The sequence below is a fragment of the Prionailurus bengalensis genome, chromosome X (assembly GCF_016509475.1).
Source record: "Prionailurus bengalensis isolate Pbe53 chromosome X, Fcat_Pben_1.1_paternal_pri, whole genome shotgun sequence".
Classification (NCBI taxonomy): Eukaryota; Metazoa; Chordata; class Mammalia; order Carnivora; family Felidae; genus Prionailurus; species Prionailurus bengalensis.
Window position 1 is genome coordinate 94,723,469 of NC_057361.1, and position 144,179 is coordinate 94,867,647.

At 38.4% G+C, this 144,179-nt stretch overlaps 3 protein-coding genes across 3 annotated transcripts; all 3 read left to right on the top strand.

Annotated features, from left to right (window-relative positions):
• The first annotated feature begins 5,850 nt into the window (after nucleotides 1-5,850).
• LOC122477326 (60S ribosomal protein L35a) lies at nucleotides 5,851-6,282 on the top strand. The gene has a single exon (XM_043570249.1). It carries the CDS (start codon nucleotides 5,914-5,916, stop codon nucleotides 6,244-6,246), a length of 333 nt encoding a protein of 110 aa, XP_043426184.1. The 5' UTR covers nucleotides 5,851-5,913; the 3' UTR covers nucleotides 6,247-6,282.
• Nucleotides 6,283-8,900: 2,618 nt separating this feature from the next.
• LOC122476972 (5-hydroxytryptamine receptor 2C) lies at nucleotides 8,901-103,044 on the top strand. Its single transcript, XM_043569904.1, has 3 exons — nucleotides 8,901-9,009; nucleotides 14,170-14,483; nucleotides 102,609-103,044. The coding sequence occupies exons 1-3, from the start codon at nucleotides 8,975-8,977 to the stop codon at nucleotides 102,815-102,817; spliced, it is 558 nt and encodes a 185-aa protein (XP_043425839.1). The 5' UTR covers nucleotides 8,901-8,974; the 3' UTR covers nucleotides 102,818-103,044.
• LOC122476974 (COUP transcription factor 2-like) lies at nucleotides 57,209-61,468 on the top strand. The gene is made up of 2 exons (XM_043569905.1): nucleotides 57,209-57,785; nucleotides 57,885-61,468. Exons 1-2 carry the CDS (start codon nucleotides 57,550-57,552, stop codon nucleotides 58,900-58,902), a joined length of 1,254 nt encoding a protein of 417 aa, XP_043425840.1. The 5' UTR covers nucleotides 57,209-57,549; the 3' UTR covers nucleotides 58,903-61,468.
• Nucleotides 103,045-144,179: the final 41,135 nt, after the last annotated feature.

Genomic DNA, 144,179 nt, shown 5'->3' on the forward strand with positions numbered 1-144,179 from the left:
TTAAAATCAAACCAACGTAAAACTTTGAACTGTTTGCATCAGTTGACTCTTGTTATGTGCTTAACTTACTGTATTTTTTATGGTGATTGAGAATAACCAGCAAATCCTGGCTAATATTATTACTCTGGTGTATATACATACATATATATACACATATATATATGTGTGTGTGTATACACACACACACATATATACACATATATATGTATGTGTGTGGATGAGGTTATATATATATAACCTCAGGTTATGGCTCCATATAGTGGTCCGTCTAAAGTATTTCCCCCAGTCTCTCTTTATCCCATTGTGCTATTTCATTTCATTTTATTCATAGCAGTCCTTACTACCTGAAATTATCCTACTTCTTTGCTTAAACGTTGACTATCTCCCGCTAGAGTGTAAGCTCCGTGAGAGCAGGGATCTTGTCTACCTTGTTTGCCACTATGTGCCCAGCATCTGGCAGGGTGCCTAGCATAAGCTAGGCAGGCAAGAAATATTTGAATACAGGAAAGCGCTGTTATGCAAAGCTTCCAGTGCCGTAAATCAGGTCCCCCAAACAGATTTCGCATGTGGTTTGCTCTGTGAGCTCTGCTGTTGAAATGCCATCAGTTTCGGGGCGCCTGGGGGGCTCCGTCGGTTGAGCGACCGACTTCAGCTCAGGGCATGATCTCGTGGCTTGTGGGTTCCAGCCCCGCATCGGGCTCTTTGCTGACAGCTCGGAGCCTGGAGCCTGCTTCCGATTATTTACAAAAATAAAAATTAAAGCCATCATTTTGCTCTGCTACGTCGATACTAACGCTCGGATAATTCAGGGAGAGTTCTGCTACCACGTATGGAGAAAGTAATTTCAAACACTGGGCACTCTGTTCACCAGACAGATTCTCTCGAGGTCTGTTACGATTATCGTGGAATAATTGGGGTAGCTATTTTAACTCTATCAACTTGGAAGGCGTTTTGTTGTTAAAGTGTTATTTTAGGTAAATGGAATAGGTCTCGGTGTGAAACACTTGGGATCTTACACACTGTAGATTTTAGGAGTTAACTATCTTGGTAAGTCTCACTAACTTTAATAGTTGTCGCTCATAAAATATGGGAAGCACAAGCAGAAGCATTGAGTCAATACAAACAGGCAGAAAACATTTCCTGTTTCATTTTAATGCCAAGTACAAGATGAAGGGTTAAATTTGTGTAAACAACCCCTGAGATCACATCCAGGGGGTGAGGGCAGGAAATGACACCAGACCTGCATTCAAAAAGAATAATCACCAGGGCGCCTGGGTGGCTCAGTCCGTTAAGCTTCTGACTATTGGCTTCTGCTCGGGTCACTATCTTACCATCTTATGGGTTCGTGAGTTCCAGCCCCACATTGGGCTCCAGGCTGACAGTACTGAGCCTGCTTGGGATTCTCTCTCTCACTCTCTCTGCCCCTCCCCTGCTCATTCTCCCTCTCTCTCTCTCTCTTTTGCTCTCTCAAAATAAATAAACTTAAAAAACAAAAAAACAGAACAAATAGAAGAATCACCTTATTACCAGATCTAATGACACATCCAGGAGAGACCCAGAGTCTTGTCCAGTTAATGCCCCCTTGCCCTTCACTTTCAAGTGTCTCAGTTTGGAGAGGAAATCTTAATATCACCCAACATATATAACTGCATGTTCAGAACCATTAGATGTCCCTATGGCACACCATGAAGAAGTCTCCAGTTCTGGGTCTGAATCACTGTATTCTCGGACAAGTCGAAGAAAAAGACGCAGGGAGCAAGTTGATGGTATCGCTTTATCCTGTTACATAGATCTGTACCCGACTTAGTAAGAAAGTAATCATTCCCATTTAAGTCTCTTAGCTTGAGGCTTTTTGCCTAATATAAAATATGATTTTCTGGGAAGCGGATTGCTAAACATCGGAAGGTTATGAAATTGCCTCTTCTGGAGGTTGCGCTAAAGAACATCAATTATCACATTTCTTCAAGTGGTTTAAATATGGGTCTGTTTGAAGGCAAAGGACTGGGTTATTTGATCACTCATAATTTTTCAGCCTTAGGAGTTGTATGAATTCATAATTGTAGACTAAATTAAGACCTTCCACTTGAAGATAGAAGATCTGAATTCATTTAACTTCACAAAATAAGTTTCTAAATTAGCTTAATTTGCTTGAGTATCCTGTGTCGACTGGTGGACGAGTAGTCTTTACTTGCATTGGATATGATAACTGTATAATATACTAACTTTCTATTAAAATCATAAATAGCTGTTATCTGATTATACTTGGCAAAGGTGAATTTTTTGTATGGCAATTATATGTTTTAAGTGTTTTTTAACGTTTATTTATTTTTGAGAGAGACAGAGAGAGACGGTGTGAGCGGGGGAGGGGCAGAGAGAGAGGGAGACACAGACTCCGAAGCGGGTTCCAGGCTCTGAGCTGTGAGCACAGAGCCCGATTCGGGGCTGGAACTCACGAACCAGGAGATCATGACCTGAGCCCAAGTGGGACGCTTAACCAACTGAGCCACCCAGGCGCCCTGACAATTATATGTTTTATTAGAAAATCCCTACAGTACATTTGAAGTTGAGAGGTAAATTCCTACAATATTCATTAGTTTTAAGGATAGTTTTTGAATTAAAGGATTTCCCCCCAAAATGTTATAAATCTGTGCCACATTAATATAATCTTCTGAAGAATAATCTGAACATTTGTGACTAATTCACTTTTGATCTAGTATCTGCTGAAAGCTCAGAGGCCGTGATAACCACAGGGATAAGTTTTGAATTATGAGTCTATAATTTCTGAACAATGGAAACTGACAAAAATTACACCTCTGCATTTATTATTACTTATAAAATTCTTGCATGCTTTATTATAAAAAGTCAAATGTCTAAGAATGATCTCAGGTGACTGCCTATTCTATAGTTTTTAAAACCTTCAGTGTCAGATTGAATCTGTTCAGTGTGAGAGAAAATAATCTGCTTCATCACCATAATGAGCTCATGGAATTTCCAGAAACCTAATGTAAACTTTTTTAATGGAATAATCTTTAACTTCCAAATTTTGTTAAAACGTCAGGTAGAAACTCTGGCATTTTTTTTAAGTTCATTTTTTAAGTTTATTTTTTAACAGAGCAAGAGCATGAGTTGGGGAGGGGCAGAGAGAAAAGGGAGAGAGAGAATCCCAAGCAGGCTCTTTGCCCTTAGCACGGAGCCGATGCGGGGCTCAAACTCATGAACCGTGAGATCATGACCTGAGACAAAACCAAGAGTCAGACGCTTAACCAACTGAGCCACCCAGGTACCCCAACACTGGCAGTTTCTTACTATTTTTTTTAAATGTTTATTTATTATTGAGAGAGAGAGAGAGAGAGAGAGAGCATGAGCAAGGGAGGGGCAGAGAGACGGGGAGACAGAATCCGAAGCAGGCTCCAGGCTCCGAGCTGTCAGCACAGAGCCTGACGCAAGGCTCGAACTCACAAACTGTGAGATCATGACTTGAGGTCGGTCACTCAAGCAACTGAGCCACCCAGGCGCCCCAGGTTCTATTTTTTATCAGTATTATGTGTGGCCAGGTCTGGAAAAGAAAGACTAAGGAACAGTTTGAGGACAGAAAATGTGATTGAAACATGATTAATCTTTCTTCAGTGTCAAAGCATAGGAAAGGTAACAGTAAAAATGAGTTATAAATGGTGAGCTTTAGAAGATACAAGGAAATGTCCACGGTTTTTGATACGGTCATAGACTTCTGTCCTCTCCAGGCACAATTTGAAAAAACAAACAAAAAACCACAGCTCTTATTCTTAGGATCATTTCACTTCACACCTTAAATCTCTTCAAGTCTCTCCCTTTCCCTTCCCTTGGATCAGTCAAGTGCTTTATCCCCAGCACTTGGCTAAGGAATGTGGGAGCTACATGGAAAGGACATTTATATGGCTCTTCCTCTCAAAAATTTGTCTTCAGTACACATTTAGTACACGGCAAAACCCTTTGAACATCTTCCCTTTCCTCACCGACCACCTCCTCTCATCTGGATGGTCCTCTTCTCTCCCCCTTCATCCAACTACATTCTAGATCCTTCCTGCACGACTGTATTGAAATGACGCTAATGTCACCAGCCATCTTCTTTCAGACAAATCGCACAACATGAACTCTGTTCCTTCTCAAAACAGTCTCCATTGACATTTTCCTTTTTGCCTATTCTTTCCATTTTTATTTTCTTCCCTCCTTGATTTTTCCTTGTCTCTAATTTAATGCCTACTCTCTGCTGCTTTAACACTTGACTCTTAAACTACGACTTTACTAGAATCCAAAATCGTGGGGTTTTCCTTGTTGTTTTTATCTCCCAATACAGAACCATGTGGATGCTCTTCCATAAGCTAAATTTAATATGTGTAAAATCGAGATGACATGCAAAGTTGATTTCCCTTTCTCATCTTTGTAGTCTTTCGCAAATGAATTGAATATATAGTATTCTACAGACCACAGGATGCGCATATATCTCTCACCCCTTGGATGGCAAATCGGCATGGAAAACTAGGTATCCCTTAAAGAGAGCACAAGGCTGGTTTTCCCGGTGAACCATCAAGTTACTGTTCAATGAACGCAGGAAGTGTAAGCATCACTAAATTCAGCAGGAAGTGTAGCATCGCTAAATTCATGCCCATGCAAAACCCTTAAAATGCCATCAAGAAGGAGTCAAAATAGGAGCTGTGTACTGAAGAACTCTTAGTTCCCATCACAGTCATTCTTTTATTTAGAGCTGTTACAGGAACCACACCAATTAGCTGTGAAATTAACACATTTCCAAGTCTAGCCTGAGGCCACGTGGGAAGGCCCACAGTGGGTTTTTATTTTCCATATTTCACTTCCAAGATGGTTATTGATAATGGCTCTTAAGTATTTTTTAGTGATACTGATAAACTTTGAGTGCTTGAAACTAATTTCTGAATATACACTGGGGACCTTATTTTGGCTCAGTTGTTCTCAAGTATTCACACTATTTTTGATAATATATGCTATTTGACACATAACATATGTTGACATATGAGGACAGATTTCATAGGCATCAATTACATGTAATGCTCAGGGTATGAGTCTTGCTTAATTAAAATTCCACATCAGGGGCGCGTGGGTGGCTCAGGTGGTTAAGCATCTGATTTCGGCTCAGGTCATGATCTCACGGTTTGTGAGTTCCAGCCCCGCATCGGTCGGTCTGCTGTCAGTACAGAGCCTGCTTCGCATCCTCAGACCCCCATTCTCTGTGCCCCTCCACAGCTCACACGCATGCACGCTCTTTGTCTCTCAAAAATCAGCATTTAAAAGAAAAAAAAAAGAAAAAATTGAAAAAATTAAAAAAATAATTGAAGTTATTCTGCAATATGTTGTATAAAATTGTACTGTTTGAGAACTATACGAAAACTACGATTTGTTCCCCTTTTTGACCTAGCAAATGCAGTTACCGTTATTGATGTCGGAAGATCTTACAAAGCTTTAGCGAGAACATGAAAAATTTGTGACTAGTGTTGCAGAAAGAAATAGGAGATTAGTCCAAATATGTATTTACTGATCTTGAACTTATGTCTGTGATTTAACCTGTGATTTTTCCCTTCATGCTTGATATAGTTAATTCATTACAGGTTGATCAACCATTATTTTCTCTACACAAAAGAGAAATATATATGTATATAGAGAGAATATATATGTATATCATACATATATATATGTATATATGCACACATGTATATATGCACACATACACATATAAATGTGTATACATATTCTTATAATACTTTCACATTGTCACATGACCAAACACAATTTCTATGAGAGCCACATAGATTCTCATTTAAAATGAATCACTCCCCCTCTCTCTTTCCGCCATCTTGGAACCTGTGGAGGCCTGCTGGGAACAGGACTCCTGAAACGACAAATATGTCTGGAAGGCTCTGGTCCAAAGCCATTTTTGCTGGCTATAAGCGGGGTCTCCGGAACCAGAGGGAGCACACAGCTCTTCTTAAAATTGAAGGTGTTTATGCTCGAGATGAAACTGAATTCTATCTAGGCAAGAGATGTGCTTATGTGTACAAAGCAAAGAACAACACAGTGACTCCTGGTGGCAAACCGAATAAAACTAGAGTAATCTGGGGAAAAGTAACTCGTGCTCATGGAAACAGTGGCATGGTTCGTGCCAAATTCCGAAGCAACCTTCCTGCTAAAGCCATTGGTCACAGAATCCGTGTGATGCTGTACCCCTCAAGGATTTAAACTAACTGAAAAGTAAATAAATAAAGGTGTAGATTTGTAAAAAAAAATAAAAAAAAATAAAAAATAAAATGAATCACTCTATCAGTTATCCCACCAGTGATTTTTTTCTTAATTTTAGAAAATGCAAGTCTTCCCGAACTTGAATACTGAGTTCACAGGTATCCTTTTTTTTTCGTTCAACACAACCATGAGAATCTCATTATGAAAGATTGGCGGGGTCTGAGAGATTTGCAGATTAGAGTGTTCAGTTAGTGTCGTTTTGTTATGGGTTTGTTTTTTGTTTCTCTCTCTCTCTCTCTCTCTCTTTTTTTTTTTTTTTTGTTTCTCTTGTCTTATCCAAGGCTTTAAGAGGTTTTGTATTCCCTCCTCTTTTTGTAGGATTACTCACAAAACATTTCTCATTGCAAAATATTGTCATAGTGACTTAGGCCTTTGGGGAAACATGTAATGTACCGTTACTCACTTCACATCATTTATATAATTTATTCCTGTCCATCGTATTATATTTCTAAACTTTTACCACCAATCCGGGAGCACTTTGTGTCAGGTTTAGTCAGTTTTAGTGAACAACAAAAAATGCAAATTTTAACAGTACAGAAAGATACTACTTTGTCCTTAAGGTATTTTAGTTAATAAACTGGACATCTATATACATAATATACTTTTGTGATTATTACTTGTGAGATTTGGAACTTAGAAAAATAAATACTTGTTTTTTAATTTTTCCATTGCTATTCCATGGGAAAATATACATGTAAAAAAGATGACAAGAGCAATTAATTTTTTTTTAATTTTTTTTAATGTTTATTTATTTTTGAGACAGGGAGAGACAGCATGAACGGGGGAGGGGCAGAGAGAGAGGGAGACACAGAATCTGAAACAGGCTCCAGGCTCTGAGCTGTCAGCACAGAGCCCGACGCGGGGCTCGAACTCACGGAGCGTGAGATCATGACCTGAGCCGAAGTCGGCCGCTTAACCGACTGAGCCACTCAGGCGCCCCAAGAGCAATTAATTTTTAAAGAAATGTGGCATTTTGAGTGGCAATAAATAGGACTCTACCATGGCTGAGAATATGGATAATATAATGTTGAATGAGATGCTTATCATATCGAGTTATGGCAAACACAGTTTCAATTGATTTGTTACCAATGGAATGATATCAGAATGAAGCGTATTTTACTTTGAAGCTTTTAAATTATATTAATTTTTAGGTTCTTGAAAAGCAAGCATTAGGAACAATTTTTATATTTTAATATTGGGAAAAGAGAAGGATTTTGATGTCTCTTGAGGACAAAGATGCAAAATAAGACCTTTTTGTCTGTCTGTATCCTTTTTTTTTTTTTTTCTGTCACTTATTTCCAGACCTCCCAGGAAAAGGGATTTATGCATTGCCTGGCGGCATTTTAGGGGACAAAAATGGTCTGACTAATGATCTGGCGAATGTCACTCGATCTCTCCCATAGAATATTTTGTTTCTGAATACCGGAGGCCATATTTTATGCATTGCTGTAACTAAAGAGACGGTTATGAGGAAGATTTTGTGTAGGTGGCATTGACAGAACTCACAAGTGAGAGGTGAGGGATAAGAAGGAAGAATAAATTAAATTTGTAGCTTGAGTGACTAGAATAATAGCGCTACTAAATGAGATGGGAAATATAAGGAGGTACAATTTGTTCCAGTCAAATTTTACTTCCAGACTTCTAAAAGGAACTACAAAACACTAAAAAAGACTATCAACAAATTTTTCTCACATCCCTTGGAAATACTCCTAAATCAGACAGAACAGAGGATTTTTCAATGTTATCCCACATTCTCAAGCTATTCAAGTCTCTGCCCCTTCTCCCACCACAACTACATTTTTTTGTCATTGACACCCACTGCAGCCCATTTATTTTGGTATAAACCCAGTGCTGCTCTCTGGAGAATATTGTTGGTTGATGCAAAAGTACAGATAAAGCTACGTGAATGCAGATTCCTTCAAGTTGAAGGAAATAAATTAGGAATGTTGCACAAAATATGTTCACTTCATAAAAGTATTTAGAATCAGGGGTGCCCGGGGGGCTCAGTCGGTTAAACTTCGACTCTTGATTTCAGCTTAGGTCACGATCTCTTGGTGCGTTCGATTGAACCCCTCATGGGGCTCCACACTGAGCGGGGAAGGTGCTTGGGATTCTCTCTCTCTCCCTGTCTCTCTGCCCCCCCTCAAATAAATAAACTTAAAAAAAAAACACTTATTTTAGTTTTCCATGTTCCTAGAAAATGAAACCTTGGATACATGTTATACTTGCTACTTAATTATGACATCACAAACTTCCCCCAATGCTTTGCAAATTAAGAAGCGTATATTCTTAATTTCTTTCTCCAAACACCGATCGAAAGCTATATGTGCTCTAAGAAGAGATTTAGTAGAAGTCCCATAGAAATCGAGTGCATGCAAGAAATTTTTAAGAAAACTAAAAAAAAGGAAAGAAACATTACGACGGTTGTATATGTAAATAAACGCAAACTTTATTCTCTGCCATTTTTTATCACTTATATGTTTCTTATCACTTAATAAGTACATTTAAGTTTACTTAATTGGTTGTAATGCAAGTTATTTGGACATGTCACTAATTTTCTTTTTCTTTTTTTTTTTCTCTCTCCCCAGAAAGGATGGAATTATGAATTCAATCTGTTACATTTCCACTTCTCAACTTTAAACTTTGGTTGCTTAACACCGAAGCAATCATGGTGAACCTGAGGAAAGCGGTGCATTCATTCCTGTAAGGATGTTATTACTTACTATTTTCTAAAGGATAACTCTTTTAATGGTAGCTTGCTCAAAAATGTTAGGGGCGCCTGGGTGGCGCAGTCGGTTAAGCGTCCGACTTCAGCCAGGTCACGATCTCGCGGTCCGTGAGTTCGAGCCCCGCGTCAGGCTCTGGGCTGATGGCTCGGAGCCTGTTTCCGATTCTGTGTCTCCCTCTCTCTCTGCCCCTCGCCCGTTCATGCTCTGTCTCTCTCTGTCCCAAAAATAAATAAACGTTGAAAAATTTTTTTTTAAATGTTAAAAGGGCTTTTATATGATCATTCAGCTAGATTTGCCTCAAATTGCATAAATGACTTGCACCCTGTAGATTAATATTCTGGGTGTTTCCTGTTCAAAAGTAAATGGAAAAAGCCCCAATAACTTGGGCTTCAATTAAACACAACTGCTTATGTATTCAAATAAAGAATATGGCAATAAGATCTTGAATTCAAAAACAATTCCAGTGTTCAGGGTTGCTTTCTCTATGGTTTAAATGTAGAAACGGGAAAGGTCCTTTCCTTCTCCTTCCTGCATGGACTAAACAACCAAGAGGGTAAAGTGTCTCCACAAGTTTCTGCTTTTAGGAAGACTGGTTGAGAGGCACCTGCTTGGTTCAGTCAATTAAGTGTCTGACTCTTGAATTCGGCTCAGGTCATGATCTCACGGTTCAAGAGTTCGAGCCCTGCATCAGGCTCTTTGCGAACAGCCTGCTCGGGATTTTCTCTCTCTGCCTCTCCCCTGCTCACGCTCTTTTTCAAAATAAGTAAATAAACATTAAAAAAAAGGAAGAGTTGAGGTTGCAAAAGAACGGGTCGGAAGTCAGGGAGTAGAGGCTGGGGGTGTAGCTAAGCCAGAGGAAAACAATGCCATCCTCCAAAGTCTTGACACAATGACCCAGAAGTTAAGGTCAGTAGAATGCCAGCCACATAAAGGAAATAAGAATTTGGATCCAGTACTGGGCAATGCTAAATGTAATCTAATCCAAATATATCTTCTTTTTAACTTAAGAAAATGTTGGGCTGCTTTCTTCTAAACCCACTCTTTGAGAAATGGGACATGGAAAAAAAGATCCGGGGGTCTGTCCATTTTGATCAGTACAGTTGGGAAGCCTGGAGTCACCTTGCTCCTACAGCCTCCTCTATGATTTCTGTAAAAGAGCTCATCCAGGAAAAAGCTGATGGAGTAGTGTCGGTTAAAAGCACATCAACGCTGGAACCTCTGCAAGACATGCCCCGAGAGCCGTATCTTGGATGTCATTGTACGTGGTGGTGACGTTAGTCTCAGAGATGTGGGATTCTGAAAGAACAAGAACAGACAGGAAAAGGAAAGGGTGAAGGACGGTGATAAAGAAAGATAGAGAAGAGTCAAGTATGGGAAATGAAAGGACAGATGTTTCTATTCCGTGCCCCTGGGCCAACTCAGCGGGTAGCCACTGGTCCATATGCCGAAATGTAGGACTGTCATTAAGGGCACCAAATTATTCTGTATGAAATTAACGACTCCATACAGAATTTCGTCCATTCTATTAAGAGAAACAAGGTACCATCCATCTTTTCCCATGGTGCCCATTGGCATAGGCCATGCAAAAACACGGTAGATGTAAAATGTATACATTTTTACATCAAATGATCATCCTGTTCCTCTCCTAAGAATATAGAATCATATGCTCATTAAACATTTAGCAGCACGGAATAAATTGGCTGCGTTGTTCAGAGAGAAACTGTGGTTTTTGTGTGCATGTTTTCTGAGACTTCTGTGGTCTTAATAACAATTAAGCTTTAGGAGCAAGACTTACATTCTTTTTTCTTTTTTTTTTTTGTAAAAGGACTGTATATATGTCACTGAGTATGCAAATATTAGAAATTAGGTTTAATTGTAATATAGCCAATTCTTGATTACAAAACTATAGAAAATAGGTTTGAACTTTAATAAAAATTATAATGCTTTGCCCATAGTGGTGCTCAATAAGAATTTATTAAATTTAATTGAGTTGACCCCAGGAAACTAAAGAAGATACCTTTCAGGATCTTCCCAATAAGACTATTTTATAACTGTCAATAGATATATTTAGATTCTATAAGCTTCCTTAGCAATTCAGTATTTGTCTCTGGACACTTTAATGAAAATTAAAAATATATCTGAGCAGCAGAGGAAGGCAAGATCACCACTTCAAGTGTTTTTCTACCCACAATAAGACACTCAAATTATAAAATTGGTAATTGTCCACTAGTATTTCATGTATTTTTTATGTATGATTGTATCCTGCATTCCTCTATTATTCTTAGAGAAATATGGAAAGACTTTGATGTTTCCACAACTTACTTAGAAAACTGAAGTTGGATGCGTATTCCCTAGGCAACTTTGATGTTTTCACAACTGACCATTGAAGATGCAGCATTTTACTGTGAGCATAAACTTTTGTGGGACTACCGGAGATGATCGTTAGCGATTGCAAACTAGAAATTAAAAAAAAAAAATTAATGTTTTCATTTTGGGGAGACAGAGAGACAGAGCGCAAGCGGGGGAGGGGCAGAGTGAGAGGGAGACACAGAATCTGAAGCAGGCTCCCGGGTTGGAGCTCCAAGCTGTCAGCACAGAGCCCGACGCGGGGTTCGAACCCACGCGGAAGTGCAGGATCATGACCTGGGCTGAAGTCGGATGCCTAACCGACTGAGCTACCCAGGCGCCCCTAGACTAGAAATTTTTTTAAGTTTATTTATTTATTTATTTTGAGAGAGAGAGAGGAGAGAGAGAGAGAATGAGAATGCTGGAGGGGCAGAGAGAGAGAGAGAGAGAGTGAAAGAGAAAGAATCCTAAGCAGGCTCCACACTGTCAGCCCAGAGCCCAATGTGGGGCTGGAACTCACCAACCATGAGATCACGACCTGAGCCAAAACCAAGAGTTGGATGCTTAACCCACAGAGCCCCCAGGCACCCCTAAACTAGAATTTTTTTTTTAAATGCCAGAAGGACACGTTTTTCATCAGGCAGGCCAGAAAAGACCCAGTTTAAAATTACTGCCTGAGCTTAGTCTTGCATAAAGAGGTATCGTACTAAAAAAATAAGATCAGGATTTGAATTCATCACCAATTATGAAATACATGAGTCTGGGCATAGTTACCACAAAATACTTTTGTTTTAACTTTGAAGACAAAAAGAAAGCTCCAATATTTACTGAGGGCCTATTATGACAAAGGTACTATTTTCAGGACTTTACACGAATTATTGAATTTTCACAACGATCGTATGATAGAGAACATCCTTGTTGTACAGATGAAGAAATTGAGGCTCTGAGAGGTTAAGTGACTGGTCAAAAAAATCATTGAGGCCGTGAGGTTAGAAAACTGACCACATGCCCAAAGCAGCAATTACACTGACAGAATAATTAAAGCTGAGAGCGAATAACTTGCTTCTATTTATTTGGTCCTTTATTTCAATACCTTCCACTCACACTAATCACAGATTACTCATGATACAGATTTTCTGAGTCATCTATCATTTTCGGTATTGTTTTTTATGTTCCGGGAAAAGAATACAGCCAGCATTTGAGAGAATTCACAGATTATTTGAAAAAAAAAAAAATCACTATCTATGTCACCCTCTGTATGTTGCTTAGAATGCCAGGTAACTTTGACTAATGAGGAAGTTATGATAAGCAAAATGTCTGAAATAGTAGTTTTCTATCCTCTGTAGAATGAGAGAGTCAAAATATTTTCATGACTGCTGCGTTATCTTAAAAGACATAGACATGCATTAGCAAGATATTAAGAGAAATGATTTTTAAATCCTCTAGAAAATTACTACAACATTTTACTTGAATTTTAAAATGCTAATAACTGTTCAGCCCAAGTGTTCCAGTTTAAGTTGAGAAAGTATTGCGTGTGTGCAACTCCGTGCGTATAATAATTAGCGATCGTTATGACAGTCACAATCAAAACATAGAATGCACATTCGCAGGCAATCCTTGCCTTTAAGCAAGAAATATTGAATATGCTTGTCTTTCTTGTCTATTGTATTCATGAAAATAAACGTTAGTTTTATTCGATCCTTTAGGGATGTACCCTTTGAGAGGGCACGTGATGTATGGAACCTCCATAAATCTCATATCACTCCTGGGGGAAGTTAAATTGGGGTGAGCGAAACATAACCACGTGCATCTCTGTTGCATTAGTTTGCCACCCGGCCTGACATTCCTACTAGCAGAATCTGCAAAACCACGGTCATGAGAAATGCACATTTTAAATGACCGAGGAGATTTTGTATCCAGCACAGGAAAAGCAGCGAACCCGTAGGAACTGGTCATCACCACAAATCAATCATTTTCTAGCCTGGAACAGGGCCCAGAAAACATAGGACAGAAATGAGGAGAGTGTTAGACAGAAGGAAAGTTTATTAATATGTATGGACCCGCATAAAGTCACTCTGCAGCTGTGAGAAGGTAAGAAGAGTTCTAGAAAGAACTCTCCTGGGTTGCCAAAACCCACTCTCCCTCTTCCAACATCTTGCCTGAAGTTTGTCTGAGGACAATTTATTCCTTCTTAGCTTTTCATTTAAAAAGGCAATGTTCACTTTTCTTGTCACAGTCCTGGATACTTAAAGGACAATCTCCTTTCCTTCTGTTGTCATTTGTCTCAGAAAACATCTAGAAGAAATTACTATTTCAAACATATAAAAACAGACCATTACAGGAAATCAAACAATACTTTGGCTTTATATTGCTTGTATAGAGCAGATGTTTAAAACACAGGCTTTGAAATCAGTGACACCTGAATATGGACCCTGCCCCTGCCACCTCGTGGCCCGTATTGGCTGGAGAAAGTCACTTAACCTCTCTGAACCTCAGTCTCCTCGGCTACATGATGGATACAAACCAATGCTGACCCCACGAAGTTGTTGTGTGAGACCCAACGAGATTATATATTTATATGTCCATAAGTTAAGTGCTTGACTCATAATGAGCTCTCAATAAAAATATCCTTGGATTGAAAGAAGAAATACTGAGATTTAATTAAGACACCGGAAATATTGATGATGGTAATGATTCTTGAAGGCAAAGTAGTTGTTTTGCATAAGCAATTTATTGCGTATAAGCAATACAATATGAACCTGATGATTTTTTTTTTCTTCATTTTCAGCGTGCACCTCATTGGCCTACTGGTTTGGCAATTTGATATTTCTGTGAGCCCTGTTGCAGCTCTAGTAACTGACATTTTCAATACCTCCGATGGTGGACGCTTCAAATTCCCAGACGGGGTACAAAACTGGCCAGCACTTTCCATCGTCATAATAATCATCTTGACGATAGGTGGCAACATTCTCGTTATCATGGCAGTAAGCTTGGAAAAGAAACTGCACAATGCCACCAATTACTTCTTAATGTCCCTAGCCATTGCTGATATGCTAGTGGGACTACTTGTCATGCCGTTGTCTCTGCTGGCAATCCTTTATGGTAAGTACACTTTTATTAGTTTTGAAAAACCTCAGATTAGATCGTAAATCTGCGCCAGGTATCACGGTAAACACCCATACGGTTAATTATTCTACTCGTATCATTTGGAAAATGAAGACAAGAGCAAACTGCATGACGGAAGAATTGGATGTGTGCACCATATTCATGAAATAAATCCATAGCAGAGCCTTCACAAAGCAAAACAGACATTTTGTGGTATATTAAAATCATCCAGAGATGCTCTATTGCCCCGTCTCCAGTTGTTAACAATGACAGTTGCCTTGCAATGTACAGAATGGGACGGTGGCAGAAACCTGTTCTCCCCCCTATGTTCTGGGCAGTACACAGACCTGGTATCATCTCTTATACAAAGAAGGAAAAAGAGACTCATCGTCTTTCATAAATATATTGGAAGTGATCTTTTTAAATGTTGGCCAACTAAGTGCTTGGCACATATTAAATACCCAATCACAGTCATTCGTCTTCAGGGAGTCTATAATTTATGTTTTTACAAGGCGGTAGGGGCTAACGAATTAATGACTAATTACATAAGTGCCAGGTCACATCATCACAATAAAATCCAGGCATTTAAAGTTTTCATGATATTGACTTTAGAGAGGTTTTTAATGTTTCCTTTTCATGCTGTGCCATCTCTTTACCCTATGCATTTCATATTTTGTATTTTTATTCAAGTGTAATTAACATACCGTGTTATATTAGTTATATTAGTTTCAGGTGTATTAGTGATTAGTGTTATAGTGTTGCATACAGTGTAACTAGTGTTATATTAGTTACGTGAGTTTCAGGTGTAGGATATAATGATTGAACAATTCTATGTTCCTCAAAGCTCATCAGGATAATAGCACTCTTACTGCCCTTCATCTATTTCACTCATCCCCCTCACACTTCCCCTCTGGCAAATACCAGCTTGTTCTCTGTATTGAAGAGTCTGGTTTTTTTTTTTTTAATTTGTCTTTTTTTATTTGTTTTGTTTCTTAAATTCCACATATGAGTGAAATCATATGGTATTTGACTTTCTGACTGACGTCAATTAGCATTATACTTTCTAGGTCCATCCGTATTGTTGCAAATTACAAGATTTCATTCTCTTTTATGGCTGAGTAATACTCCATAGTATCCATAGGCCACATTTTCTTTCTTCATTCATCTATCGATGGGCACTTGGGTTGCTACCATATCTTGGCTATTGTAAATAATGCTGCAGAAAGCACAGGGATGCATCTATGTTTTTGAATTAGTGTTTTCATTTTCTCTGGTTACATACTCAGTAGTGGAATGACTGGATCATATGATTATTCTATTTTTTTAATTTTAAACATAAAGAAAACATCCTCAGGGATTCCAGGTAAAAATAAGGAATGATTTATAGGAGCAAAAGAATGAGACTGACCTCACAAGTAACAAAAACAACAAAGCAAAGGAATAGTGAAGCAATATTTTTCAAAAGGTCAACCATTTGTAAGATGTTTTTTCTTTTTTTTTTTAAATTTTTTTTTTCAACGTTTATTTATTTTTGGGACAGAGAGAGACAGAGCATGAACGGGGGAGGGGCAGAGAGAGAGGGAGACACAGAATCGGAAACAGGCTCCAGGCTCCGAGCCATCAGCCCAGAGCCCGACGCGGGGCTTGAACTCACGGACCGCGAGATCGTGACCTGGCTGAAGTCGGACGCTTAACCGACTGCGCCACCCAGGCGCCCCTGTAAGATGTTTTTTCAAAGGCAAATCTATAAAAAGAGAGAGAACAGATCACTAGTTTCCAGGGACTGAAAGTGGGAGGATGACTGAAAAGGAATATTTATTTGGTATATCTTGGTCTGGTAGTGGTGTGTATTGTACAGATATATATACATATATATATATATATATATATACACACACACACACACATACATATATGCATATATAATTGTATTTACACATATAATTTATATACATATATATACATATATACACATATATAATTACATATACATATATAATTTAAATTTTACATATACAAATCTATAATCTATATTTTTTTATTATACAATATAAATATAATATGTCAATATCATATATATACACTCAAAATTTGAAAAACTATAAATCCTTGTGTGCAATTTTAAAAGGGTGAATTCTGGGGCACCTGGGTGGCTCAGTCGGTTAAGCGTCCGACTTCAGCTCAGGTCACGATCTCGCGGTCCGTGAGTTCGAGTCCCATGTGGGGCTCTGGGCTGATGGCTCAGAGCCTGGAGCCTGCTTCCGGTTCTGTGTCTCCCTCTCTCTCTGCCCCTCCCCTGTTCATGCTCGGTCTCTCTCTGTCTCAAAAATAAAATAAATGTTAAAAAAATTTTTTTTTTAAATAAAAAAAATAAAAGGGTGAATTTTACTGTATATAAAGTATACTTTAAACTAAAAAACAGAAAAAAATATACTCAAAGTTTGAAATGAAGAGTTTTACATCCAGACATGCTAGCCATCGAGGCTATAAAAAGTTCAAAAATATGTTAAACTCAGAGAGTTCTGAACCCATAAGCTGTGCTTAAGAAATTAAATGGTGGGGACACCCAGGTGGCTCAGTCGGTTAAGCGTCCAACTTCAGCTCAGGTCATGATCTCACAGTTTGTGGGTTCGAGCCCCACGTCGGGCTCTGTGCTGACAGCTCAGAGCCTGGAGCCTGCTTCGGGTTCTGTGTCTCCCCCTCTCTCTGCCCCTCCCCTGCTCATGCTCTGTCTCTCTCTCTCAAAAACAAATAAAAGTTAAAAAATTAAAAAAACAAAATAAATGGTGGATGACATTCAACTAACCAAGGAATGACTGGGAAAATTCCTCCAAAAGACTGATGATGAGCATTTAATATGAGTCATTTTAGAGTGAAGACAAGAATAAAGGTGATATAAGGGCAGAAGAACACTGTTATAGGTTACACAATACATATTATATGTTATATATTCTAAAAAAAATTTTTTTTAAATGCAATTAAATTTAGGAAGAGAATAGAAAGGGAAAGAGGAAGAGGAAAGTAAAATAATTTTATTGATTTTTCTATACACAAAAGGTGGGAGTTAAATGATACCATAAAAAAATTGGCAGGGCACCTGGTGGCTCCGTGGTTAAGCATCTGACTTGGACTCAGGTCAAGCTCTCACCGTTGGTAAGTCCCACATCGAGTGAACTCATGCCCTGCTTTGGGTGAGTTCGAGCCCCGCTTTGGGTAAAAACATGAGTCCCGGGTGAGCCCCGCTCCTCTTTCTCTTTCTCTCCTTCCCTCCCTCCCTCTCTCTCTCTTTCTCTCCCTTCTTCTCTCTCTGCCTCTTGCTCACTTGTGCCGTCTCTCTTTCTTAAGAAAAATTGCAAACCAGCAGGTGGAGCTACAGTGTATTATGCTAAGTGAAATACGTCAGTCAGAGAAAGACACATACCATATGATTTCACTCATACGTGGAATTTAAGAAAAAAAAAAAAAAGATCAACATGGGGGAAGAAAAGGGAGAGGCAAACCATAAAACAGACCCTTAACTATACAGAACAAACTAAGGGATGCTGGAGGGGAGGTGGGGGGAATGGGTTAAATGGGTGTGATGGGCATTAAGGGGGGCACTTGTTGGCATGAGCACTGGGTGTTCTACGTAAGTGATGAATTGCTAAATTCTATACCTGAAGTCAATACTACACTATATGTTAATTAACTAGAATTTAAATAAAAATTTGAAAAAAAAATTGGCAAACCAAAAATTAACAGAGTTAATAAGAAAACAGTGGTTTAAGGGCATTGAACATGATACAAAGAAAACATGACATAAATGTGATATTAAAGGGGTGCCTGGGTAGGGGTCGGTTAAGCGACTGACTTCGGGTCAGGTCATGATCTCACACTTTGTGAGTCCGACCCCCCCCCCCACATTGGGCTCTGTGCGGACAGCTCAGAGCCTGGAACCTGCTTCGAATTCTGTGTCTCCCTCTCTCTCTGCCCCTCCCCCACTCACGCTCAGTCTCTCTCTTTCTCTCTCTCTCTGGCAAAAATAAATAAGCATTAAATAAATGAATAAATAAATAAATAAATAAATAAATATGATATTAAAGTTAACCACTAAAACAAACAAGCAAAAACTTCCCAAAACATCACAAGAAATATAATTAGTGAGAAAGAAAAAAAAAAATTCAACTGGAGGAAGAAACACAAGAAAATACAACATCACGCTCTCAACATTATGACAGGAAAACAAATATATCAGTAACAGCAACACACGTGAATGAACCTAAAAGACAATTAAGAATGAAAAATGTTTACTTTGGCTTAAAAAGGAAAACCCAACTATATTCTGTATACATGAGAAACTCTTAAAACCCAGTGATTTATAATGGTTAAAAATAAAGGAAGGAGCAACAGTGTACCAAGCAAATGGAAGCAGTATGAAAACAGAAATCTTGATTTGATGCCTAAGAAAGTAAATTTCAAATGAAAAAAGCAGTACAAGTGAAAAAGGATGCTTACGTATCATAAAAACCATAATTAGCAATACAGATATAGCAGCTGAGCATATCTACACCACCAATGACACAGAAATACTTTCTATAAGGCAAAATGAAAGAACATGGAAGGAGGCCTTTATGAATACATTCTGCTAATGGGAGATTTTAACATATCATATTCAGCATAACAAAGACCGGACCAAAAAATAAAAAGCATATATAGCTCTTACGGAGGTATGTTGAGCTTGAAACTTAAAGTTCTATTTTCATAACCTTATTGAAGGAGAGTATACTTTCTTCATAAATACACATGGAACACTCACAAAAATCGATACAATATTAGGCCACAAAGAAAATATTAGAGCAGTAAAAACATCACAAAAAGTACTTTCTGCTAAGAAGGCAATATTAAAAAATATTAACAAAAGTTTAAAGGCCATCTCATGTTGATGTTACAGCAAATTTTTAAACAACTCTTCATCGGGGCGACTGGGTGGCTCAGTCGGTTAAGCATCCGACTTCGGCTCAGGTCACGATCTCGTGGTCTGTGAGTTCGAGCCCCTCGTCAGGCTCTGGGCTGATAGCTCAGAGCCTGGAGGCTGTTTCAGATTCTGTGACTCCCTCTCTCTCTGACCCTCCCCCGTTCATGCTGTCTCTCGCTCTCTCAAAAATAAATAAATATTTTAAAAAAACCAAAACAACTCTTCATCAAAAGGAGGCATGCAAACTGAAATTACAGATTTCTCTAGAAATATGATAGCATAAACACTGCATGTAAAAATCCATACAATATGATAGCATAAATAATGCATATAAAAATCTATACAATATACTTAAAGCAGTGATCAGTGGAAAATTCATAGCCCTAATCACATTTATCAGTAAAAATAAAAGCATACAAATTAATTAAATTCCCAGCAAGCAACCTTAAAAAAAACAAAAAATAAACTATAGGGGCCCCTGGGTGGCTCAGTAGGTTAAGCGTCCGACTTCGGCTCAGGTCATGATCTCGTGGTCCGTGAGTTGAAGCCCCGCGTCGGGCTCTGTGCTGTCACCACAGAGCCCACTTCAAATCCTGTCTCCCTCTCTCTCTGCCCCTCCTCTGCTGGTCCTCTCTCTCATTCTCTCTCTCAAAAGTAAATAAATAGGGGCGCCTGGGTGGCGCAGTCGGTTAAGCGTCCGACTTCAGCCAGGTCACGATCTCGTGGTCCGTGAGTTCGAGCCCCGCGTCAGGCTCTGGGCTGATGGCTCAGAGCCTGGAGCCTGTTTCTGATTCTGTGTCTCCCTCTCTCTCTGCCCCTCCCCCATTCATGCTCTGTCTCTCTCTGTCCCAAAAAAAATAAACGTTGAAAAAAAAAAAAAGTAAATAAATAAAAATATATATATATAAAGTAAGCTACAAGAAAGCACAAAGAAAAAAAAAACTAAAGAGAAAAGCAGAAATTGAATGAGAATAGAAAACAATACACCTAATTAATAAACCAAAATCTTGGTTTAGAAAAATTTTTTAAACAAAATAGAAAATCATCATCTAACTTTAAAAAGGGAAGAAAGCATAAATTTATAAAGTACGATATGATAAGGTGATTAACAAATGAAACAAAATGCCTTTTTAAATCATGAGATAACTTTGTAGGTTTGTATGCAAGTCAATTCAGAACAATAGAAAATAGGTAATTTCCCAAGTGGAAGAATCCAATTACAATGGGCAGAGGACCTGAATAGACATTTTTTTTTTTTTCAAAGAAGGCATACAGATACTCAGCAGGTACATGAAAAGATGCTCAACATCACTGATCATCAGAGAAAATGCAAAGCAAAACCAGAATGTGACATCACCTTACAAAAGTCAGAATGGCTGGAATCAAAAAGACAACAAATAACAAGTATTGGTGAGGACGTGGAAAAAAGGAACCTTCACGCACTGTTGGTCGGAATGTAAACTGGTACACCCACTGTGTAAAACAGTATGGAAGTTCCTAAAAACATCAAACATAGAAATACCATAGGAGCCAATAATTCCACTACTGGGCATTTATCCAAAGGAAAAAAAACCCCACTAAATTAAAGATATGCGCACCCCTATGTTTACTGCAGCGTTATTTCCAATAGCCAAGCTATGGAAGCCTATTTGTTCTTCCTAAAATAATTTATCAATTAATTCTATTCCGATAAAAATGACGAGATTTTTAATTTTTTTTTAAAAAATGGTATGTTGTCATAAAAACATTTAACATAAGATCTACCCTCTTCACAAATTTTTAAGTGTATATACGTTATTATTGACTACAGGTTCAATGACGTGCAGCAGGTATCTAGAGCTTAGTCATTTTGTTTGACTGAAACTTTATCCCTGTTGATAAGTTCCCATTTTCTGTTCCCTCAATCTCTTGGCCACCACCATTCTACTTTTTTTTTTTTTCATGCTTATTTATTTTTGAGGGAGAGAGAGAGACAGAACATGAGGGAAAGGCAGAGAGAACGGGAGAAACAGAATCCGAAGCAGGCTCCAGGCTCTGAGCTGTCAGCACAGAACCCGACGTGGGGCTCCAACCCACGAACTGTGAGATCATGACCCGAGCCGAAGTCGGACGCTTAACCGACTGAGCCACCCGAGCACCCCCACTCTACTCTTTGATTCTATGAATTTGACTATTTCAGATACCTCAAATAAAATGGACTCGGGCAGTATTTGTCTTTCTGTGACTGGTTGCTTGCACTTAGCCTAATGTCCTCAAGGTTTATCCGTGCTGTCTCATATTGCAGAATTTCCCCCTTTTTTAAGGCTAAACAGTATTCCACTGCGCACCTATATATGACATTTTCTTTTTTCATTCATCTGTTGGTGGACATTCGGGTTGTTTCCGCATCCTGGGTACTGTGAAGGGTGCGTCCGTGAACGCAGGAGTGTTGATATCTCTTCAAGATCCTGGTTTCAGTTCTTTTGGACAATACCCAGAAGTGAGATGGTTGTATCAGGTGATAGTTCTGTTTTTACTTTTTGAGGATCTTTCACAGTGTTTCCCACAGCAGCTGCACCGTATTGTGCTTCCACCCATCAGGAGTGAGCGTTCCGTTTTCTCCACATCCTCACCAATACTTTTATTATTTCTTGTCGTTTTGATTAACCATCCTGACAGGTGTGGGGTGCTAGCTCGGTGTGGTTTTGATCTGCATTTTTCTGATGATGAGTGATGTTGAGCCTGTTTTCATGTGCATATGATCCATCTGTATATCATGCTTGGAGAAATGTTTACTTAAGCGCTTTGTCCATTTTTTAATTGGATTATTATGGGTTTTTTTGTTTGTTTGTTTTTTGTTTTTACTTGAGTTGTAAGAGTTCTTTATGCATTTTGGAGATTAACCCTTTATCAGATATATAAGTTGCAAACATTCTCTCCCCTTTCAAAGTTTGCCTTTTCACTCTGTGATGGCTTCTTTTGCTGTGTAGAAGCTTCTTTGTGTTGTTTACTTTGTCGGTGTCATATCCCTAAAAGCAGTGCCTAGACCAATGTCATGTAGATTTTCCCCTACACTTTCTTCCAGGGGTTTTCCAAGTTCACGTCTTATGTTTGAGTCTTTTGGATGCGAATCTTACAAGAAACTTTGTTTTCGTGTTTATTTATTTATCTTGTGAGGGGGGGAGGGGCAGAGAGAAGAGGACAGAGGATCTGAAGCAGGCTTTGTGCTCACAGCCCCAGAGAGCCCGAAGCGAAGCTTGAACTCACAAACCGGGAAATCGTCACTTGTGCCACAGTCAGAGGCTTACCAGACCCGGCTGCCCCACAAGAAGCTTTTCTTTATGGAATTAGAGAAGTTAATATTAAAGTTCATTTAGAAAATTACACATCTCAGGAGAACTAGCACTAGGAGATACTGAAGCACATTATAAAGCCTTTATAAAAAAATGTATCATTGGACCATACATGGAAAAACAAGTGGAATACAGTAGAAACTCTGAAATAGATTCTAGTTTAAATGGATATGTAATATATGATAAAAAGTGTCATTCCAAATCACCTGGAAACAGTTTGGCTCACTATATAGCCATGTGGAAAAAGATAAAATTAGATTTTGCCACATGCCAAATACAAAAACAAATCCTAAATGGATCAGAAATCTAATTTTTAAAACTGAAATGATGAATCACAGGAATCTATCCCCAAAACCAAGAGCACACTATGCCCTGTATGTTAGCTAACTTGATAATAAACTACATATGTATGTATATATATACATATATATTACACATATACAAATATATATATACACATATATATAAAACATAAAATAAAATTTAAAAATGAAAGAATACAAGTAGTATAAGAAAAGAAAAAGTTAGGGGCACCTGGGTAGCTCAGTCAGTTAGGCGTCCCACTTTGGCTCAGGTCATGATCTCACGGTTAGTGAGTTTGAGCCCCGCATCAGGCTCTGTGCTGGCAGCTCGGAGCCTGGAGCCCGCTTCAGATTCTGTGTCTCTCTCTCCGTCTCTCTACCTCTCCCCTACTCACGCTCTGTCTTTGTCTCTCAAAAATGAATAAACGTTAAAAAGAAATAAAAGAAAAAGTTAATTCATCTGTAACCTAGGTATGGAAAGGATTTTTAACTGTGACTCAAAATTCAGATCTAGTAAAGCAGAAGATTGATATTTTTGCATAATAATAATTACAATACTACATGGCAAAAACACCAGTAGAAAAGTTCCAAAACAAGTAACAAACTCAGACAAAATATTTGCAATGCATATCATCGATAAAGGGCTAATATTCCTAATATATAATGACTTATTAAATACTGAGGTAAAAAGGGGTGCCTGGGGAGCTCAGTCCTTTGGGTGTCCAGCTCCTGGTTTCTGCTCAGGTCATGATTTCATGGTTCGTGAGTTCAAGCCCCACATCGGGGTCTGTGCTGACAGTGCGGAGCCTGCTCGGGATTCTCTCTCTCCCTCTCTTTCTGCCCTTCCCCCGCCCACTCTCCCTCTGTCTCTCTCTCTCTTTCAAAATAAATAAATGAACTTAAAAAAAAAATAAAACTGAGGTAAAAAGATCCAACACTTAACAGGGCAAAAAAAAAAAAAAAACTGAGCTAAAGATATGAGCAGGCCATTGGTGAATTTTTTTACTATATTTTCAAACATTTGTAAATACTTGAATTATATATACACATTTATATATACGGTCCTTAAATATATGGCAGTGCCTAATTTCAATCATTGTAAGAGAAATGCAAAATTAATGACACTGATACCATTTTTTATTTATCAGGTTGGCAAAATTTATTTTATTTTATTATTTTTTAATTTATTGATTTGATTCAAGGACAGTTAGCATACAGTTTTATGTGAATTTCAGGTGTACAACATAATGGTTCGACAGGTCTATACATTACTCAGAGTTCATCGCCATGAGTGTACCCTTAATCCCTTTCATCGATTTCACCCATCCCCCCTCCCCTCTCCCCTCTGGCAAGCAGCAGTTTATTCTCTATACTTAAATGTCTGCCTTTTCTGTTTACCTTTTTTCTTTGTTCATTTGTTTTGTTTCTTAAATTCCACACGTGAGTGAAATCATATGGTATTCATCTTTCTGCAAGTGACTCATCTCACTTAGCGTGATACCCTCTAGATCCATCCATGTAGTTGCAAACAGAGATTGGCAAAGTTTTAAAAGCTTCGCATGGCACTGTGGCAAGGCTATGGGACATAGGCATCCTCATATATGAGTGGTGGGCACGCCAGCTGGTACAGTAGTTATAGAGAGGAATTTGGCAATACTGATCAAAATGGCAAATGAATTTACATTTTAGCCCAGCAACCCCCCCCTCCTCAAAATCTACCCTGGATAATAAACCTCTGATAAAACAAAAATATGTATGAATAAGGTTACTTGTGTGAGAATCGTTTGTCATTGCAAATATATTTGAAGCAACCTACGTGCCGTAACAAAAGAGATTGATTGCATGTACTATAGAATATCCACATAACGGAGTACCATGAAACTATCGACAAGAAGAAAGTTCTCTATGAACTAATATGGAGCGATTTCCACCATGTATCATCAAGTGAAAAAAGCAAAATGCAAAAGGGGAGATAGAGTATACTATTTATGTAAGAAAACGGGCAAATACAAAAACACACACATGTCATCTTGGTTTTGTAAAAGAGAAATACAGAATAGTTAAATGGGAAACTAGCAGTGAGATTTATTACCTTCAGGGGGAAGGTAGAAACTGGAAAGAGGGGCTGGGGATGGGAGAATCATCCTTCTCTGAATATACATCTTATACAATTTTGACTTCAGAAATTGTGCTAATGTTTTATATATTAAAAGCATAGGGATTGGGAGAAAACTCTAAAATGGATTATGTACAGAATCAAATGAACCTAACTCTATTAGGAATCAATAACATAACGACACTGAGTAGAGAGTATAAAAATAACCCTAACCCATATATCTTGTAAGCACTATTTTTGTACTGTCTACACAATGGAAAGAGAAAGAAAAATATAAAGAAATGAATTGTAGTATGAGGTTTTATGCTATCCGACATACACAATGGCAATTCTGCAACTATTTCCTGTGTATTCTGGGATGGGATAAGGGCAGAAGAATACCAAAGATCATAGAAACCAAGTTTCTCACTGTTGCATGAGGAAGTTGAAAGCTTGGAAGGGGAAGCAAGTAATGAGTCCTGTGATGTTGGATTAATTTTCATGACAGCGGTATGAAGTCATGGAGAAAATAACTAATAATAGTAACAATAATAATAATATAAATGGATATAGAAATCAATATTCGTATACACGTGCATACTTAGAATTCTTTTCTACCTCTGTCCATGAAGAGGGCCTAAAAGCAACAACACATGAGTAGCAGTAAACAAAAATGGGAATAGACATTTCTCCTTGGAGAAATGAGGTCCAGGGCAAGAACGTTATAACATGATGGGCGGCTGGGTGGCTCAGTCAGTTAAGCATCTGACTTTGGCTCAGGTCATGATCTCACAGTTCGTAGGTTTGAGCACCACGTCCAGCTCTGTGCTGACAGCTCAGAGCCTGGAGCCTGCTTTGGATTCTGTGTCTCCCTCTCTCTCCGCCCTCCCCTGCTCTCTCTCTCTCTCACCCTCTCAACAATAAATAAACATTATAAAAATATTTTTTTAGATATCAGTCTCTCTGGCCAGAGTAATTGGCCAAAGAAGTCCCTGAGGTCAAATGTAGTTGAAATACCTTTCTTCCCCCTCCCTTTTCTATGCCCTGGCTTTGCCAGAGGGATGGCTTTAGCCAGATAGCTGTGCTTTGATGGTGTGAGCACTAACACTTTGAAGAGATCCTTTCCTTTTTGGCCAGTGGATCAGAAAAAAAGGGGGCCTCTGTAGGCTAGAGAGTATGGAAAGGAAATCCCATGGAGGAGAGAGCAGAATATAGGTTTCCCTAATTCTGTTTGAACCTGCACAAGTTCCAGTCTCAACCCTTAGCTCTAGGAACAAGATGGACCCTCAAGAAGCATAGAAAAATCTACAGGGAAGTGAACGGATTTAAACAACCATCCAAGTCTAGGACCATGCCCTGAGCGGCATGTGTGTGGGGACAGACTCAAAGCAGCATAGGCAAAGGGTTTTGTTTGTTTGTTTTCAATTTTTTATTTCAATTCTAGTTACTTAACATATAGTGTAATATTGGTTTCAGGAGCATAATTCAGTGATTCATCACTTACATATAACATCCAGTGCTCATCATAACAAGTGCCCTCCTTAATGCCCATCACCCATTTAGCCCAACCCCCACCCACCTCTTCTCCAGCAACCCTCAATTTGTTCTCTATGGTGACGAGTCTCTTATGGTTTATTTCCCTCTCTTTTTTCTCCCTTCCCATATGTTCTTCTGTTTTGTTTCCTAAATTTCACGAATGAGTGAAATCTTATGGTATTTGTCTTTCTCTGACTGACTTATTTTGCTTAGCATAATACACTCTAGCTCGATCCACATTGTTGCAAATGGCAAGATTTCATTCTTTTTGATGGTTGAGTAGTACTCCATTCTGTGTGTGTGTGTGTGTGTGTGTGTGTGTATCACATCTTTCTCCATTCATCAGTCAACGGACATTTGGGCTCTTTCCATAATTAGGCTACAGAATTAGGTAAAGATTTTGAAAACAAAAGATATTGAATCCATGGCCCACGGACATAAACATTATTTAGTCTGAACATAATTGGTTTGATTGCCCAGTAAACCAAACAAGTCACCATAACCAGCATGCTAGAGATAATTTTAACAGGACCCAGAGTCTACAAAATATAATATTCAAAATGCAAATAATTCGATACAAAATTACTTGACGTGAAAAATGTCCAGGAAATGTTAAAAATTTTTAGGGGAAATGACTATCAACAGATGTCAGCCCACAAATTACCTAGGTGTTGGGATGATCAGACAAAGCCTTTCAAGCAACTACCATAACAATACTCCACACCGTAATGAATGGAAATATGGAAGTTCTTCATAGAGAAAAAGAAACTATCAAAAAGAAGAAACTAAAAAATCTGAGTATTTTATGACAGGAAAATACAACATCTGAATTTTTTTTATCACAGGATAGTTCAATAATACAATAGAGATGACAGAGGAAAGAGCCTGGAAACTTGAAGATAAATTAATATAAATCATCCAAAGTAAAGAATAGAGAGAAAGACTGAAGAAAAACGAACAAGACCTCAAGAACCTGGGACTCTATGTTTCATTGGAGCCTTAGGAGAGGAGAAAAAGATTGGTACAGAAAAAAATTAAACAAAAAATAAGCAATTATTTTCTACATTTTATGAAAGACACAAATTTAGAGATTTGAGAAATTCATCAAGCCTCAAAAAAATGACACCAACACATGATAATCACATTGCTAAACACCAGCAGTAAAAAGAATGAACCACTGATAGATAACACACAAAACATGGATAAGCCCTAAATAATTAAATGGAGTAAAAAGAGTCAGACAGAACAAAGAATACATACCCCCTAAGTCCGTTTATATAAAATTCTAGAAAACGCAAACCAATCTACAGTGGCAGAAGACAGACCAGCTGTTGCTGGGGACCAATGGGAGTGGGGTGAGCAGATGAAAATGATCATTAAATGGCATGAGGAAAATTGGGGGCATAATGATGCCGTTTCTTATCTTGACAGTATAGATCACTGCATGCTTGTGTGTGACAACATATCAAATTGTCCATTTAAATATGTAGTTTTTTATTAGTCAGTTGCATCTCAACAAAGCTGTTAAAAACATTGTAAGGTACAGCTGAAGTAGTGCTTAGAGGAAGATTTATGGCATTAAATACTGATTTTAGAAAACTAAGAAGGGTCTCAAACCAGGCCTCTAAGTTTCCATTGTAAGAAACTAAGAAATGAAGAGCAAATTAAATTCAATGCAAGCAGAAGGAAGGAATTGACAAAGTTCAGAGCAGAAATCGAAATGATTAACAATTGGGAAGTGACAGAGAAAAACCAGTGAAAACCAAAGCTGGTTCTTTTACAAGATTAATGAAAATGATAAGCCCCTAGCCAGACTGCTCTAGAAGAAAAGTGAAACAACTCAAATTACCAGTATCAGTTATGAAAGAGGAGCATCACTACAGACTTTACAGACATTGAAATATAGTAACAGAATATTAGGGAAAAACTTTATGCTTATCAATTCAACAACTTATATGAAATAGACTAAATCTCTTGAACATATAAACTAGCGAAGATCACTTAAAAATGGCTAACCATTATTTTTAAATATTTAAAAAGCTAATATTTAAATATTAAAATATTTTAAAAGCTTCCAAAAATATCTCCAGACCCAGATAGCTGCACTGGAAAATTCTATCAAATATTTCAGGAAGAGAACAATAAGAATTCTACACAATCTCTCCTAAGGAATAGAACCAAAAGGAATATAATCTTTATCATGTTACGAGACCAAAATTGTCCAAAGCATGGAGCCTGCTTCAGATTCTGTGTCTCTGTCTCTCTCTCTGCCCCTCCCCTGTTCCCACTCTGTCTTTCTCTCTCTCTTTCTCAAAAACAATTAACAAACATTAAATTTAAAAAAAAAATAATAAACTCTCAGGAAACTCTAATTTTATAGCTACAGAAATGGAAGATCATTCATCTGACAGTCAATTTTTGAACACCAGCTAAGTGCCAAACTATCTCAGTTCTGTGGCTCATTTCGTGCACAAAACAGTAACAGAAACATTCTGCCTTGAAGGCTCAGGAGCCTAACTAAAAAGTTTGGACAAGAAAAGAATCTTTGTCACCTCATGCAAACTCACATACTCCTCTCTTAGGCTTTGATTTCCCCAAGGTCATGTGACAGACCAGTAGACTCTAATATTCATCTCACGTTTCATTATATCATTTTGAGACTCGCAGATTACTTTAAAACATCAGGACAGTTTTGGTTTATTTTGTTTGGAGGGACATATAAGGTACATTAGAGGAAAATCAGAAGTCAGGTTGTTCCCAAGAGTGTCAAGACATTTGACCTGCTGGTTTCTAAAGTGTACCAAGGTATTGGCAGAAATTAAGGCAGTTTTGTGAATTGGTTCAGTGCCTCAAATGTTCATTTGGTGTCTAAGGCCTTTGGTTGTCACTGAGGTATTTAGTTCACAATATGCTTCAAAATGATTACTCTTGCTCCCATAAATATGTAAAGTTTTTTTTTTTTTGCATTGGTGAACCTCTACAATAACTTCATGTCTCTAGTTTAAAAAAAAATGTTACTGCTATAAATTTCTTCCTCTCTTGAAACCTCTGCTCACGCTAAAACTCTGGAAAGTTCTACCATGGTAATAGGTAGGATACTGTCCTTCTAGTCTGGATATAAAAAGAGATGTAATTAATACGGTATAATTAAATAATGTATCCAATTAATAGGGTGCAGTTAAATAACATGCATGGACACACTGAGAGGTTCAGGCACCTGTGTTCCCAATTTCCCATTTCTTTCCAACTGTTTTTTTTCATCCATTTCTCACTTGAATTCCACCTTTTAAAATTTTTTTTTTAAGTTTATTTGTTTTGAGAAAGAGAGAGCGCCCATGTGCACAAGTGGGGGAGGGGCAAAGAGAGAGGGAGAGAGAGAATCCTAAGCTCTGTTAGCACAGAGCCAGCAGCAGGGCTCAAACCCATGAACTGTGAGATCATGACCTGAGCAGAAACCAAGAGTCAGACGCTCAACCAATTGAGTCATCCAGGAACCCCTTGAACTCCACTTTTATTTAAAAAATGGAGGGGCGCCTGGGTGGCGCAGTCGGTTAAGCATCTGACGTCAGCCAGGTCACGATCTCCCGGTCTGTGAGTTCAAGCCCCGCGTCGGGCTCTGGGCTGATGGCTCAGAGCCTGGAGCCTGTTTCTGATTCTGTGTCTCCCTCTCTCTCTGCCCCTCCCCCGTTCATGCTCTGTCTCTCTCTGTCCCAAAAATAAATAAACGTTGAAAAAAAAAATTAAAAAAAAAATGGGACTACTCATCAATGGACTAAGAACATTAAACTTACGAAATGTTAAATGGAGACCTGGGAACAGGTATCAGAATTTGCAAATTTCTAATGCAAGGGAGCACACGCGATTAAATGTAATAAAGTTCAGTCACATTTCAATGTAATGATACAGAAACTCTCAGGGTTTAGATATTTAAGTCAGGAATGATTGAGAATGAAATACAGCAATTAAAGCACAACTTTTCAGATTGGGTGTCTTAGACACTACATCTTGATTTTAGTACAGCAGAATCATTCATAAATGAGGGAAGCTATTCAAATGTACTTGAAAGTTCGTTATATAACTTGTGAAAGTCTCAGAACCTCTTATGCTATAAGCTACAGTTTTACTTAGAGGATGGTTATTTTTTGCCTTTACATTATTTTTGTTCACTTATTATTTTATTTATTTATTTACTTTTATTTATTTTTTTTTTAATTTTTTTTCAACGTTTTTTATTTATTTTTGGGACAGAGAGAGACAGAGCATGAACGGGGGAGGGGCAGAGAGAGAGGGAGACACAGAATCAGAAACAGGCTCCAGGCTCTGAGCCATCAGCCCAGAGCCCGACACGGGGCTCGAACTCACGGACCGCGAGATCGTGACCTGGCTGAAGTCGGACGCTCAACCGACTGCGCCACCCAGGCGCCCCTATTTATTTACTTTTAAATTTACATCCAAGTTAGTTAGCATAAAGTGCCACAATGATTTCAGGAGTAGATTCCTTAATGCCCTTATCTTTCCATTATTGGGGTACCCCCAGATCCCCTCCCAAGCCAACTAGTAGGGTTCTCTAGGTACCTTTTAACTCCCTCGAAGGAATGAATCATGCCCTCTGGTTTCCTGCACCAGAATTTTCAGGCTCATGATACAGAACGGACTGACTGATGCGATATGCCTAAGAACACCATAAACCCGCGACAGTTGACGAGTATGAGTGAAGCACTATTTCTGCATACAGATTGGCAAAATGCCTGACGGCCATTAGCTGTGTTTAAATAGATGACAACTAAAGTCACAAGCACTCATATCCTGTTCCTCACCTGACAGGCTCCAACTCCAAGTGTCCCCGTCCTCTGTTACCAGCCTAGGACCTCCTTTTTTTGACACTATCAGTTGAATTGCTAGACTCCGTGGCACACAATGAACTCATTGCAAAGCATCTCTAAGTTCCATCATAGCAATGAGATATTCTAGGTTCTTCTATTTAAAAAAAAACAAAAAAACAACAAAACAACCACTCCAGGGTGCCTGGGAGGGTCGGTTAGGCATCCCACTCTTGACTTTGGCTCAGGTCGTGATCTCATGGTTTGCCGGTTCGAGCCCCATGTCGGGCTCTGTGCTGACAGTGCTGAGCCTGCTGAGGATTCTCTCTCTTCCTCTCTCACTCTGCCTCTCCCCCGCTCTCTCTCTCTCTCTCAAAATAAATAGAAAAATAAACTTAAGAAGCCACTTGTATTATTATGTCATATTTAATAATATGGTAACAATTTTGAAAATACATGGTTCAGGGATCAGATGGAGTAGACTCACTTTTCCCTGCTACTCTCCTGTAAATACAATTACATACCCTGTAAAGAACTGGACAGTTATAAAAGGACTCTAAAAGCACAAAGTAGACGACGAGGGAACAGAGTACTTGAAGAATGACATTACAGCGACTTCCCTGGGGTTTGTTTTTATCTCTCATATATCCTACTTGTGGCTACTGGAGAGAGTCTGCAGCTCAGGATTTCAGCAGACGTAGACAAATGAACGAAGGAAAACAGGGACTTAGCAAACCAGTCCCAAACCCAGGGACTGGGCAGGCTCGTCTGCCCACAGCAGTGGACACAGTGGAAGCTGGGTGCAAGTCTAAAGCTTTTCCCCTAAGTTGAGGAACAAGGAAAGGATGTCTGCTCTCAAGACAGTTACACAACAAGGTACTGAAAGTTCTAGCCACTATGACAAGACAGTGAAAGGAAGGCATCTAGGCGCGCCTGGGTGGCTCGGTGGGTTAAGCATCCAACTTCAGCTCCGGCCATGATCTCATGGTTCATGGGTTTAAGCCCCGTGCCGGGCACTGTGTTGACAACTCAGAACCTAGGCCCTGCTTTAGATCCTCTGTCTCCCTCTCTCTCTGCCCCTCCCTTGCTCGTGCTCTGTTTCTCTCTCTCTCTGTTTCTAAAAATAAATACTAAGAATGTTTTTTTTAAAGGAAGGCATCTAGGGGCACCTGGGTGGCTCAGTCAGTTGAGCGTCCAACTTTGGCTCAAGTCATGATCTCACAGTTCGTGGGTTCAAGCCCCGCATCAGGTTCTGTGCTGACCGCTTGCTCAGAGCCTGGAGCCTGCTTCGGATTCTGTGTTTCCTTCTCTCTCTGCCCCTCCCCCGCTCACCTTTGTCTCACTCTGTTTCTCAAAAATAAATAAATGTAAAAAAAAATTAAAAAAAAATAAAGGAAGGCATCTAGATTAGAAAGGGAGCGGTAAAAAAGTTCCCATTTGCAGATGTCATGATTGTCTGCTGTAGAAAGTCCTCAAGGGTCTACAAATAAAACTCCTAGAACTAATAAATAGATGAGTTGAGCAAGGTTGCAGAATACAAGATCGGCACACAGAATTCAGTCACATTTTTGGACAACACAATAAACGTGTGGAAACTGAAATTAAAATTCAATACCCGAAATAAGGCAGTCAGAGAAAGACAATGATCATATGATTTCACTCGCACGTTGAATTTAAGAAACAAAACAGATGAACATAGGGGAAGGGAAAGAAAAATAAGATAAAAAGAGAGAGGGAGGCAACCCATAAGAGACTCTTAAATACAGAGAACAAACTGAGCGTTGCTGGAGGGGAGGTGGGTGGGGGGACGGGCTAGATGGGTGATGGGCATTAAGGAGGGCACCTGTCGGGATGAGCACTGGGTGTTATAAGTAAATGATGAATCCCCAAATTCTACTTCTGAAACCATTATGACACTATGTGTTAACTAACCTGGATTTAAATAAAATTAAAAAAAAAAAATTCAACATCATGTCCGATTGCTCAACAGAAAGTAAAACAGGTCCACATGTAACAAAAACGCGTGCTGAATTTGTACACCCAACATTACAAAGTGCTGATGAAAAGACATCAAAGACCTCAATAAATCGGGAACCATACCCTGCTCATAGATTGGAAGATTCTACATAGTAAAGACGCTGCTTATTCCTGCATTAGTTCACCAAGGCCACCATAACGCACCACAGACTGGGTGGCTAACGCAACAGAAACGTATTTCCTCAGAGTTACGGAGGCTAAAGGTCAGAGATCAAGGTGTCAGCAGTGTCGGTTTCTTCTGAGGCTTTGTAGCTGTGTCCTCACCTGGTCTTTCCTTGCACTGTGTTGCACTCCTCTTTTTTTGATTTGTTTAACGTTTATTTATTTTTGAGAGAGTGTGAACGGAGGAGGGGCAGAGAGAGAGGGAGACAGAGGATCGGAAGCAGGCTCTGCGGGGCTTGAACTCACAAACCATGAGACCTTGACCTGAGCCAAAGTGGGACGCTCAACCCATGGAGCCACCCAGGCGTCCTGTGAAACTCCCTCTTCTTAAGGACACCAGTCATATTGGATGAAGGCCCACCCTAACCTAATGACCTCATTTGAACTTAATTATCTTTCTAAAGACCATATTTCTAGACACAGTCACCTTCTGAGGTACCCCTCTCTCTGCTTCCCTTTTATAAGGATGCATGTGATTGAATTTAGGGCTCACCCAGAGAATTCAGAATAATCTCTCCATCTCAAGATCCTCAATTGAATTACATCTGCAAAGACTCCTTTTTATTATTGCCATACGAAATAGCATTCACAGGTTCCAGGGATTAGAATGTGGATATCTTTAGGAGGTCATTTTCAGTCTAGTGCAGCTAGTATCTAGAACATCCCAAGAATTCCCAAATCTCAACAGGAAAAAAGAAAAAACCCATTTAAAAAACGGGCAAGAAAAGACACCAAGAGACATTTTACCGTAAAGAATATACAGATGACAGATAAGCCCATGAGAAGTTCAACATTATTAGCCATTAGGGAAACACACATTAAAACCACCATGAGATACGGCTCCACACTTATCAGAAGGGCAAAAAATAAAAAAAAAATGACAAAAGTAAATGCTACCAAGGATTCAGAGAAACTGGATTGCTCATACGTTGTTGATGAAAATACAAAATAGTATAGACACTTTGGAAAATAGTTTGGCCATGTCTTGAAATCCTCAACAGGCACCTATCTATACTATCCAACAGTTGCTCTCCTGGACATTTATCTCAGAGAAATGAAGACATATGTTTATAAAAAAAAAAAAAACCCAACCCTGTACACCTGTTTATAGGAGCTCTATTCATAATAGCCACAAACTGGAAACAACATTTAGTGGATGAATGGTTAAACAAAACCGTGTATATTCCTACCATGAAATACTACTCAGCAATAAAAAGGAATGATTACTGATGCACACAACATAGATGGTTCTCCAGAGAATTATTCTGAGTGACAAACGCCAATCCCAAAAGATCAAATGTTGTATTCGATCTTCCATTTATATAGCATTCTTTACGTAAAATTTTAGAAATAGAGAACAGATTAAAGGTTTCCAGGGTTTAAAGGAGGAAAGAGGAGGCAAAGGTGGAGGGAAAGGGATGTGGTTATCAAAGGCCAACAAGACGAATCCATGCAGTGATGGAATGTTCCATATCCTGACTATGTCAATGTCAATAATCCTGGTTGTGATAGTTTACTATTGTTTTGCAAGATGTTATAATTAGAGGAAACTGGATAAAGGACACTAGCAATCTCTCTGCATTATTTCTTACATGTAACTGCATGTGAATTTACACTTATCCCCAAATAAAAAGTTTAATTAAAAAAACGTATATGGGGGCGCCTGGGTGGCGCAGTCGGTTAAGCGTCCGACTTCAGCCAGGTCACGATCTCGCGGTCCGTGAGTTCGAGCCCCCCCGTCGGGCTCTGGGCTGATGGCTCAGAGCCTGGAGCCTGTTTCCGAATCTGTGTCTCCCTCTCTCTCTGCCCCTTGCCCGTTCATGCTCTGTCTCTCTCTGTCCCCAAAATAAATAAACGTTGAAAAAAAAAATTAAAAAAAAAAACCAAAAAAACCCAAAAACGTATATGTAAGGCATAAGTAAGATTTGGAGCATTCTAGACTCAGTCTGTACTAAGACCGGGAACTTCTCATCTCTCAGGAGATCCTGATCCCTCTAGTGAGAAATAATATATATAAAATATAAAAATGCATAATAATATATGCATAATGTTTAAAATATCAAGTATAAATTAATAAAATATAAAGTTTAAGTATAGGCTTCGCAAAGCGGGTATCTCTATACCAAGTTGCTGCTATTTCAGAAATTACATACTTGGGACACTTGGGTGGCTCAGTCGGTTGAGCATCTGACTTCGGCTCAGGTCATGAGTTCGAGCCTCACATCGGGTTTGCTGCTGTCAGCCTGTCAGCGCAGGGCTCACTTTGGATCCTCTGTCCCCTCTCCCTCCCTGCCCCTCCCCTGCTTGTGCTCTCCCCCCAAATAAATAATCTTCAAAAATTACAGACTTCAGTAAGGACCATGTTGACCAACAACGTCATAAAAAATTCTTTATAAATCTATTGGACTAAGTTGTCCCTCTACTATAGATAATTAACCCAGGTATCAACTGAATCGTAAACTGAAAACTCTGTTTTCTCTAAATAATATTCGGCAGGTCGTTAGAATCCTACAGCACCATTAGCCCCAAACCTATATTTCAATCACATCTCAGGTATTTTCAGTACAATTTCAATTTTTCCTAGCCACCATTTTAGCCATAGTTTCATAATCTTCAGAAACAAACAAACAAACAAAAAACTATGAGACCCCTAAAATGAATAAGGTCAAGTCTTCACCTTTCCTTTGTAAAATTTCCTGCTGCTGTGCAAGTGCCCAAATTGTTCAGCTGGATGAGACACTGTGTGCCTACAAACTCAACTTGACTTTCTGTGGTGATGACACTCAGAAAAAGCCACCGAATAAAAGGTTAAATCTCTCAGTATTTATAGTCACCAGCAGAAATGTCTTTTTCCTCACCTGTTTAAAATCACTAATAAATTCGTATCATATAGTTGAGATGTGGCTACTTGGAATTTTGTTACCAGAATTACCTTACATTCTACAATTTCAGTGTAGTATCAAAATTTTATTAGTTCTCAAAAAAATGATATCCAGCCCTGACATTCTTATTAACATGTATTAGAAAAACAGTTGCTCTTGTCCTCCGGATTTCTTGCCAGCCTTCCAAGATTCCTGCAAATAAGCAGGTGTGTGTTCCCAACATTATCAAGTTAGGAGGAATAAAACCTTAGACAACACACACACACACACACACACACACACACACACACACGAATAATAAACATTTGCCTAGCCAAGTATTATGTGATCTTATGCCTCTCTTCCTGCAAATAGATTTCTTTTTTTTATGTTTATTTGTTTATTTTGAGAGAGAGACAGAGAGACAGAGACAGAGGGCAGGAGCACAAGCAGGGGAGGGGCAGAGAGAGAAGGAGAGACAGAACCCCAAGCAGGCTCCATGCCATCAGCACAGGGCCCGATGCGGGGCTCAAACCCACAAACTGCGAGATCATGACCTGAGAGGAGATCAAGAGCAGGACGCTTAACTGACTGAGCCACCCAGACAGGCTTGCAAATAAATTTTTTAAGACTAGACAGTTTTAAGAAAACTGATGATCCATTTATATACATTTATTATTTATAGAAATGGTAATAACAATTTACTCAAATCGATATACAAAAGTGAGTATTATCACATTTATTTTGTTCAAGATGTTATGACATCCCAGTTTATTTCAGTAATTAAAAATCAGTATTCAATAACCCCAGAAGAAAATAAAAGCTAACAATAATAATGAATGTTCAGCCTAAGGGTGCTTCGTTATCAAGTTGCCTTGAAGTCCCTATTAGGTCTTTCAAAAGCAGATGCTTTTTCTGAGGTTTTTAAGTACATGAAGCTTTCTCCATCATATACAACCATCCTCCAACAAACAGAGGAAACACTGGATTATTGAACAGATTAATGTTCAGATAACAAGTAAATTAACAATGGAGAAAAAAGAGCACATTCGATCAAAATCAATACCAATACAAAGGTAAGTAGTGCGTGTAGGCACAAATGCATGAATTGATTGACTCATATTAAAAATTCCCCAGAAGGACACAAAATATTTATTGAATATTCTATTTGAACTATCTCCCCTCTTCGTTTTTTGTTTTTTTCTGACAAGGACACTTTGACCTTCGATGTATAGTACTATAATAAAGAACCAAGATGAATAATTTTTAACATCTACATAATAGTGACAATTTCCTCCCATGTTCTTGCACAAACAAAAGGAATTTCTTTTCTTGGGGCCCCTGGGCGGCTCAGTCAGTTAAGTGTCTGACTTCACCTCAGGTCATGATCTCGCAGTCCAGTTCGTGGGTTCAAGCCCTACATCGGGCTCTGTGCTGACAGCTCAGAGCCTGGAGTCTGCTTTGGATTCTGTGTCTCCCTCTCTCTCTCTGCCCTTCCCCCACTCACACTCTCTCTGTCTCTCTCTCAAAAACAAGTTAAAAAAAAACCTTAAAAAATAAAACAAAATGCCGTTTCTCAAAATTTTAGTCTCCAGTTTCGTAAGAATTAAAAATACTCATGACCAGGCTTATAGGTATTTACCATTTCCAAATTTGAAGAAATCAGTTCCCAACTTCCTAATGACTACAGTTCAAGTTAAATCTCCTCTTGTTTTATATATCCAGGGCTGAACTGGTTGTATGCCAAGCCTTTCCGATGAACTGTCTTGATTCCTAACCTTTTCTCCCCTTGAAAAATAAATATATATACGTATGTTTATTTCACCCCTCCCTCTTTCAGCTGGTTCCATTTGATAGGTCTGATGTGCTACTATTGTGAGTATATTTAAAATGAACATATGCACATACATATTAAGATTGTATGTTTAAAATTTAACTGCTTTGACAGGTAAAGTACATCTTTTAAACTATTAAATGAAAAAACCTGACTTCAAAACTCAATCTCAATATAGATCTTACAAGTCTGAACTGACCCTTTCCCTCGGTCTTCTGTTTCAAATTTCCTTTTTGGTTTTTCTTTACCCAAATATCTAAGTCATATTTAAGTTTACACAGGGCCCGTCAGACGAAAGGTCCCCGATCTATCAATCGCGACTCCTTGGATGGTTTCTGGACTTTGGATGCTTTGTACAAAACTCATTGCGAAGTGAAACAAAGCCATGCCCTCAGACATCTTGCCTGCTCTAGGGTCTGATCCGTCTTTCTCACGCCTCATGGAGTAATACCTTCTCAGCACACTCTCCTGCACCTTGGAAATTGCCATCTTATTCCCCATCCATAGTTCTTCTCGGTGGGGTTCTCCCACCCCATTACCATTTACTCAGATTCAGTGGGAATCATTCAACATCATTCATTCATTAGTTTTGACCACTCGCTGTACGTATAGTGATACAGGAGGAAAAGAAAAGAGATGTAGGTTTATGGAATTCACAGCCTAGTTGGTGAGGCAGAAACAGAAGAGTAGCAGACAGCATCTTCATTTCAGAAACTGTCATTCATAAAGCACAGATACTTTTGGAGGAAGCAGAGGCGAATGACCCCGTAACAAGCAAAAAGGAATAGGCAAAAAGAAAACTGTAAGTGGTTTAAACCACACACTTGCCAATCTGATTAACTTTGCAGGATTAAACTTGAATGTATTATTGTCATTATTATGACAAATTCTACATAGTTTTGTAATGGGCATCCTCCAAGAGTCTTCCTGCCAAGTGTTTACAGCTTTTCTCTCAGGCAATTTTCTCCCACCGATGTATGGGGATGCCAGATGAGAGCGATTTCTCTTGCAAAGCCTTTGGATTAATTTATGCAAATATGGGCAGTCCATTCTTGAATTTCTGATTCTCTATCCAGACATTATCACCTAATAGCTACCACTTACTGCTCATGATGCTTTGACATCCATTATTTAATTTGCCACGGTGGAACAGTACTAACCCAAAACCTCTTTGTGACAGCCGTGATTTTTTTTTCAGACAACAACATATCTATCATTCATTTGCAAGTCCTCAACCAAACTAATCACCCAGAGGACTTGGGGGGCAGAGGTTCACCCCTTCACCACTGGCATGCAATTCATTCAGTCAAACCTCTCTGTGCGCAAAAGTAGCTTCTAGGCCATTTGTTAAGGAAACGCATGATCTATTTTAGTAGCTTTTCTTTTTATTCAGAGAAAATACTTTTAGAAATTGAAAACACCACAATACAAACGCACCATTTTAATGGACTACAGCAAGTAAACCTCTCTATGTTTTTTTTAAAGATTTAAAGAATTCCTTATAATATTTTTCCAAAGTAGGGCTAGTTGTAAAAATTACCTAAATACTCCATTTGTATCCATTTGAGAAGGTTAAGTGTATTGGATTTGGTCCTCTCTTCACTTGAGTGAAGAAATCTGTTGATCAGAAATAAGTCTAGTAGCTAAAATTCCTGTGTCAGTTTTAAGAGGGTTAGTTGTTAACAAAATATACCAGAGGATTGTCTGTATACAAAGAAAATTCATGAACTATTTAAGTATGTTATGGGAATTTGAAAAGATTTGAAGACTAGAAGAAGAGAGAACAAAAACTGTTGACTAGTGGGGTGCCTGGGTGGCTCAGTCGGGTGTTTGACTTTGGCTCAGGTCATAATCTTAGGGTTCATGGGGTTGAGCCCCACGTCAGGCTCTGCGCTGACGGCTCAGAGCCTAGAGCCTGCTTTGTATTATGTGTCTCCCTCTCTCTCTCTGCCTCTCCCCTGCTCATGCTCTGTCTCTCTCTCTCTCAAAAATAAATAAACATTTAAAAAAATTTAAAAAATCGTTGACTAGTAACCCCATGAAGCACAAGACTACAATCACATTTCATCTTCACATTTTATAATAAATGTCATTAATTGAGAACATACTATTTCCTAGGCATTCTACAAAAAATGTTGCACGTATCAGCTCATTTAATCCTCACAAAATAATATCCATGATTTGTTTTTTTCATGGCTTAAATATGAAGAAACTAATGTTTAACCAAACTTATATTTAGCTATGTTCTTACAAATTTACTACATGTATGTATAATATACAAATATATATATGTATATACACACACACACACACATACACACACATATACAGATGGTAAATGTTCTTTGGGATTTATTCCATTAAAATGGGACATATGCTTATAAGCTAAGTGTTGCTCCATTAGATGATTTTATCTTCATTTCTTTTGAAGAGTTCCTTAAAGTCTAACTCTCTTTTTTCTAGACATTTATACCTTTTAGTAAAGGATAGATATTGTCCAACCCAGACTCCAGAAATACACTTGGAAAAGAGACTTGGGAATATATCTAGGAATTACAGATCCACCCTCTTATTTTTCACCGTCGTCCCAGGGGTTTTCAGGGATTCCATCAAAACCCTTTCAGTGGAGCCCAGGTTGTCCTCAATATTTTGGAAAAGCTATAGTGTATACAATTACACACGTGATAAGCAGAATCTCTCCGAATTCTTTGAATTGGTTAACAAGTAATAAGACAGTCTTCTCAAGTATATAAAATAGCTCCAAAATTTGTATACCCAGAGCTCATTTTCTTATTTGTGTAAAGGTGATACACATTCCTAGATAAATGATATATTAAGTTCTATGACACCGATACTCAGAGGTCATGAACTGGCAAGCCCTTTATCTGACTTCTGCCTGCAGGTGAGTTTTGCTTGGGACTAGCCAACGATTTTAAAACGTTGTAAACTGGATACCTTTCAACAACGTGTAGATTCATCTTTGCTGTGTTTTCTGTTAGTCCCAATTTTCTCACACCTAGGTGTCTTCCTCATATTGCCTACCTTGTCCCTAAAGACACTCAAGCTGGAGACAGGCCTCACAGCGTGTGAGCACAAGAGAGACAACCTCGATGTCAATACCCTACAGCCACTGGCTTGTTCATCCCCCTTAGCTTAACAAGTTACTCCAGTCCCCTAGAAAAACACACACGTTCCGTCCAAGTATTTCTACAAGTCCCTACGAGTTGTCTCACATGTAATCACGAATAAATCAATCCGTATCACGCGCTGCTGCAGCAGCTCTGGGCTTTCGTCAAGCACGTATGTATGCACCATCACCTGCCACCATTTACTGTATCCGCTGGTCATTCATCATCCGCCACTGGGCGTCCATCATCCGCCACTGGGCATCCATCATCATTTGCTGGGCATCCACTGAGTACCGCCATGTCTGTTGGGCGTCCACAATCTCCCACCAGGCATTGTGGTCTCTGTTGATGCTCTGCCATTTCACCACCAGCGCCTTCCATGACAATGCTGCTTCCCTGGCTTGGGTGCTGTTACCTGGTGCTGCCCTCAAGATATCACATGGTACTGCATTTGCTTCAGTCTTTATTATACTCAGTGTTCCTTGCAGAAGTTAGGACTATGCCCCTCCATACTTTGTGGAATGTTCTGTTACCCAAACATTGAAAGACCAATGCTTGTCTCTGCCCCCTTCACAGAATCTCTGCGCAAAACGGCTTTTTGTTTTCTTTTTCATTTTCTCCTTATTGTCGTCTGCCCAGGGTTTACACACTCTGTAGGGCTAATTTAGAGTTGATTTACAGATGCCTTAAATCCGGTCCTCCGCCCTCTGAGAGACTAAGCGGTGACCTTGCCAGTCTTGTGTGCTTGTACATACCTAGACTTTATCCCTGTATCTGGCATCTTTTAAATGAATAAATGAATAACTCATGAGGTTAGATACTGGGGATTTCCTGCCCCCACACATCCAGACCTATGAATCTTTCGCAGGGCAACCAAACTTGTTGGTTCAAACGTCTTCGAATATCTCCCTTCCCTCTTCAGATACACATAATCTTTTTGCTGCAAGCTCTTTATCCTATGGCAAAAAAAATTTTACCAGGTAAGTTTCAACTTTAAGTGTAAAATCAATATACTTATGAAAAATTACAGTGACCTATATTAAAGAATACAATCCAGAAGTTCTGGTTGTTGTTTGTATCTCTAGAGTCTGCTTTCTCTAGTTATTCTTTGCACTTTATTTCTCTTCTTTTTTCCTTAGAGGTATGCAGTTTTGGCAGATTAATTACTGCTTTCATTCTCCAATAAATTCACAAAATAAATTCAAAAGATAATTTTAATGAACATTCCAATGCTACTTGTAAGGGTCGTATGACCACAGGCACATAGCCAGCAATGTCTAAGCTAAGTAATAGCAACTAGCACCTAACTGAATGCTTGCTTCATGTGACGCCCTCATGGTAAGGAAGGTGACGATGATAATTATAATAGCTGGCTTTAACCGAGCACTATATGGGAGGAAAAACGTTCCTGGGACCCTGCAAATTAAATTGGCAAAAGGCAGATTAACAAGAGAGTTTATTATGATACATATGAACGCCTTCATAGAAAACAAGACCCAAAGAAGCAGCTGGATCTGGGGCTTATGGACCATCGTAACAAAGAGCAATATATTGGGAGAAGTGATAAGACAAAAGAAAAAGGCTTTTGGAAACCAATTTGACAATTTCATATTTAAAAAAAAAAAAGAGAAGGGCTTTGAGCTTCTAGGGGTGGTATATCGTGGAAGGTAAATATGTGGAGAAAACTAATAGAAGGTAAAGGTTATTTTACTAAGGTTTGCTATACAGGTTCAATTTCGTGCGATCCTGGGGAGGATAAGTGTGTTTCCAGAGATTAAGAGCAATTCTCTTCAGGGTGCTTGGCTGGCTCGGTTGGTTAAGCTTTCGACTCTTGATTTCAGCTCAGGTCATGATCTCACAGTTCGTGAGTTCGAGGCCTGCCTCAGGCTCCATGCTGACCCTGGGGAGCCTGCTTAGGATTCTCTCTCTCTCTCTCTCTCTCTCTCTCTCAGGTCCCTCCTTCTTTCTCTCTCTCTCTCTTTCTCGAGATAAAGAAACAAACTTGAAAATATATAAAAAAGAGGTGCCTGGGTGGTTCAGTCAGTTAAGCCTCCAACTCTTGATTTTGGCTGAGGTCACGATCTCATGATTTTGGGGGAATCCAGCCCCACGTCAGGCAGGCTCCGTGCTAACAGTACAGAGTCTGCTTGGGGTTCTCTCTCTTTCTCTTTCTCTGCCCCTCTTCCGCTCTCTCTCTCTCCCTCAGAAATGAAATAAATAAATAAATAAGAATAAAATGGAACATAGCTTCAAACGGAGAGGGAGGCAAACCATAAGAGACTCTTAAATACGCAGAACAAACTGAGGGTTGAGGTGGGGGGGGGGGACTAGTGGGTGATGGGCATCGAGGAGGGCACTTGATGGGATGAGCCCTGGGCATTGCATGGAAGCGATGAATCCCGGGAACCTACCCCCGAAACCAAGAGCACACTGTATATGCTGTATGTGAGCCAATTTGACAATAAATTATAATAAGTAAATAATTAATTCAAAAAATATCATTAGCTAGAAAAAAAGAAAAGAAGAAAAGAAACCTTTATATAGAGAGATAGACAGAGATAGATATAAAGAGTAATTCTCTTCTTGGCATGGGAGAGAGAAACTTTAAAGGAGGGAAATTTATACTCCACCGTTGGACCGAAAGGGGGAGAAGAGCGCTGTTTGTCCATCTATCACTTCTCAGTTGCCTTTAGCTCAAAAGAATTCGTATGCCCAAATGGCCTACTTTGGGGTGGCATACTCCGATCCTTCAGCACTTAACTCTGTGTCTGCTATCTCATGTACTGCTCACAGTCAATAAAGGTAAGGAAAGCTGAAGCATACAATCTTACTGGATTTTAGGGCCGTAAAAGGCTAACCTCCATTCTCCTTTCGATGCCCGATATTAAGGGCCCCACTTCCCCAGCTGTTCAGACTTGTATTTCTGCCACCGAGCCCTGGAAATGTGAAGACTCAATGCTGGTTCTTGCTTCCTGACTTGATATGGCTCTAGAGACACAGAGTAACGTAACTGAAAAAATAACCTCCGGTAGATCCAGGCGTCATTTCTCCGGACCCTAGAGTGATAATAACAGTTAACGCTTATTGTACGTTCACTAGAGCTATACATGGTCCTAGCTGTTAGACACTCTTTTAGAACCATAGCTTTCTTCACAAAAATTTCATTATTTTGCATTTATAATGCATCTGTAATGCATTTCAGTGCATTTCAGACTCTTAACACCCTCTTAGACACAAAGTTTGAAAGCCCAGCTTTCAAAGCCTTTATTATCATGTGATTCGAAGACAGAATGAAGAAGTGGGGAAGGGTCAGAATATATCTTCAATTAGTTGAAGGATTTTCATGCTCCTCTGGCTCCAAAAGATAAGAGCCAGATAAATGGGAGAAGATAAGGAAGCACATTAGGGTTCAATTAAATGGCCTTTATTGATGAAAAGCTCTACTTTTCAAGGAAACTCCATTGCTGGAGTTTGTACAAAGAATTTCTCCTTCGAGTAGGAGTTTGAACTAGGTATTTTCTAGGTGTTTTTCTATGTTTTGAGATTCTGTAATTAAACTTCCTACTGCTGTCACTTTGAACAAGTTACCTACTCGGAGTCTGAAATTATCATTATGGAGGTCGAAGTATACGGCTTTTGTGTATGATAGGGAGATGAAAAGAATTACTATTTCATACAACAGGGTTATGTGCCTATAGTTGTGAGAATCAATTTGCTGGAGCTAATCAGTAATTAGTCCAAGGAAAAAAAAGTAAATTCTTTCTGTTCCTAGATGAAAACACTACTCACTAATTAGATATTATTTTAATAACTCAGAAGACATTTTTCTCTCTTATTGCCATCTAAGTGAACATATAAGAAAATCTACTTAGAAATGAATGGACTGGGTATCCATAACCTTCACTCTTACACATTATGAGATGATTAAGGATAGCCTCCTTAGCCTCTATTTCAAAGGGCAGTCATTCAATCTTGAAAACTGCCTTTCACTTCTTTCTCTTCCTCCTTAGTCAAATTTCTATATTCTGTGAGTGCCGAAATTTGTTTTGTGTTAAATAAAGCATCAGAAATCTAAAATCTTAGCACAAGTTTTCACTCCTATGTGGATCCTGAGAAACTTAACAGAAGACCAGGGGGGAGGTGAAGGGGGGGGGAGTTGCAGAGAGGGAAGGAGGCCAACCATAAGAGACTCTTAAAAACAGAATAAACTGAGGGTTGATGGGGGTGGGAGGGAGGGGAGGGTGGGTGATGGGCATTGAGGACGGCACCTGTTGGGATGAGCCCTGGGTGTTGTATGGAAACCAATTGGACAATAAATTATATAGAGAAAAGATAAAGCAAAATGAGAAAAAAAAAAGAAATCTAAAATCTTTGCACTCTAATTGCTTTGCATTCCAAATATACCAAAGACAGGTGCTCTGCACATTGTTCACATAAAACTAAGTCCCCAAAATAAGCTTTGTGAGTCTTTTCCATGACTTAATGACAGGACAGTGTTTCTTTTTTAAATAAGAATATCAAGGGGTGCCTGGGTGGCTCAGTCGGTTGAGTGTCGGACTTCAGCTCAGGTCACGATCTCGCGGTCTGGGAGTTCGAGCCCCGCGTCGGGCTCTGGGCTGATGGCTCAGAGCCTGGAGCCTGCTTCCGATTCTGTGTCTCCCTCTCTCTCTGCCCCTCCCCCGTTCATGCTCTGTCTCTCTCTGTCTCAAAAATAAACAAACGTTAAAAAAAAAATTTTTAAATAAATAAATAAATAAGAATATCAACATGACAAACAGGTTGAGTGAGATTTTTTCTACACTGTGGATTTCTCACTGAGAAATGGTTAATAAAATAGGTAGTAGAGGTGGAATTTGAACTACCTGTTTCTTTATCTCTATTTTCTTTTCTTTTTTAAAAAAATGTTTATTCTGAGAGAGAGAGAGAGCGCGCGCACACAAGTCGGGGAAGGGCAGAGAGAGAGAGGGAAAGAAAGAGCCCCAGGCATGCTCCAAGCTGTCCACGCAGAGCCCAAAAGTGGGCCTCGAACTCACAAACTGTGAGATCATGATCTGATCAAAATCAGGAGTTAGACGCTTGACTGACTGAGCCGCCCGGATGCCCCGGCTTATGTCTATTTTCATTATTTAATTACATGTTAAGAGATATGTGAGGGTCTTTATGGAAGTGTATATACAATTACAAAGCAGCCCGAGCCATGGCAGATCCTTATTTCTATTTTCTACGCAATTGTAGGATCACGGCCTCTGTGGATTTTAACCCTATTCAGAAAGCAGCAGGGGAGAAAGTATTCTGAATCAGTACTTACAGTACACATAGGAAAGTTAGGTCAGACCATGTTCTGCAGAGCAAAAGCTTTCCTTATTCTAGATAGAGTTCAGTTTTTAGAATGCCAAAGAATTACACTAGCTAATGAAAACCACACAGTATTTTCGCCTCACGATTATGTAGGAAAAAACCTTGAAGGAGAACTAAAAGAAAGACATTTAATATTTCCCAAGCACTTATTTATTTTTCTATTTTGCTTTAACTCCATCTCATATATTCTTGGTTTAATATCGTCTCCATATTTGTATTTATAGGGAGAAAGAACTTTTCTGGGCTCCCTATTTTAGTAACAAGTACAGAGGAGAAAAGGTAAATATGTGGTGTTGAACTAATAGCCCAAGCTAAGTTTCATATATTTCATTTGAAATGGAAAACATATTCAAAATCGAGTGTAGATAAATAATGAAAAGTAAATTCCGTGTTCTTTTTACAAAATTTTTTTAGCTATTAATTTTTTTGAGGGAGAGAAAGCAAGCCGGGGAGGGTCCAAAAGAGAGGGAGAGAGAAATCCCAAGCAGGTTCTGTGCTGTTAGCACAGAGCCTGACCCGGGGGCTCGAACTCACGAGCTGTGAGATCATGACCTGAGCCAAAACCAAGAGCTGGAGGCTTAACAGACTGAGCCACCCAGGCGCCCCAATTCCTTATGTTCTTTGAAGTCTTTCTTGTGATGGGAGAGACTGACGTCTGATTTTCAATTCCTCAAAAACTTGATTACAATCTCTGTATATGCATGAATGTCACCCGTGGGTGAGACATAAAAACCATCGTAATCAACCCTTATGTTCTCTAAAAGGGATATAGGGGTAAAGAATAAAGACTGCAAGCGATTTCTACTAAACATTATAATACATTTTGCTTAATTACCAATAAAATGAAAATTTTTGAATAGAAAAGTTATATTAAAGCTAAATATCAACATTAATCATATACATGTTTGAATTTTGTAGTTTCCTATTCTTTGCTCCAATTCTAACTAAAAACTACTGTGTTTTAACTAGATCTGTTTTGATCAAATGACTCTTAAATAATGCCCTATTAATATTGTGACTTTGGGCAAATCAATGGATATATCTAAGAATTAGATTCTCCCTTACTAATGACTAGCTTTTACTGTGTACTTATCGTGGTAAGTATTTTAATCCACATGATCTCACCTAGCATCTGCTTGATAGGTATTTGTAAACATTAAAGACTGAAATTGAAAAAATTTAGTAAGCTGTAAATCTTGACACAATTTTAAGATATTATTTTTTATATTACATTGAACCAAGTCTCTAGCTATAATTAAAAAAAATATGCATAAAGGGGTGCCTGGGTGCTCAGGCGGTTGAGTGTCCTACTTTGGCTCAGGTCATGATCTCACAGTTCATGAGTTCGAGCCCCACATCCGGGTCTGTGCTGACAGCTCGGACCCGAGAGCCTGCCTCAGATTTTATGTCTCCCTCTCTCTCTGCTTCTCCCCCACTTGCACTCTGTCTCTCTTTCAAAAGAGTAAATAAATACATAAACATTTTTTTAAAAGATATGCATATGAAAATGTACACTATGTATTTCCACCTCTACCAAAGCAAATATTCTGGAGGTATTTTCTTGGTTTTAGTATTATATATACATATATATGTATGCATACATATATATACATGTATATGTGTATATATGTACATATATGTATATATACATATATGTGCACGCCTACACATATACATGTATGTACATGTATAGGCATAGGTATACATGTATGTATATGTATAGGCACACACATATATACATAGCTACATGTATGTAGGTATACATGTATGTACATGTGTAGGTATGTACCTATATGTATATATACATATACATATATATGTATATATATATGGGCTCAGTTTAATTATAATGAAGTAAGGTAAATGTCTTATAGTTTAAGTAGAGTAGGAAATTTAAATGAATACTTCCCCAAAAGTTATTTCATTTAAAAACATAAAGACAATTGTTGAAGACCACCATTTCATAAATAATTACAAATTACTGAACTTTTACTGTGACTCATTCACCTAAGTTTCGTTTTAATTAGTTATGTAAATAACCACATAAAAGAGGGAAGAGGCAGTAAGGAAATCTAAGACTGTATTTAATTCTGATGTAGACTTGTGCCAGTGTGATTAAGAACTGTCTAGTTTTTACTGTGAAATAAACAAAGAATCTTAAAAGATATTGCTCATGCCATTATATGACACTTGTAACTCTCTCTCATGTTCTCTTGCATTTTTTTCAGACGTGTTAGGATTACTTGAAAAAAAATGACAATTTAACAGCACACAGGTGATAGTTAATAGGGAAAATGAAAGTACAGAAGGGCGGGGCGGGGGGGCTGGGTGGCTCAGTCGGTTAAGCGACAGACTTCCGCGGATCATGAACTGGGTCATGATCAGGTCAAGATCTCCCTGTATGTGAGTTCCAGCCCCGCGGGGGACTCTGTGCTGACAGCTCAGGGCCTGGAGCCTGCTTGGGATTCTGTGTCTCAGTCTCTCTGCCCCTCCCCCCCTCGTGCTCTGTCTCTGTCTCTCAAAAATAAATAAACATTAAAAATGAAGAAAAAATAAAAAAATAAAAATAAAAGTATAGAAAGGAAAAATAGTAGGACCACAAAGGTAAAACCTCAACTCACTTATGGCCTTGAGGAAATTACTATGTGCCTCTATGCTATAACACAATAACAATAACAAAAATAGGATTAATAATAGTGAGAGCTATGATATATATTGGGGCCCAGCTATATGCCAAACACTTTACTCAAAACTTATGACTTAACCTAATAAAACTACATGAGGTAGGTACTATTATTTACCTTTTATAGATAAGGAAACCTAAGTCCAGGTTGTACAATGAGGAAGTGTGGATCTAACCTCAAAGTCTATATTCTTTCCAGTTTGCTTTGCTGTGTCATATAAATAATAGCAGTTCCTCAAATTTAATATTTTTACTTAGATTGTTCACCAAAACCTCAGAGCAGTCCTTCATTATAGGTATTATTATTCATACCTAACAAATCTGGCAGGAAAAAAAAAATGCATATGTGTTGACTTGAAAAAAATATGCTTGGGCACCTGGGTGGCTCAGTCAGTTAAGTGTCCAACTTCAGCTCAGGTTGCGATCTCATGGTTCGTGAGTTCGAGCCCAGCATCCAGCTCTGTGCTGGCAGCATGGAGCCTGCTTGGGATTCTCTCTCTCTCTCTCTCTCTCTCTGCCCCTCCCCTGCTTGTGCTCGTGCTGTCTCTCTCCCTCTCAAAATAAATAAACATTTTTAAAAAAGAAAATAGCCATATATAGTTTCTAAAGGTTAAATCCTGGAGTAATCTTTGTCAAATTGGAGCATACGTTCTTAAATCATCTCAAAATGGAAACAAACAGAATTATATTCCTTTTCAACAATAAAGGTTATGTTTGTCAATGCAATCTTGGGATATTGATCTGATCTGTCAGAGATCACTTCTGCTGAGCAGCAGGTGCATTCCAAAAACTGCGATTACATATTCACTGCATTTTTTAGTCAGCCAAGTCAGATAACTGAAACCACAGAATTCATCCAGGGATTGAAATTAAACATTTTCCTTTATTAACTAATTAAATAAATCAAATAATTCTCAAAATGTCTTTCACTTTGTACATTTAATTTTATAGCTATCAGATTTGGTTTCCGCATCCTTTCTAAAATATCTTTCTGCATCCTTCCTAAAATATCTATCTAAATGAAATTAAAACCTTATTTTACCCAGAAGCCACTCCATCCCATTCAACCCCGTGACCAAACTCTACTATCTTTAACACTCTAAGAAACTCTTGTGGGTCCAGAAACAACCAGTTAGCCACCAGGATGGAGATGTTCCAACAATCTTTGATCTAACAATGATCAAAGAAAATAAAGGTCACAATTAAACTATTATAACTCAAGTGCTAAATCACAGTGAATATAAAACACATTCAATATCTGTTTTTTAGCACTGAACAAACAAAACACAGGAAATACAAATGTGTTAATCCCAATCCCTACCGACAAGGGAGTTTATAATATACTTATACACGTGTGTGTTTGTATGTGTCTGTGGGAAGCACAATTTGGAAAAAGAGATAATGAACAGGGGCGCCTGGGTGGCTCAATCAGTTGAGCATCCGATTTTGGCTCAGATCATGATCTCACGGTTTGTGAGTTCGAGTCCTGCATCGGGCTCTGAGCTGACAGTGCAGAGCCTGCTTGGGATTCTCTCTCTCTCTCTCTCTCTCTCTCTCTCTCTCAAAATAAATAAAAGAAAGTAAAAGAAAATTTTAAATAAAGATAATGAACAACGTGGGGTTACATGCTAATGATGCAATGTATTGAACACATAATATATAGTTCAGAAATACAGTGGAGGGACATGTCCCCATGGTCAACCAGTGCAAAAAGAGCTTACAGCAGCAATATTTAAATGACCATGATAAAGTAGGTGACATTTTCCCAGCTATCAAACTGCTTCATAAATGGTCTTCTTCATACTTGCTAAATATACTCAAAGCCAACTCAACATTGAGGAAAAACAGAGAAATGCAACTTAATTACACGTACACATTCAGGATCGCATCTTTTCACTAATAGTTTATTAAAAATACAACTGCTTATATTATGTAGCTTTCAGAGATATCTAAATTCTTGCTAGTTCTTGTGAAAGAAAAATAGATATAGTGTAAAACGTCATGACAAATACTATGGAACAGAAACATGATGGCAAAAACATCCGGATAAAGCTAATATATTGATAACATTTTTACTAATAGATTGACAAAATATATATTGATAGTTACACTAATATATTGATGTCTAGATAGATAGATAAAAATTTTACCTCAATTACTATCTGCTGTGTTAAAAAACGGCACTAATACCTAAATAAAATGACCATTGGGGCGCCTGGGTGGCGCAGTCAGTTAAGCGTCCAACTTCAGCCAGGTCACAATCTCGCGGCCCGTGAGTTCGAGCCCTGCGTCAGGCTCTGGGCCGATGGCTCAGAGCCCAGAGCCTGTTTCCGATTCTGTGTCTCCCTCTCTCTCTGCCCCTCCACCATTCATGCTCTGTCTCTCTCTGTCCCAAAAATAAATAAACGTTGAAAAAAAATTAAAAAAAAAATAAATAAATAAATAAAATAAAATGACCATTACTTGTGAGTCTCTCTCTGCCTCTCCCCCGCTTGTGCTCGCACTCCCTTTCAAAATTAATAAATAAACTTCTAAAAAAAAATTTTAAGAAAGAAAGAAAGTTCACCCTGTATTAGGCTTTGTGCTTGGCATTACGAATACAGGGGTGAATAAACAGGGCCCTAGCCCCACAGGAACTTACTCACTTTTTACAAAATACTCGAATAACTTCAATGTCACATAGTCTAAAAAAAACAAAACCAAACACAAACAAATAAATAAATGCTACATAGGCTAGCATTTTCTATTGTAGTGTCACTAGGTAAAACTTCTGATTTTCAGCATCAGCCTTGAACAATTCCTAGGGAATTTTTTTTCTTTTTTTTTAAATAGCAGCTTCAGGTTTCTTTATTGTTACTATAGTACCAGGAACTCTGCTAATCACTTTACACATTACGGCATCTGAGCCTCACAATAACAACATTACAGGGTGTATCGTATGATCTTGTTTTACAGATAAGGAAGCAATGGCTTTGGAGTATAATTATTCAACATCATATCAAAAGTGTCAGAGTCAGAATCTGAAGCTACTGTGGGTTTTTGTTTTTTTTTAAATTATTGTCCAGTTCCTAGAGAAATTTCAAAATCAGCAGCGGCTAAATTCAGTGACTCTGACTAAAGGTAACTCATGGAGATCTGAGATATCTATTTCTTTTTTTTTTTTCCTTTTTATTTTATTTTAGAGAGAGAGAGAGAGAGAGCACGTGTGTGCAAGCCAGGGAGAGGGGCAGAGGGAGGGAGAGAGAATCTTAAGCAGGCTCCATGCTCAGAGTGGAGTCCGATGTGGGGCTCAACCCCACGACCCTGGGATCATGACCAGAGTCTAAATCAAGAGTCAGACACTCAACTGACTGAGCCACCCAGGTGCCCCTGAGATACCCATTTCTAATTAAAATCCTTGAGGCAAATAGTGGTTTTGTAACATCCTTCAGGAAATAAGATGAAATGCAGAAGGGGAGAATGCCTATGTCTACATGACAACAAAGGTTTGCACCATTTGTGGGTGGTACTGTCGATGAAAGGATTAGTCGCATTCCTTTTTCAAAGGGGCTTCTTAACATTGCAAGTGAAATGTATCGGAGGTGCCTCGTCAGTCCATCTGTCAATGCAGATGTCAATAAGCATGAAATGCCACTAAATCTCGGTGGTATTTCTCGAGGTGTCATAGTGCTATAGGAAATGGGTTTTGGTATCGGACGAACATGGATTTAAATCCTTATGTTACCATCTTCTCACCTGGGACAAATGACTTATTACTTCTGAATCACAATGTCTTCATCTGTAAAACAGAAACGAGCATCTAACAGATGGCACCGAGGGTCTGTGGTCATGTGTATGGAACACCTGGCATTTAGTATGCACGTGATATTGTAATATTATTAATGAAATTACTCTGAGGAATTTATTCCAGTAGAATGTTATTTTGGAAGCCCTGAAAAGAAGTGACCAGGAAAATTCTGTCTAACTTCACATGCCACCAACTTCTGACCATCTGTCCCCAAAAAAGATAGGATAGTAGAATGAGATCACAGAACAAGAAAAAAGAATGCAATATCTCGTAAGCCAGCTTACAAATGCGATGACTGTCTAGCCTTGTGAATAGTATTTGATTAGCATCTTCGTGTGTGTGTGTATAGATAGATAGATAGATAGACAGATGGAGAGGGAAATAATCATGCATATTTCATATATATATATATATTGATGGAGAGGGAAATAATCATACATATTTCATTTTCCCATTCATATATGCTTTTGTTGCCATTTCCATGTTAAAGAAAAAAAGTTTGGGGCGCCTGGGTGGCTCAGTTGGTTAAGCGTCTGACTTCAGCTCAAGTCATGATCTCACGGTTCATGGATTCGAGCCCCGCATCGGGCTCTGTGCTGACAGCTCGGAGCCTGGAGCCTGTTTCAGGTTCTGTGTCTCCCTCTCTCTCTGCCCCTCCCCCACTCGCGCTCTGTCTCCCTCTGTCTCAAAATTAAAAAAAAAAAAAAATTAAGAAAAAAAAAGAAAAAAGTTTGTGTCTGTCATTTTGAAAACAAAGCTCCTATGAGCTACCATGAAGCGTCCTATGTAAGAGGCAGTGACTGACCCTCTAGGGATTAGATGGGGGGTTGTGCTGTGTAGTAAGGAATCTTTGCTGTCCCAGGTCAGAGGTGGAAAAAACCTTAAACTCCAGGCTAAAGACTCCAGTGCTCATCCTGATTCTCTTTCTGTTACTATCTTTTGGGACTCTGCACAAACAAAAGAAATGGAAAATAAAATATATATAGGGCCAAATGACAAAAGAGAATATGAGAAGTTTTGTGTATAAATCCTACACCTGAACCTTAATCATGGACTGACCCACCTCCCCGGGACTCCATTTGAGAAGGCTTTTGGCAAAAGAACAAATTGCCTCTGGTTGCAGCCTCATTTTCCAGTTGTCTGCACAGGTCTTTAGGGGTAATAAAGGGTGCCTAGACCTGAATCTGGTTCGTATCAGTGGATAACTAGTAAGGACAATGGGAGCAAAATTGTAGAGATGTGTTATCTTGGGTGGGAGACTGTAATTGATATCCTAAATATTTAACTCATTTGTGCACAATCTTTCCGTTTATCATTGAAGAACCTTGGAAAGCAGATAAAACAGGCAATTTTCTCAAGCTTTCGGAAGGGAAACTAAATCCCAAGGTGGGTGTACACATACAGACAGTAGAACAAATCTTTCTCCTCCCTTCCCTACACTCATTAGAACCACAGAATATGGATTCTTCTGTGCCCTGCGTATCGGAAGCAGAGTTAGGCACCTGTGAACGGTATCGATGTTTTACGCATAAAATCTCTAAAACGGCCTCATATTCTAAGTAATAATCCTTGAAACTCAAAGTGACAACTGCTTCTCGTGAACAGTGGGGCCCTGGGCTCGTTCAGACTCACATCCCCGCTACTCTGAAAGGCCACTGGGGAATGGTTTTAGTCCAAGGCGAGCAAGTATTTCAAATAACTCTACACTTTAATGAAAATCTCTCCAGTTGTTAGATGTCAACTTATTTGTAAGAGAACTGGAGGCATTAGGCACAGGACAAGATTTTAGGGGTTTATTCAGCAATGAGTTCTGTTTTCTGAAATATGGCAAAGTGGGCTTTTTGGAACAACACTACCAAATAAGTATATTGGATATATGGATGTGTGTGTGTGTGTGTGTGTGTGTGTGTGTGTGTACATATCAAAGAACTGACAAGATAGTAAGGAATAACGTCGGCAAAATTTTAGTTGGGGGCGGAACCCCGATATAGGATTGAAGCACCTTTTGCCCTATAGATAATTTGCTAAACAAGGGAGTTTGAAAGTATGCAGACAGGAATGCAAACAGATCATCCTCATTTTAAGTCGGCTTCCTAAAGAACTATACCCTGACAGAAGGGTAAACCAGACCCAAACCTGAACCACACTCTCACCCCTGCAGTTTGTAAGGAAAAGTGCCTTGGAGTGGAGGGGTGAAGGGAACCTGTTTTTGATCAATTCTAACCACAAGCCAGGGCACACAGTGATTTGCAATGGTCAAAAAAACTCAAGCTATACATTTAGTGGATCACACTCTTGGAACATAGTGCGCCATGCATCAGTTTAAAAACAGCAAACAGTGCAGTTGACAAAAAGCAACTAAAGTTGAAGAGGTACTTCACAAAAGAAGTCCAAATGAGTCGGAGTACCTTTCTGTATGTGCTGCTCGAACTTAGTAGTAATCAGCGAAATTAAAACCACAATTAAGCACCAGTAGTCACTGGATGAGCAAAATTTAAACTGTGAGTATACTTGTGTTGGCAAACACGTGGAGCAATAGGAACTCACACAGTTGTGATGGGAATGAATGTAAATGGATAAAACTATCTTGAAAAATAGCACAGCATTAATAGCAATCTTAGAAAAGTATAGGGGGGCACCTGGGCGGCTCAGTCAGTTAAACGTCAGACTCTCGATTTCCGCTCAGCTGATGATCTCTCAGTTTGTGAGTTCCAGCCCTGTGCCAGGCTCTGCAGTGTGACAGTGTGGAGCCGGCTTGGGATCTTTCTCTCTCCTTGTGCCCCTTCCCCCCTCCTCTCTTTCAAAATAAATAAGCTTTTTTTTTTTTTTAAGTTTGTGCCCTCTAATCCAGAACTTCCACTGTTGAGTATACAGTCTAGAGAATGCCTTACAACTGAGCACCAACATACGTGTAGAAGAATCATTTGCAGCATTATTGCTTGTAAATACCCCAAACTGGAAGAAATAAAATTATACACAAACAGTAAAGCATATACTTAAATTGCTGCCTTTAGTAATACAACCAAATATCATGCAGATAAAAAAGCTGAGGCACAGAGTGATACGATTGTTTATCCAAAATCACACATATTTTAAGTGACAGAGGTAGGATTTACCTGCAAGCAATAACATTCTAAAGTCCTTAGGTATTATATGGTGCTGCTTCTCATAAATGTGTTCCCTAAGAAGTGATTGATATTAGGATAAGCTATATGAAATTGACATGTTTTGCGAGTCAAAAGAGTTGAATACTAGCAAATTCATACGGTTCAACCCAACAGTTCTCTTAAGTTCTGAAATCACCTAGTTGGTCTGAAATCACCTTGCACAGTGTATCAGCTTATTTCTCCCTAGCCTTCGCCCTCAAAATGAGTTTTTGTACTGTCTTTTATTGGTGACAAAAGTTTCCTCTGAATGCCATCATTGCTGAAGACTCTGGGTTGCTTCTTTATTCTGGTTTTTATTTTATTAAGTGACTGTGGTAAAAAAAAAACAAAACAAAAAAAGTCTTACGAGCCATAGGGAATGGAAATGATGAAAGCAATTACAAATGTTAACACAGGCCAAGAATTATAGTCTTCTGCGTGCATTTGTACTAGTGACCCACTTCCAGGCAACAGAGGCTTCCCAAATTAAAAAACCCGTAATAATCTTTTACTGGGAGTGAACCAGAGAGGGCGGGGGAGAGTGAACGCAAGTGAGATCTTTTCTTTTGCAGGGGGGGGGGGGGGGGGGGGGGGGGGGGGGGGGGGGGGGGGGGGGGGGGGGGGGGGGGGGGGGGGGGGGGGGGGGGGGGGGGGCGGGGCTCCTATTTCTGTCTTGAAGCCAGACAATCCACTTGCGGTTCTCCCTAAGCCTCCCTGTGTCTCGCCATATTTGGCTTCCCCTCACTCGCGCGCGGCACCTACCCCGCCCTCTGTGGCGGGAAGCCCTCCAAACCGATAGAACTTAGTCGAGGGAAACAGATAAAACAAATACACAGGCCCAGAGAGGCCGATAAAACTTTGCAAAACTAGAAACAAAAAAGGAAAAACTAACCAACCTCAACCAACCAGCGCCCTGCCTGCTGGGGGCGCCGTCCTACTTCCTGTCGCACAATCATACACACAAAAGGCAGTGCGCCGGCGCCAGAGACCCGGAGCCGCCATCGTCCACAGACGGGTGAGCGGGAAATATGGACGCGGCCTTCACAGATATGGATTCAGGAGTCCCCGTGAAGTTCGAACCCCAGGATGAGATGTCTGGCTTTCAGGACAGCCTAGTCTTACAGGTACCACCTCTGCCAAACCCACTGCCCTGGGCCATGTATATGCCGCAGATGCCCAGACAAGGGAGCCCAGCCAGCATGCTGACCGAAATGGCGGCTGACGACCAGGGTGGCTTTGACGGCTACGGCGGTAACCAACAGCAGCCGCTGCCGCCGCCGCTGCCGCCGCCACCGCCGCCACCACCGCCGCCACCGCTGCCGCCGCCGCCGCCGCCACCGCAGCCGCCGCCGCCACTGCAGCTGCCGCAACAGCAAATCAAGTGCATGGTGTGCAGGGACAAGGCAAGCGGCAAGCACTACGGCCAGTTCACGTGCGAGGGCTGCAAGAGCTTCTTCAAGCGCAGCGTGGCGAAGAACCTGAGCTTCAGATGCCAAGCCAACCGAGACTGTCGCGTCAATCAGCACCGTCGCAACCAGTGCCAGTACTGCCGCTTCAGAAAGTGCCTCGACGTCGGTATGAAACCAGAAGCAGTGCAAAGCAACAGGAGACTGCCCACCCAGCCAGCCCACGGGCCATCTGCGCTGACCACCCGGCAACCCTCCGACTGCTATCCGAACCTGTCTGGGTATGTTTCTCTGCTCCTCAGCGCGGAGCCCAACCCCTTGCCTTGGTCAAGCTGCCAGTTCACACCGCCCAACACCATCCTCAGCCTCGAGGACATTTGCGAACAGGCTGCGCGGATGCTCTTCGGCGCCGTGGAATGGGCCCGGAACATACCCTTCTTCCCGGCCCTGCCAATCAGCGACCAGGTGGCCATGCTTCGCCTTACCTGGTGCGAGCTGTTCATGCTGAACTGGGCGCGGTGTTCCATGCCACTCCACGTGGTCTCGTTCCTGGCCTCGACCTGCTTACACAACACGCCCATGTCTTCGGACCAAGTTGCTGTCTTTATGGACAACGTCCGGATCTTCCAAGAGCAAACCGAGAAGCTCAAAGCTCTGCAAGTCGACCCCACCGAGTACAGCTGCCTCAAGGCCATCGTCCTGTTCACTTCAGACGCCAGCGGTCTCTCCGACGCGGCGCAAGTGGAAAGCTTGCAGGAGAAGTCCCAGTGCGCCCTGGAGCAATACGTTAGGAACCAGTACAACGACCAACCAACGCGATTCGGAAAGCTTTTGCTTCGCCTCCCTTCCTTCCGCACCGTGTCTTCCGCAGTTATAGAGCAGTTATTTTTCATCCACCTGGTAGGTAAAACCCCCATCAAAACCCTCATCCAGGGTATGTTACTGTCAGGTAACAGTTACAGCAGTAATAACTAGCTGTACGTGGCACTTCAAAAAATAAGTCAAAATAAGAATGGGGCAGGGGGCTGAAACGGAGAGAGCAAAAAGGTAGACTGGTTTCTTTGCTTAATACTGTTAAAGGATATAAAAGGGATGTTACAAGTTTGCCAGAAGAAGGGAGGGAAAGAATTTAATGGACTGTGAGTTTGAAAAAAAAAAAAAGAGACTGTCAAATGAACTTTTACAGAATACCAAAAAAACCCCACAAAACACCAAAAAACAAACAAAAATAAAACACACACACACACATACACACACACACACACACACACACACACAAAACCGAAAAATTCCTATGTCAGAACAGCCTGCTACTTATTTTTGTATAAAAAGGAAATTAGTTTTGCTCTTGTTTTGGTAAACTTCTGAAAAATATTGCCCAAAGCGCCTTTAAGGAGATTGGGAGAAAATGTGCAGAATGGAGAGAAAGTAAGCCTTTTCCCCCCAAATTATTAACTGTGTTTTATCTATGTACCTCGAGCTGTTCTCTTCTTGTACTGTTCTAGTTCCAAACCACTTTATTCTGTGGCTCTATAATACGTTTGGATATAATCTTGGTTTCTTAAAATGCTGTGTATCCTTAAAATGTATGTTCTGCAAGAATTAAAACTGAGTCCATGAAAATATCACAGGAAGACATAAAACTTTGAAAGGCAATTCCAAGATGATGGAAACACACAAGGGGTATCCAAAAACTTTAGATGAAATCGAGCACTCTAATTTGAGAACTGGAGGAATCACATACAACACTTAGCTTCCCTTAACCCTGCCTCTTCCCTCAAAAGACACTATGACAAACCTAGATTTTTAAAAACGCTTTAGAGAATGGACTGTAGGATTTATTGGCAGCAACAAATGTGTCCAAGACGCATGCTGTCGTTTTGAATAGAAAGTGAACGTTTGTACTTGGAGTTGAGCCCCATTTAGTTCTTGAATTGTTATGGAAATCCTACATTTGTGTATTCGGAAATCCTTTATGTTATCAATGCTGATATCATCCCCCCCCTTTTTTTAAAGAAATGTAGTTGAAATCAGCATGACAGAATAATACTGTTGGCACTTATAGGTAACATGATTCATTCGGTATCTTCGAGTTTACAGTTAGGTTTTGTTTTGTTTTGTTTAAGTGCAATATGTCAGTATACTGTAAAAGATATAATAACTGAATTATTTGATCAAGTGTTATATTCCAGGGGAAAATGAGAGTATTCCAAAATTAAAGTATTATTTATTTGGTATCTTAAAAAAAATAATCTTTTGCTGAGCAGGCCTATACCCCAAATGAGAGTAAACCATATATCCTAGGCCCGATCACCCAGAGGATTCCATACAACACAAACCCATCCGTTTTGAAAGAGCCTTCCAAAATTTCATGGAAACAAATAAGTAGACACAGTGCATCAATTTCTACACACAGAGAAATTTCCTTCAGAATTGTATCTTTGGATTTTAAGAAAGTAGAAAATAGGGAAGGATGATGACAAGCAAGTCATGAAAAACTGGGGAACAAAAATCTCTGTGTGATCTCCGAGGTCAGAAAGATCTACTTGTTGGTATGGGGTAAAAAAAAATGAATAAAAATTTACAAATGCCTGAGAGAAATCATCTCAAGTATAAGCGATTGAACTGGGTTACAAAATCTGGAAAAAGAAAGTTACAAAATGGCTGTGCAATTTTGGTCCAAAAGGTGCTACCTTTGTCTAATGTTTCAGAGCCAGAGTTTTCTTTCCATGCAGAAATGAACACATCAAAGCTAATTTTTTTTAATTGCAGGGTAAAGTGAGGTACGACATTAGTTTTGTGCGTATGACGTGATGATCTCACATCTTTACCAACCAACACTTGTTATTTTTTGTCTTTTTGATAATAGCCGTTTTGACAATTGGGAGGTGACAGCTCACTGTAGTCTTGAGTCATATGTCCTTAATGATATGTGATGCTGAGCATCTTTCCATGCACCTGTTGGCCATCTGTATGCTTCGGTGGGAAAAGGTCTGTTCCCACAGAATAGAATATTCTGTTCTGCTTGCTTTTGAACCACATTGCTTGGGTTTTTGTTGTTGTTGTTGAGTAATAGGAGTTCTTTAACTATTTTGATAATAACCCCTTCATAGATATATGATTTGCAAGTATCTTTTCCCATTCAGTAGGTTCCTTTTTTATTTTGCTTGATGGCTTCTTATCTAACTGTGCACAAGCTTTTTGGTTTAATGTGGTCCCATTTGTTTATTTTTGCTTTTGTTGCCATTACTTCTATAGTCAGAAATGACAAAATGATATTGTCAAGGAACTTATCACCTATATTTTTTTCTAGTTTTATGATTTCTGATCTTACATTCAAATTTTTCATCCATTTTGAGTTCATTTTTCCCCCCATTTGTTTTAATGTGCAAATATTTGTTTACTGGACTTGGCAAATGTATTATGGTAAGATACGATACGAACAATGTGAAAAACTGGATGGGAATATATGAAATCTCTATTATCGTTGCAACTTTTCTGTATATGAAATTATTCCCAAAATAAAGTTCTTTAAAATCTTTTTAGGTGTGTATTCTTTTTTTCTATGTCTTCTTATCATATTCCACTAGATAATTTGTATTTCTAGGGGAGTACTATTTTGTTTTGAGGTATAACACTTCTACAGTGAGTGCAAAAATCTTAATTATATAGAGCAGTATTTTTTTAATATTTTACTTTTTAATAAATGCTTAACATATATTTATTTTTGAGAGACAGAGAGAGAGCATGAGCCAAAGAGGAGCAGAGAGAGAGGGAGACACAGAATCCAAAGCAGGCTCCAGGTTCTGAGCTATCAGCCCAGAGCCTGACACAGGGCTCAAACCCAGGAACTTCGAGATCATGAGCCGAGCTGAAGTTGGACTCTCAACCGACTGAGCCACGCTGGCACCCCTTTCCTTTTTTTTTTTTTTAACTTATTTATTTATTTTGAGAGAGACAGAGACAGCGCCAGCGGGGGAGAGGCAGAGAGAGGGAGAGAGAGAGAGAGAGAGAGAATCCCAAGCAGGCTCCGCACTGTCAGCACAGAGCCCAATTCACGAACCCCGAGATCATGACCTGAGCTGTGAACAAGAGTCAGAAACTTAACCAACTGAGCCACCCAGGTGCCCCGATCAGTACTCTTTTTAACACACATTTATATGCACACAACTGTAACCACCCTCCACGATGAAATTTGAAGTGGGGTTTGTGAGCAAATGGCTAAGAATTCTTGAGTTTTTGGTGCAAAAAAGGGATTTTGTTGCAGCACGGGGCCAGGGTCCGTGGGCAGAAAGAGCTACACCGGCAAGTGTGAGGGGGGCTGATCATTTATTTTAGATTTGTTGAGGGAGTCGGGGGTAGAGATAAAGGAAGTTTCTAAGGAATTTGAAAGCAAGGCTTTCAGGATCTTAGCCTGCTGCTGTCAAGATAAGGTTACCTTTAGTTTTTAACAAAACGTAAACGCTAAGGCAGTCATGAGTTTCTTGAGGAAGGTCACACTCTGCGTGCCTCAGGTGTCTGTCCGTGGGCTGCAAGCTGTAGGGAAATTTAATTTCAACATTTTTCTTGCCTCTGTTTCCCCCATCGGTCCAGATTGAAATGTACCGTTACTAGCAACCTAAGTTTCTTATGCCACAACCCCATCAATAACCAGCACCGTGCCCCAAGAGATAATCGCTGTTTTGACTTCTCTCACAATCGCTAAATTATCTGTTCTTGAGCTTCATGTAAATGGAATCACACAGTATTTTTGTTTTGTTTGCTCATTTATTTTTTTTTAACTCCACATATAAGGGAAATCAGATGACAGTTGTCTTTCTCTGTCTGACTTATTTCACTTAGCATAATACCCTCTAGGCTCATCTGTGTTGGTGCAAACGGAACATTTTTATTCTTTTTTATGGCTTGGTAATATTCCAGTGCAGGGTATAATATATAATATACATAATATATATGTGTTAAATCTTTATCCGTGATACCATATGGCATTGGCTTTCTACGTCTGGCTTCCTTCAGTTATAATGGTCCCCAGATTCGTCCGTGTTGTATTTGCAGTTTTTCGAGTTCTCTTGTAATTGACTTCTGGTTTCATACCATTGTGGTTAGAAAAGATGCTTGATATGATTTTACTCTTCAATTGATGGAGGCTCGTTTTGTGGCCTAGCATGTGATGTGTCCTGAAGGACGTTCCACGTGCACTTGAGAAGAATGTATCCCACTGCTTTTGAATGGAATGTTCTCTATATATCTATTTGTTCGGTCTAATGTATAATTTAAGGTCTATGTTTCCACATTAATTTTCTGTCTGCTTGATCTATCCATTGATATAAATGGGGTTTGAAAGTCCCCTACCATTATTGTATCACTGTCAATTTCTCCCCTGTTAGTATCGGCTTTGTGTATTTCAGTCCTTCCACATTGGGTGTATAAATATTTTAAAATATCATAACTTGTTAGTGGATTGACCCCTCTATCATCATGTGTAGTGTCCATCATTGTCTTTTGTTGTCTTTGTTTTAAAGCCTATTTTGTCTGATATCAGTATAGGTACCCCTAATTTACTTTGGGTTCTATTTGCATGAAACCTCTTTTTCCCTCCCTTCACTTCCAGTCTCTGTGTGTCCTTAACATCTGAAGTGAGTCTCTTACAGGCAGCATATAGATGAGTCTTGTGTTCTCTGGGTTTTTTAATCAATTCAGCCGCTCTCTCTGTCCTTTGATTGGAGAACTGTATCCATTGATATTTCAAGTAATTATCGATAGGTATGTACCCATTGTAATGCTGTTCTTTTCTGGCTGTTTACGTAGTTCCTCTCTGCCCCTTTCTTCTTCTCTTGCTCTCTTTTCTTGTGGTTTGATGACTTTCTATAGTGTTATGCTGAGATTCCTTCTCATTTTCTTTTGTGTATCCACTATGGGTTTTTGCTTTGTGGCTACCATAAGGCTCATACATAACCGTCTAGGTGTTGAACAATCTATTTTGGTTGATAGCAGGTTAAGTACGATTGCATCTCAGAACTCTACATTTTCACTCTGTCCACGTGTTTTGTTTTGAAAGTCACATTTGACATCTTTATGTGTATCCCTTAACTAGTTACTGTAGTTACAGTTATTGTTATTACTTTTGCCTTTTAAACTATTTGCTAGCTTTACAAGTCATTAATTCACTGCCCTTAACTGTGTATTTACCTTTTTTTTGGAGAGATTTACACTTTCATATATTTTCTTGTTACTAATAAGTGCCCTTGCCTTTCAGCTTAAAGAAGCCCCTTGAACATTTCTGGTAAGGCCAGTTGAGTGTTGATGAATTCCTTTAGATTCTGTGTGTCTGGAAAGTTCTTTATTTCTTTTTCAGTTCTGAATAATAACCATACCAGGTAGAATATTCTTGGTGCTAAGTTTTTTTTTTTCTTTCAGCACCTTGAATATATCACACTGCTCCCTTCTGGCCTTGTTTTTCTTTTGCTGCTTTTAAGATTCTCTTTATTCTGGGGTGCCTGGGTGGCTCAGTCGGTTAGGCGTTCAACCCTCGATCTCAGGTCAGGTCATGATCTCACGGCTCGATTGAGCACCTGTGCTGACAGGGTGGAGCCCGCTCGTGATTCTCGCTCTCCCTCGTTCTCTGCCCCCGCCCCACGTGTGCACTTGTACTCTAAATAAATAAATAAATAAGGTAATTAATTAATTAACATTACAATTTTTTAAAAAAAGATTCTCTCGGGGCGCCTGGGTGGCGCAGTCGGCTAAGCGTCCGACTTCAGCCAGGTCACGATCTCGAGGTCCGGGAGTTCGAGCCCCGCGTCAGGCTCTGGGCTGATGGCTCAGAGCCTGGAGCCTGTTTCCGATTCTGTGTCTCCCTCTCTCTCTGCCCCTCCCCCGTTCATGCTCTGTCTCTCTCTGTCCCAAAAATAAATAAACATTGAAAAAAAAATTTTTTTAAAAAAAAAAAAGATTCTTTCTTTATCCTTAACTTTCAATACTTTAATTATAACATGGCTTGGTGTGGGTCTCTTTGTGTTCATCTTGTTTGGAATTCTCTGAGCTTCCTGAACCTAGATGTCTGTTTCCTTCCTCAAGTTAGAGAATTTTCAGCCATTATTTCTTCCGAGACGTTTTCTGCCCCTTTCTCTCTCCTCCTCCTGGGACCCCCATAACGTGAATGTTATTCTGTTTGGCATTGAAAATAGATCCCTTAAGCTATCTTCACTTCTTAAAATTTTTTTTGCCTCTCTTCTGTGTTGACTGCCACTGCCCTGTGTTTTAGCTCGCTGATTCTACCTTCTGCTCCCTCTAAGTCTACTGTTGAACCTCTCTACTGTATTTTTCATTTCGTTGATGGTATTCTTTGTTCTGTGGCTTCCATGTGGTGCTTTCTTGTGTTTTCTCTTTGGTGAAATTCTCTTGGTGCCCATCCATTCTCCAGAGTTCAGTGAGCATCTTTACGACTGTTACTTTGAACTTTTTATCAGGTAAATTACTTATCTTTGTATCCTTGAGGGTTTTTTTTTTCTATGTATTAGGCAAAATGGGTATCTCCCCGAGTCTTGCAAGAGTGGCCCCGTGGAGACGCGCCTTATCATTTAACCTTGCCCTAGTTCTTGGCTGCCTCTTGAAACCTTTATAATTATCTGAGTAGCCTGATTTTCTCGGGTGTTCCCAACTGTTGAGGGTGTGCCAAGTCTTGTGCGTGCTCCAGAGGGAGGGACCTCAGTTAGTACCTCGTTTCAGGCTGACTGGAAGCTAGACTCTCAGCAGCTTTTAAGGTATGCAAATATATATGGTCTTGGGGGTCCGCAATCATAGACCCTGCTGGCCCCCAGACTGAGCGATCCTTCATGACAGGTGCAAAATTCGGGGCTCCAGGTGAGTCTATGAGCTCCTTTCTTAGGGGTACCAGTGCGTTTTCATGAGGCCAGGTGAAAGCTCGAAGACGGCATCATACCCCCAGCCTATCTTCCTTAGGAGCACTTCTGTAGCCTTCAGATGCGTGGGAAGCCTGGAGCCTGCCCCTTACGCTGGAGCTCCAGATCAACTAGATAGGCGTTTTTTCACACGAAGACCGGGGGGGGGGGGGGGGGGGGGGGGGAGGGGGGTGTACTTCCGTCAGCTGTCTGTGCCGTGCCCTTGGGGTGGTAGTGTGCAAAGAATTGTCTCTCCAGTTGTTTCAGAACCGTAAGGTCCAGAAGTGCAACTCCCCTTAGCCACTGGAGTCAGTCATTCAAGGGGCATCCGCTAGGTCCCACGTGGAGTGGTACACGGGTGGGGCACTCCCCTGGCCGGTTTTTCTTTCTTTTTTTTTTTTTTTTGAGGGGAGGCTGTTCGAGTGATGCATGAGGGAGGGTGTCTTGCTGGCTGGCTGAGGCAAGGTAGTAGGGAACACCACCGGGGGCCAGCAGTGAAAAAACAAACAAACAAAAAAGAGTGACAAAATGGGCTCTGCCAGTATCTCTGTTCCTGGAGAGAGTTCCAACAGGCTCCTGCCCTTCTACCAGACATCTTAAGACCAGCAAACGAATCTTCTTCACATATGGTTCCGGTGCTTTTCTGACTGGGGCTTCTGCGCTGGGTCCCAAGGCGAGTGCATCTGTGTGTGAGTCCTTTAAGAGCGGAGCGTCTGTTTTCCATAGCCCTATGGCTTTTATTTTTTAATTTTTTTTTAACGTTTATTTATTTTTGAGGCAGAGAGAGACAGAGCATGAACGGGGGAGCGTCAGAGAGAGAGGGAGACACAGAATCGGAAACAGGCTCCAGGCTCTGAGCTGTCAGCACAGAGCCCGACGCGGGGATCGAACTCATGGACCGCGAGATCATGGCCTGAGCCGAAGTCAGGCACTTAACCCACTGAGCCACCCAGGTGCCCCCCACCCCCCCATGGCTTTTAAAACCAGACATGGCTGGAGCTCGTCTCTCTGGTGTAGCTCTCAAGGGCTGGGGGGGGGGGGTTGCTGATGTGGGGCACAAACCCTTCACTCTTCGGGGAGAAGTTCCATATTTGGGAGATCCCTCCCAGCTCTGGGCTGCAGTGCCATGGGTAGGGCCTTTGGTGAGACCTCGTCTCTGCCTCTCTTACCCATCTTGATGTGACCTCTTTATCCTTCGCTGTGGAGCAGCTTGCTCCGGTAGTTTTCAGGTCCTTTCCAGAGGGAATTTTTCCATATGTAGCTATAGATTCGTTGTATCCGTGGGAGAAGGTGGATTCGGGCTCTTCCTGTGTCACCATCTTAAACTGCCTCTTAAAGCAAATTTTAAAGACCCCAAATATCCCCTGGCATAATGCGGAAACTAATTCTTCTGCATGTTTTGTGTTTAAATGAGAGTTTAGAGGATGAAAGGATTCCGTTGCAGTTCAGGGATCAGTTTTGCAGTTTTTGCCCAATAGTATTAATAAAACGAGGAGAAAACCAAGTAATTCCCCATCCCTGCCCCTCCATTCCCTCGCCCCCACCTTCAGACTAATTGTAAATCTGCATTTATTTTTAAATGCTTATTGATTTATTTTGAGACAGAGAGAGAGAGAGAGAAAGAGTGTGCACATGCAAGAGGGGCAGAGAGAAAGGAAAACAGAATCCCAAGCAGGCTCTGCATTGTCAACGCAGAGTTGGACACGGGGCTCGATCCCATGAACTGTGAGATGATGACCTGAGCTGAAACCAGGAGTCAGATGGTTAACCGACCGAGCTGCCCAGGGGCCCTGTAAATCTTTATTAATTTTTAGATTCTAACGACATCTTATGCTTTGTCAATACAAATACTTCCTAATTCAGATGAACTGAGGTAGAGACAGGACAAAATCAGGGTCATTTGGGGGAAGTTGTGGTTGTATCTTAAATTCGAGTTGTCATTTGGCTACTTTAACTTACATCTGGGGAGGAAATGACTTTATTAATGTCAGTCTTTTCCAAGCACATTTGCCATGGTTTATTCTTAGAAGAACATTAGAAAAATTACAGTTCTTAAGAAAACCGTGACTTCCCCTTCAGTGACATGTTCTCAAGAAGAAAATTCTTTTCTTCAGACTTTTGGCCCAGGGAGAGTTGGGTAAGAAAGATTTTGAAACCGCTTAATTATCCTTTTTGTGGTCATTAAAATGGAGAACTACTTAAGATTCTAACTGTGCCACAGGATGCCAAATATTTTAGGGTAGTTGTTATTTTGTTACTATATAAGAGACTTATGATTCGTGCTTCATCACGTTTTTCACACTTACAAGGCACCGAACATCCCCCCGTGTTGCATTAACCCTACACAGCGTTAACTCGGATCCTGCCCGTAATGCAGCGTCTTATTGGAAACTAACGGCTTTAAAAATGTCATTAATTCTTTTTCAGGAATCAACTGAAAAAGAGGCCAACCTGTTGCAGGCTTTTCTCAGCAAAAAACTGACGATCAGTAATTATAATTACTAGTGATCTTAATTAGAAGTTCTCTCAAGCGATGAGATTTAAAAAATGCCAAGAACCTCTCAGAATTTAAACAGTGAGCTTCTAGCTTAGAAAATACAGAGCGTGGGGGCGCCGGGGTGGCTCAGTCCATTAAGCGCCGGACTCTTGATTTTGGCCGAGGTCGTGATCTCATGGTTCGTGGGATCGAGCTCCACGTGGGGCTCTGTGCTGACAGCGCGGAGCTTGCTGGGGGTTATCTGTCCCCCCCTCTCTCTCTGCCTCTCCTCTCCTTGCACTCTCTCGTTCTCTCTCTCAAAACAAATAAACTGCAACAAAAATTATAGAACATGGAGGCCACAAAAATGAGTATTGCTAGGCACACCCACAACCAAGGACAATATTAATAAGACAGAAAATAGTAGGAGCCTCTTCTCTTGTGTGTAGGTAAGAGTTTGGAGGATGAGGATATGGTTGATATAGTATGTACTTCACATAATTTAAAAACTAAAGAGTACAGTAAATAAACCACCTACAATAGTGCCTGGCACACAGCAAGTCGTGTAGACGTATTACCTACCGCTATTATAAAATAATGTTTATTTTCTAGGGATTTTGCTTTCTATCAAGTTTTTACATTTATCTGCAGGCCCTTAAAGTGTCTTTTGCTGGTTTCTTGTCTAAGTTTATTTATTTATTTTGAGAGAGACAGAGACAGGGCAAATGGGGGGGGGGGATGGGTAGAGAGACAGAGGGAGACAGAGAATCCCAAGCAGGTTCCATGTTGGCAGCTCAGAGCCCAACGCGGGGCTTGAACTCACAAAACAGTGAGACCGCGATCTGGGCCGAAACCAAGAGTTGGACACTTAACCGACTGAGCCCCCCGGGCACCCCAAAGTGTCTTTTGAACAATGCTGAATTATGTCTGTCCCTCTAAGCACTTATGTTTTGGCTACATTTTGCATAAATTAAGTTGCTTAGTTTATTCTTTGCTCTAAGTTTATTTATTTATTTTGAAAGAGAGAGTGAGCTAGAGCAGGAGAGGGGCAGAGAGAGAGGCTCTGTCAGCGCAGGGCCAGACATGGGGCTTGAACTCACAAACTGTGAGGTCGTGACCCGATCCAGAATCCAGAGTTGGACACTTAACCGGCTGGCCCATTCAGGCACCCCAAGTTTATTCTTTTCTTAAATTTTTTTTTTCTTCAACGTTTTTTATTTATTTTTGGGACAGAGAGAGACAGAGCATGAACGGGAGAAGGGCAGAGAGAGAGGGAGACACAGAATCGGAAACAGGCTCCAGGCTCTGAGCCATCAGGCCAGAGCCCGCCGCGGGGCTCGAACTCCCGGACCGCGAGATCGTGACCTGGCTGAAGTCGGACGCTTAACCGACTGTGCCACCCAGGCGCCCCCCAAGTTTATTCTTAATATACTATCAGTGATGAAGTATTCTTGATAGACTATAAGTGACAGTCAAGGGATTGAGTGACTATAAGTTTGTGAGGGACATTACTACACTTTTTTGTTCTTTAGTTGTGTTAGAGCCTAAGAAATAATCTATGGAGTCTATATAGTACATGTAGTTAGTCTGTCCCATTCTTCAAGATTATCTAGGAACAAAGATCCCATTGTCCTGTTTCAGGGTAATCAAAGACCTTGGGGTATTCAAAAAATTTCAGAATAGTTCTAAATGTAAATATCTACCTCTGCGCCTTTCCAAGGCCTTATTCCTTCAGCCCATTCTATTGTCTTAATAGTGAGTTTGAAACAGAGTTGCTTTTATACCATATGAATATGTTTAGTGATATGGATCTCCATAACTACTGAATTAAATGTGTGAAGGAGAGAAAGTCCAAAAGTGGCATTACATTGAGATGTTTTACAAAAACAAAAAAATTCTCCGAATTCCAGCCAACGAACCACTTAGGTTTGGCAACATTTGAGTTGAGCCAGTTCATTATAGATAAACTAATTTTCTATTTTATGAGAATTTATTGTGCAATAGGATACAAGATAGATGGATAGCTTAGATAGATACATAGATAATTGATAGATAAATTGTTTTAATGTTTATTTTTGAGAGAGGGAAAGAGAGAGAGCACACAAGCTGGGGAGGAGCAGAGAGAGAGGGAGACACAGAATTAGAAGCAGGCTCTAGCAGCCCTGATGTGGGGCTTGAACTCATTCACCCAATACATAATAAGTACCTGCTTTGCATCAGGCACTTTCCCAATCACTGTGGCTCGAAAAGTTCAAATAACAGGCATGAAGCTTACATTCATGGGAGGAGATAGATAATAAATAAAAGGGTAAAATATAAAGTGAGATGGTAATAAGTGCTGTGAAGTGAAATAAAATGGTGAGAGGGAATTGGGAGTATCCGTGTGTGTGTGTGTGTGTGTGTATACACACGTATGGTACTTTGTTAATGATGCCTGTACAAGATTACTTGATGGCGATTGATTGATCGATTTTAGTATTTGGTTTCCTTTTTTTTTTTTTTTAGTTCCTTTCTTTATTTATTTTGAGAGACATAGAGAGTGAGCAGGGGAAGGGCAGAGAAAGTGTGAGAGAGAAACTCCCAAGAAGGCTCCACACTGTCAGCACGGAGCCCGATGTGGGGCTCGAACCCATGAACCGTGAGACTGTGACCTGAGCTGAAACCAAGGGTCAGATGCTTAACCCACTGAGCCACCCAGGTGCCCCTAGTATTTGGTTTCTGTTCGTGACAATTTCATTCTATGCTTTACTCCTTAAACGAGAAAACAACATGAAAATTGCAAAACCTTAAGGCATCCTCACTAATGTATCAAACACCAAAGTTACATAACTAAGGTGCCTACCCCTTGTTCCTAGATATGTGTTTTGTTGCTTATGTGAGACGCAAATAATAATAAACCCCTGCCACGTTTGCACTAGTTTATGGCTGTCTCTTTTAGGCAGCAGAATCTAATCGGGTGATATTCTAAAGACGTGCCCTTCTTCAATTTATTGTCTAGGTTAGCCACACCTCTTTGAAATGTTAAGAGGCTATTCTGGCCTCATTATCAAACAGACCAACTCACCAAGGATCAACACTCCATGCTCCAGACTGGAGGGATCTTTCTTCTCTGTGGGGCTGACCGAGAGCTCTCATTTCCCAGTTAAGAACCCTCGAATTTTCCTCCTATGATGAAAATACTCTCTGGCTTAGAAAGATCAATTTGGCTACCTCCGCACGAGGATCTTAAGAAGTTTATTTACCGTAAGAGAATTTTGGCTAGTAGTAAGTAGCTATAAACGCCTGGGAGATAACGACAAATGCTAGAGGTCTGATTCGCTCGTTTTTGCCACAATAAAAACTCTCATTTGCATAAAGCTTAAGTGTCAGAGAGACAAAAGCCACAGGAAACTTCCTGGATTTGTCGAAGAAATATATTCGTGAAGTCTGACTCAAACAACTTAGAACAAGAAACACTAAAAATAAATACCTAGCAATTCAGGACTGGATATTGTACATGTATATCCTCTGTGCAACAGACCTGGAAGGTGCAAGTTCATTGTTGAATAGTTAAGACTGTTAGACAAGCATAGGTAGCCGAAAAAGCTTATTTACAAACGACCCTCGCAGACAGATATCCCCGGATTCAAGTGCTAATTCCTGCTGCTTCAGAGTCATTATGTTACTTTCAGAGAGGCTTAAACTTCACTTCTTTGTAGATCTGTAAACGGACAGCAAAGGGCAGGGCAGCGGAGCAGAGAGAGACAGAGACACAGAATCCGAAGCAGGCTCCAGGCTCCCAGCTGTCGGCACAGAGCCCGACGCGGGGCTCGAACTCACAAACCTCGAGATCATGACCTGAGCTGAGGTCGGACGCTTCACCGACTAAGCCACCCAGGTGCCCCAAGGAAGACTAGATTATTGATGCAAAAGCCAAAATTGGTTTCCTTTAGCTTACTTTCATTATTATTTTATTCCAGAGTATGACTTGTTGTAATTTATAAGACTTTAATCAGATAAGTTATTTAAAAAGACTATCCTGTTTTGGTCAGACCAATATGTCGTCACTTTAAATCCAACTGATAAATTTTTTTGTCTCCCTATATCTTGAACTTTGATGCCTCAAAGGACTACTTACACAGATTTATTAAAAATAGAAAAGTATTGGGGCACCTGGGTGGCTCAGTCGGTTAAGCGTGCGACTTCGGCTCAGGTCATGATCTCTCACTCCATGAGTTCGAGCCCCGCGTCGGGCTCTGTGCTGACAGCTCAGAGCCTGGAACCTGTTTCAGATTCTGTGTCTCCCTCTCTCTCTCTCTCTCCCTCCCCTGTTCATGCTCTGTCTCTCTCTGTCTCAAAAATAAATAAAACTTTAAAAAAAATTAAAAAAGTAACTGTCTTACTCAAAAAAAAAAAAAAAGAATAGTATTATTTCACTTATGGCCAAGAATTCTGAAGGCCTTAGCTGCTCACCTCTTACCTCTACGTGTCTCTTCATTCTTTGTTAAATGTTTCAGAAGAAGATATGAAGCAAATATTTTAAAAGATAATAAAAATAGGAAAGCAGCAAAACCAATAGTTGACAATTCTAAAGACAGTGACAATAGCACAGATAAAAAACTGGAAATTCCATAATATAAGCATACTACTTAACACTCTTCCTTATAAATTTAAGTTAATACACCTTTAAATTTTAAAAGCACTTTCGCCTATGGCATCTCACTTAATTATTATTATTTGTACCAGTGACCCAGTGCTGTGACAAGTTGGGTATAATTAGCTTCATTTTTTAAATATTATCTTAATGTTTATTATTTATTTTTGAGAGAAACAGAGCACGAACGGGGGAGGGGCAGAGAGAGGGAGACAGAACCCAGCAGGCTCCAGGCTCCCAGCTGTCAGCACAGAGCCGGATGCGGGGCTCGAACCCATGAACCACGAGATCACGACCTGACCCAAAGTTGGAAGCTTAGCCAACAGAGCCACCCAGGTGCCCTATCTTTTTTTTTTTTCTTTTAATGTTTATTTATTTTTGAGAAAAAGAACACAAGCAGGGGAGGGCCGGAGGCCGGGGGGGGGGGGGGGGGGGGAGGGCGTGGGGCGGCGGGAGTGGTGGAACAGAGGATCCAAAGCAGGCTCTGCACTGACAGCAGCCAACCTGATGCGGGGCTTGAACTCATTAACTGCAAGATCATGACCTGAGCTGAAGTCAGACGTGTAACCGGCTGAGCCACCCAAGCGCCCCCTAGCTTCATTTTTAAAATAAAGAAAATGAGGCTCGAAGAGATTGAAAAACTGTCCTCGCTGCCGAGTGGTAGAGTTTAGATTACAGCCTAGCTCCGTCTGACTCCAAAGCTTGAGCCCTTTATACCATTAAATACGCACAGTGACACAAAGAGGTAGATCGAGTAAGTAGTGGCACTATTCTCAGCTACGAAGTATGGTGATAACATGAGTGCAACTCCTGCAAGCAAGTGTTCCTTTTTTCTTTCCCTTCCGTTGACAACCAGAGAGGGTGATAACGCTTATGATGGTCAAACTAATCATCGTTAGCCCAGGAGCCAGAAATCCTGTGTCACCCTTGACCCTGTTCTCTTTCCACTATCCCATCTTTCTTGTCGAATTGTGACCCTCTTTGCTCCAATGCACCTGTAGTTGGCCTCAGGTAAATTCTGGTGAAGACCATTTAATATAATGTTCTTATAGGGGCGCCTGGGTGGTTCAGTCAGTTGAACGTCTGACTTCGGCTCGGGTCATGATCTCGCGGTCCGTGAGTTCAAGCCCCACATCGGGCTCCGTGCGGACAGCTCAGAGCCTGGAGCCTGCTTCGGATTCTGTGTCTTCCCCTCTCTCTGTTTCTCCCCCACTCGTGCTCTTTCTCTCTCTCTCAAAAATAAACATTTAAAACAAGTGTTTAAAAATATATATAATGTTCTTATAATTTTAATATAGTTTCCTAATTGTAAAGAGTTCAGTTTCCCTGAGTTTCTAAGCTAAGCTACCATGTATATAAATTAAACATCCAAGGGTGAAAAGCACCCCTAGATTCTTACTTCTTGCCCTTAAGTGAATTAAAGAATAAATTACATGTCATGCTATTGGGATTAAATAGAGTTTAGTGGCTTCAGAAGAGCACATTGTTCCCTAAATGTTCTCACTTGAGAAGTTGGCAATACGTATTAATCAAGCTAAATACTCCCAGTCAGACCGGAATGAGGTTGTTCTCATGAATAGTGCACCTGGCTGCAACACCGAACAGTATATATGAAAAAGGATAATTCCTGGGATATGGGGACTGAACCATCGTTAGGGGGAAGGGACAAGCAATGTCCCATCGGGACACGATAGTAAAATGAACTTTGCTCTTGTCGCCTCTACCGAACGTTATGGTATGCATCCACTAACATAGCGGTCTTAGCAAAGCACATATTTGAAACGGTTAACCAAATTTTGGTCAGATGGTTTGTTTCCTTCATACGATTTTCAGCGGGTCTGAGAGTTATTTTTGGCTGCAGATTAATAATGTTAGTATTAGCTTTGCCCTGTGAATACGATTTCAGTGAGATTGACAGAACGGTTTGGACAATTCTACATTCCTCAGATAATTAGGAGGCCTACATCCAGAGTACATCCAGGGTCTGAGAATCAAAAAAAAAAAACGGCCTTAAAATTCAAATCGCTCAGCTCCCTCATTTTACAGACTTGGAAACTAAGGCTCCGTGAGCTTGACCGATTACTTTCAAAACACAAAGGTAAGCAGTATGAGAGCCAGGAGTGGAGTCTACATCCAGGGTGTGACCACTGATCCAGGCTGCATTCTTTCAAAACCAAGGCCGTGGGGGGTGCGCAGGTAGTTCCATCGGTCAAGCATCTGACACTTGATTTTAGCACAGGCCATGATCTCAGGGACCGTGAGATCAGGTTCCGCGTCAGGCTCTGTGTTGACAACACGGAGCCTTCTTGGGATTCTCTCTCTCTCTCTCTCTGACCCTCCCCTGCTCGTGCTCTTTCTCTCTGTCTCTCCAAATAAATAAATAAATGTTAAAAAACAACAACAACAAAGTCCTGATGTTGCCAGGAGCTGATTAATCTGACAAATTCACAGCGCTGGGGGTTTTAGTGTCAGGAAATGATCTAATTCTTTTCCTAAGATGCGTGTATTTCAACATGGACCTTTGATGACTAGTCTTCAGTTCCATTTAAGCAATTTTTAAAAATTTATTTATTTATGTATTTATTTGTTTGTTTGTTTGTTTAGAGAAAGAGCAAGGCAGTGGCAGAGACAGAGGGAGAGAGAGAATCCCAAGCAGGCTCACGCTGGCGGCACAGAGCCCCATGCGGGGCTCAATCTCATGAACAGTGACATCATGACCTGGGTGGAAATCAAGACCGAGCCATTCAGATGCCCCCATTTCATAACTTGTAAATTGGAATGTGAACACAAGGATACACAAAGGTTTTGATTGACGTGTCAGGCCAGTAGTATGTTGCCTACCCAAAGAGAAATTTTGAACGGTGCTTGTATACTATGCTGCTGTTGGTCATAGTAAAGGTGATATTATCTTAGCACTGAAAACAACTTTCTCACTCTACACAAATCTACCTTGTATTTCTAAGCCCTTGACTTCCAAAATATTAAGAAACATCTGCTGTAAGTGAAGTAGTTAATTATTGGATCAAATACTTTGATAGTTATTTCTATAAAGTTAAACAATGCACAGCATGTATTATTATAATAATGTAAATTTCCTTGGGGCGCCTGGGTGGCTCAGTCGGTTGGGCATCCCACTTCGGCTCAGGTCACGATCTCACGGCTCATGGGTTCGAGCCCCGCATTGGGCTCTGTGCTGACAGCTCAGAGCCCGGAGCCTGCTTTGGATTCTGTGTCTCCCTGTCTCTCTGCTCCTCCCCCATTCATGCTGTGTCTCTCTCAAAAATAAACAAATGTCAAAAAAATTAAAAAAAGAAACAAGCAAAATAATATAGATTTCCTCTCCATAAGAGGAGAGCATTGTTCAAATCCCTAGTACTGTGTAGCATTGAATCAATTATATTTAAAATTATCTCTCCGTTCTAAGTTACAGTATTATGTATACAGCACAAATTGTACTTAAACTTAAAAAATTTTTTTTAATGTTTATTTATTTTTGAGAGGGATAGCATGAGCAGGGGAGGGTTAGAGAGAGAGGGAGACACAGAATCCGAAGCAGGCTCCAGGCTCTGAGCTGTCAGCACAGAGCCTGACGTGGGGCTCGAAGTCACAAGCTGCGAGATCATGACCTGAGCTGAAGTTGGATGCTCAACCGACTGAGCCACCCAGGCGCCCCAAATTATACTTAAACTTTGACCATGCCAGCTTCTCGCTATTACGTTCGTATTAAAAACACAACAGAATGAGAGAGAGAGCATAAGCGTTGTACTATCCTTACTCTTCTCCCCTTCAAATGTTCTGATGCCTAGACACAAGTGACAAAGAGATATGACGCAAACCCTACCCTCAATATTTACAGAAAGAGATAAAAACAAAAACAAAAAACAATGCAGAGCAGTTTAGACCAGGTGAAAAATATACAATAAATGTCAAGTGAGGCAAAACAGAGGGGTGACTAAGGATTCATGGTCAAGGAGGGACTCATTGAGACAGTATCAAACTCAAATGGCATTCTCTTGAAGCTCAAAGTTGCTATTAATGAATCTCAAGGACACAAAACTTTGGTTTTAATGTGCTAAGTTCTCCATCAATACGACATTCTTTAGATAAACAGTGAGGTAAATCACAACCTTATGAACCTTTTGGCATTTACGAGCATGGTTTATATCACCGCTTATGAGTTAGAAATGGTTGGCATGAGCCATAGGTTCAGTAGTCTTTCAGAATCCCTCCCCTCCCTCGAAAAATAAAAATAATTCTTTTAATTACAAAGATTCTTCTTTTCTTAAGGGATATTTGAAATTTGGGGGTACATATCTTTCCTACCATAATGGATGGAAAAATAAACTCTTTTCAATGTCTAAAAGAGACTACAAATAACTCATTAAATGAAAAGAAGTAAGTATTATAGACTTGACTTCAGCAGTAGGTACATTCATTCCTGATACTAACTAGTATTAGGTGGGACACTTACTTTGTACGATTAAACATATATTATAGTAGAGTATAATATAGTATAGTATATATACATATATGCTCTATTTATATATAAATATTTATATTTATAGATATATTTATATGCTTATATACATTCCACCATGATAATATTTGAGAGTTGCTAAATGAGAAGTATACACAAAATTTTGAGAGGAATATATCAGCTCAGAAGCCTCGTTCACTCATTCATTTATGTATTCATTTGAATAATATTCACTTTGGATCTACTTTGTGAAAGCACTATTCTAGATGCTTGCCAAGAGAGTTGACATTCAAGAGGGCTCTTAAAGTATGACTGGGATTTTGACAGGCAGGGAAGGAGTGGGGTTTGACATTCCAGGCAGTGGGAATGACATAAAAACCAACGGAAATTTAAGAATACATGCTATGATCAGGGAAACTAGTCCTGAGTGGAAAGAATATTGAGTGTGTCAGTGTTAGGGGAAGTTAGAACAGGTAGGAAGATGTCAGACAACAACGCGCCTGGAATTTAAAAATCCAAGCGAATTTGGAGTTTATTGTTTGGACAATGGAATACCATATTTTTCCCATTAAAACCTCTGGGGGCGCCTGGGTGGCTCAGTTAAGCGTCCGGCTTCGGCTCAGGTCATGATCTCGCAGTTTGTGAGTTCGAGCCCCGCGTCGGGCTCTGTGCTGATAGCTTAGAGCCTGGAGCCTGCTACGGTTTCTGTCTTCCCCTCTCTCTCTGCCCCTCCCATGCTCATGCTCTGCCTCTCTCTGTCTCTGAATGATAAATAAATGTTAAAAAAGGAAAAAAAAAAAACCTTTTGAAGCAGTCCGTGAAAGATTCTGATTTTGATTTTGATGTTAGAAACATTAAGTTTTGCAGGATTACTGGATTCGAGTAGAGTAAGATTTTGTTGGCAGCCATCTTCTACACCTACCCAATCTTTTCTCAACAATTTTTCTTCTGAGTATAGTTGATCCACCATGTAACATTAATTTCAGGTGTGCAACCTAGTGAGTCGGCATCTCTGAACCTTACCCTGTGCTCACCTTGCAACACTATGCCGATATTGTTGACTGCATTCCCCATGCTGTGCCTTTTATTCTCATGACTGTAAATACACTCATTCTTTACACATTTTCTCAAGACTTTTCAAGTCGTCATAACTGGTGGACTTTTTGTGCCCCTGAACACTCTTCACACTGATGGAGAATAGAAGCATTAGCATTTGCTTCTTTGGTGTTTTTGGCTAATTACATTTCTAATTTCCCCTAATATTTCCTTATTTTTCCGATGCATTATGCCAAAGGGCAAATAGGCATCCCGGACATCGGTAGCTGGTAAGAAGCTGAAGATACTCTATGTGTTAGTGCAACCTTTACATAAAACTAGATGCTCCTAGCAGAACTTTCCAGTACAGTCATGGCCTTGGTGATAGACAGAGACCAACCTGGCTAGAAATTAATCCAGAATATTATCAATTATATACTACATATTGGCCCATCCCACAGGAGCGAGTTTTGATAGCAGTTTACCTAGCTCTCATCACCTAATTAACTCATATCTCATAGTTCGATATGACCCCATAGTCCCTTCTGTGTGTGTGTGTGTGTGTGTGGCAGCCCATATTAGTCACAGAGGGACTCAAGGCGATCTGGCAAGCGGTGGAAAACGTGAGGCAGCAGCAGAAGGACTGAGAAAGCCCATATTAGGTAACGGAGAGCATTCAGCAGTCTTCATTAGGCAACGGAGAAGTGCAGACCTGCATATTTTTTTTTTATAATTTTTTTTTCAACGTTTATTTATTTTTGGGACAGAGAGAGACAGAGCATGAACGGGGGAGGGGCAGAGAGAGAGGGAGACACAGAATGGGAAGCAGGCTCCAGGCTCCGAGCCATCAGCCCAGAGCCCGACGCGGGGCTCGAACTCCCGGACCGCGAGATCGTGACCTGGCTGAAGTCGGACGCTCAACTGACTGCGCCACCCAGGCGCCCCCAGACCTGCATATTAACACAACTACCAAGGCCGGGTTTCCCATTTCCTCTCCTCGAGTGAGTTACTTCTGGTATATTTTTTTTTCTCTGACTTTTCGATGTTGCCTGGCTATTCAGCATTAACCAACAAGCCTCTGAGGACACCTGTCTAGATCATAGTCGAGATGTCCCTCGGAATCATCTGCCTTTTCCCCAGTTTTCAGCATCAGTGCACCCAAGAAAAAGGAAGCTTTCGTCTACATGGAATCAAAGAATAGAAAAGAATGTAAGGTGTTATATCCAGAGGGACTACAATGGGTTCCAATCAGGAGGAGAATTGATTGCTACACTGCCTTTGACAATTCGGGTGATGTTATCTGGCTCCTGGCTAGCAAGGCACACTTTACTTAGATTTGTCTAATTTTATGGGTTAGTTCCTACCAAGCTAAGCATTGACTCGCTGATGGAAATATTCAAATTTGAGGACAACTATAACCACTCTGACAAGTTCTTTTCTCTTAAAGACAAAGGTTTGGTTTTTTTTTTTTCATTTAAAAAAAATCTTTACTTATGTTTGAGAGACAGAGAGAGACAGAGTGCAAGCAGGGGAGGAACAGAGAGAGAGGGAGACACGGAATCCGAAGCAGGCGCCAGGCTCCGAGCTGTCCGCACAGAGCCCGACGCGGGGCTCGAACTTGAGGACCGTGAGATCATGACCTGAGCCGAAGTCGGACGCTTAAGCGACTGAGCTGCCCAGACGCCCCCACTTTGACAAGTTCTAGCTGTATGAAGAACTTTGTCAGGAACTCTGATTGAATGTGTGTGTGTATGTAATGTATATTTATTCAAATTAATTATCATAATTTTAAAAGACTCCCGCAGTTTTCCTTAAATTAGGAGACATTTTCCAAGCCACAAAGTCTTTGAAGGAAGAAGTAAATGAGGTAAAAGAGTAACAAAGAACTCCCTCTATTCCAGAGAGGGCCATTTAAAAAGAAACTTTTTGCACTATGTTCTTAAAAGACCTGCCTAGTAAGTTATTTTAAGTGGAGGCATTCAAATTTTGGAATTAACCATGGGGATTTTGCAATAGAATGTTGGGAGCTATCGACTGAATACTTAGCACTGACTAGGATATATTCATCTGTGATTTTAGCTGCATGAAGTTCCACATACAGGATAATGAGCTTTTTGATCTACCTTTTATTTGAGCAAATAGGGATCTCTATGAAAGCTGACTTCAAAGTCCGATTTAATGATACTATTAGACACAGTGATGGGAAACCACGGAGTGAGATCAGGAGCTTTTACACGGAGCTTCTGTGCTATTTCCTGACACCTGCCATTAGAAATACGAGCCAATTAAATATAAAAAACAATGGCAAAAAAACAAAAAACCAAAAAAACAATGGCAGTTATCTTAGAATGTGGCCTAAAGCTTCACAACTCCATTTTTTTTCCTCAGAAACACATTTGAGTATTTCCCAAGAGCCAAACTAATTGTGAGAAACCCAAGCTGTTATGCAGCACATGACGAAAATCAGAGCATTTCACCATGAAGGTGTCTACTCGCTTCAAGTTTTGCTCAGGATGAGGCCTTTAGCCTCACACTTTCTGGTCTTATTTGACTGCCCACTAGGCTTAGGTTCTTTTCATCCACAAATTTGAAAAAAAATGTTATCATCCCTCTTTTTCATTCCTCAAGAAAAAGATCAATCAAACCACTGAAATCTTGTGCGTTCGTTTGTCTTTCCAAACATTAAATGGAGCACCTGGGGGCACCCGAGTGGCTCCGTCGGTTAAGCCTCCAACTCTGGATTTCGGCTCAGTTCGTGATCTCCCAGTTGGTGGGATCGGGCCCCCGCATCAGGCTCTGTGCTGAAGGCATGGAGCCTGCTTAGGATCCTCTCTCTCTCCCTCTCTCTGCACCACCCCCCGCCCCGCACTCTCTCTCTTTCTCAAAAGAAATAAGCAGTTTAAAAATCTTAAATGGAGCACCTAAAGTGTGCTGGGTTCTCTGTTTAGTAAACATACTCTTTTGCCTGTAGGAACTGTGATGGAGGAAAGTGACACAGTCGTGGATCATTTTAATCCAACGTGGCATAATTGCAAAGTTAGATCTAGGCCAGGGTTTCTTATGAACACAAAGGGAATGGAGTTAATGGAGGAGGAAGCGTTCTAGGAATGGCTCCAGGAAGGTGCAAGGCTAAACTAGCAATTAAATACATGTTGCTGTTCCACCACTGAAACCTCTGACTCTTGATTTTGGCCCAGGTCATGATTTCATGGTCGTGAGATCAAGCCTCTACTCGGGCTCCACGCTGAGTGTCGAGCCTGCTTAAGATTCTCTCTCGCCCACTAGCTAGCTCTCTCCCCCCTGCTAGCTCTCTTTAAAGAAAAAAAAAGAAAAGTGGGCTCTCAATCCAAGAATAATATGGTTCTGTTTCATATAACGTAGAGACGAAAAAGAATGAGAATCATTAAGAAATCGTCCCTTCTAAAATGACATAATGTTCGAATTGTAGATAATTTCTCTGTTTTTATAAGCTTTTGCAGTAGCCACAAGACATTAAAGCGATCCAAAAAAATGAAATAAAAATTTAGAACTCTTTGGCTTTAGGAGATGCATAAGCTTCCGTAATCTCCTTTTTACTAGGAGGAAAGCTGAAAGTTTTGGACTTTTTAAACACTTGCTTACCCCAAAAGCCTATAAGATGCTGCCCAATTTTAAGTGGTCTCAAATGACAAGTAGTCCAGACTTTTGTCCAGCAGTGTTCTGTGCCAGTGGTCTCTCAAAGCCTTCAACTGGTATTTCCAGGGACTTGTTGCAGTAACATAAATTTCTCGCAGAAAGTAATTCAAAAAGCTATCAAAGTCCTTGGTCTGGTGTCTGCTCCCCCTACATTTTTACCCCAGGCAAACACATCCATCCACTTTCATATTTTCAACTGCCATCTACTAATGACATCCAACTCTAAAATCCAGGCTACAAGTTTTTCTTACACTTTAAACCCTTGATCTTCGGATTTTATGAATGCTTTCATCCCAGGAGGAATGCTTTTCTGTTTGTGAAAAAGCTATGCCAAAGAAAAGAGAAGTCAATCAGCATCCAGGGGACAAAGTAGGAATGTGGTCAAATAGTTCATTTCATTTAAAGGAAAGAGGCTTTACCCTGTTGTGTTTCTCCTGCTGTGTCCCAAGGGGTGCCACAATGCTCCATTTTATGTCCTAGTCACTTCTTCTTGCCTTTTATTCTTTTGTCCTCTGCCTGCCTGGTTCTCAGACTTTTGGCATGTGATTCATGTGGTCTTCAAACTGTAGACATACAGCCTCATTCCCAGGTTAACCTTTGTTGCCTCCCTGCCCACGGCAAGCCTTTCATCACATTAAAAAAAAAAAAAGAACAATCTAGAAAAGTTTCTAGACCTCGCCCCAAAAGGATTATATGATGGTGGTCCAGCTAAAATTTCTAGTTTCTGATTTTAAAACTTATTTATAGAAATATTTTACAGTGTATTATAGAGAATACTAAGTCGTGAAATAGACCACATGTGGCATAGTGAGCCGAAAAAGCTGCTTACGTAGAGAGAATGGCTATGTGGGTTCCTGGAAGCCTTGGAATTCCTGAAGGTCTGAGTAGGTCTCTGACTCGGTGTGAGTTGAGGGACACCGCTAAAGTTGTTTTGCCTTCCCACACCACTCAAAATATTTCCCCATCACTTGCCATTCCCCACAATTCAAATAATAAGAGTTTAATTTTAATTCAAAATGCCTAATTAAAATATAGATGCTGGGGCGCCTGGGTGGCTCAGTCGCTTAAGCATCTGACTCTAGATTTCAGCTCAGGTCACCATCTCACAGTTCATGAGTTCAAGCCCTGCATTGGGCTCTGGGCTGGCAGCATGGAGCCTGCTTGGGATATTCTCTCTCTCTCTCTCTCTCTCCCTCCCTCTTTCTGCCCTTCCCAGCTCTTTCTCTCTTTCAAAAGTAAATACACTTTTCAAAATAATAATAAAATAAAATATAGATGTTATGAATGAAACAGTTTAAAAGTAAAGAAATTGCCCAAACACCAAGTTTGCCTTTTTGTAATTTCCCCCAGACACCCTTCTCATGTTTTTTGAAAGCTTAACATGCTGATGTTTAGAGAATGCTTTAAAGTCTTCGGGGAACAAAAGAGATGTAAACAGGACAATGACAAGGGTAATATAATGAACTGTTCTGAGAACATATAGAGGGGCCCATGGGTGGCTCAGTTAAGCATCCGACTTTGGCTTGGGTCATGATCTCACGGATCGTGGGTTCGAGCCCCGTGTCGGGCTCTGTGCTGACAGCTCAGAGCCTGGAGCCCACTATGGATTCTGTGTCTCCCTCTCTCTCTGCCCCTCCCCCACTCACACTCTGTCTCTCTCTCTCTCTCTCTCTCAAAAATAAACATTAAAAAAAAAAGAACATAATGGGACACTCATATCACAAAACATATAGAACGCTCATAATATCCGGGAAACCCGTACACACTTCTTTACCATCATGTGGCATTTCTCCTCACTTTAATCATGGCAGTGTCTGCCTTAATGAAAAGTCAAGGGCCCTGGTAATATGTTCTCATTCGCAAGCACTCATGATGGAGATTTAATTCACTGAGAAATATATTAGCATATTAAGTCTGCAGTTCACCTATCAAGGCTAAATGTTTTGTTTCAGTATATCTCTAAATGCGTAGTCTGAGTAGAAGGTAGGAGAGGAGTTATTACAGGAAGCTTCTTCATGGAAAAGTTTTTGCTTCCTGGCAAGCTGTTTCCAGCATGCGCCTTCATTAGTCATCCATTAACAATACCAGTTCATGATCCAAACATTCAAGGTTCTTTGTGGTCAAACACTCATTTCTTCCTAGTGTTAATGACTTTGACCATCTACTTCGTGCAACCATGAATTTTAGTCCTACTATCTTCTCTCCGTCTCTTACTATTCCGGGAATGGTTATTTACTCGCTTAAATTGATTTCTATAGTAAGGAAACATTATCTAGAGTGGTCTGTGACTCCTTCCTTGGTTACCCCAATTTCCCCCCATCCCATACATGGTTTATACAGTTAACAAAACTACATTATGAAAACAAGGCTATATTCTATGAAGACATTCTCTAGTAACATGGACAAATCCAGAATATGTTTAAAGAGAATGAGGAAAATACCATCTCGTTAGGCTCAAATAACTGGTTAGTGAATTGAAGTAGCTGATACGAACTTCCAATCTTCCCAAGTGATACCATTTTATAAATTAATTATTATGGCAGATAGTGGATATTTGGTTAAATGGACGTAAAAGTACCAACTAGCATGAAAAGTATTTGGATATTTTTACCAGACACTACGTACTTTAATATTTAAGTTTGTGATTCATCTTTTGAAATATACTACAGATTTATGAAGTGAAAAAAGACCTCAGAGCTTCATTTCGTTACATTAGTTGCATTCACAAAATGGCATCCCGCCCCGCAGATGAAAATCTCTAGTCGAGCGAAAAACGCTATCCCCATCTTAGAGCCTGGTGCGGCAGATTGACCCAAAATTCCAAGTCTAAGATACCAAACAACAGCTCAAACAGAGTATCCGGACAGTTTGAGGCAACTGTTGGCGATGTCACGTTAGGTGCTTTCGACGGGCTCGAGACTCGCTCTCGATAGGAGATACAACACAGGAGAAGATTTTGATGCAGAGGAGTCTAGAACTGCGATGAGATACGGAAGACCAAAAGCAGATATCCTGCTTCCAAACAGAATGACAAATTATGTCTCTAGTCAATCACATATTTTCCTTCTGCCGCAAGGATGCCGGAAAATCGAGGTTCCAGGAGCGTATGCAGTGAGAGTAGCTGGTCAGCAGCCTGGCACAGAGGGCAAGAGGTGGTTGGGAGGTGCTCCGAAGGCACGAATGGGTCTATTTCTCACTGCTCCAGGGTCTGAGTGGGGCCGATTAAGTCAGTAACCTGGGGAATTGTGACATCACAGAACACGTACTGACTCACCTCTCTGTTACTAACCAGGTTATGTGAAACATTACAGAGCACTGAGGCCGGCTGTCATATGGAGAAGTTTATAAGAGAAAGATAAAGAGAGATAAGGAGAAAATTACGGTAAAATGTATATGCCAGGATAGAGATACATATACTGAGGGCACTACAGGAAGATATAAGGAATAATTAACTCCATATGTGCAGTTTTAGGAAGGGCTTCCCAGATGAATGAAGTACTGTCTCAGGAGTCTAAAGAAGGGATATTTTACAGGTGATGATCTCACGGTTCGTGGGTTCGAGCCCTGCATCAGGCTCCGTGCTGACAGCTGTGTCTGCTTGAGATTCTGGGTCTCCCACTCTCTCTGACCCTCCCCTGCTTGCACTCTGTCTCTGTCTCTCAAAAAATAATTCATTATTAATTCTTTTTTTAAAAAGCAGATATCAGATCTCAGAGTAACCCAATCCCTCATGAGCCACAGAAGGATTTATTTCCATTATTTGTTATTTGTTTTTATATGATACACACCATTTCCCCATAAATGTTTCTGTTATTCACTTTATTTGTGATTAACTGATTTTTATAGGGTAACTTTTGATTTTTTCTTATTTCTTTTTCTGTACATTAGTTTAGTTTTTTTTTTAACTTGGGAATTAAAATGATAACCTTAACATTCTAACAACCAAATTTTAATTAATACCAACTTAGTTTCAGTAGTATGCATTTTGCTCTTTTGTATCTCTTTCTGTCTTTGTTATTGTCACAGATTACATCTTTACACATTGTGTGGCCGTTAACGTACATTTATAACTATTTTTTTTACGTATCTGCTTTTTATAAAAAGATAATAAACCAAAGGAGTAATCCCAAAGCTAGAAAAGAAATAAGAAGGTAAGTGGTCTCATTAAATTAGCATATATGAAAAGATGAAGGACGGTAGAAAAGTTTAAAAGTTACCACAGTTCATTTCATAAATCAATATAGTGTCAATATCAAAACCTACAAAACGCTGAAAAAATGAGACTAGAGACAAATAGCATTCGTTGATACAGATTCAAAGTTACACATAAAATATTAACAAACAGAATACAGCAAAGTGTCAAAGCAATACCACATCATGGAAGTTAAGCAACATTAGCTGTTTAACGAATTCCTATAGACTTACGTTCTTAATGCTTGTAATCATCTTAGGGATTTTCCTGTGAAATTGTATAACCCCAAACTGTACCTCATATGCACGTAACCAGCGTTCAGAATTGGCAGGACAACAGACATTGTATATAATTAATTAGTAGAAAGTGAAAATGTGACTTGAGTACCAGTAAGAATATATACTAATATTAAGTAACCAACATCTGTAACGTTATGCAGTTATTAATAGAATGGCGGATCATAACAAAACATAAATTCTCCTGATCCAAACTAGAGCCATGCATTGTTCCCCCTGGCTGAAAGAAAATCTGGGTTCGTCGATCAAGTTCCACAGAGCAAATTACACAATAAATGGTATTCTGCGTTGTTAGCAATTCTGTCCCTCCCTAAAATAAAGCTTTACTCCTCCTTGGCAGGTTTTCCAGAGAACGTTAAGTGGAAGAGGGCCTTCTCTATGAGACTTTTCGTTCTGTTCGCTTCTACTCGACACTGCTTTAGTTTAATCTATTTGGCCATAAAGTCATCCTACTTCCTTTCAAAATCGATGTATTATATTTAGAAGGACCAAAGGGATGTTTGGATGATGTCTTGAAAAATATAATGCTACTTCAGGCAAGAAGGCACAGCTCTCTCCTTGGTATTTTCCCTCAACTCCGTGCGAAAGCTAGAAGAATACCTTTTGGTTTCCCTTAAGGTAGCCATTTGTAAACATGCTAGAGCCCAGTTTCCAAGTTGCGTATCAGGCCCGCAATAGCAAACAAAAAGAAATGTAAGACCCTCCCGGAAACTAATAAGGAGTGCTGAACGCATGGTAGAATTTTTAAATGCTTATAAAAACTACAATGGTGGGACTAGAATGCAAAGCAACACTAAAATTCAACCAAGGTTTCATCTCCTCAGTTAGAACGGGGAAATGGGAAAAGGAAATCTTGACTCATCCCCGGTCATGGTTTCTAACTCATTAGGAGGACAAGGGAAATTGGAGGATGAGAAAATCTGTATCAACTTAAAAAATTGGCAGTGTAGGACACTGTATAGTTGGAGTTATTGCCAAATAATGTAGCAGCACACGATTTTTTTTTTTTTAAGCGCAACCTTTCTGGAAATCCAAGCGCCACATGCTTTGTATTGCTGTTGCTATTCTTTTAATTTGTCAAGAGTTCAGGACTGCTCTACCTCTATAGTCGACTTCCTACTTCTCAATTCAGTAGTCCTCCTCGTCTGTGGTTTGGTTTTCAGTTACCCCTCCTTTCCCACCATCAATCACAGGCCGGAAGCAGATGGTCCTTCCTTCTGACGCTGCATCACAAGCCTAACGTCATTCCCCTCCCTTCATCTCCTCACCCAGGCATTTTATCATCACACAGCATCACAAGAAGGGTGAGTGCAGCACAGTAAGATATTTTGAGAGAGAGAGAGAGACCACATTTACAAAACTTTTATTATGGTATGTTGTTCTATTGTTCTATTTTATTATCAGTTATGGTGGAGCATCTCTTCAAACGCCCAGTTTGTAAGTTAGACTTTATGATGGGTATGTAAGTACAGGAAAAACATAGTATATACAGGGTTCAGTACTATCCACAGCTTCAGGAATCCACTGGTGGTCTTAGAATGTATCCCCTGTGGGTAAGTGGGGCTCATTGTGTAAAGTTCTTCCTTCCAGCTCTTTAACTCCCTCATACACAAATATCATGTTCTGTGACGTCATTATCATTCTGACCTCCTTGATGTTTTGCCCAAATCACTTACTGCTTCCAAACTTCACTTTCCTCCCTCCCCAGCCTTTTCTGAGAAGCCTTATCTCATAAACCTGGGGAGAGTTAAGTATATCACGCTCAGTATTTCCAGAACATCATGTGCCCTAACCTGTGATAGTACTTAACTCATTGCACTAAAATGTGTGTTTACATGTTATTCTCTTCATGATACAGTGAACTCCTAGTTACTAATATAGAAAAATTTTAGGGGCACCCGGGTGGCTCAGTCAATTAAGGGTCCAACTTCGGCTCAGGTCATGATCACGCGGTTCACGAGTTGGAGCCCCACACCGGGCTCTGTACTGACAACTCAGAGCCTGGAGCCCGATTCACATTCTGTGTCTCCCCCTCTCTCTGCCCCTCCTCTGCTCCTGCTCTCTCTCTGTCTCTCAAAAACGAATAAACATTAAAAAATTTTTAATAAAAAATAAAATAAAAATTTTAAACGAAATACAATATAAATTGAATAAGCAGGGTGGAATCATGGTTTTGAGGTGTACATCAAGTCCAAATTATCAAAAGTATCACCTTGAGCATTAACATCACCAAACCTCAGCGTTTTTAGTTTCAATCTGTAACTACATTATAACGTGGAGGTTTTTTGGTGTTTTTGTTTTTGTGAGAGAGAGAGAGAGAGAGAGAGAGAGAGAGAGAGATCGAGGGAGGAACAGAGGGAGAGAGAGAGAGAAAGAAAGAGACAGAATCTCAAGCAGACTCCATGCCCATTGTGAAGTGTGACGCGGGGCTGATCTCACAACCATGAGATCATGACCGGAGAGGAAATCAAGAGTTCGACGTTTAACAGACTGAGCCACCCAGGAGCCCCTATAATGCTATTTTGAGGCATCAATGATTATAATCCATGTAAAGTTTCCTAGAAAAAAGTATACTTAACTAATGCTAGTTTCTTTTTTTTTTCTAATGAATGCAAGGGTTTTCACTGTATTATAAAATGTATACATATGGTATTACAGTAGGGTAAACACAATACACTATAGGTCATCCGGGAAGAGGCTGAAAATCATTTAAATAAACTTCAGCGCATATCCCTAATAACCACTTCCAAAGACAGCAGTAGAACAACTATTTTTTAAACATATTCTAAGCCAACAGCCAGTACAATGATAATGTGTGGTTGCAGGAGTGAACAGATAGAAACAAAAGAGAAAAAAAAGTACAGCAATGGACCTTACTATTTATGAGAAATGAGGGGTCAAAATCAAAGATAAAAGAAAACATGTTCCATTTGGAAACTCAACTCTCTTCACAAAATACTCAAAAGGAAATGCCAGGAAGATTAAAAGTCGACTCTTTAAAACCCAGCCAAAGAAAAACAAGAAGAAAAGATTAGGATTATTTATTCAACCATTGGCTATTTACCTAACATCTGAGATGAGAAAGCCATAGATTGACTCCAACAAGAACACTGACAGGTTTGGCTACATAGAAATATATAACTTGACCGTGGCAACATTTTTAAATAATGTAAAATAGGGCGCCTGGGTGGCTCAGTCGGTTGTGCGGCCGACTTCGGCTCAGGTCATGATCTCGGGGTCCATGAGTTCGAGCCCCGCGTCGGGCTCTGTGCTGACAGCTCAGAGCCTGGAGGCTGTTTCAGATTCTGTGTCTCCCTCTCTCTGACCCTCCCCTGTTCATGCTCTGTCTCTCCCTGTCTCAAAAATAAATAAACGTTAAAAAAAATTTTTTTTAAATAATGTAAAATAAACTGGGATAACATAATTGCAGTGAAATCTAAACATAAAAACTTCCAAGAGAACTAAATGACTGGCATAAAATATTTGAGACAATTATTAATGTTAAAATACTACATTATACAATGCGCCTATAGGTTTATTTAGAACAATGTATATAATGCACCCTTTAGGTACTGGGAAATAAGTCCGAATATGATATTTCCATATTCTCATTCATACTTCTAGTCAAAACCCCCATGTCCGTTCCCTGTGCTAATAATATGGTCTCAGTGTGCAAAATTCCTAAATTCTACAATTTAGAATTTGTAGAATTCTAACAAATTTGTAGAATTGTAGGAATTTTCTACAATTCCTAAATTCTGTGATATTATAAAATTTGAATATGTATTTTTTTAACACAAGAATTGCACTGTGAACATCCACAAAAATGGTGGCCTAGGGACTTCCAAAATGCTCTTTTAGTTAAAAGCAACAAGAAAAATTACAAAAATAGTCAGAATCAGGACTCTGGACATTAACTAAAAGCTTGCAGCAATTGGAGAGTGTTAATTCCAGAAAAATGACTGAATCTTGGTAAGAACAGTAATCTCTGTGTCATGTTAACTTGTCCTGGTCTCATTCCCTCTCTCACGATTCAGGGGAACCTTGAACACCAACAGTCTACAATCATGGTGCAAATCATGGTGCAAAACAGCCACCTGACAGCTACCAAAGGGGAACAGAACAGGGTTGGCACTCCTCCAGACCCTCATTTCCAGAGAACTGTCATTATTTGTCTTCTCTGGTAGTTCCCTGGAAGAATAAATACCAATCCTTCAAAAACTCTTCCAAAAGATAAAACGAGAGGACTTCTTCCCATGTCTTTTTATGAGCCTGATCTTATCTTGATGCCAAAACCAGACAAAGACATCACGAGAAAAATTAAAACTACAGATCAGTATCCCTTCTGAATATAGATGTAAACATCCTTAACAACATCCAGCAAATTGAATCTAGCAATATATTAAAAGGGTGGAACACCACGAAAATGGATACTGTCCAAGAAAAGCAAAGTTGGCTTCACATTTGAAACTCAATCAATATAATACCCCTTATTAATAGAATAAAGGGGAAAAAAACTACCTGATGACCTCAATAGACACCAATAAGCCTTTGAAAAATCCAAACCCCTTTTGTGATTAAAAAAAAAAAAACAAGCAACAAACTGAAATAGAAAATAACTTGCTCGACCTAATTGAGAACTTTGTGTAAAGCGAAGCTTTGTGCGTTGGGAAGGACACACATATACGAGCTTGTTGTGTTTATTTGAATGAGAGACCTTTGATCCCTATTGAAAACAGAAGATCTCATTACCTAATGAAATTAATCTTTAAATGCTCAAGTTAAGCATGAAATTTTCTTTGTGGCTTGGGTGAAATGATGCTTAAGTTCCTTTCGTTTTTGGATAATAACGTTCCCCAAGAAATCTGATGACTTTCCCTACCTAATCGATATGCTCATCTTACACAGCTAAAGCAGAAATCTTTTGGGGTGCCTTGATTCTTTTTTCAGTTCCCAACCTCACCCTAATATATATAGAACTTGCTCCATCCAAGCAAAAGCCTTGGAGACAATACTGAATCATCTCCATTAATCCTTAACGACATCTCGGTTTCACCCTGCCTAGCCCTCAGAAGTCAAAACCCATTTCAATATTATTCTACAATATCCAGCATATTCAATACTTTTCTACCATTTCTACCACACTAAGAGTTCATATTGACAAGGTGAATAAGGTACTGGAAAGTTTTTCAATTTCAAGGTCCTGAAAAGGACAGTTCTGTTACACGATTTAGTGGTTACTTCAATACTCGGCTCCTAAAACACATCATCACTGGTTTCATGGTTTTTAAAGCAAATTTGTGGGAATTTTAGGAAAATATTTTTTAAATTTTTTGTAAATGTTTATTTATTTTGAGAGAGAGAGAGAGAGAGAGAGAGAGAGAGCAGGGAGGGGCAGAGAGAGAAGGAGAGAGAGAATCCCAAGCAGGCTCCACACTGTCAGCACAGAGCCCAACATGGGGCTCTATCTTGCAAAACTTGAGATCATGACCTGAGCCAAAATCAAGAGGCAGTCACTTAACTAAGCCAACCAGGTGCCCCTAGGAAAATACTTTTTAAATGGCAATAATTATAAACCACAAGGTATGTATTAAAATATATATAGTATAGGGGCGCCTGGGTGGCTCAGTCGGTTAAGTGGCCGACTTCGGCTCAGGTCATGATCTCACAGTCCGTGAGTTCGAGCCCCGCGTCGGGCTCTGTGCTGACAGCCCAGAGCCTGGAGCCTGTTTCAGATTCTGTGTCTCCCTCTCTCTGACCCTCCCCTGTTCATGCTCTGTCTCTCCCTGTCTCAAAAATAAATAAAATGTTTAAAAAAAAATTAAAAAATATATATATATAGTATAATTTGTTTTTATCTATGAAATTATATGTCAATATTACTTTCCGGTCCCCAGTAGAAGCTTTAGAAGTTTAGAGTTTCTGTTTTGGTAATTAAAATTTCACAGTCAGGGCGCCTGGGTGGCGCAGTCGGTTGAGCGTCCGACTTCAGCCAGGTCACGATCTCGCGGTCCATGAGTTCGAGCCCCGCGTCGGGCTCTGGGCTGATGGCTCAGAGCCTGGAGCTTGTTTCCGATTCTGTGTCTCCTTCTCTCTCTGCCCCTCCCCCGTTCATGCTCTGTCTCTCTCTGTCCCAAAAATAAATAAAAAACGTTGAAAAAAAAAATTAAAAAAATAAAATAAAATAAAATTCCACAGTCGCTTTTAATCCACTCATTATTCTCCAGACTGAACTGCTTAAATAGAGAATAAATAAAAAGCATAAAGCATTAGAAAAAGGATGTGAGGATGTTTGAAAATTGAGTATATGGAAAGTAGTGAGTAGATATTAGTTTCAGCTGACAATGTAAAAGAAAAGAGATCATGAGGGTATTCAAGGTCAGATACCTGGAGTTCGCTTGGAGATGTATTTCCAAGCCTTGGGTGATTGCTGCAAGGAGTCAAAAGGATCAATAATTAGGGAAGGCAAATGCAAGTATAGGTTCAGTTTACAAGTTCACTAACAGCAGTTACTAAGGTGATCTGACTGGTTATAGCTGGTAACTCTTTGACCTAGCTCTACTCTGAAGTATAAAAAAGCATGATTGCTACTTGATGCTGGTATCTGATGCATATTATTGACGCTGGTGTCCGTAGCTATTAATTTGGACTTGAGTAGATTGGTTGGCAAATATTAATATATAAATTTAAGATAAAAGTAACTTGATTTTATAGGTTGTATCCTGGATGTTAGCTTAAAATGTATGTAGAAAAAAAGGTATCCCACCAAATCCCATGGTAAATGAATCAATAACAGCCGAAGAAGTTAGAAACATTAACCTAAAAATGTCTACTGTTCAGGGCACCTGTCTGGCTCACTAAGTAAAGTATGCGACTCTTGACTTGGGGTCGTGAATACAAGCCCCACATGGGGTGTAGAGCTTAAAAAAATTTCTAACGATGAATTAGTTCATCAGGAATAAGTTTCTCATTATTTATAATACTAATCTTTAACAAAATGTGGCTTTTAGTGTTTGACTATGTTATTAGAAATTTAAAGGATTAATGTAGAAATATTATTCAAAAGAACATTTTACATTTTACTTTGATCTTTAATGAACATTAAAATGATGGAGGGGTCGTGTTACTTATCATCCAAGTACCTAGGAGAGTTAGCTCATTTTAATCCTGTGAGCGTGGTCCAGATTTGAAAATTATGAAGAGTAGATCTACTTTAAAAAAATATTGTTTTCTCCTAGTATAAATCACCTTACATCAAAGGACATGGTCAAATTGGATTCTATATTTTTTCTTTTGAAAATAAAGGACCAGATTAGCAGTGTGTTTAATAAAGTGAAGCCAAAACCCAAGCCAGAAAATCTAGAGGCATAGAGGAAAAGCCACAATTATATCTTTCTCTTCCTCCTGCTACTGAGAAGGGAGAGCCGGGTAGTACAAATAGCAGAAGTCCTCATTAATGTACACTTGGTTAGGCAAAGACCACCAAGAAAATATTCATGATTTCTTCCATGTCCTTCTTTCTTTCCCACCACCCAAGCTCCATACAATTGTTGAGTCTTCTACTGAAAGAAAATATCAGCAGGGGCGCCCAGGTGGCTCAGTCGGTTAAGTGTCTGACTTCAGCTCAGTCATGGGCTCAAGCCCCAAGTCGGGCTCTGTGCTGACAGCTCAGAGCCTGGAACCTGCTTTGGATTCTGTGTCTCTCTCTCTCTCTCTGCCCCTCCCCCACTTGTGTGCACGCTCTCTCGCTCGCTCTCTCTTTTTAATGTTAACAAATTGTTTTTTTAAATATCAGCAGAGAAATGGAAATCTTTACCCTATGTATGACTTGAGGTCAGCTTGCAAGGAACAAAATTGTAAATTATATGGAAAACTCCAGGGTCTCTGGAATGTGGGACTCTCTCAGGGGAACAAACCCCGGGGTGTTTTTCAAAAGATTGTATACATCATACTGAACTTTTCAGGTGCCAAGAGAATTTTCCCTTTTTATTTCAGTTGATGGAACATTATGTTGTCAGAATAGGGTGTTAAAGTTTGAATAAGACGTGGGGTATTAGTTACCATGCTTCTAGATCATTTAGGCCGTTAGTAACCACAGCCAGTTCGTCAGGAACCGAAGATCAAGTTGGAAGAGGCCTTCATGAAATTGTCTGCACAGAGAAGCATCAACAACAACAAGCTCGTCAACAGAAAGTGGAACTTCACGGAGCAGCAGTTAACCTTCACATGGGCGGGGAGGTTGAACATCCTGCATAGTGCTGCCAGGAAATCCCTATTTCATACTAAGGGGGCTGGTTGCATATGTAGGATGTCCCATCTCCCCGCCCACTTCATCGAGACATGCGCCAGAAACCCCACTGCCTCACCGAAGAACCATAAAATCGACGTGTCAAGGAGATACAGGTGCTGAACTGTCTCACTAGAAAAGCTCTGTGACAAATGTATTTAGTAGAGGGTAGGGGGCTGAGTGCTATCGCCTGGGCTCATAAAAGGCAGGAGTTATGGGAGTGGATCTGTAAGCTCGGGGTCAAGGTCAAGTGGACGTGTAAGCTCAAGGTCACGTTCACAGTAAATTTAAGAAGTATCTCAAACGTCACAGGCAAAAGATTTTGGAGCTGTAGTACAGAGAAGATTCAGCAATTCTGAATCAAGTTCAAGTAGGTGGAAACAGTCTAACCAGCAGAAGGATCAAGTTCCAAGGAGGTGGGTGTGATTCTAAGGGAGAAAGGTAGTGGCATGTTTCCGAAAGCATTTATAAGATATAATTGATGTCGGATGCAGTATCCAGTCATATCCAGGGAACTCTGTCAAAGGCAAGGTGATAGGAAATAACCAAGAGCAGAGCTGAGTTCTCAAAAATAAGGGGTCAGGAATAAAATGGTAAAGCAAAATCCAACCAATCCTACGGGCTGGGGTCTTCTACTTCTGGATTCTATAGGGAGGATATAATCTCAGAATAAAAATAAGTCATTTAAATGGAATAAATACAGCTTTATTTTTAAAACCTACTGTCATACTTATTTCCCCAATTTTCACTATAGGCTGCAGAAAATTTCACTATGGACCTGTAGATGGGAAATACTGATCTATAGGAGCCTTTGCTGGCAGATGGTTCTGTCATGTACCAACTTGAGTGACAGCCTGGAAGCCGTTGAGTTTTTCAGACTTTAAGTTAGAGGCCATGTTAACCAGGCCATCGCCGAAGACTCTGAAGTTCCAAAAAGGGGTTATTTGCTATGCATTCAAATCTGGGTTAAGTCTCCCGTCAACCATTCCTGGCTTTGGCACTCTTCAGTCAGTGGCAAATCGGCCAATCTTAGGCTAAGGAAAAGGCTGACTCCAGATTGAAGATCCAAAACATTTGCATCCTTTTTTTTTCCCTCAGCAGCACAGATTCTCTGCTGGGATTCTGAACTCAGGGCATGGTTCAGAAATTTGTGGCTTTATGTCTAAGGACCCAAAATGCCCGTGCAAATCGATGGGTAAACTACTGTTTATACAATTCCCTTATGTTGTGTGTGGAGGCTGCAGAAATATTCTCTTTCTGCCTTCTAATTTTATTTCTCCCTCAATCTGTCTAGAAGTTTACCAATTGTATTGATCTTTTCAAAACACCAAGATTTCGTTTCATCGAATTTTTTTCTATTATTGTCTTTCCACAATTTCAATGACATCTGCTTTTGTGTTTATGACTTCCTTTCTTCTGATACTTTGACTTTAATTTGCCCTTCTTTGTCTAGGACTTCAAAATGGAAATTTAGATCATGGTTTTCAGATTTTCTTCTTTTCTAAAATAAACCATTAATGTTAGAAATTTCCCTCTGAGAACTGCTTTAGCACCATCACACAAATTGTGACCTATTTTTTAAAAATTTTCATTTAGTTCAAATTATTTTTTCATTGACTTTGAGTCTTCCTCTTTGAAACATGAGTTTTGCAGAACTGTGTTGTTTAATTGCCAAATACTTGGACTTTTTCAAGATAACTTTTTGTTATTGGTTTTTAGGTTAATTGTGTTAAGGTCAGAGAATCTACATTGCATCATATTGATCATTTTAACTTGTTAAGATTTATTTTATGGCCCATCATATGGTCTTTTCTGGTCAATTTGTTATGAGCTCTTGAAAAGAATGTGTATTCTCCTATTGTTGTATAGTGTTTTATAACTGTCAATTTAGTCAAGTTCATTGTTAGTGCTATTCAGTTTTTTTACGTCATTAAATTTTCTGCCTATTTTTGTCAATTACTGAAGAAAGGATGGTGAAATCTCAAAGTATAAATGTGATTATACTTTTGATTTGTTTTTTCTTTTTTATCATTTTTTCGCTTCATGAAATTTGAAGTTCTTTTATTAGGTATATAAATGTTTAGGATTGTTACATACCATTAATGCGTTGACAACTTTATCATTATAAAATGGTTTCTGTTATTCCTAGTAATATTATTTGATCTGAAATTTACTCTGATATTGATATAATAACTCCAGTAGTCCTTTGATTACTGTTTCATTGTGTATCTTTTTCCATCCTTTTACTGTGTATTTATTTATATCATCATATTCAAACTTGTAGGGTTTCTTATAGACATCATATAATTGGGTCCTATTTATTTTTGTTCTTTTTAATCCAACGTGGCTGGTGCCTTAAATTGATACAATTTATACTTTATACCATTTATATTTAGTGTAACTACTGGTTAGTTGGAAATTATATCTACTATTTTGTTGTTTTCTATTTATCTCTTTTTTATTCCTTTTTTCATATTTCTGAATTATTTTTGGCATTTATGCATTTTACATTAGTATTCCATTTTTATTGATCTATTGGATTTTGTACCATATTTCTTTGTACAGTTTTTTTTTTAGTAATTACTCTCCAGATTAAAATATACATACCTACTGTTTCACAATTCCCCTACAGTTACTATTTTATCATTTCAAGTGAATATAAAAACCTTATAGCTATATAGATCCCTTTATCTCCCCCCCCTTTTTTTTTATTGTAATATGGGATATGTCTGTATCCATTGGGAACCTCCTCAGACAATGTTATAATTTTTGCTTTTAACAGTCACATATATTCGAAAGACCTAAAATAAGAAAAATACTCTATTATATTTTCCAGATTATTTACCAGTTCTGTTGTTCTTCATTCATTATTGAAGTTTACAAATTTTCTTGTCATCTAATTTTTTCTTTCTGAAGAATCACTTTTAGCACTTTTTAAAGCAAGTCTCCTGGCAATCAGTTCCTTGTTTCCTCTCAGATGAAAATGTCTTTATTTCACATTCATTTTTTTGAAGATATTTTCACCGGCTATGGAATTTTGGATTATGATTACATTGCCTTCTGGCCTCCATGATTTCTGATGAAAAATCTGAAGTTGTTCAAGCCATTGCTCCTTACATGGAAAAGAGTCATTTTCCTCAGCTACCTCAGCTGTTTTGCTTTATCTTTATTTTCACCAGATTATGATGTTTCTAGGCATGATTATCTTTGAGTTTAATCATTAGGTTTGGTAGAACCTCTTAAATCTGTAAATGTTTTTTTCATAAATATGGGATGTTTTAGACCATTATTTCTTCAAATATTTTTCCATATCATTTTTTTCCTTTCCTCAGAGTCCAATGGCACAAACGTTACACATATACATATTGTCCCAAAGGTCCCTATTATGTTCATTTATTTTCCATTTTTTCTCACTCTTCTAAAGTTTGGATAATTTCTGTTGATCTATATTCAGTTTTAATGACTCTTCATCTGTCATCTACCTTCATCTATTAAGACCATTCAGTGATTTTCTTCTTTTAGGTATTATATATTGTTTCAACTCTAAACCTTTCATTTGGTGCTTTTTATAAATTCTATTTTTTTTTTAAGATGTCCTCTTTCTGTTTACTTCAAGAGCATCCACGCTTCCGTCACTGAGTATGGTCATGATAGCTACTTTAAGGTCTTTATCTGTAAATTTCTGTCCTGTCCGATTTCTGAACTTAATGTACTTGAAATGGATTTGCTGAATTATTGTCTGTAATATTTGTTATTGGTTTTGAGTAAATTGTACAATTTAAGGGGATTGCTTTTATCACAATATAATGAAAATTTTAATTAGGAATAGCTTCCTTATTTTATCAAACTACTCTTCAATATCTATTAAAATATAAAATGTTATACAAATGATAATATAAAGTATTATATTGGCAGATATTTGTGATATTGAATTGCTCTTGCATTCCTGAAATAATTTTTGTCTTTCCATGCTGTATTATTGCTTTGACACTATGCTGTATTCTATTTGTTAATTTTTATGTGTAACTTTGAATCTGTATCAACGAATGCTATTTGTCTCTAGTCTCATTTTTTTCAGTGTTTTGTAGGTTTTGATATTGACACTATATTGTTTTATGAAATGAACTGTGGTAACTTTTAAACTTTTCTACGGTCCTTCATCTTTTCATATAGGTTAATTTAATAAGATCACTTACCTTCTTATTTCTTTTCTTGCTTTGGGATAACTCCTTTGGTTTATTATCTTTTTATAAAAAGCAAATACGTAAAAAAAATAGTTATAAATGTACGCTGATGGCCACACAATGTGTAAATATGTAATCTGTGACAATAACAAAGACAGAAAGAGATACAAAAGAGCAAAATGCATACTACTGAAACTAAGTTGGTATTAATTAAAACTTGGTTGTTAGAATGTTAAGGTTATCATTTTAATTCCCAAGTTAAAAAAAAACTAAACTAATGTACAGAAAAAGAAATAAGAAAAAACCAAAAGTTACCCTATAAAAATCAGTTAATCACAAATAAAGTGAATAACAGAAACATTTATGGGGAAATGGTATGTATCATATAAAAACAAATAACAAATAATGGACATAAATCCTTCTGTAGCTGTAATTATTTTAAATGTAAATGAACGAAACTGTCTAGTTAAAAGACAAAGATTAGCAGAATTGTTAAAAACATATGATGCCAGAATGGAATTAAAAAAAAGAACCTTTCTTTATATGCTGTCATTAAGAGACTCATTTTAGACTCAAAATCACAGATAGGTTAAAGTAAAAGGATGGAAAAGATATTCCATATAAACAGTAACCAAAAAAAGGCAAGGTGGTGAGGTGCCTGGGTGGCTCTGTCAGTTAAGCATCTGACTTCGGCTCCAGTCATGATCTCATGGTCCGTGAGTTCGAGCCCCGCGTCCGGCTCTGTGCTGACAGCTCAGAGCCTGGAGCCTGTTTCAGATTCTGTGTCTCCCTCTCTCTCTGCCCCTCCCCTGTTCATGCTCTGTCTCTCTCTGTCTCAAAAATAAATAAACGTTAAAAAAAAAAAAGGCAAGGTGGCTATATTAGTATCCAACAAAATAGAACTTAAGACAAAAATTGTTCTGAGAGACAAAGAAGGACATAATATGTTGATAAAAAGTTCAAACCGTCCAGAAGATATAATAATTACAAATATATATGCACCTAACAACAGATGCAAAAAAATATAGGAAGCAAAACTGACATAAATTAAGGGAAATAAAGACAGATCTAAAATAACACTTGGAGACGTGAATATCCCATTTTCAATAATGAATAAATAAAACAACTAGACAGAGGATCAACAAGGAAACAGAGGACTTGAACAATGCTATGAAGCAACTAATAGACATATATAGAACAGACATATATAGACATATATAGAACAGATATATATAGAACATATATAGAACAGACATCTATAGAACACCCCATCCAACAACAGCAGAAACAGCAATTTTCTCAAGTGCACAAGGAACATTCTCTGGGATAGATCATATATCAGGTCTCAAAACAAACACTGACATTTTTAAATATTACTGGGGCACCTGGCTGGCTCAGTTCGTTAAGCATCTGACTTCAGCTCAGGTCATGATCTCATGGTTCATGAGTTCAAGTCCCGCACTGGGCTCTCTGTTATCAGCACAGAGCCTGCTTCAGATCCTCTGTCCCCTTCTCTCTCTGCCCCTCCCCTGCTCACTCTCTCTCAAAAATAAATAAACATTTAAAACATTTTTTAATATTACTATTTGAAGTATCTTCTCCAAAATGAAATGAAACCAGAAATCAATAACAGAAGAAAACTGACAAATTCATAAATATGTGGAAATTAAACACCAGTCACTATTAAATATCCAACGTATGAAAGAAGAAATTACAAATGAAATTGGATCGTAAGGAACTAGAAAAGAATAACAAACTTAACCCAAACTATCTAAAGAAAGAAAATGGTAAATATTAAAATGGAGATAAACAAAATAGAAAAGAGAAAAAAACAAGAACAAGAAATCCAGGACGACATGGCTTCACTGACAAAGTTTACTGAACATTTAAAGAATTAACACCAATTCTTATCAAGCTCCTACAAAATAGAACATTGAGGGAACACCTTGTAACTCATTCTATGAGACCAGCAATATCCAGATATCAAAGCCAGATTATGACATTATAAGAAAACACAAGCATAGTCCCATATTACTTATAAATATAGATGCAAAACTCCTCAACAAAATACTAGCAAACTAAATATAACATCATAGTACACACCATGCTGAAGTGAGATTTATCACGGGAATGCAAAGATAGTTCAACATATAAAAATCATGCATCACGTATAGAATTAAGGTCAGACAACCACATGATCATCTCAATTGATGCAAAAAAAGCATTTGACAAAATCCATCACTCTTTTATGATGAAAACAGCCACTAAACTAGAAATACAAGGAAACTTCCTTAACATGACAAAGGCATTTATGAAAACCCACAGCTAACATCCTACTTAATAGTGAAAGAATGAAAGATTTTTTTTTTTTTTAAGAGCAGAGAAAAGACAAGACGACTGCTTTTACTGCTTCCATTCAACACTGTGCTGGAAATTCTATATAGAGTAATTGAGCAAGAGAGAAAATAAAATGCAATGGAAAATTCGAAAAGCATGTCTAACATTATCTCCATTCACAGATGACACAGTCTTATAAATGGAAAATCCTAATGAACCCTCACGCACAAAACTAGATCTAATAAATGAATTCAGCAAAGTTGCAGGATACAAGCTTAACCCATGAAAAGCAGTTATAGTTCTACATACTAGCAATGAACGTGCCTGAAGGAAATTAAAAACCGATTCTATTTACAACAGCATCAGAAACATCTCAACCAAGAACATTAGCCATGAAAAGGAATAAAGTATTGATCCGTGCTACAAAATGGAGGAACCTCAAAAACAGTATGTTAGTGAAGGAAGCCCAGGCACCTGTTGTAGGATTCCATTTATGTAAAATATCCTGATTAGCCAAATCCGTAGAGACAGAAAGCAGATTAGATTGTTACGGGTGGGGGGAGGGGAGAGTGGAGAGTGACTGCTTAGTAAATAATGGTCTCCCTTTGGAGGGATGAAATGTTTTGGAACTAGAAAGAAGTGATGCTTGTATAATACTGTAAACGTACTCAATGCCACAGGAACGTATACTTGAAAATGATTAACTTTAGACTTTATAAATTTTATCACAATAAAAAATAATATATGGGGGCGCCTGGGTGGCTCAGTCGGTTAAGCGCCCAACTTCAGCTCAGGTCATGATCTCGTGGTCCGTGAGTTCGAGCCCCACGTCAGGCCAGATCTGTGCTGACAGCTCAGAGCCTGGAGCCTGCTTCAGATTCAGTGTCTCTCTCTCTGCCCCTCCCCGACTCATGCTGTCTGTCTCTCTCTCTTTCTCTCTCTCTCTCTCTCTCTCTCTCAAAAATAACTACGCATTAACAAAATTTAAAAAGTAATAATGTATGTAACACTGAAGGCATTGACATAATCACTGTCATCATCATCATTCCTATGGAAAATAATGTTAGCCAAATTCCACTTTACTTTAAAAAGCGTAGCTTATGAGAGGAAAGAAATAGACTAAAATGTAAGACTGTAGACATTTTGATTTGGATAATATGTTCTTGTCTTCTCTCTTTTCTCTTTCAGATTATGTCTGGCCACTACCTAGATATTTGTGCCCCGTCTGGATTTCTTTGGATGTTTTATTTTCAACAGCGTCCATCATGCACCTCTGCGCTATCTCGCTGGATCGGTATGTAGCAATACGTAATCCTATTGAGCATAGCCGTTTCAATTCGCGGACTAAGGCCATCATGAAGATTGCTATTGTTTGGGCAATTTCTATAGGTAAATAACTTTCTTGGCCATTAGAATTGCAGCGGCTATGCTCAATACTTTCGGATTATGTACTGTGAACAACGAACAGACGTCGACTGGTAACATTTGCGTTTAATCGGGATTCTATTTAAGAATTATTCTTAACCTATTTATCTGATATTTAGGTTAACAATAATGAAAGAAATGTAATGTATGCTAATATGTAAATGTGAACTTTCTATTTATGCCGCTCAAGTATTTTATGCACCCGTATGCCAATGAATTCCGCAACACAGATGCAAAATCTTTTGAGACATTTAAAACGATTTGAAGATGACAGAGATATTTGGTCATCTAAATTTTTAAAATGTAGCATTTAAATCTTGGAAAAGATCAATCTATCACAGAACATTAACCTTAATATTTTTATTCTTTCCTATCTTCTTCAGTGGCAAAATCAATAGTGTCACATGAATCTTCATGAAGGAAACATGTCTAAATTTATGCCATTAATTGACCTAAAATACACTATGTGGCTGTTTTTCAATATCTTCTTAGATTCTGGTTATACAATACGAAAAAAAAATCCATTGTTTTTTTTTTTAAGGATTTGGGGGAAGTTGAAGTGAGAGAAATGATCATCTTATGGTTTATGATTGAGATATTCACAAATGCTTTAACAACGCTAATGTTCAAGTCACAAAACTTAACCAATTAGAATGTAAGGGCTTTTGCAATCTTCTTTTTTTACTTTTCCCTTTTGTTTCCCTCCTCTTCCAGTTGGAACTTACATTTAGTGTCTCATTAAATAATTCCTCCTCAAAGTTATGTTTCTATGAAAGATTCTGGTAAAGTTCACAACACGATCAAGACATCCACACGGTCTTCACGGATATCATCTGAAGATTTTGACTCTGGGTTTATTGATAAAATAAATGTAAGTTTTAAGATTGTTCTATTGCAGGTGAACACACACATGCATACCTTTGGATAAAAAGCAAGAAAACTTCTCCCAGATAAAAAGTGAATCCGTTTACACAATTTGACCTACATATTCAAGGGCTAGCAGATTTTTACTTCCTCCACTCCAAAGAGCTCATCTAAAAAGATGCCGGCCCTTCTGGTGCTTACAAAGGAAATGTACAGCTAAATTAACTGAGAGGATCAGGGGCATCAGCGTCTACTGACACGTGCATAATCTGCAATAATAGTTGTGTTAAAGAGAACAAAAAATATGGGAAAAATACTCTTAGCATTGAGAAGCTAATGAGATAGTGAGGGATCCAGAAAAAGACAGAAATCCAAGAAGAACAACTATGGCTTTTGAGTCACCATTGCCAGTGATGTATTTGCAAACCTGAAGATGTAACTGACAGGTGGAGAAGCGAATTTCACCGTCTCACAAGCAAAGAACATCCAAAGCAGGAATACAGAGCAGGCAAGGATCAACCCACCGGAGCTTATTTTTAGGATGCCAAAGGTCTCTACTCTAGAAATAAGGATGGGCCAGGCTTAAATCACCCTTGACATGGGTAACCAATAGAAATCTGAATCCTGAAAAGGGGGTTAAGATGTTTTCATATTTTTTCATGTTTCTAAATTTTTTTGGTATAGCAAAAAAAAAAAATTCTACACTTCACATGATTTCTTTTAATACTTTTCGGTTCCAGTGACTGGAATACAATGATAAACAGACACATGAAGAGAGAAGGCAACATGAATCAGCTACAACATAATAAAAGATGATACAAACGAACTCACAGACACTCAAGGTAATTACCACACATAGATTTTAAAGAACTATTTGTATTATGCATATGAAAATTACACGCTGAAATGAAATAGTTCAGCAAGAAACTACAAACCATAAATAGGAACATTGAAGATTGGAGAAACAACCCGAAAATCTGGAGCTCAGGCATAACACAAAAACCTAACAACTCAAAGGCAGTTTAGACACAACTAAAAAAAAAAGAGCATTACTGAAGGTTGATTGGAAGAAATTGTGATAAATGAAGCAAAAAGAATTGGAAGGGTACAAAAGAGAGAAGAAAGACTAAGAATAGACATACAGTACAAAGCGAGAAGAGTTTTCCAAGGCGAGAAAAGAATTTTGCAAGGCAGAAAAGCAAGATTTGGAGAAATAATGGCTCTTGGAATTGTAGAAAGAAACTGATTCTCACGCTGAAAGAGCTCAACAGGTCTCAAGCAGAATGAATAAAAAGAAACCAACATTTAGACCCACCATAACACCACTGCAGGAAAAAAAAGAAGAAAAAAATCAATTTTAAAGACAGAAAAATCAAGAGATCAACTTCAACGGAGCCCTGAGAAGATGGATGAATGCTTTGGCAACAGCAACAATGAAAGCTAGGTGTCAAAATGACAACGTCGATGAGCTGACAAAAAGTGAATCAGGAAACAAGGACAGTGAAAATGGTAACTGTCGAATCACTGTGTTATACACCTGAAACGAATGTTACATTGTGTGTCAACTATACTCAAAAAAAAATTTTTTTTTTAATTTTAACGTTTATTTATTTTTGAGACAGAGAGAGACAGAGCATGAACGGGGGAGGGTCAGAGGGAGGGAGACACAGAATCTGAAACAGGCTCCAGGCTCTGAGCCGTCAGCACAGAGCCCCACGCGGGGCTCGAACTCACGGACTGCGAGATCGTGACCTGAGCCGAAGTTGGCCGCTTAACTGACTGAGCCACCCAGGTGCCCCTCAAAAAAAATTTTTTTAATGAGTCCCTGAAGAAAAGAGCAAATGGTAAATGTGTGGTTAAGTATGAGGAACATTAACTGTATGAAATAATAATAATTGTGACTTCTGAGGCTTAGAATATGTTTGGAACTAAAATGCACAAAACAATAGCACATAAGTAAGAAAGGTTGAAAGTTAACTGTTTGCATTGTCCAGGAGAAAGGAAAAAAAGGATTTTTAATATTAAGCTTTGATGGATAAAGTATAACTTGTACATTCAAGGGTATTCACTAACAGAAAAGGAGTGTTTTCCAAATTTACAGAGGAATATTATAGAGTAATAAAGCTAATCCAATACAGGGCAGTAAAAGATAGAAAAAGTAACACACATCAGGTGGAAAAATATAAAACACGTACTAAGATGGCAGGATTGAAACCAAATATATCAGTAATTATATTAATTGTAAATGAACCAAATATTCTAAGATTGTCAGACAGGGTTTGAAAACAGAATCCACCTATGTGTTTATAAGAGGCATATATAAATCATAAGGAAAGTAAGAAATAGAAAAATGTATTCCACACAAACACTAACCAACAGAAAGACTGTGGAGCTATATTAATAATCGGACAGAATACACTTTTCACTAAAATAAAATACTTTAAATAAAGAAGTTTCTTTCGTAATGATAAAAGATTTAATTCATCTGAAAGACATAGCATAATGAACTTGTATGTGTATAATAATACGGCCTCGAGGGGCGCCTGGGTGGCTCAGTCGGTTAAGCGGCCGACTTCGGCTCAGGTCACGATCTCGCGGTCCGTGAGTTGGAGCCCCGCGTCGGGCTCTGTGCTGACTGCTCAGAGCCTGGAGCCTGTTTCAGATTCTGTGTCTCCCTCTCTCTCTGACCCTCCCCCGTTCATGCTCTGTCTCTCTCTGTCTCAAAAATAAATAAACGTTAAAAAAAATAATAATAATATGGCCTCGATATTACTAAATCAAAAAGGGACAGAACTATAAGAACAGTAGACAAATCTACAATCATGGTGTGAAATTTTAACAAACCCTTTTCAATAATTGTATGAGAGCAATGAACAAAGCTGAATTCATTGAAAAGTGAAAAATACGTATTCCCATCATTTAAACAAGAAATATTTATCAAACTTGACTGTATACTTTGCTGTAAATCAATTCTAAATATTTTTTTAAATTTTTTCAAGGTTTATTTTTTTTTTTTAGAGAGAGAGAGAAAGAGCGAGCTGGGGAGGGGCAGAGAGAGAGGGAGAGAGAAATCCCAAGCAGGCTCCATGCTCTCAGCACACAGCCTGATGCCGGGCTTGAACACACAAACCGTGAGATCGTGACCTGAGCTGAAACCGAGAGTTGGACACTTAACCAATTAAGTCACCCAGATGCCCCTCAATAACGTTCAAAGTATTGGAACCATAAAGTGTATACTCTTTGGCAGAAATTCAAACGAGAGAGAAATGTTTAACAAACGATAACCAGAAAATCTCCATATATTTGGAAATTAAGAAATTCTTTTCCAACAAACGTTGACCCAATAGACTTAGAATCCATTGATAATTCTTCCCTAAGTCATTTGTCATTATATGATTATAAAATGATAATTTTCCTTTTGATTCCCTCCCACTCTTCGTATTTATTTATTCATACTGGTAAACGCTTTTGATTTCTTTTATAGCCAGTATAGCTTAAGTCATTACTATACTTAATTTTTTTGGTCCTCAAATTGTCCTGGACTCTTTTTTGAGAACTCCTTTTCACATGTACCATCAGATCTTACTTTCTGACATGAATTTTGTCAGATTCACCTTTTACTTTCCATGCCCCAGTTCTGAAATCAGTCCTCTCAGACAAGGAACCCTTGGTCTTTTTAGTGGTCAATTGTTTTCTAAAACAAGGTATGGAACCCAGGTATGGTCATGGCTATGAGGACATTATTGCTCTTAGATGTTTATGCCTTTCATCCCCATCCAGTAACACAGGATTCTTCTGGTACTTTCCTAATTACTTATCAGTCCGCATATTTCTCACTGTGGGCTACGTGGTCCCCAAAAGCATCAATTTATTTATTTATTAATTATATTTTTAAAAATTTTTAAGGCTTACTTATTTTTGAGAGAGAGAGCGAGACAGAGCACAAACAGGGAAGGGACAGAGAGAGAGGGAGACATAGAATCCGAAGCAGGCTCCAGGCTCTGAGCTGTCAGCACAGAGCCCAACACAGGGCCCGAACTCACGAACCACGAGATCATGACCTGAGCTGAAGTCAGACGCTTAACCGACTGAGCCACCCAGGCACCCCATATTTATTTATATTTTTTAAATCCTACAATACAACAAATTCATTTCAGAATTTCTAGCCTCATACCAGTACAATAAATAAAATAAAATTTAAAAATTTTGCTACAATTATTTTTTTCTCTTTAGAATGTTTCCCACCAAGGGTATGTAGTCAAAGCATTGTGTTCAGAATGCTTGGATTCACTTGAATTTTTTTCTTTTGTGTGGTTCTTTTGTTACCAATTGTTTACAGTTCGGGATTTTTTGGTTTCTGTATACACTCAATATTGATTTACCTTGACTTTGTTTTTCAACAGGTAAAATCTTAATATCATGTTCCATACCATATGCTTTCACTCATATGTGGAATTTAAGAAGCAAAACAAACAAGCAAAGGAAAAAAATTAAAGAGAGAGAGAGAGTCAAAGCAAGAAATATATGTTTAGTTATAGAGAACAATCTGATGGTTACCAAAGGGTATGTGGGTAGGAAGTATAGGTTGAATAGGTGACAGAAATTAAGGAGTGCACTTGTTCTGTGATGAGCACAGGGTGACATATGGAACTGTTGAATTCCTATATTGTATACCTGAGACTCATATAACGTTGTATGTTACCTAACTAGAATTAAAATAAAAATTTTAAAAACATATCATGTTCCAAAAGTCAAAACTACACAAATAGTATAGTGACTTAGAGACATGTCACTCTCTCCTCTATCTCTTGGCTAACCCATTCACTCATTTCTCGAGTATATTTCTGGAGTTTATTTTTTCCAGAAACCACCCCACATATATTATTGTCCCTCTTTTATTATATAAAAGACAAAATGCTACATACATGTTAACGCGTCGATGTCCTTCACTCAGTAGTAGGTCCCGGAACCACTCTATATCAACTCATAGCAAGATGGTAGATGTAAAACCAAATACGAAAATGGCCAACACACTCCATTTAAAAGCCAGATTTCTTCTCTTTTTTAATACTGCACTGGTAGATATGTCATAATTTATTTATCCAATGCCCTGTGTAGTATGAGCATTTAAGGTTGTTTCTACTGTTTTGTAATTACCGATAATTCCACCAAAAATAATCACGTGCATACCACTCACTCCCTCTCACCCTGTATGTGTTTCATGTTTTTGGAAATTTAACTTCAACAAAAATTCCTAGAAGGGGAGTTGACTTATCAAAAGGTAAAAGTATACATAACAATTAGTAAGGGGTTGAACCATTTTTCATCCTTACCAGCCATGTGAGAGACCCCGTTTCCCCAAAGCCTTGCTAACAAAGTATATTTTCAAACTTTAAAAATTTTGCCAATCCAATAGGTGAGACATGTTAACTCCTTGTAGTTTTATTTTTTAAAAAAATGTTTAATGTTTATTTATTTTTGAGAGAGAGACAATGTGAGTGGGGAGGGGCTGAGAGAAAGAGGGAGACACAGAATCTGAAAGAGGCTCCGAGCTTTCAGCAGAGAGCCCGACGCTGGGCTCGAATTCATGAACCGTGAGATCATGACCTGAGCTGAAGTCAGATGCTTAACCGACTGAGCCACCCAGGTGCCCCAACTCCTTGTGGTTTTAATTTGTATCTACTCTATGGTGAATGAAATTGAGCTTGTTATATGTTTGAGTGCCATTGCTAAATTAGTTTTTTGCCAAGTGTATCTTTTGCTCATTTTCCTGGTTTTTTTGATCTTTTTATCTCTTAATTTCAATAGCTCTTTAGACATCGCAGATAAACATTTTGCATGTTATAAATGAAAATTTTTTCTGTGTTTTTCTGTGTTTACTGTATGGTGCTTCTGCAATGCAGAATGATTTTTTTTCCAGTTCATTTTGCTAGTCAGACTTTATTTCTACATTTCTATGAGTCATTGTTAAAAATTCTTGCCCCTCGCTCAGGTTAGATAGTAAATCACGCTTATTTTCCTCATTTTTAACATTTAGATCTCTGACCCTTTTGGGGTTTATTTTTGTACATGTTGAGATATGCATTCAATTTGATCTTTTTTCCCAATCATCATCCCGTTGTCTCATGCTGTTTATTTAAAAAGCTTACGTAGTCTGTAATTTGCAATGCCAACTTTATAGTATATTAAATTTTCTTCCCTATCTGGCCCTATTTCTGAAGTTTACATTGGCCCCCAGTAGTGTGTCCATTCGTGTACCAATTCCCCACTGTTTTAATTATGAAAATCTCATAATACGTTTTGTCATCTGAAATGGTTCATCTTCACTCATGACTCTTAACCTTTTAGAGCTTGCCTAGACATTCTGGAATGTTTAATTTCCCATGTGAGTTTTAACATTAGCTTTCTTAGTTCCGTTTTAAAATCCTGTTTGTATTTTGAGAGGGGTCTCTTTAACTGCATAAACTAACGGAGGAGGAAATTAACGGAATTGGAAAAACATACTTGAGCTCATCTATATACGAATTTCAATTATGGCTGTTCTGTCCTGTCCCTTAGACTTTACAGCCAAGCTTATGGTATTGTCAGTTTCATGTCTTCCCTGTCACCATTAATAGTTCATCATGTCAGAGTTACTTTTGTAGCTCTATCACTCTACTGAAGCTCTTCTCTGTAAGTTCATTAGCGACTTGTGAACTAACCCATCAGTTCTCCAACATTTTGGTATCAAGGTCTCTTTACACACTTAAACATTATGGACGACCCCAATGAGCATTTGGTTTAGATGAGTTATATATATATATATATATATATATATATATATCAATATTTACTGTCCTAGAATTTAAATTGAGATCATTGCCTTTATTTGTTTAAAAGCCACAAATGGTATGGAAACCAATTTGACAATAAATTTCATAATAAATAAATAAATAAATAAATAAAAGCCACAAATGTATTGTATGCTCACACAAATAACATAGCTCTATGAAAAATAGCTTTAGTTTAAAAAAATGAAGTTAGTGAAGAGTGACATTGTCTTATACTTTTATTTTTTAATTTTTTATTGAAGCTTATTTTTATTTATTTTGAGAGAGATAGAGAGCAAGCAGGGGGAAGGCAGAGAGAAAGGGAGAGAGAGGATCCCAAGCAGGCTCCACACTGTCAGCACAGACCCTGATGCGGGGCTCGAACTCACAAACTGTGAGATCATGACCTAAGCCGAAATCGAGTCAGATGCTTAACTGACTGAGCCACCCAGGCACCCCTATTGTCTTATACATTTAAAAATCTCTTTATCATGGGGCTCTTGGGTGGCTCAGTCTGTTGGGTGTCCGACTTTGGCTTTCTTCTGTGATATCAAGCATAGGTCATTTGGAAAATATTGGCTCCCTGACGTATGCAGATTTCCCAAATGTTAACATAGTATCAAAAAATCACGTGCGCTAATAATCCTTACCAATCCTATCAGCAAAGTCTCTAAATATTGGAAAGATGTCAAACTCCCAGGGTGGATACAAGTTTTCCAAAGTTCCAATATTCACTTGAAAGCTCAAATTTTATCATCAGCAGTAAACACCATCTGTCTTCTTCCTTGACATGATAAGTTCGACTCCTCCATTTTTGAGAAAATATCTGCCAAATACCCAAGTATCGATAATGCTAGTGTGTCTGTCACTCATTTTTTCCAGTAAAAATGTTATTTCATGAGACAAGTGTCTAGTTCATCCTCCAAGTCTATCGACTGAATGAATGCTTTTCCTCAAAGTCACCACCTGATATCAGCATGCAGCACAAATGCCCCATGTAGGGGCACCCGGGTGGCTCAGTTGGTTAAGCATCCGACTTCAGTTCAGGTCATGATCTCCTGGTCCGAGAGTTCGAGCCCCGCGTCGGGCTCTGTGCTGACGGCTCGGAGCCTGGAGCCTGCTTCGGATTCTGTGTCTCCCCCTCTCTCTGCCCGTCCCCTGCTCACACTTTGTCTATCTCTCTCTCTCAAAAATAAACATTAGGAAAAAAACTAAATGTTCTAAGTATACTTCCATTTCATCACATAGAGTATTAAGAGCCAAAATTTACTAAAATGAATATTTTTTTACAGCTTGAGGAAGGACATTCCTAAGTAAAACTGGCCCTTTTTTCCTTGAAAGTGCGTGGTGGTGCACAATACAATGACTACTTGGACAATTTTACCCACTATTGTTTTGAACCATCATTAAAAATGTAAACACAGTAGGGGCGCCTGGGTGGCTCAATCGGCTGAGCATCCAGCTCTCAAGTTTCAGCTCAGGTCATGACATCATGATTCGTGGGTTCGAGCCCCATGTGGGGCTCTGCACTGACAACACAGTGCCTGTTTGGGATTCTCTCTCTCAAAAAAAAAAAAACCAACTTAAAAAAGTGAACACAATAAAAACAGCAAATAACACGTTAAGATGATTATAAAAACAGTTTTGATTTCATCATACCATTGAAAGACTCTTAGAGATACCCAGGGACCCATGGATCACAATTTAAAGTTGTGTTTTTTGGGGTGCCTGGGTGGCTCAGTTGATTAAGCGTCTGACTCCTGATTTGGGCTCAGGTCATGATCTCATGGTTCATGAGTTTAAGCCCCATATCAGACTCTGCACTGACAATGCAGAGCCTGCTTGGAATTCTCTCTCTCTCTCCCTCTCTTACTCTCCCTCTCCATGCCCAGCCCCGACTCATGATTTCTCTTTCCAAAGAAATAAAACAAAAAAATCTAAAAAGAACTGTGTTTCCCACTTTAGCTCCCTCTGTGGCATTTGAAACTCTCGAGGATGCTTTCCTCATCATTCTCTCTTCTTCTGCGTGCTATGATATCATTTTTCTTGGGTTCTCTTCACTCTTATCTTTCTGTCTATTCTTATTTATTTTTTTCACTTTCTGCTTTACAAACTACAGTCTTCCCCAAGATTCTATTTTTTCTGGTTGCTTATACAGTTTTCCTGGTTTACTTCATCCACAAGAAAAAACCCTAAAATCTATCTACTGATGAGTCTCAAGTAAACATTTCTAATTCTATCCAGATTATATCCAGCTTTCTAGCTTAAGATGTATAGGGATGTCGAGATGACTGTCGTACGTATATCTCACATGCCATTTCGCCACGTTGCACTCATCACCTTCCCACATTTCTGTTTTGTCTTCCTCCTACATTGTTGTTTCTCGAGTGAACACCAACGGCATCTCCCATTTACCCAAAAAGGAACCTGGGAATCGTTTTAGAATTCTTCTCTTTCTCCCCATAGCAAGTCAACACAACCTGTCTTTACTATTCCTTAATATTTCACCTTAATATTTTCACATTCCAGTCTCTCCATTTCCTCATTTGCTTTCTTAATTTAAGCCTTCATTGTTAATCATTTACACATCCGCACCTCCTTCTCTCCTATCTCTGGGAAAGGAATGGTCCTCACCATACCCACGACACATCTTCACTTCTTTAAGTGAGCCAGGTACACCCATGACAACAAGAACCAAAATTCTTCTCCAAATCTCCACGTTCAATTTCTCAGAGAATTCCTTCAAACATTGCTTTTTAATCTGTTTCTCTGTGCCTTCTTTCCTTGCTGCCTTGATTTGTTTTAAACCGTCTTGGTTTTTGCATGTTGACGTCTTTGGCCGGGGCCATTTTCCGTTGCTACACAAAATTCTCTACCATATTAGTGGTTTGGTTACTTTGATATCTACTAAAGTACTACATTCATGATTTTTGTCCATCTTCATGACTACTTAGTAGCCATGGTTCACAAATCAGCCCGTGCCCTCAGACTATCTCCTCTATCTCATCTTTCAACAGCTTAGATATCATTTTCACCTTAGGGCAGTGGTATTAGCCTATGTCTGTGAATAAAATTCATGGTATCTATAAACTTTAAACCTTTTTAAAAATTTTAAGTGGGACATATACAGGGAAGTACACAAATCTCCAGTATAGAGTTTGATGAATTTTTACAGATCTATACACTACTATAATGAACACACAGGAAAAGATATAGAATATTCCAAACATCCAGAGGACTGCCTATTGCCCCCTTTTGTAATCTCCAGTGGGTAACCAATATTCTGACTTCTATAACCACACACTGGCTTTGCCTGTTTGGAACATCATATAAATGGAAACACATAATATGCAATCTATCACGTACTCTTTTGAGTCTGATTTCTTTCAATCAATATTGGGTCTGTATGATCCATCCATGTTAGCGCATTTATCAGTAGTTGGTTCTTTTTCATTGTCACAGTGTTCCATTGTACAAATGTTTAAAAAACGGATTTACCTTGTTAATGTTGATGAACACTTGGTGTGTTTCTAGTGTTCGGCTATTATAAATAAAGTTGCAAAACACCTGAGTGCCCGTGTTTTTTTGTGGATAAAAACATTCATTTCTGTTGTTCTTTTATCCAAAAGAGAAATCAAAGATTTTTCCAGACTGGTTGTATCCATTCACAAAACCATCCATAACCTAAGAGACAAGAGAAACGTAATAATGTAAGAAACGCAAGAAAAAGAATAACTTTTTTTTTGTCAAAAATTAGTATTGTCAGTCTTAATTGGGGGGCCAAAGCACATTTCCTATTTGGGCCAGGTAGTAAATATCTTAGAATTTGTGGGCCATATATGATCTCTGTTGCATAAAAATTTAAAAACCTTTTAAAAATGTAAAATAATTCTTGGTCAACATAAATATAAGCTGTAGGCCAGAATGGCCCATGCGTCAAAGTTTGCCAAACTCAGGTCCTAATAATTAAATGTGTTCTGGTAAGTATGTAGTGATAATCTCGTTTTAGTATTTATTTTTATATCTCTAATGACTTATAATGTTGAATATGTTTTCTTATCTTTCTTAATGCATTTGGATATCTTCCTTTACATCCTTTGTGATGTCTCTTTTCTACCCATTTGCCTATTTTCAATATAATTGTCTTTTAAAAATTGACTTCTAGAGGTATTTTTTACATTCTAGATGAGTCTTTTGCCAAATATATATATTCAGAATATTTTCTCCCAATCTGTCCCTAGCCTTTTCCTCTTTTAATGATGTTTGCTTTGTTAGTGTTTACTTTAATGGTCAGAGATTTTTATGTCCAGGCTAAGAAAACTTTCTATCCAAAGTTCAAGAAGATAAACCTCTCTGTTTTGGGTTTTCCTTTGTTTTTTCTTTTTTTTAATTTAAATTTTAATTAGTCAATATACAGTGCAATATTGATTTCAGGAGTAGTAGAATTCACTGATTCATCATTTACATATAATACTCAATGTGATTCATCTTTGTTTTTTAACAGTTTGGTGATACTAGCTTTCACATTAATATTCATTAGCCATCTCAACGTACTTTTTTTTTTTTAATTAATTAAGTTTCAAGTTAGTTAACATATAGTGTAGTATTGGTTTCAGGAGTAGAATTTAGTGATTCATCACTTACGTATGATACCCAGTGTCCATCCCAACAAGTGCCCTCTTTAATGTCCATCACCCATTTAGCCCATCCCCTCCCTCCGTCAACTCTGTTTGTTCTCTATATTTAAGAGTCTCTTATGGTTTGCCTCCCTCTCTGTTTTTATCTTATTTTAGTTTTCCTTCCTTTCTCCATGTTTATCCGTTTTGTTGCTTAAATTCCACATATGAGTGAAATCATATGATATTTGCCTTTCTCCAATTGACTTATTTTGCTTAGCATTAATACACTCTGGTTCCATCCATGTTGTTGTAAATGGCAAGATTTCATTCTCTTTGATCACTGAGTAATCTTCCAGTGTATGTATATATATACTACATCGTCTTTATCCACTACTGGGCTCTCCGTTCTGATCTATTGGTCCAGTAGTCTGTCCTTGTACCAATATTATAATGTCTTCATTACTGTAGCTTCATAATAAGTCTTGATATCTAGTGGGTAAGTGCTTCAACTGTGCTCTTTGTCCTAACCGTCCAGGCTATTCTAAGGCTTTTTCATTTTCATATAAAATTTAAATTACTTTGTCAGTCTTCCAAAGAAAACATACTGTTGGTTAAGTCAGTATTACATTGAATCTATTAACCAGATAAGAATTGAAGTTTTAAAAATATTCTGGCTTCCTATCCCTGTATGTACATATATAGCAATACCTTTGACTTTTCGTGTATTTACTCTGTATCAAGATAGCTACCCAAATTATTTAGCATTTCGAAGGGTTTATTAACAAATTCATTGGAATTTTGTACATATCCAGTAATTTTATGATGACAAATTTATTCGTTTCTTCTCTTAATATATTCTTTTATTGTTCTTGCTTCATTGCACTGATAAAACTTGGAAAATAATGTTTTCTAGCAGAAAAGGAGGCCATGGACACCTTTTCCTTTCTCTTCAGTGGAAGAGTGGAAAAGTGTTCAATATTTCAACATTAAGAATGATGTTTGTTAGTTGTAGATTTTGCGAAACACCTCTCATCAGGTTAAGGAAATTCCCTTTTATTCTATATTTGCTGAGACTTTCGTCTTAAACAGGTGTGAATTTCATGAACTCCTTTTTCGTACCTATTGGCTTCATTATACGAATTCTTCCTTTCTGTTGTTAGCATGGTAAATTATATAAACTTTTGAATTGTAGTTGATCTTGCATTTCTAGAATAAATCCTGCTTGGTAATGGGGTCTTTCTTTTTTCTATTATCATTGAATTCTTTTTGATAATACTTTAGTTGGGGTTTTTGCATCTATTCTCATTTGAAATTTAAAATTGTAAGGAAACCAATTTGATGATAAATTATGTTTTTAAAAAAATAAATAAATAAAATTGTATACAGTGTGAAGTAAGAGATAAGATCATTTTTATGCACATGATTACTAATACTTCCGGTACAATTTATTGAAAAGATCATCTTTATAACATTTCACTTGTATCACCTATGTCAAAAGTCAACTGGCCATATATGTTTTGGTCTATTTATGGACCGTCTATTCTGCTCAAGTGATCAATATGTCTATATTTATGTCAGTTTCACAGGGTGTTAGTAATGCAGCTATAGTAAATATTGAAACTATATAGTTTGCGTTCTCTCATTTTGCTCTTTTTCAAAACTGTTCAGGCTATTCTGGGTCCTTTGAATTTCCATATAAACCATAGAACTGCCTGGTAAATTTTTACAAAAATGTCCAAATGGAATTTGGGTTGAGATTGTGTTAAATCTATGAATCAATTTGAGGACAATTGACATGTCATCAATGTTGAGTAATCTGATCCCTGAACATGTCATATTTCATGTCACTTAACATTGTTTTGTGGCTCACATCCTTGCACATATTTTTAATTTTCTTTAAATTCTTATCCCTCTTATTTTCAAAATTTCAGTATCTAATTTTTTGTTCTTATTACACAGAACTGCAATTGATTTTATACTACAAAATGACTCATTTAATATTTCTAGCAGTTTTTTGTGTATTTATTTGTTGAATTTTTGCATGAACTGGCACTTCCAGTACGATGTTAAATAGAATGAACGATAAAGGCAGACAGACTTGCTTCTTTCTTTTCCTGGGGAAAAGATCTTCAGTTATTCACAATTAAGTACAATGGTAGCTATAGTTTTTAGTTTATTTGCCTGCTGTTTGTTTATTTGGGTGGATGAACTTTATCAGGTTGAGGAAGTTCCCATCCATTCCTATTTGTTGAGAGTTGTTATCATAAATAGATGCTGAATTTTAACATTTTCTTTTCAATTTACGAGGTGATCATATGATTTTTCTTTAAGCTCTTGACATGAAAAATTATATCATCTGCATTTTGAATGCAAACGAATCTTTTATTCCTAGAATAGCGCTATTTGATCACGATTCCTTAACTGTTTATTGGTGGTTTCTGTTTAAAACTTATGCATCTATGTTCATGAAGGACTTTGGTCTACAATTTTTGTGCTATGTATTTATCAAATTTTAGAATCAAGGGAATGCTGGCCTCCTGAAATGGGTTAGGAAGCACTGTTTCTTCTTTCATTTTTTGGAAGAATTTAGAATTAGAATGATAGGTAGAATGCTAATACTCACACTGAAATCATTTAGGTCTGGAGTTTTAACTAAAGGGAGACTTTGAATTGGGATACCAATTTCTTTAAAAGATACATAGCTATTTACGTTTTCTATAACTTCTAGTGTGAGCTTGGCAAGTTGGTTGTCATTTAAAGATCTTGTCCATTTCATCCAAGTTGTCAAGTATGTTGGCTGTAAGTTTCTCACGTATTATTATTCTCTCTTAAGATGTATGGAATCTCCAGTGCATTTCCCTATTTCGTTTCTGATATTTGTAGTTTATATCTTCTCTGCTTTTCTTGATCGATCAGACCGGATTTTTTTTTATCTACTCTAGAAATTTTTTTATGCCATCGATTTATTTCTATATATTTCAGTGATTGGTATTTCATCTTCAGTATTTGCATTCTTTTGCTTTACACTGTCTAGTTTTTTGAGGCCAAAGCACGGGTCATTGATTTAAGACTTTTCTTCTTTTTTGTTTTTAAGGTTTTCTAGTTTTGTTTATTTTTGAGAGCAAGAGACAGAGCATGAGCGGGGGAGGGGCAAAGAGAGAGCAAGACACAGAATCGGAAACAGGCTCCAGGCTCTGAGCTGTCAGCACAGAGCTCAACGCAGGGCTCGAACTCAGGGACCACGAGATCATGACCCGAGCCTTAGTTGGACACCCAACCGACTAAGCCACACAGGTGCTCCAAGACTTTTCTTTACTAATATAAATATTCAAAGCAGTGAATTTCCCTGTAGGCACCACTTTAGCTTCATTTCATACAATTTGAGATGGCATGTCTTCATTTTCATTCATTTAAAGCTACTTTATAATTTCTCCTGTGATTTCTCTGTTAAACCATGAGTTACTCAGAAATGTACTTTTTAAAAAAATTTTTTTTAACATTTATTCATTTTTGAGAGACAGAGAGAGACAGAGCATGAGCGGGGAAGGGACAGAGAGAGAGGGAGACACAGAATCTGAAGCAGGCTCCAGGCACAGAGCTGTCTGCACAGAGCCCGATGCGGGGCTCGAACTCACTAACTGCAAGGTCATGACCTGAGCTGGAGTCGGACGCTCAACCGACTGAGCCACCCAGGCGCCCCAGAAATGTACTCTTCAGTTTCCAAATGTTTGAAGACTTTCTTTATATACTCCTCTTATCAATTTTAATTTAATGAAATCACCACAAAATGTATTTTATACTATTTAATTCATAAAAATAATTGATCATTATTCAGGTGAAGAATATGGTCTACATTGCTAAATGTCTTAAGTGCCCTTGGGAAAAAAATGTATTCTGCTATTTAGGGATGGATTATTACCTACGTATTAATAGCATATGTTGGTTGAAAGTGTTCAAGTGTTCATTTTTTTTTCTGTTTGTTCCATGAGTTACTGATTGAGGGATGTTGAATTCTCTGACTATATTGGTAGATTTTTCTATTTCTACTTTCGGCTCTATCAGTTTCACTCAATTCATTTTTACCCTATATCATTTAGGTGCACAGTTAGAATGCGTGTGAACTTTTGACAAACTGAAATCGTATAACATTCACATAAATTCATCAGCTCTCTTTTCTTAGTGTTAGCGTGATAAAACTTTTTCCATGCCTTACTTTCCCGTACTTGAGATATAATGCACATATATTTACACCTCCAAAGTGTAAAATTCAGAAGTCATCATTTTTTCCAGGTTTATTGGCATATAATTTCCTTACACCATTGTGTAAGTTTAATGTGTCCAATGTGATGATTTGATGTATGTATGTATATTGAAATGATTACCATAAGAAGTTAGTCAACACATCCATCACCTCACAATTACCTTGTGTGTGTGCGCATGTGTGTGTGTGTGTGTGTGTGTGTGTGTGTTTCCGGAGAGGATCTTAATTCTTTTGAATATATACCCAGAAGTGGGATTGCTGAATCATATGTTGGTTCTATTTTTTTTTTCATTGTTAAAAACTCCATGCTGTTTTCTATAAGGGCTTTACCAATATACATTCCTACCAATGATGAAGTTTTTTTGGGTGACAGTGGGGAGCAGGGCTCGTGGAGTCCGGAGCCAAGGACCAAAAAAGAAGTCTTGAAGACGTCTTTGGTGCAAAAAGGTGATTTTATTGAAGCAGGAGGACAGGACCCAAGGCCAGGAAGACTGATTATATACTATGGAGTTGGGGGAGGTAAAGTCCGGGGGCAGTTTCCAGTGAGATTTTCATATGCTAAAGAAGGCTCCCAGGATCCAGGAGGCCTAGCTATTGTCAGGCTAAGGTTGTTTTTCCCTCTAGCAAAGCATTAATTAGCATTAAGACTGTAAGGAGTTCCTGAAGAAACGTTTTACTCTGCCAGCCTCAAGTATTTGTCAATAGGCTGCAGGTTATAAGGAAATTTAGTTTCATCTGCCATTTCCTTCTGCCTTTGTTTCTCACATCACTATGGAGGGGTGATGGAAACTTAGGTCCCGCAGGACTATGATCCCTATCAGTTAACCCTTTGTTTTTCCCCTTTCCCTTTGTTCTTCGGCCGCCAGGAGTGCCACCTGGGGGGTGGGGGGAGTGTTTGCAGCCTGTCAGCCTGCCTTATGCTCCCTCATCACCAACAGTGCACCAAGGATCCCCTTTTCTCCACATCTTCAGCAACACTTGTCTTTTTTATTTTTTATAATAGTCATTCTAACAGGTACGAGGTGATATCTCATTGCGGTTTCGATGTACATTTCCCTGATGGTTAGTGATGTTGATCACCTTTTTATGTACTTGTTGGCCATTTATAGGTCTTCTTGGGGAAAATGCCTATTCAGGCTTTTGGACCATTTGAAAATTTTTTTAAATAAACTTTTTATTTTAAGATCATTGTAGATTCACATGCAGTTCTAAGAAATAAGACAGATTCTTCTGTATACTTTTTTTTTTTTTCAAATTTTCAGCATGGTAACATCTTCCTTTACCCATTTTTTAATTGGGTTACTTGTTTCCTTGCTATTGAACTATATGAATTCCTTACATATTTGAGACATTAAACCCCATAGCGGATACATGGTTTACAAATATTTCCTCCCACTCCTTTGGTTGCCCTTTCGCTCTTTGATTGTTTCTTTTGCTGTGAAAGAGCTTTTCATTTTGATGTTATTGCTTTTATCGTTTGTGCTTTTGGTGTCACATCCAAAAAAATCTTGGCCAAGACTGAAGTCAAGGGGCTATTTCCTTGTTTGTTTGTTTGTTTCTTTTTTCTGTAAGACTCTGGTGCTTTTAGGTCTTACATTGAAGTCTTTAATCCATTTCAAGTTAATTTTTGTGAATGGTGTAAGATTAGGGTACAATTTCACTCTTCTGCATGTGAATATCTAGTTTTCTCAGTACCACTTCTTGAAGAGACTATCCTTTCCCCCATTGAGTATTCTTGACTCCCATGTCAAATATAAGTTGGCCATATAGGCATGGGTTTATTTCTGGGCTTTTGATTATGTTCTATTGGTCTATCTGTCTGTTTTTATGCCAGTGCCATAATAGTTTGAATACAATAGCTTTGTAGTATGGTTTAAAATCAGGAAGCATGATGCCTTCAGCTTTGTTCTTTCTCAAGATTACTTTGGCTATTTGGGGTCTTTTCTGATGCCATAAAGATTTTAGGGTTGTCTTTTCTATTCCTGTGAAAGGTGCCATTCCGATTTTGATAAGACTTTCATAGAATCTAAAGATGGTTTGGGGTCGCATGGGCATTTTAACAGTATTAATTCTTCCTAATCCACGAACATAGATATTTTTCCATTTGCTTCTGCCTTCTTCAATTTCTTTCACCAGAGTCTTATAGATTTCAGTGCATAATCTTTCACCAACTTAGTTAATTTTATTCGTATTTTATCATTTTTGATACTACTGTAAATGAGATTTTTTTCTCTTTATTTCTTCTTCAAATAATTTGGAACGTATAAAGATGCAATTGATTTCTGTATGCTGATTTTTGTATCCTGAAACTTCATCAGTTTAATTAGTTCTAATAGTTTCTTGGTGTAATCTTTAGAATTTTTGATATATATAATCATGTCAGCTATAACAGAGTCAGTTTTACTTCTCCCTTTTAGATTTGGGTTCCTTTTATTTATTTTTCCTGCCTAAATGCTCTGGCTAGGGCATTCCGTAGTATATTGAGTAAGAGTAGTGAAAGTGTGTCATGTTTCTGTTCTTAGAGGAAAAGCTTTCAGTCTCTCACCATTGAGTATGTTAGTTGTGGGCTTGTTATGTACGGTCTTTATTATGTTAAGACGCATTCTTTCTATGCACAAGTTGTTGAGAGTTTTTATCATGAAAGAATGTTGAATTTTGTGAAAGGCTTTTTCTGCATCTCTTGAGATAGTTGTGTGACTTTTATCTTTCGTCCTATTAACGTGGTGTAATATACTAATTTGCATATGCCAAACTATTTTTGCATCCTAAGGATAAAGCCCATATGATCAGGTGTATGTTCCTTGTATTGTGCTGTTGAATTTAGTTTGCTAGTATTTTATTGAAGATTTTTGCATCTATATTCATCAAGGCTATTGGCTTATAGTTTTCTTTTTCTATAGTGCCTTTATCTGGCTTTGGTATCAGGGTAATGCTAGCCTCATAACGTAAGTTGGAGAATGTTCCTTCTTTTTCAAGTTTTTGGAAGTATTTGAAAAAGATTGGCCTTAATTCTTTAAACATTTTGTAGAATTCACCAGTGAAACCATCTGGTCCTGGGTTTCCCCTTTTTGGGAAGTTTGGGTTTTCATTTGTTTGTTTGTTCCTTTGTTTCCTGCTTCAATCTCCTTATTCATTATTGGACTGTTCAAAATTTTCTGTTCCTTCACGATTCATCTTGGGAGGTTGTATGTGTCTAAGAATTTATCCATATCTTCTAGATTATCTAATTTTTTGGCACATAGTTGCGTATAGTAGTCTCTTATGATCCTTTGTATTTCCTCGGTATTAGTTGTAATTTCTCCTTTCATTTATAATTTTGTTGAAGGTTTTTAATATATTCACAACGTTGTGTAAGCATCACCACTGCCCTGTTCCAGAATATTTTCGTTACCCAAGGATAAGCCACTTACTGATTTGAAGTTACAATTCAATCCTTCTCCCCTTGACCCCAAGCAAACAATAATCTACTTTGTGTCTGTATGATTTTGCATATTCTGAACATTTCATATAAAGAAAACCATACACTATGATCTTTTGTGCATGACTTCTTCCGAATAGCATCATATTGTCAGAGATTACCCATGTCTTCTGGTGATGGGCATTTTGACTGCTTTCAGTCCTTTTATTATTATGGATAATCCTCTGAACACTCATATGAAAGTTTTTGTATATACATATATTTTCAATTCTCACAGCTATATCCTAGGAATAGAATTCCTACATTACATGGTAACTCTACGTTTAATTTATTTAGGAACTCTCAAGCTATTTCCCAATGCCTCATTTTAAATCCCCACCAATTGTGTAGAAGACTTTCAATTTCTTCGCATCCTCGCCAACATTTGTTATTGTCTATATGTGTAATTATTCTCATCCTAGTGTATGTTAAGTGGTATCTTATTGTGGTTTCAATTTGTATTTTCCTAATGGCTAATGATATTGAATGTACTTCACTATTTATATTGGCCAAATGTATGTTTCCTTTGGGGAAATGTATATTTAGATATTTTACTAAATTTTAATTGGGCTTTATTTTATTTTATTTTTTTTTCTAAATTTTTTTTAATGTTTATTTATTTTTGAGACAGAGACAGAGCATGAACGGGGGAGGGGCAGAGAGAGAGGGAGACACAGAATCGGAAGCAGGCTCCAGGCTCTGAGCCATCAGCCCAGAGCCCGACGCGGGGCTTGAACTCGCGGACCGCGAGATCATGACCTGAGCTGAAGTCGGATGCTTAACCGACTGAGCCACCCAGGCGCCCCTGGGCTTTATTTTAACTATGAAGTTGCAGAAGTTCTTTATATATCCTAAATAAAAGACATTTTCTTTATGATTTATGCTTTTAGCATCACATTTAAAGAGTTTTTTTCTTGTCTGGAGCCATAAAGATTTACTGCTATATTTTCATCTAAGGCTTTTATAGTTTTAGCCCTTACATTTAGATCTTTTATTCATTTTAAGTTCATTTTTATAAATATTGTGGGGTAAGAGTCTAGTTGCATTCTCTGTGAGTAGATATACAATTGTCCCAGCACCCTTGGTTAAAAAGACTACTTCTTTCCCGTTGAACCACCTAGTCACCTTGTCAAAACATAATTAACAAAACATAACAGGTTGTTGTTGGACTCTCAATTCTATTCCATTGATCTACAACACTCTCCTTATTTTAGTACCACACAGTCTTAATGACTGTAGCTTTGCAGCATGTTTTGAAATGTGGAAATGTGAGGGCTCCAACTCTATTCTTTTTCATTATTATTTTATTTTTTATTAAGTTTTTAAAATTAAAAACAAATTTTTTTCTTTAGCATTTATTTATTATTGAGAGCCAGAGAGACACAAAGCGTGAGCAGGGGAGGAGCAGAGAGAGAGGGAGACACAGAACCTGAAGCAGGCTGCAGGCTCTGAGCTGTCAGCACAGAGCCTGACGTGGGGCTCGAACTCACAAACTGTGAGATCATGACCTGACCTGAAGTCAGTCACTTAACCAACTGAGCCACCCAGGAGCCCCAAGTTTTTTTAATTTTAATTCTAGTATAGTTAACATATAGTGTTATATTACTTTTGGTGTACATTATAGTGATTTAATAATTCTATACATCATGAATCACTGCTCATCATAAGTGTACTCTTAATCTTCTTCGTCTATTTCACCCATCTCCCCTCACCCACCTCCTCTCTGATATGCTTTATTTAAAAATTTTTTAAGGTTTATTTATTTTTGAGACAGAGAGCGAGCAGGGGAGGGGCAGAGAGGGAGAGAGAGAGACAGAGACAGAGAACCCGAAGCAGGCCCAGGCTCTGAGCTGTCAGCACAGAGCCTGACCCCGGGGCTCGAACTCATGGACCGCGAGATCATGACCTGAGCCAAAATCGGACGCCCAACTGACTGAGCCACCCAGGTGCCCCTGATATGCTTTATTTTAAATGCGTACTCTCAGTTAATGTTATTTTTTTCAATAAGAATATTTTTTTTACTTGAAGTATACTTCAGAATACATGGTTCTAAAAGATATATGTAGAACATTTCATCCAAAAAAAAAAATAGACTACACATTTTCATCAAGTGCACACAGAAGAATCCCCTGGTTAAATCGCATAAAAAGAGAACAAATATTTAAGAAATTATTTAACAAATTTTTAACAAATATTTATCAAATTTAAGTAGACTGAAATCATATCAAGTGTAGTTTCCAACCCCAATTGGTACAAAACTAAAGATCAATAATAAAATAAAGCTGGAAAATCTACAATGTAAATATTAAATATTTAATATGTAAATACCAAACAACATACTCCTACACAAGCAATGGGCCAAATAAGAAATCAAATGGCAAATCAAAACATCTCTCAAAACAAAAGAAAAAGAAAACACAACATTCTAAAACCTATAGGATGAAACAAAAGCAGATGTTAGAGCGAAATTTATGCTAGAAATGCTTGTATTAAAAAAAATTCAAATAAATAACTTCACATTATGCCACAAGAAATTAGAAAAAGAAGAAACTTAGTTGAAATTTAGTAGAGGAAGGAAATAACAAAGAAAAATCAGAAAAAAAAAGTTAAATAGAGACCAGAATAAACAATAACATTGAAAGTAATGACCGATTTTTACAAAACAATAAACAAAATTTGCAATGCTTTAACTGCATTAACTAGGAAAACAAAACTCAAAAGCCAAATTGAGAAATAGAAGAGAAGACAATATAACCACAGAAACACGTAGTGTGAAAACAGATTACTGTAAACAATTATATACTAACAAATCAGATAACTTAGGGGAAAAAAACAGATAATTCTTAAAAATGCACAAGTCGCCATGCTTGAATCATGAGTCTTAAATCCAAGAAATAAGAAACCATCTTAGACCAATAATAAGAATGAAAGTTGAATTAAGAATCAAAAATCTCCCAGCAGAGAAAAGCCCAAAACCACATGGTTTCATTGGTGAATTCTATCAAATATTTACAATAAAAAAAAATAATGACAATCTTTATGAAAATCTTACAAATAATGGAAGAGAGGGAACACATTCAAAATCACTCCATGAGGCCAGTACTACCCTGATACCAAAGCAGGATAAAAACAAGAACAAAAAAGTCTAGTTAAAAGTATTGCTGGTCTGACTTTCTTTTAACATCCATTTGTGTGATAAATGTTTCTCCACCACTCACTTTAAATCTGCAGGTGTCTTTAGGTCTAAAATGAGTCTCTTGTAAGCAGCATATAGATGGGTCCTGGTATTTTTACCCATTCTGACGCCGTATGTCTTTTGATTGAAGCATCTAGTCCATTCAGAGTAATTATTGATACATGTTTCTTGCCATTTTAGTACTTGCTTTGCCATTGTTTCTGGATGTTTTTTCTGATCCTTTCTTGTCTTTGTCACTTTTGGTGTCTCCTTTCCATTCAAAGAGTCCCCTTTAATATTTCTTGCAGAGCCGGCTTAGTGGTCACAAACTCCTTTAGTTTTTGTTTGTCTGGGAAACGTTTTATCTCTCCTTCCATTCCGAACGATAGCCTTCTGGATAGACGATTCTTGGCTGCAGACTTTTCCCATTCAGCACTTTGAATATATCATGCCACTCTCTTCTGGCTTGCCAAGTTTCTTTGATAAATCTCTAGCTAGCCTTATCAGTTTTCCCTTGTAAGTTAAGGACTTCTCGTGTCTTGCTGCTTTTTTCTTTATCACTATATTTTGCAAACATAATTACAATATGTCTTGCTGTTGGCCTGCTTTTGTTGATTTTGACGGGAGTTCTCTGTGCCTCCTTGATCTGGATGTCAGTTTTATTCTTCTTTTTCAATATTGTTTTGGATATTCTAGGGCCCTTGCATCTTTATATGAATTTTATAAGCATTTTGCCAGTTTCTGAAAAATAAGGCATCCAGGATTCTTACAAGAACTGTGTTGAATCTGTAGATCATTTTGTAGACTATTGTCATCTTAACAAGATTAAGTCTTCTGGTCCATGAACACCAGATACATTTTCAGGTATTTAGCATTCTTCATATTCTTTCATTTCTTTAACATTTCTTTTGCAGTTTTCAGTGTACCGGTCTTGCATTTCTTTTGTTACATTCATCTTCTCAAAGTCCATGAGGGTTGGAATCAACTTCTTCCAAATTCCTGTTAATGTTGACATTTTTACCTTTTCCCATGAGTCACAAATGCTCTTACCGGCAGCTAGAAGAGGGACTCCTTTCCAGAAGGTTTTAAATGTACATTGCTCAGATCCATCAGAGGAATCACTATCTACGGCAGCTCTATTCTTACAACATTTATTTCCTGAATAATAAAGTTGAGATTACTTCCTGATCCATGGGCTGCAGAATGGATATTGCGTTAGCAGGTGTGAAAACAACATTAATCTCATTGTCTATCTCCATCAGAGCACTTGGGTGACCAGATGCATTGCCACCGAAGAGGGATATTTTGAAAGGAATCTTTTTTCTAGGCAGAAGGTCTCAACAATGGGCTTAAAACATTCAGTAAACCATGTTGCAAACAGATGTGCTGTCATCCAGGCTTTGTTGTTCTGTTCGTAGACTGGATTTAGCATCTCTCTTGAAGGCTCTGGGATTTGCAAACTGTCCACCCACCCTGGTTTCATCTTAAAGTCGCCAGCTACATTAGCCCCTAACAAGATAGTCCATCCTTTGAAGTTTTGAAACGAGGCACTGACTTCTCTCAACTAGCCGTGAACGTCCTGGAGGGCGTCTTCTTCCAATAGAAGTCTGTTTTCTCTACTTTGAAAATTCGAGATTTGGTGTAGCCAACTTTGCAAATTATCTTAGCTAGATCTTCTGGGTAACCTGCTGCAGCTTCTACATCAACACTTCCTGTTTCACCTTGTACTTTTATGTGATGGAGATCGCTTCTTTCCTTAAACCTCATGAACCGACCTCAGCTAGCTTCCAATTTTTCTTCTCTAGCTTCCTCATCTGTCTCAAATCTAATAGAACTAGAGAGAGTTTGGGCCTTGCTCTGGACTAGGCTTTGGCTTCGGGGAATGTTGTAACTGGTGTGGTCTTCTCTCCAGACCACTCAAACTTTCTCCGTACCAGTAAGAAGGATGTTTTTCTTTCTTCTCATTTGTGTCGTCCTTCAAATAGCATTTTCAATTTTCCGCAAGGGCTTTTCCTTTGCATTCACAACTTGGCTCACTGTTGGGCACAGGAGACCTAGCTTTCAGCTTATCTCACCTTTTGACACGATTTCCTCACTAGCCTTAATTATTGTTAGTTTTTGATTTAAAGTGAGAAGCGTGAGAGTCCCCCCTTCACTTGAACACTTAGAGGCTAGTGTAGGGTTATTCATTGGCCTAATTTCCATATTTTTTTGTCTCAAGGAATAGGAGGCCTGAGGTGAGGGGGAGAGATGGGGGGGATGTCCAGTTGGTGGAGAACACAGGACACACGGGACATTTATCAATTAAGAGTTTGCCATTTTATGTGGATGCAGTTTGTGGCATCTAAAACAATTACAATAGTAACATCAAATATCACTAATCAAATCAGCTACACTCAATTTAAAAAAGAGGTAAAAAAGATTATTCATCACTGACCACCATAACACATATAATGAAAGTGAAAAAGTTTGAAATATTGTGTGAATTAACAAAATGTGACCCAGAGACATGAACTGGACAGATGCTGTTGGAAAAAACGGTGCCAACAGACTTGCTTGACGTGGGGCTGCCACAATTCTTCAATTTGTAAAAACTGCATCATCTGTGAAGCACAATACAATGAAGTATGCTTGGGATGCCTGGGTGGCCCAGCCGGTCGAACATCTGACCCTTGATTTCAGCTCAGGTCGTGATCCCGGGGTCGTGGGATCAAGCCGCCACATCACATCAGACTCTGTGCTGAGTGTGGAGCTTGCTTGGGAGTCTTTCTCTCTCTCTCTCTCTCTCTCTCTCTCTCTTTATCTCTCTCTCTACCTCTCTCTCTCTCTCTCTAAAATACAAATAAATACATAAATAAATAAATAAATAAGTAAGTAAGTAAATAAATAAATAAATAAATAAAAATGAAGTGTGCCTGTACACAGAAGTGGAATTGCTGGATCATTTGATAGTTTTCTTTTTAACTTTTTGAGTAAACTCCATACTGTTTCCCATAGTGGCTGCACCCACCAGCAACACACTAGGCTTCCTTTTTCTACATCCCCTCGCCAACACAGTTGTCTCATGTGGTTTCTTTTTAGGCATTCTGATAGGTGTGGGGTGACATGTCACTGTGGTTTTGATTTGGCATTTCCCTGATGATGAGTGATGTTGAGCATCCTTTCACGTGTCTATTGCTCATCTGGATGTCTTCTCTGAAGAAATGTCTCTTTAGGTCTCCCGCCCATTTTTTAACTGGGTTACTTGTGGTTTTGGAGTCGAGTTGTATAAATCCTTTATATATTTTGGATACTAACCTTTTATCGGGTATGTCATATGGAAATATCTTCTTGCATTCGGTAGGTTGACTTTTAGTTTTGTTGATTATGTCCTTCGCTGTGCAGAAGCTTTTTATTTTGATGTAGTCTCAATAGTTTATTTTTGCTTTTGTTTCCCTTGCCTCAGGAAACATATCTAGAATACTGTTGCTACAGTCAATGTCCTAGAAATTACTGTCTGTGGGCTCTTCTAGGATTTTTATGGTTTCAGGTCTCACATTTAGGTCCTTAATCCATTCGGAGGTTACTTTTCTGTATGATGTAAGAAAGCGGTCCAGTTTCATTCTTTTGCATGCAGCTTTCCAGTTTTCCCGACACCATTTGTTGAAGAGACTGTCTTTTGCCCATTACATATTCTTGCCTCCTTTGTCATAGATTAATTGACCATATAATCGTGGTTTTATTTTTGGGTTCTTTCTTCTATTCCTTTCATCTGTGTCTGTTTTTGTGCCAGTACCATACTGTTTTGATGACTACACCGTGGTAGTACATCATGAAATCTGGAATTGTGATATCTTTAGTTTTGTTCTTCTTTTTCAAGATTGCTTTGGCTAATCGGAGTTTGTGTTTCCATAAAAATCTTATGAGTATTTGTTCTAATTATGTAAAAAAAAATGCTGTTGATATTTTGATAAGGATTGCGTTAAATCTGTAGATTTCTTTGGGTAGTATGGATGTTTTAACAATATGGGTTCTCCGAATCCATGAGCATGGAATAGCTTTTCATTGGTTTGTGTCATGTTCAATTTCATTCATCAATGTTTTATACTTTTCAAAATACAGGTCTTCCAACTCCACGGTTAAGTTTATTCCTTGGTATTTTATTATTTTTAGTACAATTTTAAATAGTATTGTTTTTTTAATTTGTCTTTCTGCTGCTTAATTATTAGTGTATAGAAATACAAAGGATTTCTGTATATTGATTATGTATCCTGCGACCTCAGTAAAATTCATTTATAAGCTCTGGTATTTTCTTTGTGGGTGTGGAGCCTTCAGGGTTTTCTCTATATAGTATGCTACCTGCAAATAGTGAAAGTTATATTTCTTATAAATTTGGAAGCATCCTATCTCTTTTTCTTGTGTGATTACTGTGGCTAGGATTTCCAGTACTATGTTAAATAAAAATGGTGAAAGTGGACCTCTTTGTCTTGTTCCTGATCTTAGAGGAAGAGTCTTTCCCCATTGAGTATGATGTTATCCATAGATTTTCATATATGGCCTTTATTATATTGAGGTATATTCCCTCCAAACCTACTTTGTTGAGGGTTTCTTATCATAATTAGATGTTGTACTTTGTCAAATGCTTTTCCTGCATCTATTGAAATTATCATATTTTTTTTCTCTTGCTAATGTGATATATCACACTGATTGATTTGCAAATATTGAAACAACTTGCATCCCAGGAATAAATCCCATTTGATTGTGATGAACGATTTTTTTAATGTGTTGTTGGACTTGGTTTGTTAATACCTTGTTGAGGATTTTCGCATCTATATTCATCAGTGATACAGACCTCTAGTTTTCTTTTTTTTATAGCATCTTTATCTGGTTTTGGTATCAGGGTCATGCTGGCCTCATAAAATAAATTTGGAAGTTTTACTTTCTCTTCTATTTTTTGGAATAGTTTATTTACTCTTTTTTAAATGGTTGGTAGAATTCACCTGTGAAATCATCTCGTCCCAGACTTACGTGTGTTGGGAATTTTTTGATTACTGATTCAATTTCCTTGCTAGTAACAGGCTATCAAATTTTCTATTTCTTCCTGATTCAATTTTGGGAGGCTTTATGTTTCTAGGAACTTACCCATTTCTTCTAGTTTGCCCAATTTGTTGGCATATAATTTGTCATAATATTTTCATATAATTTTTGGATTTCTGTGGTGTTGGTTGTTTTTTCTCCTTTTTCATTTCAGATTTTGTTTGTTTGAGTCCTCCCTCTTTTTTTTTTTTTGTAGAGTGTGACTAAAATTTTGTCACTTTTGTTGATACTTTCAAAGAACCACCTCCTGGTTTCATTGATCAGTTCTATTTTAGTTTCTATTTCATTTATTTCTGCTCTAATCTTTATTATTTCCTTTCTGCTACTGGTTTTGGGTTTTGTTTATTCTCCTTTTTCTAGCCTCTTTAGGTGTAAAGTTGGGGGGGGTGGTTTGAGATTTTTCTGGCTTCTTAAGGTACACCTGTATTACTATAAATTTCCCACTTAGAACTGCTTTTGCTGCATCCCAACGATTTTGGACCATTGTGTTTTCATTTTCATTTGTTTCTCTCTCTATTTTTTTATCTCTTCCATCTCTTGGATGACCCATTCATTGTTTAATAACATGTTATTTAAGCCTCATGTATTTGTGCTCTTTCCCGATTTTTTCTTGTGGTTGATTTCTAGTTTCATAGCATTGTAGTCAGAAAGGAAGCACAGTATGACTTCAGTCTTTTGGAGTTTGTTGAGACTTGTTTCGTGGCCTAACGTGTGATCTATTCTGAAGAATGTTCCATGTGCACTTGAAAAGAATGTGCATTTGGTGTTGTAGATTAGAATGCTCTAAAAATATCTGTTGGGTTCATTTCGTCCACTGTGTCATCCAAAACCACTATTTCCTTGTTAATTTTCTGTGTGGATGATCTACCTATTCATGTAAGTGGGTGATAAAGTCCCTAATATTATTGCATTACTATCAATTACTTCCTTCTCCTACAATTATTGTATTACCATTGATTACTTCCTATATGTTTATTATTAGCTGCTCTATGTATTTGTATTCTCCTATGTTGGGTGCATAAATATTTACAATTGTCACATCTTCTTGTTGGATTGCTCCCTTTATGAATATGTACTATCCTTTGTCTCTTGCTACAGTATTTGATTTAATGTCTATTTTTTTTCCAATATAAATATTGCTACCCCAGCTTTCTTTTCACTTCTATTTGCATGACAAATGCTTTTCCATCCCTTCATTTTCGACCTGCATGTGTCTTGAGGTCTGAGACATGTCTCCTGTAGGCATCACATAGATGAGTCTTGCTTTTTCATCCATTTCATCACACTTTGACTTTTCACTGGAGCATTTAGTCCATTTACATTCAAAGTGATTACTGATAGATGCTTAACTTATTGCCATTCTGGTAAATGTTTATGGTTGTTTTGTTGCCCCTTTCTTCTCTGGCTCTCTTCTCTCACAAGTTTCTGACTTTCTGTAGTAATATACTTGGATTCTTTCTCCTTATTTTTGGCATGACTACTACTGTTTTTTGATTTGTGGTTACCGGTACCTTATGCATAGAGCAGTCTATATTAGGTTGATGGTCCCTTAAGTTTAAGCCTACTCTCAAGGCAATACATTTTTAGTCCTCTCCCACCATGTTTTAGGTGTATGGTATCATACTTTACATCCTTTTATTTTGTGAGTCCCTTGACTGATTTTTATAGATCTATTCAATTTTACTGCTTATGTGCTTTCTACTTTTCTCCCTCCTTTCCCGTCAAAAATTCCCATTTAAAATTTCTTGTAAGGCTGGCTTAGCGGTGATGAATTCCTTTAACTTTTGTTTGTCTGGGAAACTCTTTATATCTCTCCTTCTATTCTGAATGACAGTCTTGCTGGATAGAGTATTCTTGGCTGCAGAGTTTTTTTTTTCTTTCAGCACTTTGAATGTATCATGCCACTTCCTCCTGGCATGCAAAGTTTCCTTTGAAAGAACAGCAAATAGCCTTATGGGGTTTCCTTTGTATGTATGTAACTTTTTTTTTCTTGTTGTTTTTAAATTCTCTATTTGTCATAACTTTTGCCATTGTAATTACTATGTGTCATGGTGTGAACCTCTTTGGGTTGATTTTGTTGGGGGCTTTCTATACCTCCTGGATCTGGATTTCTGTTTCTTTCCCCACATTTGGGAAGTTTTCAGCTATTCTTTTCTTCAAATAAATTTTCTGCCACCTTTTTTTTTCTTGTGGGATCCCTATATTGTAAATGTTATACACTTGATGGTGTTGCTGAGTTTCCTTCGTCTATTTTTATTTTTTTTTTATTACTTGTTTTTTCTCTCTCTTCAGGTTGACTGTTTTCCATTACTCTGTCCCCCAGTCACTGATCCATTCTTCTGCTTCCTCTAGTCTACTATTCGTTCCCTGTAGCTCTTTTGTTCTTGGATAAGTCTCCCAAAGACCTTTGCTCCTGCAGCACATGCTCTGAGACTAGCAAACAAATCTCCTTCCTGTATACCCCAGGCCTTTTTCCAACTGCTGCTTCTACGATATATCTTTTTTTTTTAATGTTTATTTATTTCTGAGACAGAGAGAGAGACAGAGCATAAGTGGGGGAGGGGCAGAGAGAAAGGGAGACACAGAATCAGAAGCAGGCTCCAGGCTCTGAGCGGTCAGCACAGAGCCTGACACGGGGCTCGAACTCACCGACCGTGAGATCATGACCTGAGCCGAAGTCAGACGCTTAACCGACCGAGCCATCCAGGCGCCCCTAAAACAGTACATTTTAAACTGATAGCATCATCATTTTGATCTACAAAAGCTTCATCCTTTTACTTCCCCCTTTTTATAATTTGATGGCATTATTTACCTTTTCTCACATTGTGTATTTGTTAACACATTGCAGCAGCTATAATTATTTTTATTTTTTACACTTTTATTTATTTTTTATTTTCTAGTTATTTTTTTTTTAATTCCAGTGTGGCTAACCTACAGTGTTACATTAGTTTCAGGTGACAATATCATGAGCAGGAGCTGTAGTTTGTCAAATGCTTTTTCTGCATCTATTGAGATGGTCACATGGCTTTTATTCTTTCTCTTGTTAATGTGATGTATCACACTGGTCGACATGCAAATATTCCCACCTTGCACCACTTGATCATGGTGAATGATTTTTTTAACATACTTTTGGATTTGCTTTGCTAATATTTTGCCGACGATTTTTGCATCTATGTTCATCAATAATATTGGCCAATAGTTCTCTTTTTCATAGAATGAATTTGGAAGCTTTCCTTCCTTTTCGGTTTTTCTTTTTTTGGAATAGTTTGAGAAGATAGGTATTAACTCTTCTTTCAATGTTGGATACGCCTCTCTTGCTCTGCCCCTCCCCCACTCATGCTCTGTCTCTCTCTCCCTCTCAAGAATAAATAAAAACATTAAAAATTTTAAGAAAAAACTAAAAAAATAAATGTTTGATACAATTTACCTGTGAAGCCATCTGTTCCTGGTCTTCTGTTTTGTTGGGAGTTTTTTGATTACTGATTCAATTTCCTTGCCAGTAACTGGTCTGTTCAAATTTTCTATTTCTTTCTGACTAAGTTTGGGTAGTTTATATGTTTCTAGGAGTTTACCCATTTCTTCTAAGTTGTCCAATTTGTTGGCATACAACTGCTATAATATTCTCTTATAATGCTTTTTATTTCTGTAATGTTGGTTGTTATTTCTTCTTCCATTTCTGACTTCATTTATTTGAGTCCTCTGTCTTTTTTTATGAGTCTGGCTAAAGGTTTATCAGTCTTGTTGATCTTTTCAAATAACTAAATCCTGGTTTCACTGATGTGTTCTATTATGTTTGAGTTTCTATTTCACTTATTTCTGCTTTAATTTCTATTATTTCCTTCCTTCTACTGGTTTGGGCTTTTGTTTGTTCTTCTTTTTCTACCTCCTATGCGTATAAGGTTAGGTTGTTTACTTGGGGGTTTTCTTGTTTCTTGAGATAAGCCTGTGTGCTATAATCTTCCTTCTTAGAACATCAGCTATTATTTTTCAAGGCTACCACTGATCTGGAGATCAGGCAGTGAAAATAAGATCAGTTTTTACTGATGTTGTGATGTATTTATTAAATGAGTGCTTCCTGTGTTGCTGCAAGCCTTTAGTTAATTTCAATTGTTACAGATTTTCTGCAGAGTTTACGAATGCACAATTATTGGGAGTTCTTACTCTCTTATTTTGTGCATATTTCTTTTGTTTTAAATAAAGTAATTAGTGTGCCAGTAGTGTGCCACTATTGGCTCCTAAAATCTGAGATCTGGTCTTTTAGATCCAACATCTGTGACCACTACATCTACTTCTATTTACTTCTCTTTTTCCTGTTCGTGGTTCCTGTCTTGTCTGTTTCTTTGGATAGCTAATAACTTTTAATTTAAAACTGGACATTGTTATACATTGTGTTACTCTGGCGTTTGTTTTCTGTTGTGAAGATTAGTGTTTTTTGTCTTTTAGTAAGCAGGTACCTTCCTGGATTTAAACTACAAAACCTGTGTCCCCCACATTGTGCAGCATCTCGTGTCTCTGCTGTTTTCTTGGCTTCCAGCAACTTCTTTTTAGTGTGTTTCTCCAATATTTCTTCTGTTCCTGTGTAGTTTAAAAATCAGTCAGGAATTAGGGCAGAGTTTATATGCAGATCGAGATATTTTTGAGAAATTCTGCATCTATGTATATACTGAATGTCCTATCTGGTAAAGTCCTAATCAGATTTTCATATCAGGGTTATGCTGGCCCCCAAAACTCAGCCAGGAGCATTCCTTTCTTTTCCATTTTCTGAAACCATTCATGTAAATTTCATGATGTTTCCCTCTTAATTGTTTGACAGAATTCACCGATGAAGCCATTTGGATCTCAATATAGTTATGGAAAAGTTTTAAAATATTAATTTAATTACTTTGGTAGATAAAGAGCAATTTCAATTTTTTTAATTTCTTACCATTTTGATTCACTTTCTTTCACAGCCAGTTAAATAAGGCAAATTTAAATAAATAAGGTAAAAAATGAAAACTAGTGAACACTTTTACTTGAAGATAACAATTTATGTGGAAACGCTCAAAGAATCTATGAAAGAAAACTTTACTAATATCAATAAGTAACTTTAGCAAGGAAGCAGGACATCAGATCAATATAACATACAAAAATAAATTATATTTCCATATGCTAGAAACAAACAATTGAAACATTTAATAGTTTACATCTATAATATTGTCAAAAATATGGTACCCTTAAAAGATGTGAAAACCCTCTGTACTTCAAAATATTGCATAGATAAATTAAAGTCGGCTAATTAAATGGAGAAATATTGCATGTTCTTGAAACTTAAAATATAACCCAGATTAATCTATGGACTCATAGCAACCCCCAAAATAACCACATCTATTATTTACACAAACAGCAAGCTGATTCCAAAATTTAAATAGAAATGCAAAACACTTAGGCTAATCAAAATAACTTCAAAAAAGACAAGTTAAGTAGGAGCACTTACACTATCTGATTTGAAGGCTTATTATAAAGCTAAAGTAATCAAGAGAGTGGTTACTGGCAAAAAAAATAGGAAATGAATCAATGCAGTTACAAAATAATTTATACATATCCTCACACATATACTATCAAATGATTTTCAAAAAATGTGTCAAGATAATTAAATAGGGAAAATAGTTTTTCAAACAAATGTCCTGAGAGTCATGTGCATATTGATATGAAAAGACACTAACCTTGATATCTACCTCACATGATATACAAAATTACTTTAAAGTAGATTATAGACCTAAATGTAAAATCTAAGGTTAAAATTATTATAGATAAATTGTAGGAAAATATCTTCATAACCTTGGCATCGGCCTATATTTAATTTAATTTAATTTAATTTTTAATTTATTTTATTTTTATTTTTAAATGATGTTTATTTATTTTTCAGAGAGAGAGAGTCAGAGCATGAGCAGAGGAAGGGCACAGAGAGAGGGAGACCCAGAATCCGAAGCAGGCTCCAGGCTCCGAGCTGCCAGCACAGAGCCCGATGCGGGGCTCGAACTCACGAGCCGTGAGATCATGTCCTGAGTCGAAGTCAGTTGCTTCACCGACTGAGCCACTCAGGCAACCTAGGCCAATATTTTAAAAATAGAAAACAAATTACATTAACAATGAAATTTAAAAGTTGACAAGGTAAAGTTCCTCATAAATAAAAACTGCTCTTTGAACGACACTGTTAAGGAAATAAAAGAAATAAGCCACAGTCTCAGAGCAAATATTGACAAGACATTTCTGACAAAAAAACAAAAAACAAAAAACAAAAAAACAAAACAAAAACTTGTACCATAAATATATAAAGAGCTCTTGCCATTAACTAGTGCTAAGACAAACAACTCAATTAAAAATAGGTAAAATCGTGGACATTTTATAAAAAAAATGTATCCAGGGGCACCTGAGTGGCACATTCAGTTAACCGTTTGAACTCTTGATTTTGGCTCAGGTCATGATCTCACAGTTCATGAGATCGAGCCACACACAGGGCTCCATGCTAACAGCGTGGCGCCTGCTTGCGATTCTCTCTCTCTCTCTGCCCTGCTTGCACTCTCTCTCTCTCCCATTCTCTCCCTCTCAAAAATAAATAAATAAACTTACAAAAAAATAAGAATGTGTCCAAGTGGCAATAAGTCCATGAAACAATACTCAGTACCATAAGGGCTATGCAACTTTAAAACCACAATGAGAAATAGCTTCTCACCCACTAGAATGACTAAAATTGAAAATACTAACAGAATTAGTAGCAACTGAGACTTCATAATTTGCTGATGGGAGTGTAAAATGGTATGTTGGCAATTTCTTTTAAAAGTGAAGCGTACATCTGCCTTATCATTCCGCTGTTTATATTTATATGTGATATGAACATATATGCCCATGCACACACAAAAAATATATGCTCAAATATTCAGAGCTACTTCATTCATAACAGCCCAATACTGGAAATAACCCAAATGTCCATCAACGTGAAAGTATAAGCAAAAATCCTTGCAAAGGAATAATATTTACAATAAGAATTAATGATACAACCAAAAATAAGGGTGAATTGATAGCCACTAGAATGACCAAAAAGCAGCCAAATATGTAAGCATAGATCTTATGTAATTCCTTTTCTGTGAAGTTCTGGAACAGTAAAACTCATTTATATTGATAGATACCAAAGAGTCATTTTCTGAGCTCAAGGACATTGACTAGAAAGGGACATGAGAGGGGTGCCTGGGTGGCTCAGTCGGTTAAGCGGCCAACTTCAGCTCAGGTCATGATCTCACGGTCCGTGAGTTCGAGCCCCGCATTGGGTTCTGTGCTGACAGCTCAGAGCCTGGAGCCTGTTTCAGATTCTGTGTCTCCCTCTCTCTGACCCTCCCCCGTTCATGCTCTGTCTCTGTCTCAAAAATAAATAAACGTTAAAAAAAATTTTTTTTTAAAAAGAAAGGGACATGAGAAAACTATCTGCAATGTTGAAAATGTTCTATTTTTTTAATTGGGTGATAATTACGCTGATGCAAACATTTGTAAGACCTCATGTAAATGTATAATTGAAATCTATTTTTGTGCACCAGTAAATTATACTCAATACATAAATTTATGTTAAAGATCAACAAAGCATCAGGGCACCTGGAAGGCTCAGTCAGCTGAGCGTTCAACTTTTGATTTTGGCTCAGGTCATGATCCCAGGGCGGTGGGATCAAGCCCCGAGTTGGGCTCCATAGCATGGAGCCTGCTTGAGATATTCTCTCTCTCTCTCTCTCTCTCTCTCTCTCTGCCCCTCTCTCCCCCCACTCTCTCCATCTAAAATTTAAAAAAATAAACAGAGCATCAACAGCCTATGGGGCTCTGGAAATACATTCTCTTATTGTCTTATTATTTTAAGTAATAACTCAAAGAAAAATGATCACAATATGTGGTGGGGTTATACCATATTTAGAAATAAACCATATGGAAACAATTACACATATATTGGTGAGTATAGACTTGTACTATTGATTCTTAACGTTGTACATAAAACAGTAGATCATAAAGCTGATCATAACTGATCATAATATCTATTTTTTAATGTCTGTAAGTTATGTAGTGATACCCTCTCTTTCATTCTTGATATTGGAAATTGGTGTTCTCTCCTTTCTATCTGCTTTTTCTTGATGCGTCTTGTTAGACATTTATCAACTTTATTAAACTTTGCAAAGAATCAACTTTTACTTTGCCAGTTTTCTCTACTTTGTGTGTTTTCTTTCATTGATTTTTGCTCTTGTCTTTGTGATTTCTTTCCTTCTATGTAGGATGTACTTTCTTCTTTTTTAAAATTTCTTATTGTGGAAATTGAGATCACTGATTTTAACCCTTTATTTTTTTCTAATATAGACACTGTGGCTAAAATTCCCTCTGACATTGCTTTTGCAATATCCACAGATTTTATATGCTGTGTTTGCAACATATTCATCCAAATGTTTTACCATATTTCCTTGTGATTTCTTTCTTGGCCTCTGAACAATTTAGGCATTTATAGTGTGATTTCCAATTAGCTGAGGTGTTTTCTCAATATCTTATTGTTACTGATTTCTAATTTAATTCTGATGTTGTCAGAAAACGTATTATAGGATATTTCAGTCTTTGGAAATTGAGATTTAGTTTATGCTCTAGTACATCTGAATTTCCACCTGGTATCATTTCCGTCAGCCTAAAGACATTTCTTTAGCATTTCTTTTTTAAAATTTTTTTTTTCAACGTTTTTTATTTATTTTTTGGGACAGAGAGAGACAGAGCATGAACGGGGGAGGGGCAGAGAGAGAGGGAGACACAGAATTGGAAACAGGCTCCAGGCTCCGAGCCATCAGCCCAGAGCCTGACGCGGGGCTCGAACTCATGGACCGCGAGATCGTGACCTGGCTGAAGTCTGACGCTTAACCGACTGTGCCACCCAGGCGCCCCCTTTAGCATTTCTTTTAGTGAAGATCTACTGTTAAATTCTCTCAGCTTTAGTTTATCTGAAGACGTCTTAATTTTACCCTCACAAAATTCTGGGTTGACACGTGTGGATTTATTTTGCTTTTACTTTGTTCTATTTAAGGACAGTTTTATTATCGTCTGTCCTCTATCATATCTGATGTGAAGTCCTTGTACATTTCCGTATTACTCCTCTTTATGAAATGTGTCATTTTTCTCTTGCCTTTAGATTTATTATTTATATTGTTTATAATGAGTTTGTTTATAATATTGTTATGATTTGTTTCCTCTGAATTTATTCTCTTAAGAGCTTGTTGAGTTGCACAGATCTATAGATTAAGACTTGTCACCAAATTAGGAAAATTTTTACCATTATCTTTTCAAATATTTTCCTGCCCCGTTATTTCCCCTCTTCTTCTGAGACTCTAATTACATGTGTTAAGACGCTTTATATTGATTCATAGATCCCTGAAACTCTTACTTTTTTAAAAATCTTTTTTCTTTGTTCTTCCAATTAATATTTTTTCAACTTTTTAAATTCCAGTTAGTTAACGTATACTGTAATATCAATTTCAGATGTACGATTTAGTAATTCATCACTTACATACAACACCCAGTGCTCATCACAAGTGCCCTCTTAAATACCCATCATCTATTTAACCCTTCCTCCTCCCACCTCCCTCAGTTTGTTCTCTATATTTAAGTCTGTTTCCTGGTTTGCCTCTCTTTTCTTCCCCTTATGTTCTCTGTTTTGTTTCTTGAATTCCACATATGAATGAAATCATATGGTGTTTGTGTTTCTCTGACTGACTTAGTTCATTTAGCATACTCCTCCTTTCTGGCTCCATACACATCATTGAAAAAGACAAGATTTTATTTATTTTTTATGGCTGAGTAATATTCTATATATATATAACTTCTTTATCCACTCATCAGTCAATGGACATTTGTGCTCTTTCCATAACTTGGCTTTTGTCGATAATGTTGCTACAAGCATCAGGTGCACGTATCTCTTTGAATCATTATTTTTGTATCCTTTGGGTAAATACCTAGTAGTGCAATTGCTGGATGGTAGGGTCGTTCTGTTTTTAACTTTTGAGGAACTTCCATACTGTTTTCCAGAGTGAACGCACCAATTTGCATGCTCACCAGCAATGTAAGAGGGTTCCCCTTTCTCTCCATCTTCACCAACATCTGTTGTTTTCTGTGTTGTTAATTTTAGCCATTCCGACTGGTGCGACGTGGTATCTCAACTGTGGTTTTGATTTGTATTTCCCTGATGATGAGCGATGTGTAGCATCTTTTCGTTTATCTGCTAGCCATCTCTATGTCTTCCTTGGAAAAATGTATACTCAAGTCTTCCGCCCATTTTTGAACTGGATTATTTGATTTTTGGGTGTTGAGTTTTATGAATTTTTATATATTTTGGATACTAACCTTTTATCACATATGTCATATGCAAATATCTTATCCCATTCCATAGGTTGCCTTTTAGTTTTGTTGATAAGCTTCTTATTTTGATGAAGTCCCAATAGTTTATTTTTGCTTTAGTTCCCCTTGCCTCAGGAGACATATCTAGTAAGAAGTTGCTACAGCTGGGGTGCCCGGGTGGCTCAGTCAGTTTAGCATCCAATTCTTGATTTTGGCTCAGGTCATGATCTCACGGTGGGATCCAGCCTGCTGACAACTGGGTGGGGGGCGGTGTGTACACACTCTCTCATGTTTTTAGGAATTTATGCAAATTGTCCAATTTGTTTGCATATAATTTTTTAAAATACTCTCATAATTGTCTGTATTTCTGTGATGTTGGTTGTGATCTCTCTTTATTTTGTGGCTTTATTTATTTGAGTCCTTTCTCTTTTCTTTTTGATAAGTGTAGCAAGCGGTTTATCAATTGTATTAATTTTTTTAAAAATCTCATTCCTGGTTTCATGGATCCATTCTACTGTATCTTTTAGTTTCTATATCATGTATTTCTGCTCTAATCTTTATTATTTCCCTTCTGCTGGCTTTAGCCTTCATTTGTTGTTCTTTTTCTATCTCCTTTAGGTATAAAGTTAGGTTGTTCATTTGAGATTTTTCTTACTTCTTGAGGTAGGCCTGTACTACTATATACTTTCCTCTTGTGACTACTTTTGCCGCATCTCAAAGGTTTTTGGACTGTCACATTTTTATTTCCATTTGTTTCCATGTATATTTTTATTTCTTCCTTGATTTCCTGGTTAACCTATTCATTCTTTAATAGTATGTTGTTTAACTTCCATGTATTGTAGTCTTTCCAAGTTTTTTCTTGTGATTGAATTCAAGTTTCATAGTGTTGTGGTCAGAAAAGATGTATGGTATGATCTCAATCTTTTGTATTTGTTGAGGTCTGATTTCTGACCTAGTATGTGACCTACTCTGAAGAATGTTCCTTGTGCACTTGCAAAGAATGTGTATTATGCTGCTTTAGGATGAAATGCTCTGAATATATATGTTAAATCCATCTGGTCCAGTGGGTCATTGAAAGCCATTGTTTCCTCATTGGTTTTCTGCTTAGATGATCTGTTCATTGTTGTAAGTAGGGTGTTAAAGTTCCCTACTATTATTTTTAAGTGTCTATTTATTTTGAGAAAGAGAGAAAGAGCTGGGGAAGGGCAGAGAGAGAGGGAGAGGTAGAATTCCAAAATAGGCCCCATGCTGTCAGTGCAGAGCCCAACACTGGGCTCAATATCATGAACCATGAAATCATGACCTGAGTCAAAATTAAGAGTCAGAGGCTCAACTGACTGAGACACTCAGGTGGCTCCCTACTATTATTGTATTATTATCAATTCGTTTCTTTATGTTTGTTATTGTTTTATGTATTTGGGTGCTTTCCTGTTGGAAGCATAAATATTTACAATTGTTAGATCTTGTTGTTGGATAGACAACTTTATTGTGATACAGTGCCCTTCTTTATCTCTTGTTACAGTCTTTGGTTTAAAATCCAGGTTTTCTGATATGAGTATTGACTTTCTTTTGGCATCCATTTGCATCATAAAAGTCTCTCCATCCCCCACTTTCTATCTTCAAATGCCTTTACATCAAAATGAGTCTCCCATAGGCAGCCCATAGATGGGTCTTATGTTTATATATGTTCCGACACCCTATGTCTTTTGATTGGATTGTTTAGTCCATTTACATTCAGAGTGATTATTGATAGATATGTATTTAGTGCCATTTTATTGCTTGTTTTGTGGTTATTTCTGAGGATTTTCTCTGTTCCTTTCTAGTCTTTGTCACTTTTGGTCTTTCTTTCCCACTCAAAGAGTCCTCTTTAATATTTCTTGCAAGTGTGGTTTAGAGGTCACAACCTCCTTTAGCTTTTGTTTGTCTGAGAAACCTTTTATCTCTCCTATTCTGATTGATAGACTTGCTGGATAGAGTATTCTTGGCTGTAAATTTTTCCCATTCTGCACATTGAATATATCATGCCACTTCCTTCGGCATTGCCAAGTTTCTGTGGGGAGATCCTCAGCTAGCCTTATGGGTCTTCCCTTGTAAGTTTTGTAAGACAAAAGACATCTTTTGTCTTGCTGCTTTTAGGAATTTTTTCTTCATCACTATATTTTGCAAATTTAACTACAATATGTCTTGGTATCGGCCTATTTTTGTTGAGCTTGATATGAGTTCTCTTTTGGGTTTGGATATCTTTTGGGTTTGGATATCTATTGCCTTCCCCAGACTAAGAAAGTGTTCAGCTATTATTTCTTCAAATTAACCTGTTGCCCTCTTTTCTCTCTTCTTCTTCTGGGATCCCCATGATACAAATGTTATTATGCTCAATGGAGTCTATGAGTTCCTTAAGTGTATTCTCATGATCCAAAATTTTTCTTTCTCGCTTTTGTTCAGCTTTGTTATTTCCCATTATTCTATCTTTTATATCGCTTATTTGTTCCTCTGGTTCTTCCATCCTTGTGGTCATTACATTCAGTTGGTTTTGAATCTCAGTTATTGTATTTTTCATTCCTGACTGATTGTTTTTTAACTCTTTTATCTTTGTGGCAAGAGTCTCCCTGATGTCTTCCACGCTTTTCTCAAGCCCAGCTAGTATCCTTATGATTGTTGCTTTGAATTCTTCACCAGGCATATTATTTACATCT

Coding starts and splice junctions, on each gene's coding strand:
- LOC122477326 (XM_043570249.1), top strand. CDS start 5,914: ATGTCTGGAAGGCTCTGGTCCAAAGCCATTTTTGCTGGCTATAAGCGG.
- LOC122476972 (XM_043569904.1), top strand. CDS start 8,975: ATGGTGAACCTGAGGAAAGCGGTGCATTCATTCCT. Junction 9,010..14,169: donor AAAGCGGTGCATTCATTCCT/GTAAGGATGTTA, acceptor CTTCATTTTCAG/CGTGCACCTCATTGGCCTAC. Junction 14,484..102,608: donor TCTGCTGGCAATCCTTTATG/GTAAGTACACTT, acceptor TTTCTCTTTCAG/ATTATGTCTGGCCACTACCT.
- LOC122476974 (XM_043569905.1), top strand. CDS start 57,550: ATGGACGCGGCCTTCACAGATATGGATTCAGGAGTCCCCGTGAAGTTC. Junction 57,786..57,884: donor TACGGCGGTAACCAACAGCA/GCCGCTGCCGCC, acceptor GCCACTGCAGCT/GCCGCAACAGCAAATCAAGT.